The sequence below is a fragment of the Aulonocara sp. 'chitande type north' Nkhata Bay genome, linkage group LG18 (assembly GCF_057382095.1).
Source record: "Aulonocara sp. 'chitande type north' Nkhata Bay isolate Kocher_YH1m ecotype deep benthic linkage group LG18, A_spYH_male_GT1.1, whole genome shotgun sequence".
Taxonomy (NCBI): domain Eukaryota; kingdom Metazoa; phylum Chordata; class Actinopteri; order Cichliformes; family Cichlidae; genus Aulonocara; species Aulonocara sp. 'chitande type north' Nkhata Bay.
The window spans coordinates 22,543,649-22,674,112 of NC_141361.1; the positions used below are offsets into that span (position 1 = coordinate 22,543,649).

The following is a 130,464-nucleotide window of genomic DNA, read 5'->3' on the forward strand; positions in this document are numbered from 1 at the left end:
TAAATGTGTCAATAATTAATTAAAATGTGAAATACATAAATAATTAATTAAATGTGGCAATAATTAATTAAAATTGGAATTAATTAATTAAATAAATAGTTATGACACATGTAATTAATTAATTATTGACACATTTAATTAATTATTTATGTATTTCACATTTTAATTAATTATTGACACATTTAATTAATTAATTATTAACACATTTAATTAATTATTTATGTATTTCACATTTTAATTAATTATTGACACATTTAATTAATTATTGACACATTTAATTAATTATTTAATGATATATTTATTTATTTCATTTTGGCAGTCCTGGCGCCTGGCTCTCGTCATGAAATAATTTTATCTGTCAGCCTCACCCATCAAACTCAGGGGGCGGGGTTAACGCTGCCCATGCAGCTTCTCTAACATTTGATTGGTTGCCGTGCAAAGTAAGTCAAAACAGGTCGATCCTAGATAATCGATTGCTTGTGTAGACTTGGGGCAGCCAGTTATCCCAGAATGCAGATCAAATCACAGGCAGCAATGGTGGTGGTGTAGTTTTAAAATACCTCGTTTTTCTGTCACCAGCTACACTTTTAACAGTGTTTTAGCCGCGAATGTCGCGCCGTATGTCTGGTCAGGTTGTCAACATAGAACATGTTTGCAAAAGTGCTCAGATGTTTTCAGAGATTTCACTAGCTCTGCTAACAGTTAGCATGCAGAGCGCACCGAGGGGGTACATTAACCGGTTTGTTTACATATTCCACTCTCCGTGTTCCACATGTTGCATTCGCAGATTCTCATTTTCACCGAACGATCGTCTCTTTCCGCCTGGTCTTGTGTCTCTGTGCTTCTGTAACATAAAGAACGAGCTGACATTTTTCTCACGAAACCAGCGATCAGCTCAGCAGACCCTCAGTTTACCTGCATGCATTCTCCTCCTCATCTGTCAGCTGTTTAACACCTGCTGCTAATTCAAGAAACACGCCTACGTTACCTGGTGATAGTCACAGTTTAACTGGGCAGCCGGTGCTCGATATAACGCAATGTCAGCGCATTTTTCTGCACAAGATAAGTAAATATAGTGTTTTCCCCGAGCGCAGAGCTGCTGGAGCTTGTTTCCTTACAGAGCACTTTATAGGCGAGCCAGCTTTATCAGCGGCTGATGTCCAATCACCAGCACACAGCTTTCAAACCTCAGCTGAGTTTTAGCTCTCAGTGGTTAAACGCTGGACTTCATTCACTCAGGTTCTGTCTGTCGGGTCACGTTTACTTCGCTGTTTTATTTACAACTGAGCAAATCGGTTTGGCTGAGGTTAAAGTTACGTTTCATAACTGCATAGTTTCACAGACGTTTAATGGTTCACTGGCACATGTGTTAGACTGAACTATCATCTAAATATCATCTGTTTTTTAATAGTTATTCAACTGTATTCTAAGCACCAGCTGTCTGTTAGAATGTGATTTTTTTTTCTGTCTGTTGGCAGAGGTATAAAAATGCGCAGGAAAATCTGACATGCATGGCGAACTTCACCGACGATATTTAGGGAGGAATAAACACACATCAAACATAAATGAACCATTTGTCTGTCTCCATAATTGAGAGCATTTTCTCTTCTTATGTCAACACTCTCTCTCTTTTTTTTTGCTTTTTTTTTGCTTTTTCGGTCATGTTATGTTTACCTGTCAAAGGCTTGTTACAAACTATGAAACACATTGTGCAGACTTCTGGATGTTAGAAGAAAACGAATACTGCTCATGAATGAGACTAAAGGCAGGAAGGTGTCCTTTAAAACTAAACATGTTAATAGGACCTCCCTGTTTATATCATAGTTTATGATATAGCACGTGTATTTCAGTAATAGCCTGCTGAGGCCACTATACGTGCTGGCCTCATATCAAATGTGAAGGCAGACTGAGTCTATGTTTGACGTTTGTTTATATCTAATCTTCCTTTTCAAACATTTAAACAGCAGCGAGTCTGCAGCTGAGGGAATACAAATTCAAATTGTCGGAACAGGTTTGCTCGTTTCTTGGATTCATTTGGTGATTTATTAAATGTATAACTGTTATTCTAATCTGCTGCTGAGTCTCTTACACTTTTCTTTATGCTGTATATTTTCACGTCTCTGGAATAGTTGGCAGTTAGATAGTCAGCTGGGAAACTTTGTGTTAACTCATGGAGCTGAGGATATCGTGGATATGCTGACCTCGCTGCGTGGTGTACAGAGCGAGGTCAGCATGATTAATATTCACAATAAAAATATTAGCCGAACATCATGAAGTCTGTATGTGTTTCATAGTGTCGAACAACCTTTGTACAGTTAAAGCCAGCAGTTACTACATGACGGAAACACCAACGTTATCTCTTTTATGTGTTTATACACAGGTCACGCTGATTACTGAACAAAAACCCAAAGATCAGATGTTAAACAGATTTATTTGCTCTCTCTCCTCCTTAAACATGTTTTTAATGTTAGTTATAATTCAGAATTGGCGACTGAAACACGTAGGACACATAAGAACTTCAGGAAATAAAACATCGATAAATATAACCTCAGTAAAAGAAGTCAGCGGGGGTTACTACAGCTGTGTACCGGGGCCTGCGCTTTGTCGGTGGGATTGCTTGCGAGGCGAGCGGGTCTATCCCACGCTTTGCCGTGAGACTGGGACGACATCTCCGAAATCATCGAAGCACTTTTGCAAAGAGGCTGTATCTTGACAAACCGACCAGACACATGAAGATTAAACCACTACATTCTCGGCTAAAAAAATATTAAAACGGTATTTGGTAACACACAAACAGGGTTTTTCAAAGTTCAGTTCTGTTAGCTTCCACATGCCGGTTGTTGTGTGCTAGAAACAATGGCCACCAGGCCAAAGCAATGGTTTTGACTCGATCAGCGTTAACCCCGCCCCCTGAGTTTGATGGGTGAGGCTGACAGATAAAATTATTTCATGATGAGAGCCAGGCGCCAAGACTGCCAAAATGAAATAAATAAATATATCATTAAATAATTAATTAAATGTGTCAATAATTAATTAAATGTGTCAATAATTAATTAAAATGTGAAATACATAAATAATTAATTAAATATGTCAATAATTAATTAATTAAATGTGTCAATAATTAATTAAAACGTGAAATACATAAATAATTAATTAAATGTGTCAATAATTAATTAATTACATATATCATAACTATTTATTTAATTAATTAATTCCAATTTTAATTAATTATTGCCACATTTAATTAATTATTTAATGGTGTATTTAATTAATTCATTATGGCAGTCCTGGCGTTCCATACTCACAGACCCATAACGTGTATGGCAGTCCATTCTCCCTGCAACACGGACTACACTGCCCATGATGCTACATTCTTTAGAGCTATGCTTGTAGCATTCTGCCTGTTAGCTTAGCACAACAACAACAACGAAAAGGCGCTCTCTCACCCAGGAAGCACACAGTCGCAGAGAGAGAGAGAGAGAGCGTCGCCCTGTAACCATGGCAACCGTAACGCTGCCGCCTGGAACAACAGAACGTAGCTGTCAAACAAAACCCAAACAGTCCTGACCCGCGACAAAATGAAACAGGAAAGTACCGCCGTGTAATCCATTTATTTCAACAAAGTAACTGTATTCTGAATACCACCTTTTTAAACGGTAACTGTAACGGAATACAGTTACTCATATTTTGTATTTTAAATACGTAACGGCGGTACATGTATTCCGTTACTCCCCAACACTGGTGGTTTCTACATGTTGACAATATACAACACATTTGTAAGAGCCATGGTTTCGACTTTTTCTCAGGTTTTGATCAATAAGTCATTTAGTCAAACTTGAAGACTTTGATGGATGTACGCCAAATTTATATGAGTGTCATGGTCGGCTGTGTGGCAGGCAGGATGAGGACCCAATCGCAAAACTCACGGACTCAAGGGATGAACTCAAAAGGCAGCTTTATTGCTGACAAGATGACAGGAAAATACAAAACTTAAACTGGGCACAATAAACTAATACTTGGAGAGAGACACAGGGAAATCCACGCAGCATGAGGGAGACTACGACACAGAACTGAGGGAGACGCAGACATAAATACACAGAGGGTTAACGAGGGAAGTGGGAGCACACGGGGAACACAGCTGACACAGATAATCATAACGAGACAGGGCAGGAGTGAACACAACATGACGCATACTGACGAGAGACTGTCAAAGTAAAACAGGAAGTACAGAGGTTCAGACAGGAGGAGAGAGCACAGACATAACAGGCTGGGGAAAACATGGAATAAAACACGAAAGGGGACAAGGGCTCATGAATACATAGAGGGGCACACAGGGGGTGAGAGTCACAAAGGGAAAGCACACAGGAAACCACATAACAGGGCAACTCAGGAAACAGAACCTAAACAGGGAACTGAATACAAAAATACAAGAGAACTAAGAATACTGGGCCAACACGGCCCAGGACCATGACAATGAGACTATGCACAGTAAAGAAGAAACATGAGGTCAAGGCTCGCTGTGTCTCAGGCAGAATGGGACCCAAATTGCAGGACTCGAAAGACAAGGTCTAAAACTCAACAACAGCTTTATTGCTGTTGAAGTTAATATAACAAAGACCGGGGACAACGTGAGGACTAACTAGGAACATGCAGAACAAACGCACACAGACTGACAGGCAATTCAACAAAGGACATAGACGCAGACGATATAAACACGCCAGGCTGAAAGGGAGCAGACAAACGAAGCAAAACTAAACACAACATACAGGACAAACGACTATCAAAATAACAAACACTGAGACCAAACTAAGACGGGGATTTTGTACAAGGACAGGAGATAAACAAACACAACTGACTGGGGAGATAGAAAAGGAACACAAAAGAGGATAACTCAAGGTTACATATACTAATGACAAACACAGACTGCAAACAACGGAAAACTAAGAAGCACAAGGAAACAATATTATACTGAAAGGACTGGATACAGAGCTAGAACATAAACCTCATCTCAAAATCCAAAAGAACAACTCATGAGTTGAAACTTGAAACATCCCAAAACTCAAAATGCTGGGTCGTTCACCCAGGAGCATGACACTTGATGTGTTTGTGCAGCTGTACCCATGCTCACACCAGCCCACGGCAGGTATTAGATATATCTAATACTATCATTTGTTTGGAGGATGTGTTCCCTGACCAATTAAACGCTGCGTAACCCATGAAATGAATAATGGTGCCCATAAAGTAGAGAGGTGGAGTTTCAAGAAGAGTTACTTGGCTGAAATGACACATGTGCTGAAGAATGTCTCAAGTATGTGGCAAACAAAAGCTACCCGACTCTAAATCAGATACTTTTCAGCATGAGGTTTAGGATTCATCCAGCCGGGGATTTTACACACAAAAAAAACACAAGCGCTAAGGAAGGAGACAGAGATGCCAACCTACGCTAAAACGCACAACAGGCTATCACATGCATTTATATAACACAACAGACTAAACTACGCCTCCATATTATGAACAGAAAAGCCCTGTAGGGATGCACTGATGGTAACCAAGTCATGACTTCCTCATGAGGCGCAGTTATCTTTACACTGTTATCTTTGTAAAATATTTTTATTTATAAGTTCAAACTTTATTGGCTGATACAATTCAATTTCTTTAGCTTTGTTTCTATTACAGTAAGCATATGTTTGCAATCACTAGTAGGATACATGTTTGAAAGTGAGGCTTTCACACAAATTTCTAAATGTTGGGATATGCTCAAATGTCTGTACAGCTGATATTACACAATATAATCTTATGGGTCCCTCTGATAATTGTGACAGTAATAATGTCATTAATATTTTGTTTTAATGTTTTAATGTGGGAACATTAAAACTACTTGGATATTTCCTGTAATGTGGAATTTTGCTTTTAAATAGACCAAAAACAGCATAATAATTAGAATGGATGTGGAGGGCCACCAGGATTTCAAATTAAAAATATATATATATTTTTTTTTTTAAAAGGACAAGAGAAAAGATACGCCTACTGTGAAATTGTTTGTTTTTAACAGGACATATAAAACAGTTTTTGATTCAAACTCATTATGGCCTACTATAAACTGCTGTCACTCAGCCTTTACACTTCCTTGTTGGCAATTCCAGCATATTTTCAATTTGTTTTTTCAACTTTCAACCTTTTTTCAGTAGAAATCTGAGTTTCTGATGGATGGCCAACAATAAACAACTGCCTTCTTTCTCTTTGGCATGAAACTGTTTGTTGTGGATGTGGAGAGAAGAACAGAGATGGAAGTGAAGTGTGACAACAGGCTGTTGAGGAGATGACATTTTTAGATGGTACCATTCATGGTGCCATCATTCATGAATGCCTGTGGCCACAGGTCTCATGATGAAAACCCAAAACATGCCACCAAACTTACACAAAGGTTTCCAAAGAAAAAGCAGGCTTGTACTTTTAGATGACACAGAGACTATTACTTGAATGGAACAGAACACCTTTGCTACAAGAGAGAAGGTGAAACACAACCTCCTCTGGCAAAAAGCATCCGAAGATTGATACAACGTCTCTCCAGACGTTTTGTGGAATATTTGCCTCCTTGTTGAGGAGGACTGAACCCACTAAAACAACAACAAAAAGAAATGAACTGGTTATACAATGTATATACAATCTGTTTATTTGTTTGTCTTTGGTCACATGGAGTTCCTACTGTAGCACCTGCTGTATTTTTTAAAAAGTATTTGCAGTCTAAACATTTAGTGTTTCATTTTACAAATGAGCTAAAATATTACTTTAAATCATCAATTTACATGTGACGTATATTTACACCATTTTGAATCTTTTTACATTTTAATGATGCTACACAGGAATGTACTTCCAATTATCTTTATAATGACCTCCTTATCTGTTTACCACTTTCCTCACCAGCAGTTTGAGATCATTTTGATTTAAAAGTTTCTTTTTCATATAAAAAAGGTTGATTTTCTCTGCCACACGGAGGGAAGTTTCCCTGCTTAACCAGCAGCACTGGCTACTGTACTTTGTATCATGATGACAGGTAGCCTAGGGGCTTCACTTGTCCTCGTTTAGGATCTCCTGATTGGTTCCCATGGGGTTAATCTACAGTGTGCAGCCTGTAAAGATCTCAGAGGATGTTTGGAGGATCTTTGTGCACTTCTCAGATGTAACATACCGTGATCCTGACCTTTACTATGAATAAGATGAGGCTCCTTTATTTTTCTGTTGCCATATTGTCCCTCATGCAGGTAATTATGCAGTTTGAATTTTCTATTGTCAATTAGGTTTTCAGGTAATTACAGAATTTTGAGTTAGCTTCTTAACAGTTTTTTCTTTTTTTTAAGATACCCCATGTTAAGGCTGCAGGTAGGTCTTCTGTCCTTTTTCCTTTGTCAAGTGGTTAATATTGATATTAATATGGATGTTTATATTTGTTGTTTTTCCCACTTCTTTTTTTCGTATAACATATATGGAATTTTTCCTTGAGAATATCCCTTCAACATCACACTGAATATGCCAGCGGAACAGAATGACTTCTTATGGAATGTTTTATTGTCGTTTTGGTGATTTGTGAATGACATTGAAGAAGAGGTTCTTAATGAAAATGACCTGGGGGGGGGGGGGGGGGGGGGGGGGGGGATTGTTTTGTTTTGTTTGGGGTTTTTTTTTTTTTTCATCATTTGGCAGTGTGATTGTTAATAGTCTATTATTACTTTCTTTATTGGGGGTCACCCCAAAAATGATACTGGAGATGGTCTACAATTTGGAAGGTTGGTTATTCACTATACCTATATGTCAAAGAATCCTTGGGCAAGATGCTGAACCCTGAGTTACCTCCATTAGGAGTTTGACCTTGTGAATGTCATATTAAAAGTGCTTAGACATAGGAAAAACATGAGGCTTGAAGAAAGCTGTCGAAGTGTTCAAACTGAGTAACAAAACGAACTAATTAAGTATTCTTTTAAGGACTTTCCATCTGTTTTATTCTGCGCCACAAAGAAACTTAATAAATAAATGTTCTTACTTTTCTCAGGATGTAATATCCTGTCAGTTACATCTCCTTCAGCATCATCCCTTAATGTGGTATGGAGCACCTACAGCAATGCTTCAGTTTATGTGTTGGACTTGAGAGCTGTGAACTCCACCACTATTTCCCCGCTGATGGTGATGATACCACCAACCAGCACAGAGATGGTGGTACAGGGGGTAAGATCTGGATATGTCTATGACATCACCCTGAAGGTCCTTGTGTTTTGGGATCTTGTGTGCACGGACACTAAAACAGCCATGACAGGTAGGGACACGTTTTAAACCATCTGAATAAACAAAGCAATTTTATTTGAAGAGTAAAGTAAATAAAGTAATGCTGAACATCTTCTACATCCCCCCAGTGCCGGCTACACCTCAGATCACACTTTCTGAAGCTGTGTCAAGTACTTCCATAAGGTTTGAATGGACCAGTGTGATGGGGGCAGTTAACTATACTATAATTGTGGAAGCGTTCATTAAATCTCCAGCACAGAGCTTCACTAAGACCTTCACAGTTTCAAGGGGACAAATTGATGATTTGAATAACTTTACAACATACAGCTGCAAAGTTTACGCCTCCAACAGTGCTGGAAGAAGTGCCCTAAGTAGCACAAAGATAATAACAACGTGTAAGTGCATACAAACAGCTGGTTTTGATGGTTTTTCAGATGATGCACGTACACATAAAATATACATAATTACTTCTAAATCACTGATTAACGCCTGTATTTTCTGTTGGAAGTGGTGCAGCCACCCACTAATGTGAAAGTAGTAGCAACAGGAAGAAGTACAGCCCGAGTGACTTGGAACTCAGTGGATAAAGTCCTGCTGTACCGAGTGGCTGTGAGTGACAATAAAAACCCCAGCAACATGCTATTCATTAGAAACACCACCAGCACAACCTTTGATATAAGTAATCTGGAGCCCTGCTCCACCTACACAGTGGGAGTATCATCATTCAACTTCTTCTTGGTGCCTGGGGAGGCTGCTAATGTTACACACACTACCTCTAGTGAGTATCTGTGCAACATCAATTATTTGTCTATTTCCCTTCTCTTCTCTTGTTTAAAAATATAAAATCAACATCAGATAAAGCGTAGAAAAGTATTTACTACCAGAACCACTGAAGCATAGGCCTGATTCCCTGTTTTTATAGATGAGGACAACTATTACCTGCATCGTGATGATATTTGTGAATGAGCTCCGTCAGAGTGTTTTGTTTGACCTGTTAGGGATAACCGAGAATATGTTTATGTACCTACATTTACCATTTTTGCTGACTTCTGAAACATAATTATGCCATCTGTTTACAATTTGTACATTTTTTTCTTTACTTTATTCAGCTATTAATTCGGTGACGACAGTCTCAGTGGACTACAGCTGCTCCAGTGGCAGCGTGACAGCAACTTGGGATGTGGTCTTTGGGGCCAGCTTGTACAGAGCCACAGCTGTAGATGGAACCGGCGCTTCTAGTAACTGCACATCAGCTTCGACTAGCTGCCAGATCTCCATGTTAAAATGTGGTGAGAAGTATGAGGTCCGTGTTACAGCCCTCTCTGGCGACTGCAGCAGCACCTCCAACAAATCTTCAATGTTTGAGACAGGTGAGGGCAGCGGCTGTGAAAACAAATATGACCTCTCTGAGGCTCATCCCCTGTCGCCTTTATACTGCATGTTTTCAATCATACTTCCACCTCCTCTTTTTTCCTTACATTGCACAGTGCAATCTATTCAGAACAAACTGTACCCTTAGGTCAGACTTTTTAGGTTCTTTCCATGGTGTCCTTTGTTCTTTGTTCCTTGAGCAGCAAGTCACAAGTTCATGTTATCTAATAAGACCTGCCATCTAACACCAGCTAAAAAAGCCTTCAAAAGCTCTTTACAGTCTATTGAAGTTAGGGAGTTATCAAAAGTCATATATAGGATGGGTCTGAAACATGAACAGGTGAAGGAGATACACAATCGTGTACTGTACACCAAGTCTTCAAGCTGTTTTGATGATGTGATTAATTTAATGTAAATGAAAAACAGAATTTGGTAGCCTGCGTGATGTTAAAGATGAAATCGATAATTTTTTCTAGGTTGTTTAAACCAAAAAAGGATATATATGCATAATTAATGTGTAATTACATCTCTCGACAAACTGATACATTCTCATAAACTTTGAATGAATCCATTAAAAATACATAAGAGCAGGCACCAGTTTCTGGAAGTGTCCTAAAAATCACACTTTCCCCATTGATAAACAGTTTGATTACATTCTCACATTGTATTAAAGTTTATGCACTAAGACGTCAACAATGTTACATGCATTTCAACAAATGTATCACTAATGCCAACTAACAGCAGCTAACAGAGGCTAACAGCAGCAACAACATCAGAAAACGTTAAGATATCCTCGACAACTCACTTCGGTATAGCTAGCATTGGTTTTAAAAAAGTTTTCACAGAGTCAAGAGTCATGTTCCACTCTGAGTACACTCACTGCAGACGAACAGTGGCCAGAGTTGAGGTGATCAGAGAAAGTAGGCAACATTTTGGTCGCTTATGAAGAAGTGCACGATGTGGACTTACATTCAATACGCTTTTGTTAGTGGTTGCTCTAGTGCGTAAAGAATGGTGCATAGAAAATAAATAAATTAATGTTAATGGTTCTACAAGCATGAACCTAGCTCTTCAAGGGCCGTCACTACTGGCTTTGTTGGCCACCAACACCCTTGGCCATCAGTGACCTCAGCTATGTATGCATTCCCTTGCAAATACATAGAAGTAACTGTTCATTAGCCATATTTCTTTTAACATGTCTACAAAATTTAAGCTTTTTTCTGTGTCATTTTCGATTACTAAACGATATATGGACGAGTTAGGGTCACGATGAGGGTGTCATTTATGTCATGAAATTACAGTGAAAGGGGGAAAAAATGCATTATGTAAATGTGCAAAATGACTCATTGTGTCATTTCTACAATTTGATGCCAGGATGGAAGTGAGAGGTGCACTTATCTTATCCTCCCATCCTTAATTCGTTCTTTTCCCCCAGTCCCCTGCGCCCCAGCAAATCCTCAGGCTTCATACACTTGCAACAGCAATGTAGTCGTCTTCAGCTGGCAGCCCACCAACAACGCCCTCTATTATGTGGCGACGTCTGTGGATAGCAATGGCATGTCAACGGAGTGTCGAACAACAGACATCATGTGTTACTTCACTGATGCGGAGTGCGCTCAGAACTACACGTACCGTGTGTATGCTGTCACCTTACAGTGTAACACCGACATCACCGAACCTGTGATTGTTCAAACCTGTGAGTATTTCTTACAGTCTTTGTTGTGACTTTTCTAAAATGTGATTACAGAAGCTTTTTGTGGTTGGTTGCGCTAACAACTGGTAAAGTTTAGTTATTTTTTAAACACTTTGAATTAAAGGAAAGGAACAAAATACACATTCTTCTCCATTTTCTTTCTTTAGCTCCTTGTCTTCCAACTAACTTGAGAAGGAAAGCTGAGTGTGACCCTAACAGGCTGGTCATAAACTGGGACTCTGCTGCTGGAGCTCTTTCCTATTTTGTAGAAGCAAAGGGAAACACTAAAGAAAGCTACAACTGCACAACTTCCTCCAGCAGCTGTGAAATTACCAATGTGCCATGTGGTGAACACCTCAACGTGTGGATTGTTGCCTCCAATAGCAAGTGCTCCTCTCCCCAAGTTTTGGGGGAGGTTGCACAGACTGGTATGTATTGAGTCACTGTTTGAAATTTTCATAGTTCCCGAGATGTCATACTGCTAAACCAGGTGGCAGAGACTCGTAGACACTAACATCCTCTCTTTTCAGTTCCCTGCACCCCAAACAATGTCACAGTATCAGTGGACTGCAGCCAAAACTCTGCAACACTTGATTGGATAGAAAGCAGTGGCGTTATATTGTACGTCATTGTCGCCCAAGATGCACACGGCAATTCATACAGGTACATGTCAATGGACAGCACCCGTATGATTGATGGCCTGAGATGTGGACAGAACTACACTGCCAGTGTTTTTGGCACGGATTTCATTTGCAACAGCACCACCAGTCAGGAGGTTTCTTTTATGACAGGTAGGTCAGAAGATTGATAACACTGTTGTGTTGTGTCACCTATGTATAGACTATACACTATATATATTATACCTAAAAAAAATTAAACCAGCAATTACTTTAAAAAAATTAAAATCACCAAAAATCAGAATTAGTCTTAAAAAGGATGTAATAGTTAGTCTCCAACAATGTTTCTGTGAGATCCACCCTCGTTTGTTATGTTCAGTTTCATGTGCAGATTTATGATGAAGACACTTAACACCTGTTAAGTTACTATGAACTGAATCATCTTTCTCCTCTCCAGCACCGTGTCCTCCGACAAACATCGAAGCGTTTAGAGACTGTGATGCCAATCGTGCTGTGATAGTCTGGCAGAACCATCAGTCCACAGGCCTCTACACCGCCACTATAGCAGATCAGAGTGCTGATCAGCTAAACTGCACCAGCAACACAGGGAACAACTGTACAATAACTTCTCTGCCTTGTGGAAAGAAATACAACGTCTCGGTCACTTACAATGATGGAAACTGTCCGTCAGCCTCGAGTGTGGTCAGCATGGACTCAGGTACTACTGCTTTAAATTAAATCTGTTCATCAGAGCACCATATTTGATCCTGCAGAAGAAATGATTACAAAAAAATGGAAATATCCTAAATAAACCAGATGAGTTGAATAAAATGTGTTGAAACTTTAATTTAAAAATAATAAATAATATCTAAAATCTGATATCTGATATCTACTTTTAACCTAAGGAAGTGAGTGGAGCGCCATTTCTGGTATAGAAATGGTATACCATTTCTATTGATTTTAAATGGCAGATGATGTTGTGTGTCTTTTTTCAGTGCCATGTGGTCCTGAAGGAGTCGGAGCCCATGTGAACTGCACAACTGGTGAGCTGACAGTCTTCTGGAACATCTCCACTACTGCTGAGAGCTACACCACTGTGATATCCAGAGGATCGGGCCAGCCTCTGTACTGTAACTCCACAGAGACACAGTGCAGTACAGGAGGACTGGAGTGTGGAAGCTCCTACTCAGTGACGGTCTTTTCTATCACTGGGACGTGCAAGAGCCTGCCGAGCACAGAGGTCACAGTGGACACATGTGAGACCTGCAGATTTTTCATGATCATATATGTAGATAGAGCCACAAGACTTTGTTAGATAAATCCTCCAAATTGTGTTTCTTATTCGTTTCCTTTCAGTGCCGTGTCCTCCCACCAACGTCACAGTGACACGCACATGTGCTCCACACCCTGTTCCTGTGTCATGGCTCGCCAGTGATGGTGCCAAATACTACACTGCTGTTGCTTTGAGCAGTGAAGGTCACAGGTCCTCGTGCACAACCAATAAAACCTCCTGTAGCCTCACTGGGCTCCACTGTGGGGAGGTTTACACAATAGGTGTTTCAGGAGTTGATGACAAGTGTGAAATTCAACAGAGCAGCACTGTCTCTGTGAACACAGGTAACACGACCTTGACCTAAACCACCGATGTCAGTAATGTGGGTCTTATTTGGGGAATCTGGAAGCGTTACTGATATTTTATTTCATTCCAACTCCAGGACCATGTGCTCCCTTTAATGTGTCGAGCCAGCTGATCTGTAGTGCTAGAGCCGCTCACGTGTCCTGGGACCCCAGTCCGAATGCACTGAGCTATGCAGTGGAAGCCATAAGTGATGGGCAGACCCTCACCTGCAACAGCTCCAGCCCCAACTGCGCACTGAGTAACCTGCTCTGTGGCCAAGCATATGAAATTGTTGTGACTGCCACGGATGGCACCTGTGTCAGCAACTACAGTGCCCCCTTCAGGCAAGACCAAGGTACTGACTTTGACTGGCAATTGCTCCGGTGAGGAGAAGCCTCTCAGTCTCAGTATATTGAGATTAATCTTCTTCTACTTGGACCGTTTTTTTTTTTTACAGCAGTGATTCCTATAATATTATATCCTATAATATTGTCACCAGTAATTTCTTAAATATGCCCCCACTGGACTTGAGATTTAATATGTAAATTTATGTTTTTCACTGATCTCTTGCAAAAGAAACTTGACCTAACAAGACCTGCCTTTTTCCAGCCTCATCGCACATTACTGGTTTAAACACTTTAGCAGTGAAGATAGAAAACTCAAACTAAACAAGGCATCATAGTTGTCCTTCTTTTACATTCTTTTCAATCAAACTGATAAGCAATTAGTTTTTTTTAAACTCTACTCAATCCCAGATCAGTTATTTTTCTTGGTTTTAATACACTATACTGGTCATGGCTTTCTTCATCGAACTCAGTACACAGTTCAGCTGAGAAAAGTCTTTGTGATTAACTCCCACTGTGTTCTGTTTCTCTCAGTGCCATGCGCTCCAGGGAACATCAGTACAGACTTGTCCTGCAGCACCAATGACTTAACGGTCAGCTGGATCTCTTCTTCTGCATACCTCCAATACAGTGTCACTGCTGTGCCATTAACTGGAAATGTAACTTCGGTCATCTGCCACACTGATGGTGCCAGCTGTGTTCTGAGCGGCCTTCAGTGTGGACAGACGTTTAATGTCTCAGTGGAAGCGTCCTCTGGCAGCTGCAAAGGACCGCACAGCCCTCCACAGACTGTTCAGACAGGTAACAATGACGGTTATTGTAAATCTATAATTTCATCTATCTGCTAATGCTTCCTTAATGTTTTTTTAAGTAGATAAAGTCCAAAATCAATTGTTTTAGAATCGGAATATTTAGCAAGAAAGGAAAGAGATCATTCTATACCAACTATGTGACAAAACAATCAACATAACTGTCCTGTAAATGTTAATTAGTACAGCATTTTAAATTTCATGCCCTCACATGCTGATGGAGGTGTGGTCCCACTCCTGAAATTCATATAAATTACCTCCAATAGATGAGGATTTACTTTGGGTCAGCTGGGATAGGCTGTCACATGATTCCCTCAGTGCTGCACTTCTCCTGTCCTAATACTCACACTCATTAATGCTCATATTAAAACAAAATGATAACACATTATTCTTGTCTTGTTTAAACCTTTGACATGCCAACTCTGGAAACTGCCATGTTAATTAATGAACAAGTGCAGCCTGTATTAAACCTGACAAAAGCGATATGAACTCTGAAATTGTATTCTTAAAAGGCTTACATTTAAAACACAAAATCATTTAAGATAAGTTTTTTATATAGATACTACTTGAGCAGTTGGATTTACAGTGTGTCATATCTATTTCCAGCACCCTGCTCCCCTCAGAGCTTGGCAGCAGTGACAGACTGTGGATCAAACTCGCTGCTGGTCTCCTGGAATTCCTCTTTCGGTGCTTCCAGCTACACAGCTAAAGTTATGGGCCCACATGGCTTCTCTGAGACGTGCTCCTCATCAGATCTTAGTTGCTCTTTTTTCAACCTGCAGTGCGCCACTCAGTACAGCATCACAGTAGCATCCAAGAACAACCGCTGCACCAGTGCTCCCATTCAAACTACTATCACAACAGGTGTCATTTACATATATTTGTACATTTCATGAGTTTCCAAATCATATTTGGACTTTTGGGACACATCATGTATCATGTAATGTATGTTCCTCCAGGACCATGTGACTCAGTTAACGTGACCAGCTTCCTGCACTGTGGCTCGGACGTGGCCACGGTGTCCTGGATTGCATCTCCCGGAGCTCTGACCCACACTGTGCTCGCTCAGGATGGCACATCTCATGATTATATTTCCTGCAGGACTAACACGACTTCCTGTCAGCTGAAGCAGCTGCAGTGTGGGAAAGTTTACAACCTCACAGTCATGTCTGAGGACGCCACCTGTAACAGCACTGGAGCAAGCCATGTTATAATGACAGGTAGGGAAACCACACACAGCAAAAACAAAGATGTTTTACAATCTTTAGAATCAACGAACACATTTATTAAACGTGTTTCTTTTTGTCTCCTTCGCAGCTCCATGTCCTCCCACTTTCATGAATAACACTCTGATCTGTGGCACCAGTTCCTCTTTTCTGTCATGGACCCCGGTGGCTGATGCTACAGGTTACACAGTTAACTCCACAGCTTCAAACGGCCACAAATTGTCGTGTAGCTCAGCCACAGCTTCATGCACACTGACTGATCTTCAGTGTAGTGAGACCTACACAGCTACAGTGACTGCACACGGTAACGAGTGCGACAGTGCACCTGGAACCAGCACCAGCATTACCACAGGTGAGCATGCTTCAAATGGCACATACATGTGATCTTGCTTCATCCCCCTGCTAAACCAATGTACTGCTCTTTCTCCAGCTCCCTGTTCTCCAGTTATCATTTCTAAGCAGTATACCTGTGGCACCAACACAGCAGTGTTCAGGTGGACTGACCCTGCGGGAAGCCTCAGTTTCCTGGCTCAGGTAGAAGGAAAAGGGCATCAGGACGACTGCCACACGACAAATACCAGCTGCGTGTTTGAAAATCTCCCCTGTGGCTTGGATTTGAATGTAACACTCCAGGCTCAGGGGGCGCAGTGCAACAGCAGCCCAAGTGTCAACGAATCATTAGAAACAGGTAAATAACAGACATTTTTCCTGTCATAGAGTAAGATGAAAAGAAATCACCACTGGACCTCATATCTGCCCCGTATAGTATTGATTTTTTAATTTCAGGTTCAATTATATAGCACCAAATCACAGTAACAGTTGCTTCAAGATTATTGGGACTTGAATACTGAAGGTATTCTTCAGTGTTCAAGAGAAAACTCTATCAAGCAACCCGCTATGAACAAGTACTTTGTAACAGTGGAAAGGAAAAACTCCTTTTTAACAGGAAGAAACTTCCAGCAGAACCAGGCTCAGGAAGAGGCAGACATCTACTGCAACTGGTTGGGGAGTGAGGAAAGAAAAAAGGGGAAAGAACAAGAGCGTACGGAGACAGGACAGATATAGCACTGTCCAGCCTGCTAAATCAGCTTAGCACAATTAATAAAAATAAGGGGAAATAGCCAGACAGCCAACCCTCACTAACTTACCCCCAATCTATTATTAGTTTCTATTTTCTAGTGAATGTGGCTTATATTCCATATGTTTCTACATCTTTCAAATCGTTATAAACATTAAGGGAAAATATGACGTCATCAATTTCCTCATGTGTATTTCCTCTAAATGTCAACCTCATAACACGTCAGTTTAAACTTCGTGTGTTTGTAACCTGATTGGTCGTTGAATGTTTTTCTCTTTTCTCTCCAAAGTCGCGTGCGCCCCACAGAACGTGAGCGCCGCCCTGCTGTGTTTGAATCATTCAGCCCTGGTGACGTGGGTGGGAAGCCCCAGTGCTACAGGATACAATGTGACAGCAACAGCACAGGATGGACACGCACACCACTGCCACACCAATTCTACCAGCTGTCAAGTCCATGACATCCACTGTGGTGAAACCTATAGCATTACCGTTACACCTTACTCTCAGACATGCACAGGAAATCCAAGTGCAGCCTACAGCTTTCCAGCAGGTACTTGAAGTCATATATTGTCCATGAGGAGAGCTCTCCCTACTTTTCAGAAAGACAACAGGAAACCATTTTTCTTATGTTCTCTGCAGGCCGTTGTGCTCCTGGTAACATCGCCGTGTCTCCAGCTTGTGAGGGCAACAGCACAGTCTCCTGGTCTCCTGTAATGGGAGCTGATATGTACATAGCAACAGCAATGGCAGATGATGGACACACTCATACCTGCAGCTCAAACTATTTAGACTCATGCAATTTCACTGACCTCCACTGTGGGGAAACCTACGCTGTCACTGTTGTCAGTGTAGACAGGGGCTGCTGGAGTGAACCAAGCTCAGCAGTGCAGCTCAGGACAGGTGAGAGAAAGCTGGAAGGAGCATCTCTGTGTTTTGGGGTCTGTAGGCTGATTTACTAAAAAGTAACAACAACAATACTGAAACATTAATCCTTTTTGATTTGCTCACCTCCTGTATCTTCCTAGCTTTGTGTCCACCCACTAACTTGACGGGTCATGTCAGCTGTGATGCCAACGCACTGACCCTCACTTGGGATCCGGTGACTGGAGCTATCTATGTCTTACAGTATGAGCAGATAGGCAGCGCACTCCCTCATTCAGCCAACGTCACCTCTAACTCTTCCCACACTCTGGCTAATCTGCTGTGTGGGCAAAGGTACGCTTTCCGCATTGCAGCCCAGGATGGAAACTGCCGCAGCAGTTACAGTCCACCCATAGAAATAAGTACAGGTAATGAGTGTTTCCATAGCAACGGCAGCAAAAGTTGTTGTGGGGCATGCATAACCCATCAGCTCTCCTTTTCTTTCAGCCCCCTGTCAGCCCACAAACTTAACGGTCCAAGTGGACTGTGGGACAAACAATGGGAATTTTTCCTGGGATGAAAGCAGCAGTGCAGGTTTCTACACTGTGCAGGTGACAGGGGAGCACGGCCACGTAGCATCCTGCTCCTCTAATGACACCTCCTGCGCTGTGAAACTTCACTGTGGCCGCTCGTACTCTGCAACACTGGTGGCCTCCACAGAAAGCTGCAACAGCAGCAAACACACTGATATTTCTTTTGACTCGGGTAAGACAAAACATTTATACTACAAGAGCAAGTCTTAGACCTGCTTAGATCTGGAAAAAGCATGTGATCTGGTGCAAAGGGAGGAACTGTGGTCCTCTGTGAGGAAGACAGGAGTGGCATTGGAGTATGTGAGAGTGGCGCAGGAAATGAATGACAGTAAGACACCGGTGGGGTGAGATTACATCAGGGATCAGCTCTGAGCCTGTTGTTTGCAATGATGAAAGTGGAAGTGGTGAAAGTCAGGCAGGGTCTGCATAGACAATGATATTTGAAGCCTAACTGTGATCTGTAGTGAGAGTATGGATCAGGGGGCGGTGCCTGGAGAGAAGAGGTTTCAATGAGATTTTCATTAGAAGTGGGATGTTGGAGGACAGGATTGGAAATATAATAGAAGAGGAGCAGCTCAGCTTCAGTTTTTGAGACATAAAGTTGGAGAGGCAATGTTGACATGGTTGGACATGTGCAGAGGAGCGGTGGTGGATATATTTGACCGAGGATGTTAGGTATGGAGCTGTCAGGCATAAGTATAATTAAGTATAAGTATTTATTTACTCATTTATGCGCTGCTCGGATCAGCTGGTTGTGTTTGTGGCATTTAAAACACTTATTGCCAACATGGATACTATGGAGTGCCCCCTGGTGGACAAAATATCCACTGTAAACGCAACGTGTTTGAAGAATGTTTCTCTGATCTCTTCTTTTACTTTAATTTTCATGTATTGATCATTATAAATTCTGAAAATAGCTCAGATCAGTTGATAAGCATCCCAGTCGGACTTTAAACCTGACAGTGTAATTCTTCTTCTTCTTCTTCTTTTTTTTTTACAGAGGTTTATGAGAACAAATTAAGTTGGTGATACAAAAAATTCCGTTTATAAAACCTTGAAAGGACTTGGGACCGTTTTTGGTCCCGAGAACCACGAAAATATGGATTTTTGAGGTCCTTTCAAGGATTAACATTTAATTTTATTTATTTCCCAGCCTATCAAATCACCTTGGCAGCTTGTCTGTTGTATGTAGAGTATAGTATCATTATGTTTTTGACGCTCCCCTGTAGCTCCCTGCCTACCAAAAGATGTTGTGGCAGAGTTGGACTGTAACACCAACATGATGACTGTGAGCTGGTCTCAGACTCCGGGCTCAGATAACTACACCGCCTGGGCCATCAGCAGCACAGATGATCACAGAGCTTCCTGTAACTCGACATCCGACTCCTGCTCCATCCGTGACCTGCAGTGTGGAAAAGTCTACCAGGTGGTTGTCACCTCCTCTTCTGTTCACTGCAACGTCATTGCTGGCTCTGACTACAAGGTTCAGTCAGGTGAGTGCAGGTCTTTTAAATCCAAGACATTTAGCAAAACATAATTTGTTATATGTTGAGTAAACCTGCTTCTTCTCCCCCCCCCAAACCACTTTTAGCTCCATGTAAACCTGAGAACACGACTACTGACCAAAACTGCAGCTCGAGCGTCATTACAGTAAAGTGGAACCAAGGTGACACAAAACAGAATTACACTGTTAAGGCTACGTCTGCCTCAGGTGTGAGCTCCACCTGTGACTCCACCCAGAGCAGCTGTTCCTTCCTGGACCTGAGCTGTGGTCAACTCTACACTTTCACAGTGATGGGACACACAAATGTTTGTATAAGCGAGTGGAGCACTCCTATAGAGAAGCTCACAGGTACACACGCTATGTACATCTTTCAAAAATCAGTTACATTTAGGGAAATATACTTGGTCTCTTCTTAATTGCACTACAATAAGAAGATATTTGTGTTTATTTTATTAATTTGAAGCTAAATGCTAACAGCACATTCATTTAGCTTGTTACTAACATCATAGACTGGCACATAGTGCAGGTGTTACTGCAAGAGACAGTCTATAAACCCATGATGTTACATTAAAGCCCTGCAGATTGTATATGGATTAAATAGCACATAAACCTGTGGTTTAATCTCAAACTATCACTTAAATTTTACCATTCATTTCCTCATTTTCTATATCTGCTTCCAAGTTGTGCTTCTCTCTATTTCTAGGCCCATGCCCTCCTACCAATGTGTCAGCTGAGCTAAATTGTACTACCTTTAAAGCTCTGGTCACTTGGAGTAATACTGCAGCAAACACGGGATACATGGTCCAGGCCACGTCTGCTAACGGACACAGCTCCAACTGCAGTGACTTGGGCACATCGTGTCATCTTAACAGCCTGGTTTGTGGACAGGAATACTCTGTTGTTGTGGAAGCAGTGGACCCCGGATGTACTGGTCCTTCCAGTGTCCCCACCACCATCACAACAGGTGAGTATACAGTAGCTTTTAACACAGGGGGAGTTTTTTACTTTCAAAAATTCTAACTTTTATAATGTTTCCTCCCTCCAGAGCCCTGTGTTCCTATGAATGTCAACTTTCACTATAACGTGAGTGCTGCCAAGGTGCAGTGGAGTGCAGGGAGCGGTGCAAGCTCATACTCTGTCCGAGCTGTGACACAGCAAGGCCTGAGTTTAACCTGTAACACCATAAACACTGACTGTGTTCTGACTGGTTTACAATGCAGTCAGACCTACAGCATCACTGTGACGGCTAAAAACCAGGCCTGTGACAGTCAGATCTCTGACGCCTCCCTCCTTATGACAGGTTAGTAGTCAAATCAGGAAGGAACATGTGTACACGTATGTACATGTGTGCATTTTAATAACTAAATGTGTTTGTTTTCCCTTAATTCAGAACCCTGCCCACCCACAAACATTCAAGCCAATGTGTCTTGTGGGCAACCCACTGCAACGGTGTCCTGGCAGCAGAGTGGCCTTGCTGCAGGTTATGTTGCCTACTTCGACAGCCAGTGTGGACACGACACTTTCTGTGTTGGCACAGACACGGATACAAGTTGTGTCGTCTCAGGGCTGATGTGTGGCACGGTGTACAACGTCTGGGTCAAAGCCCTGGGACATCAGTACAACAGCTCTGACAGCATAGTGGTCCCTCTAACATCAGGTAATGAAAACCCCACACAACGTGGCATCAAACTACTCGTTACTGATCAATTCAATATTAGCTACTCTTTCTGTGTTGCCACAAGTAGTGAAGCATCTTACTAAGTGGTCTCTTAATAGTGAAGTTCCTCATTACCTATGGATTATTTTAATTTCAATATTATTAATATAGCCTCAAATCACAACAGCAGCCTTAAGGTACATGCTTTATACTGTGATGTAAAGACCCCACAATAATACAGAGCAAATAACAACAAGCAAATAAAACCCTATAAGTTAGCACTTTGGTGACAGTGGGAAGGAAAAATCCCTTTTAGTAGGAAGAAACCTCCGGCAGAACCAGGCTCATCATCAGGGGCCATCTGCCACAACTTTGGTAGGTGTGGGGAGGAAGACAGAACAAAGACATGCCGGGAAGAGAGCCAAAAATCAATAATAGCTATATAAACAGATAGATTCTTTATGTCTTTAGTGAATAATTATCTTGTATAAATTATTAGGGAAGCTATTAAGAAACTGCTGATGAAAATCTCATTAACTACCAGCTCGTTCATGACTCATCACTTGTTCTTTAGTAACCAAGTTTTTGTGTCCCTTGTTGTAAAGAGTTACCATACTTGATATTATTCTTGATCCCACAGGACCTTGTGAGCCAAGCAATATTGAAGTGATTTACGACTGTGGGGGCAGCTCTGCCAACATATCGTGGCAGCCCAGCGATGGAGCTGTGCTCTACATTACTGTGCTCACAGCTTCTTCAGGACACACAGCCAGCTGCACCACCAACCAAACCAGCTGTCAGCCGAGGCCTCTGCGATGCGGAGAGGAATACAACGTCACTGTGAAGGCTGTTGGAGAGACTTGTAACAGCAGTTCTCAGATGACAGGATACCTCACCACAGGTGCTCGTTTCAGCCAAACCTTTTGTCTCATTTACATCACAGTTCAGACCGTTTAACTTGTTCTCCCTCCAGAGCCCTGCGTTCCTACAAATGTGTCCATCCACTACAACTTGAGTACTGCCCGGGTGATGTGGAACACAGCGAGAGGTGCTGCGTCGTACTCTGTTCAGGCTGTGAGTGACCGAAACTTGACAGTCGCCTGTAACACCAGCAACACACACTGCTCCCTGACTGCTCTGCAGTGCAGCCACACCTACAGCATCACTGTGATGACACAAAGCCTGGCATGCAACAACACTGTGAGCTCTGCACCCTACCGCCTCGTGACAGGTTTGTCAATCCATCAGAAGTGATGCACAGGTTGTGTTTCCAGAGTGAGCGTTTAAATGTGACCCTTTTCTCTTCATTCAGAGCCGTGTCCACCTACTAATGTTCAAGCCAGCATGTCATGCAGACAGCTTACTTCAACTGCATCCTGGCAGCAGAGTGACCTCGCTTTGGGTTATGTTGCCTACTTTGACAACCAAAATGGCCACTACACCTCCTGTATGAGCACAAACACCTCCTGTGTGGTCTCAGGGCTGATGTGTGGTACAGTGTACAGTGTCTGGGTCAAGGCGTTAGGACAGCAGTACAACAGCTCTGACAGCTCAGTGGTCTCGCTTACATCAGGTAAAGAAACACTCAGCATATATATCTGATGGTTTTTTTTTCATTTGGGAACCTTGATTTATTTATATTTTTATATATATATATTTATATATATTTATATTTCCTCAGCCCCATGCCTGCCCAGAGACATGACAGTGGAAGTCAACTGCACCTCTGACAATGCAGTCCTGGTGTCCTGGAACGGCACTTATGGCACAACTAACATTTCCCTGATGGCTGTCGTTGGTGGAAGTCTTCAAACTCTGTGCACAACTCAGCAGGAAAGCTGTAACATGACAAGTTTAAGCTGTGGGGAAACCTACAGTCTCAGCATCAACGCCAGCAACGACCAGTGCAGCCTCAGCACACAGACACTGTCTAACTTTACCACACGTGAGTGAGCTTTTACAGGTAATGTGCATGCATGGCTGCTGCTGATTTCATTTGCTCACAATAAAACAAACATAAACATCTTCCTCAGGTCCTTGTCCTCCTCAGAGAGTAGCTGTCAATCTGCAGTGCAGCTCCCGTACTGCTGTCCTATCCTGGGAAGAGAGGTCTAATGTTGAACTGTACACAGCGAGCGCCATCAAGGCGTCAGGAGGGGAAGAGAAAACGTGTGACTCAGTGACCTCCAGCTGTCAGTTCTCGGGTCTGGACTGTGGAGAGATGTATAACTTTACTGTTACAGGCCACAACAGAGGCTGCTGTAGCCAACCCAGCAGTGCCGTGTTCATCCACACAGGTACTCCTGAGACCAAACTGTAAAGTACAGAAAATCCCTTGTTTCAGCTACACAACAGTGGAGATTCTCACTGAAACTGTTCCCATTGTAAATATATGATATATTTTATTTTACATTTGAATATATATTTTAAATATAAAACAAGTAATGATCTTATAAAACCGCATGCATAGCAGACTCAATAATCTAGCAATAAGTAGGAAAGAAGAAATGGGATTTCCTCCAAACATGTCAATCTTAAGGCATCAACAGCAGTAAAACAGTCATAGAACATTTTTACATAATAAGACTCTAAAGGGTCGATTTTGATACTTAAAGTTCATTTTAGAGTTGAAGATATTCATTACTCTAATCACGTAAAAATAAGTTCGGGAATAAAAACTGTATTTTTATATCGTACAACCCTCTTTACAAAAAGTTTAGAGGCTTACATGTAAAAACAGGATGCAGGGATACACAGTCCCTTTAAATCAGACGCTGAAGTTTAAAGTAAGAAATATTTATCGATTAATCGGACATCTTTACTGGCAGAGTTATTATTTTTGCATTCGTTTTTTGTCTAATTATTTTTTATTTTAATTTCATTTTGACCTTCAGATGAGTTTCAGTTATTTTCCAGAGTGGGTTTGCTTGTTTGCGTATTTATATCTGTGTTGATCTTTTTAAACATTTAGATGGAGGACATATGTGAGAGGCAAGATTTGGCACATGTATTACAATAAAAACACAGAATGTTTTAAAGGCAGTTGACTCACAGTCTTGGGAGTCAACCAAAGTGCCAGTAAACATGTCCATCAAAGCCTCATTGGGCAAGTTGCCATAACAGCTTTTACTAAATTAACAAAGCCTAAAGCTAAGAATTTCCTCTATATTTTTAATGTTTTTTCTTTCTAAAGTCTAGCTTTTATTTTGTTTTAATTAACTAAACCTAGTTTTCATCAACTATGATGTAAAAAATGAAGATTTGAACTCTTTTCTCTCTTTTTACAGAGCCATGTCCACCTACAAATGTTTCTGCTGAGGTGCTCTGTGAGTCCGATGAGATGAAGATCTCCTGGCAAGAGGCGAGTGGTGCTGAGAGTTTCTTAGTTACAGTGAGCGGCAGCGACGGATTCATGAAGATTTACAGCACAAACCAAACGCTTCTAAGAGCCTCTTTGCCTTGTGGACAGGACTTTAATGTCACTGTTCGAGGACAGGGCAGCATGTGTAATGGCATCCCCAGCAGTCCCACCTTCTTCAAAACTGGTGGGACTTTTTCTACATCATATGCAAATTATTTTAACGTTTATGTTTTGACTGTTTTGTTTTGTTTTCCTTTTTGGGACACAGCTCCATGTATACCAAGGGGTTTGGCAACTGACGCAGAGTGTGGGTTTGACGTGGGCTCCGTCAGCTGGCAGCCAACTGATGGAGCTGAAACATACATTGCTGTAGCCACTGGCCTCGACGGCCACACTCACCGCTGCATAAGCAATACCGCCTCCTGCACCTGGAGCGACCTGCACTGTGGGGAGGAGTACAGTGTTGTAGTGAGAGCAAAGAGCAACAACTGCACCAGTCTGCCGAGCAACAGCTCAATCATCCACATGGGTATGATATTGACAAATGAAAACAAAGTGAAATGAAGTCAGAATACATCATCTCATGTCTGTAATTGTTCAGCAGTTTCTACAGTTTTTCTTAGAAATTTGCACAAGTAAAAGAAACATTATCAGATCATTGTTTCTTTCCAGACCCCTGTGCTCCCCAGAATTTGTCTGCCACTGTGAACTGTGATATGAAAGTGGTGTCTCTGAGCTGGGATGCCAGCAGCGGGGCAAAGATGTACACGGTTTACGCTGAGGCGGGAAACAAGTCAGTCAGTCTCAACACTAACATGACCACAGCCAGCTTCACTGGATTTACCTGCGGACAAAAATACAGCATCAAAATCACACCTCACAGTTGGTACTGTCCTGGAAACTCGAGCGCTTCAGTCTCTGTGCAGACCTGTGCGTACTGTTCAGATACACAGTTTTGACCAACCACACATAATGGAGAAGTGAGCTCTAATCTGAGTTTATATGTTTTTATACCAGGGCCATGCAAACCCATCGGAGTCTCCGCCAGCCAGGACTGTCTTACTAGTATTGCTGTGGTAACCTGGCAGCCTAGTAATGGGTCAGATGTCTACACAGCCACCATGCAGACTGACACCGGCGTGTCAAAAATGTGCATGTCAGACACTAATAAGTGCAGCTTCCTTGACCTGATGTGTGGACAGAACTTCTCTGTCTCCGTCACAGCTTCCAACCAGCAGTGTGACGTCACCTCCGGTCCAGCCACAAGTCTGCAATCAGGTGAGGATTGCATGGCTACTAGAGCAGGAAACGCAGGCTTTCATTGCTATATTTAAACTTCATTTCTTAATTCTGTTTTCATATTTGAAAGGATTTTTTTTTCTCTGTTAGAATTTAAAGGTGAGGAAAGTGACATGTTTTTGTGGTCACTGGGCAAACAAACCTTTCTGAGACTCCCACTTTTCCTCTGCTGGTCTCCAAGCATCTAGTCAGTGCTGGGAGGCTGTCCAATCATAGGAAGCCTGAACAAGGAAAAAGTGTGACAATGTCTAGTTATGGTGTGAGGGGATGGACACAAGCTTTATTATTTCTACAGTCTGTGCTTTTAAATATGTAAAGTCAGCATAGTTAAGGTGTTGTGTAGCAGTAGTAATCATTTTGCTGTATACTGAGGTTTTTGCTCATGATGCTCTCCACACTGAGTGACTGATCCTGTTTGTTGTGTCTGCTTTATCTTCAGTACCTTGTGTTCCCACTGACGTCTCAGTGGTGATGGATTGTGCTAACAACACTGCTGTTGTGTCCTGGGCTTCCAGTCAGGGTGCTGTAAAGTACTCAGTCATGGCCCACAGTGGCCATGTTAATAATGACAGCTGTCAGACCGCTGGCCTTAGCTGTAGCCTCAACAACCTCACCTGTGGCAGCCTCTACACCGTTCACGTTGTAGCTATGGGTGACAGCTGCTCTAGCGTCCCCAGCTGGCCTCTGAAATTCAACTCAAGTAAGAGAAACAACACCAGTGACCAGAGCCTAAAGCACTTTTAAAATATGAATTTTGTGCAGGCGATCAAATGTTTGCAATTTAAAGCATTCAGCTGTGTATTCAAACTGTTGTCATGTTTTCAGTCCCCTGCCCGCCTCAGAACGTGAGCACCCAGGTCGACTGTTCGTCAAACGATCTGACAGTTTCTTGGGAAGCCATCGGAGATGCTGACCACTTCTTGGTTTCACTAGCTGCTGAGAATGGCGAAAGCGAGTTATGCAACACCACAAACACTGTATGTTTCAGCAGCAATGCCACATGTGGAAAAACCTTCACAGTCCAGGTGACCTCTGTCAGAGAACACTGCCGCAGCGTGCACAGTCAGACCCAGAGCATCCAGTCAGGTTAGACAACTTCAGTTCAGTTCAATATTTCTAAAGCGCCAAATGACAATAGTCACCTCGAGGCACTTTATATATATAGTGGCCCCCCAGCAGCTTAGGTGTAATAACTAAGGGAGGATTCAGGGCCACCTGATCCAGCCCTAACTATATGCTTTACCAGAAAGGAAAGTTTTAAGCCTAATATTAAACAGACAGGGTGTCTGTCTCCTAAATCCAGGCTCTGCCTCTCATTTTACTTCTAAATACTCTAGGAATCTGCAGTCTGAGAGCGAAGTGCTCTGTGGAACTATAAGGTCTTCAAAATAAGATGGAGCCTAATTATTCAAGATCTTGTATAAGAGGAGAAGGATTTTAAATTCAAGCTTCAAAGAAAAAAAAAAACACTTGACAAACTACGCTGGCTTGCATGGATCCTTCCAACCAATCACCAAATCAACTTTATGTGTTTTAGCTCCCTGCCAGCCCCAGGGGATCATGGGCAGCGTTGACTGTGTGACCAACTCTGCCTGGATATCATGGCTTGATGCTCCCGGGGCAGACAGCTACACTGTGTCCGGTGTAGCTGTAGGTAGAAATGACTACAGAGCCAACTGCACCACCTTTACCAACATGACGTGTGAGATGAAAGACCTGGCCTGTGGTGTGCTTTACAACTTCAGCGTATTGGCCAAAAACAGCGAGTGTGAGAGTCAGCCCAGTGCCCCCATCAGTTTGGAAACAGGTACTTCAGTAAGAGCTGTGTTTTCTCATTTCAGTTAATTACTCGTGCCACAGTCTGAACTTATCAACATCTGCTTCATTCTCAGCCCCCTGCTCCCTCTCTGCTATCACTGCTGTCCCCCAGTGTCACAACTCCTCCATCCTTGTTATGTGGGATCTCATGGAGGGTAGTGAGAGAAACACTGTGTACACTGCTGCAGCAGAAGCCAGTGATTACACGTTGTTGACCTGCAATAACACCGGCACCAGCTGCTCCCTCCTGGAAGCACAGTGTGGCCTTCAGTACACCATCAGCGTAGCTGCTTCATCGGACGCCTGCAGCAGTATGAGAAGTCCTCCCTCCAAAGTTAGCATGGGTACGTCTTCATGTTTATTTTCTGTCAAAAAGTGCATCAAGTTTGGAAGTTCTAAGTTAACAGATATGCAGCTTACCTCAGCTTAAAGACTGGAAGTAGACAAGTATTTTTTAAATAAATTAGCAAGAAACCCCCCCCCCAACAAAGTGGTTTAGTAATACAGCCAAAATCATAGCTTAAATACAGCAGATACAGATAATTAAAAGCTACTAAATCTAAGTAACTAAAAACCCATCACCTGGCCTTTGTGTATTTATGTTGACTCGTCTTTTTCCACAGAGCCCTGTCCACCCACAGACGTGAGTGTGAACGCTGCCTGTGAGCATCACATGGCGGTGGTGTCCTGGACTCCGTCTCCAGGTGCTGAAACCTACCACGTTGTCGCTGAGGCTGCAGATGGACACACGCATACCTGCAACACAAGCTCCACAAACTGCAGCTTATCAGAGCTCCACTGTGATGAGCAGTACACTGTGTTTGTGACAGCTGGCCATGAGAACTGCTCCAGCAAAGCCAGTCAGAATGTAACACTGAACACAGGTATTTGTTTTCGGACTTGTATGATATTAGTACCAAAAATGACTGAAGAATATAACTAATATTAGCACTCTAAGACTTACACCATCTTAATTGCTCCTTTTACCCAGGTCCTTGCCAGCCAAGTGGACTCTCAGTTACGTACCAGTGTAGCAATCAGTCCGCGACGCTGACGTGGACTCCCAGTGGACCAGCTAAAGACTACTACGGCTGTGCTCAGGCTGGAAATGAAGACATGCTTTACTGTCACAGCACAAACCCCAGCTGTGTTATCAATGGCCTCGACTGCGGAACTGTTTACAGTTTCTCTGTCCAGGCCTCAGACGGGACATGCAACAGCTCCTTCAGTGATCCTGTGCAGATTGAAGCAGGTAAAAAAGGAGCTTCATATTCGTCAAACCCTGAGTAACTTTTCACATTACTGTTACTGACTCCTCCTCTCTTAGTTCCCTGTCCACCAGCTATTGCTGAGGTGCAGCTTTTCCCAATGCAGGACGAGATCGAGGTGATGCGTTTCAGCTGGAAACAGATTACCTGTGGCGACACCGGTTACATGCTCACTTTGAAAGGAAGTCTGCTGGGAGACAGCCAGGCCCTGTTCGAGCTTTCTTCCTATTGGACAAATGTGACATACTTTGAGTTTCCTCTCGTCTGCAGTTCGAATTACAGCGCCACAATGAAGAGCAGGAATGCTGCAGGCATGAGCGACACATCCATGCCTGTTTATGGAACAACAGGTAGATTACACCCCAGATTTGAGCTGTTGTTCACTGCAGTTACACAGGTGCTTCATGTGTCCTCACAAAATCTGGTGTAACTAGTAATCATATGAGCTATTTGTATTTTTTTTCTTTCTTTCTTTCTTTTTAAATAAAAAAATGAATGAACTTCTTTAAATCCCATTTCTCTCTCTCAGCTCCTTGTCCACCATCGGGTGTGGTGTACACTGGAAACAGCTCCTTTGCCACAGTTTCGTGGAACGCCTCAGTGTTTGCCGTCAACTACACGGTGTATGACAACAGCATAACGCCAAAGGTCCAGCTGTGCAGCACTGCACAGCTGTCCTGCTCTCTGTCCAACATCGCTTCCAGCGATCTCGCGATCACCGCCAGCAATGCCGCTGGAGAAAGTGAAGCAATAAATGTCACAAAAAGTACGGTTCAGTAGCTTTGTGGTGACAATTAAGACAAGTTTAAAAATGAATAATTAAGATCTAAACTGATCTTCTGTCTTTAGTGGTGACGCACGCACGCAGGAGAAGAGATCTCCAAGAACAGATGTCACTGAATGGTGAGTTTACATTCATTGGATTTTATTCTATTTAGTTTTGATTTTAGAGCTTTATAAGAATTAACTTCCACGTCTACCAGCTTCATCACACTCTGAAGTTCTAAGTCCTCCGGGACTCTGTTCAGAACTTTTTTTCCCTCTCTCCATCAGGAAGCATCTCAGCTCCCGTGTTGGATGTCACACACATAACATCAACAGTCATTTCCATCACATGGTCTAAGGTGGAGGGTGCTTCTTATTACAGCCTGCTGGTTATAAAGCAAAGCAGGTCCCACGAGCACCAGCAGCTGACGGTGTACGGGGAGAGCATCATGCTCACTGATATGAGACCAAACGCCACCTACTGCATCTCTGTGCTGGCCATTTACGCAGACGCTAGTGGGCCAGAGTCTGAGCCCGTATGTGTGCGGACAGAGAGCGGGCTTCCACAGTAAACAGAAAAGGCACTTCTGAGGCCTCCACACCTCTCCTTTTAAAAATGGTTCCACTTTTAGATGCCAAATCCTTAACACACAATACACAAGCACATTAGATTGTGGGAATTAATGTGGGTTGCTCTGCTCGTGTACCATGAGATGCATTCAGCATTAGCCTCACCACTGATAATAAAGTAGTTGTCTTTAGAATAAAAGGCTCTGTCCTCCAGTTCATGCTTATATTAAAAACTCTTTATAAAGATGGGTTTATGTCTACTGCTGGTTGAAGTTGCATGTTCCTCCTGCTTTTTTAATTCTCATTTTGTAAATTATCATCATTGCTAAATGTGTATTTAACATGCAAATAATTTTCAGACTACATTCTAATAAAATAATGAAAATATTTTCTTTCAGCTTCTTTATGTGTACGTGTGAGTTGTACAAACGACCCGTTGCTTTTTTCTTCTTCTTTTTTTTTTAAAGTGTTTTATTAGAAAACAAAATGCAACAGAGCAATAACCGAAACACAACACAAGCAGGGCTCAAGTGTGTTTTGTAAAAATTACCCTTTGCGGACCGCATTTGAGAGGATTAAAACGCTCTCAGGACGTCTACACGTGATCACGGACAGAACTGTTCTGCTTTAGCTGAGCCACATGGCCTTCATGTTAAGTGTTGAACTTCAACCATTTGTGTACAGAGGCATATCAGACAAATTTTAAGAGTAACCACATGTGGTCTTTTGCACAGGCTGAAAGTAATTACAGTCATTTTTCATGAATCGTGTAATCTACATGGCGATAGTATAGCACTGAAGGCATCCGGCCCAGCAGGAAGTCCAACTCTGCCCGTGTGCAGCGTGTAGACAGCCTTGGAAATTATGTACAAACCCCCATCTTTCTGGGACAACAAAACAAATCAAAACAAAAAATAGAAAATTAAAATGCCTTTTTTTTTCCACTTTCCAGAATTCAAGTGAAGACTAACGATGGTCTAATGGGGAGTGAAATAGCGGAAAAACATAAAGCAACATCAGCCATAGACGACAAATCCAAATGTCCGATGTGCAACTGTTCCTTCTTTTTAGCACAAGTGACAGAGCAGACAGCCGAATATAGAAAAAGAGGAGGAAAAACACAAGTAATATTGCTGCAAGGCAGCATTTACTCGATGCTCGGACTGCTTCTATGTCTACTATGGTCATTGCTGGACTCTCGCTGATGGTGGCTCCTCTCTTTGCTGCGACTGCGTTTGTGAGAGCGCTGTTCTCCATCTCTCTCCCTGTCCCTCTCCCTGCTGTGGCTGCGCTCCCGTTTCCTGCTCTTCTCCTCTGCCCCACTTTTGTGTCTCCTCTCTCTGCTTCGACTCCGGCTGGACCTTTTGGCCTTCCTCTCGTCCCTGTGCCTTTCCCTATCGTCCTTGTGCCTGCGGTCGTCAGTCTCTCCCCTGCTCTTCTTATCCCTGGACCTCTCCCTCTCAGTGCCTCTTTCTTTATGGTGATCCCTGTCCTTCCTCCTGCTCTTGTCATCCCCGCCGTCCCTTTCCTTCTCCTTGCGCTCGCTCCTACGGTCCCGGCTACCGCTGTGGCTTCTCTTGCGCTCTCGGTTTCTGTCCGCGCTACGGGAGCGTCGCCTTTCCCTGTCCCCTCTGTCCCCCCTCTCCCTGTCTCGGTCCCTGCCTTCCCTCTCCTTCCTCTGCCGGTCACGCTCTCTCTCCAGCTCTCGATCAAAGCTGGGCCCGTGGCGCTCTCTCTCGCGATGGTGGCTCCTGCTCCTGGACCGTTTGGGCGACCTACGGGGGCTCGGTGTCCGCCTGGGTGTCCTGGAAACAGCGACAGAATCATCTTAGAACCATTTACTTCAAAAACAAAACCACACGAGCACAATTCCAAACTCTTACGTTTTAACATTTAACTGACACACAACTTTTTTTTAAAAAGACTGTGGTATTTTTAGTCATGGCAGAGTTCAGATATTTGAAACTGATATACAGATGAGGATGTTTCATATGCAGAATACGTAGCCTTATTTATAGTGCAGTGTCTGTTTCCATGGGCATGTCAGCATTAGCAAAGGCTGATGTCACCGACAGTAGTGGTAAACAAAGTTATCTGAGATGGTGAGATCATTATGGGGTGTCAGAGGAGACCTCCCCATTTCCCAGTACACATATATTGCTTGGACCCCAGCAAAATACCCTCCACATACCGTATACATATTCTTAAGATTTAAATAATATGACCTATTCTAACTTTATTGTGCATATCGGATTTTTTTTTTTGGCAACATGGATTCTTTAAAACACACAACACACACTGTTCTGGCAAGTCAGACACACACAAGGACAGACTAATGAAATCTAAATGCCCCACTAAATATCAAAGGAGCTCCTTCAGTCCTGTGGCAGTTCAGTTATGCAATCCTTCTTTCTTCTAAATCCGCAATTTTTTTATATCTGATGTGTCCATTCAGACTACAAATATACCATGAACATCTTTAATACCTATCCCTTGGTTTTTTCATAACCCAATAATGTCCCTTTATTGTTGATTATGCACATGCATGACTGGTCTATACAAAGTTAAAGGTAAGAGACTGTTCTACCTGTTTAACAGAGGTTTGCATGTTTTCTGTTACTTTTAGCCATTTAATTAACAAACGTGTCTCGTGTATTTTGAGCTTATATAACATTTCATGATCAAAGTCCTTGTGGAAAGCAAAAACCTCCTTTGTGAACATTACAATTTTTATATGTAGTTAATTTTGACAATTTATACTGTTAAAATGCTTTTATTAGTAATTGGCATTAAAGAGAGAAATAATAAGAAAGACTTTTTTTTTTTTATAACTAAAGAAAAAGAAAACAACAACCTAAGGGGCAGAAAAATAAGTTAACATGAAAACAAGTCAACAGCTCACACACTGCAGGACTTAAATCTGTCCCGTTTATTGCTCCATGAAAGCTATAACCTGCCGAGAAGTCTACAGCTCAGTAGAAACACTTAGTTTGAATCACTGCCGTTACCTGGAGCGCCGGCGTTCTCCTTGCCTTCCCGACTCTGCAAACCCGTCCTCGTCCTCTTGCGTCTCCTTCTGAGGTACCTTCCGTGGCCTTGCCTTTATTTGCTGGTCAATAACTTTTTGCACAGGCACTGGGATACGGGGGAACAGTGTGGAAAACCACTCCAGTTTGGTCAGGAAGGAGCGCAGCATCTCTCCAATGGTCATCACACAACCACCTCCTGCTTTTACGTCGAGCTCCTAAAACCAAATGGTGGGGGGAAATAAAGCAAGAAAAAGAAAAAAAACTCAGTTAGCACACAAATTTAGTACATTGACAAATATATATATTTTTTTCCAATCTTTCCTCACATCGAAAAGCAATTTGTGATGACCAAGCACTGAACCTTCACCTCTGTTCATCTAGCTTAATCTCTCATCAAAGACCAAAAACCAATCAAATGTGCCTGGCCTTACTTATTAATAGTGGACACACAGCTCTGAATATCTTAAAAGTCTGGTCTCACCTAACCTGTCTGTTATTTCCTTGTGTCTGTATTTACAGAGTGAGCTTTAATTATGCAGCAAAAGTCAGTACATTTATACGACGCAATGCCCATCCTTCATATCCTTGACAGCATCTTCAAAAAAGTGCTAATGTTTAACTATAAACTATAACTTTAACTTAAATATGAAGGAAAGAAAGAGTGAAACATTGGGGCACACTGTCATTGTGCTAAAGGGAAAAAAGAGAAAGAAGCTTTAGCTTCCTTCTTCAATCTCCCAAAAGCATAATGAACGCTCAAAGAGAATAAAAATTGCCCACAGTGTAAGCACAGATTGGAGCAGGTAGGTAAGTGCACACCATTTGAATAGTTATCAATTTTATATGGTAGAGAACAGCCACTTTGCACTCACGCAAACCAACAGTGCTGAGATACAATATCCAATTCACCTGCTGCACAATGGGCATCTAAAGAAAAAAACAGGGGAATTAACCAGTTGGGTAGAATTTCAGAATTATTCAATTCAAATATAATGCAAAAGAACATCAGAGGAGGCCTGGTTGCACAGCCTGGGATAAAATTAGATTTCACCTAAATATGAAAATAATTAACGTAAGCAAATATTTTACATGCATTAAATAACACAGTGTTTATTTCTTGCCAGTGTTCCAATTGCGGTTTATCCCAAATGTAGTTTTGTGCAACAAGTCCTTACAAAAGCTTGTCAGAAAACAGAGGGCATGCCTTAAAATTACAGTGACTAAAAGATTTACTCGGCATCACGTGTGGTACTTACCCCGATAAAAATCAGCAGCAGAGCAGTGAGCAAAAGTAACCTAGCTACTCAGGTTTAGAGGACAAAAACTGGGGACAATTAAGCCAAATGAAGGCAAAGGTGAAAAATCAGCTATGAGCATCACAAGGGGGTGGGTGGGGGAGTACAGCTTTTTATGAGTGACGTTCAACTGTGCATTTCAAGGAGAAGGAGAAAGAAACATGAAATTATTACCCGAGGTGACATACCTCCTCATCATCCAGGAAGCCGTCATACCATTCAAACAAATCTGTTGGGGGCTGAGTGTATCTGAGACAGGAAAGGGAGCACAAGCACAGAAGTTTAGCGTTTTGAGCTAATCTTTTACAGGAGCAACATGCTTTACACATTTGAGGTAATTATTTAAACAAAACATTGCCTAGTCATATTGCTTCACTAACTTATTTAAAAATTTAATTAAGATTTTAATTACTAATGCTCATGATGGTCTAAAACAAAAACAAAACAAAAACTTTACATCACTCCATCTCAAACCATCACAGCCATTCTGCTCGATCATCTCCGATTTGCATATAAAGTAACCTTTGTTAGCTTTATTCGTGTAAACAAGCACATCTTTATTTTTATTAATAGTCTATAATCCCACTTCCAACATGTTTTGTGTACTTGTGAACATGTAAACCTCAAAAACTGTTACAGTTAAAAGCATTATATTTTTACAAATAAATTGTAACTACATGGAAACATATCTGAATAATGTCCAGTTTACCTATGAGAAAAATTCAAAATAGATTGTCCATATTTCAGCAAACACTAATAAATAAATTCACACTGCAAAATACAATTTTTGAGTATTATATACTTGTAGTTCACAATAATGCAAAAGAAACTTGCAGAATACTTTATAACATCAAATTCTTAAAATGTACTTTCCTTTTTAGGACTCTTGTTATTACAAGTTGTACCAAAAAATTACTGGAATATTGTTATTCTAATTATAACTTAAATGTGTATAATATAGTTTTCATTTAATTATACATTTCCATATTTTGGATTATACTATTTTTAGGCAAACTGGAGATGGTCAAAGAAAACTTTTCTAAACAATATGATGATTTAAATTGCAATGATGTATCTACGGATCATTAGGGCCATGTTAAGGAAAAAAAGTTTTGATATTAAAGCCGAAATACTATTGTTGAGATTAAAGTCTAATGTTGATGAGTTAGTGAAATGGTTTTAGTTACAAGGAAAAATATTATCTTTTGGCACATAAACAGTGTGTTGATAAGTTGAAGAATGCTGAGGAGAAGGTGCAGGCAACAACACACACAAACTTGGAAAAGTTGGTCAGATTTGTGCAAAGATGCAAGGATATCCATGGTTATGTTATATCACAAGACACAATAAGACAGCTGATCAAGTTGTCTCACTAACTCATCCAAACAAAAGGCATGGGAGCTGGGGCAGTTGTTTGGCTTGAAACCACAACTGTAATGTCTACATTTCGACTTTAATCTCAAAATGAGCTCGATTTTTTATGTCGTCCTAAATCTCAGTCATACTCATCTGTCCTCTGAAATAAGAAAAAAAATTGTAGTGAGTTATAACACATACCTTATATACATGAAACCAAGGGCTCGGATGTACGGAGAGTCTGTGTGTGTAATCAGGCCCATGAGCTGTTTGCGAGTCAGCTTGAGAGTAAACAGTTTGTATAGAAGACAGAAAGCAGTAGAAACAATCCCACCCGTGCCTACTCCGCGTACCTAGCGAAAGAAGACAAGTTTAAATGAAAACTTTAATTTGCAACATTGCCACAAAACTATTAAACTCACCAGTGGAAGTGCAGTGAATTATAGCTTATGTAATGGTGCACAACTGATTTCACCAGTTTACAGATCAGATTAAGTGACTTTATCAAGCAGCCATCCTTCATCCTGGCACAGAAAAAGGGGAAAGGTGGGGAGTACAAAAAGCACGTACTTCTCACTTACCCCTCCGCACATTCCAGTCTGGCCTGCAGTCTTTCTGCTTCCTTTTTCCCAGGGCTCAATGTGAGTCACCTGCAGGCACACAGACAAACACAAACCGCTTGAGAAAAAAAAACCCACACACACCAATCAACTCTATGACTTCAAGGGATTATCAAAACAACGACAGAGATTTACTTTCCTAATATTTCTTTAACATATGCCCAATCAACGGGTCTCAAACTCAAGTGGAGTAGTTCTAACGTTAACGACGGAAGGCAATTAAGGTCACTTTAATTGATATAATAATGTTAATAATCTCTTTAACTAACAGTAATTCAAAGTTATACGCATACTGTGCTGTACAACACGACAACACCAGCTTCCCTCGCCTGCATTGGGAATTATTATATAAACCCTGCCCTCCCCGCTGCGCTTATTACTTTACGACAGTTGTACACTGCTACAACCCTGCTAGCTAAACTGGACGTGGTTACCTAACCTAGCATGCGGGTTAGCATCGGCAGATGTTATTGTTATCGTTACCTTGAAATAGATTTCGTCCACAACTTCATGGTAGGTCTTTAGCTCATAAAGCTGTACTTTGAAATACGGCGAAGACAGCACGTTGGTAAGAATCATTGGGTTAAGGTTCATAGTCTTTTCGTTGCCCCACAGGGGCAGTACGTTTCCATGTTTTCCAGATGTAGGCTTGCTAACGGCCTGCGTTGGTAGCTGGTTTCCGACGGTAGCCATGTTAGCTGAATCCACCACCGCTATGCTTTCTTTAATTTTTGCGTATATCCGGCTACAGATCCATCAACATTAGGTAGTGAACTGTCGACCGTTAATAAATTTGCCTGTTTAATCCTCGGTGAAATGTAGTTAAATTGATGATAATAACTTCCCGCCGTCGGTGTAGCTAAAGTACTGCGAGGTGGAACCGGAAGTGTGACGATTGTGGTGCACTGCTGCTGTCCTGAGACGTTGATACGTCAGCGCGTTTAACTTTTAAAATAAAAGCATGCAAGCTCGCAGGAATGGTTTAAGTTATATTTGACAGGTCAAACAAATGCGGTTTTAAAAGATGTGGTTTTACAATTATATCCAGGTATAACTAATTCAAAACACGTAAGCTTTCTGTTGGTATTCGTGTGAATGTCGTTAGCGAATTCTTATTTTGAAAAGGCTTTCCCCAAACCGGAAGCAGCATCGTCAATTTTTTTTTTATATTTTCTTTTTTAAAATATCTATGGTTTTGGCGTGCACATTTCAAGAATTTAGACACAAAATCCAGTTATTCCAAACATCGAGGTTTCTCTTTCAGTGTTTACTTTCATTTTTAATTATTTTGTTGAAATGTGGCTGTCTTTCACACTCTTCTGCACTAGGATTTAGAAATGAAGCACAAATACTAGATAAAAAATTTTAATTCTGGAAAGTTTCTATTTAAAAAAAAAAAAAGTTGACAATAAATGCAGGAAAATGTCAACAAACTGACTGAGTGTATATACAGTTAATCTCTATAAACTGATATGTGCATGTGATGATAACCAGCGGGTTGTCAGAATGACATACTGATACAGATGCTGTAAAAAGATGTATATTTGGCAGCAAAATATACATTAAGCATTGTACATCTTTAATTTGGTAAAACAAATTTGTGACTAAAAAAAATATTACTAGTATTATTATTGTTATTATTATGATTCTGATTAACTTAACATCCACACACAATTAACTGTATTAATGTCAATATTTTCAATGCTGTAACCCTTCATCACAACCAGATGAAGAAAGGTGTTCATTTGTATTGAGCATGAATTATTAAAATAAAATCTTACTATAACCACAATAAATAACCAACCAACCAACCAACTATAACCATTGTCAGTTTTATAATACTTAGATTTTACATAGGTAGAGGTGTGCAATTGTCTGGAATCTACATTTAGATAAAATCCTTTTCACAGATGTCAAAAGTTTACCTTTCTTGCAGAAAACACCTGTTAAAAAAATGAGAGAGAGGAAAAAAACCCTCTTTAACCCACAGTCATATGCCATATTTCTTCCACAACCCTCTTTTGTTTTTGCAGCTTAAATACCAAAACCAAAACAAACTCACTGACAGACATTTTGGCTTGTCACTTCAAGTGAATTTAAAAAAAAAAAAAAAAAAAAAATCACAGCTGTACCAAAGACTTCTAACGGACATGTGGAATTATTTTAAGCATTTTTTTAAATGAAAACCCCAGCATGAAAATGCCACTAAGTGGGGTAAGCAGAAGACTTACAGTATGTCTTACTTTTTCCAAAGAGGACAAGAAGATCAGTGCACCAATTATCTCAGTCTGCAAAACGTTTCAATAACGTGGCCTTCAGCTCCACTTCCTGAACACTAGGGGGCTGTCCTGGCTAAGCTGCACATCAGCTGGAGAGTGATTGCATAAGAGAAATTAGATCTCCCTTGGAATGAGATGGTGCAAGTTCTGATGGTAAAGCCACTGTTCAATCCTTTGGCCTCTGCATCAGAATAATACAGCACCCTTTGTGGGGACACGTGCTTTCCAAAGCCTAGCGCTTGATGACCACCTGCTCAAAGGCTCCAATTGCGACCCTGAAAGAGAATGCCGCAGTTTGTTACAGGACAGGAAAACACACACAATATAAGGATCGCCATCTGATCTGGCAGATCTGATTTTTATCATGAAAATGTGCCCCTTAAGTATAGAACATGAAGACCAGTTACACAGAGTATAAAGCAGATACACAGAGTCCTTATCAGAACCCTTATTTAGCCTTCTTCTAATTGCCCATATTTATAGTAAATGTTTGGTGTCTGGTGTCTTGCACCCCCAACCCATGGTTACATAATCAAACCCACCTCATGTGCTGGCTTCCCAAAGCTGTACTTCCTCCAGGACCAACAAACAAGCTGAGCCCCTCCTCTGCAGCAACACAAACACAAATACACATTAGAAATAAGAAAAATGAAAATCAGCTCCTATAGTCAGGGCTTAAAAAAATGCCCCACTTGTTTTAAGGTTAAATCAACCAATAAATGAGTTTTAGGCAAGCAAGATCTTTTCAGGAACAGAGGTAGGTAGTTTATACTTGAGGATGCATTTCCACACAAAAATGTGTGCAACATTTGTCTCAATAAACAGGGAGACTCATCCTTTCTTAATCTCAACACAACAAACAACTCTTCTCTCTCTAAGACTTTGTAACAGGGTAGCTATCCAGATGTGAGTTTAAACCACACCTCATGGAATTACTGTGATAAGTTATGCAATTCTTCATGAAAGATGAATCATCTTTGGCAAGATTGGTTTAAGGACTTGGATTAACCCCTAGAGACATTACACTGTTGCGACACCTCAAAGTAACTTGATCCCATCTGCAACATGGTGGGAAATGTTCCACACCAAGATCAGGAGTACACACCCTCTGCACTGGAGTCCAAGAATCCGTGGCTGAAATCCTGGCTCTGGAGGATTTTCTCAATTATATCATCTGCATCCACTCTGGTCGCATCGACTCTTTTCAGCTGATTCTCCACAGAGTTCTGCTTGACTGGGTGTCTAACAAGGGAAGAGAAACATGGGTCAGTATTGCAAATACAGGGTTCAAACACCAAGAAAAAAAATGTCATTTATAAATTAGGAAATACTATACATTGTCATCGGGTTAAATAGAGCATGGAAATAATGTAATAGTGGTCAAAAGACCACCATCTTATCAATAGCATACTATTCCAAGGTCAGAGTAACTGTCTGTATCACCTTTGAGCCTTTAAATGTATTGCAGGGCTGTCAAACGTATGATGATAAGTTGCTGGGACTGGGGGAGTAGTCTTATTCTCCTTCTCTCCTCTCTCCACCTGCTGATCACTGTGTTCAAGGATGCTGCCGATGCCCGTAGAGGCAGAACCTCCTGACCCGCTCCGCCGATGGCTCAGATCTGTTAAACTGGAGTTGTTTGAGCTGTAACCTACAGCATGTGAGGGGGGAAAAACCCATATAGTAAATAAATATGAGAACATTTCCAATGATTAAAGTGAATAAATGTGTGTCACAGTATTTCTACCTGAAATTTTTGACAGCTGACTTGCATAGCTGGGTGTTCGAGAGTGACCAAACGTTACCAGCTCCTCTGGCACTGATACAGACTTTCCTGGAGTCCCTGTTAAAAAAAAAAAGTGATGTATTCAGTAAATTATAATAAATTGCAGTAAATTAAATAGAAATCAGACATTTTTTATAGCTTTGCTATCATAATTGACAAAACATAACAAAACATGATAAAACATGATAAAACATGATAAAACATGATAAAACGTAAATGCAGCTACTGCTATCCAGTGTCATGATTAAGGAATATTGATTTCATATTCGACCCCATTACAGTCTCCCAAAAAATATCTGTGTTTCTGTAAGAAACTGACCAGTAATATTAAAGGGTATTTGCCATAAGCTACATATACGTACCAGAGACTGAGTGTGATATGTGCATGTCTCCTCCTTTCCTCCCCTCAAGTAGACCCTCTGCATTTGCCTGTGGGATCCCCAGAGTCATGGCTGTAGATGGGGGACTAAAGGGAACACAGGTTTTGGTTAACTTCATTAAAACTTATGTAAACAAAGCTTCCCTACATCAGACCTTTTGGTTTATTGTGGCATGGAAACCACAGCTGGTTACTGAATTGATAATTCACGACTAGGTGAGCTTGCCGGGTTGCTCACTGATTCAACTGTGACACCTTTTGCTACAGCTGGAACAGCTGTCGCTGGTGTTGTGCTATCATAGACACCTACTATAGCTGGAAATAACACATAAGTGGTTTCTGAATACTTTTGGGTAAGCGTTTCTATGCAAGTGTGTCTGTGGTGGGCAGATATTCTGCCACAACTGTATAAAGTGCATGTTTTACGTATGTAGATGACATTAAAATGAAGGGCAAATTCAAAAACACATGCAGCCAGAAAGCATGTTGGCTTCACAGCTGGTGTGTCCCTACTGGAATCAGCTGGTGCTTTTACTGCCAAGTCAAAATATCAACCATCCATGTAAACACACTTTCTGTGTAGCTTTGACGATAATATTCAAACACATTTACTCATAAACAACTGGCTGTTTGATCACACTGGTTAGTATTAGTTATAAGCAAGTTATGAGCAACCTCTAGTTTGACAAACAACAAAAGGCACAGTAACGTGAGTTCTACAAAGTGTGAAAAAAAGAGCATCCTTTCTCCTCCGCTTTGTAAATCCTACACACACACACACACACACAATGAGTAACACTCTGTGGGTGGGTGACTAAGCTCTAGACATCTCCAGGGCAACAGCTTGTGTGTTATTACACTAAGCATGAGCTGAAACAGGAAAGAAATATCAAGAAAGGCAGCTTAATGTTTGCACATGGTACAGTCTTTGCCAGGAGTGCGACGTTACATCACATCATTTGCGACAAACCTGTTCTACATAAAGCTTCTGATCACATATCAGCCATTGGTCACTCTTAAGGTTGGGCAGCTCAATGTTTTGGGTGAGGCATCATTAGCTCTCAGATAAGACAACAATAAGGCCTTACCTACAAAGTACTTTGCCATTACTTCTCTGGATCTCATTACTGATAACATGTGTAAGGGTGTCACTTTAGGACAGACAGGAAGTCAAGAAAGCACTTCCTCTGAGGTTAGAAGCAGACGTTTATACCTCAGGAGCAGACTTTCGTTGCAACCACAAATGTAAAGCTTTGCAGTTAGGCATGCAAACCAAATTGAGTATTTATCAAAATTAAATAAATAAATAAATATATATATATATATATTAAAAAAAAGATAATTTAAGAATTTCTTAGTTGCACGTGTGAGATGTTAGGTTGAAGAAGCACTCTTACGTTTTAAAACAGGGATCTCCAGACATAAGCTGTGTGGTGATGACAACCTGTGACAGAGACAAGAGCAACAGGATTGGCAGCTTTAGAAAGGAATACAAAGGCATACAGCTTTCTGCTTTCTAGTTTGGTTTCACACGGTATCTTTTAAGTGTGGTTAATATAATAAGATTTTCTGAGAAAGTTGATTGCATGTCTTTCTCTTTGCCCCTGGAGGAACACATATATTTTAACCTCATTCCCACAGTGCAGGTAGTTTACAAGTCACAAGCTCAGACATGTCTTGTCTCAGCTTTCAGGGCGCTCACTTTTTCCCCAATGTATGTCACACATTCAGCTTCCTCACATATATATGTGTTCTTGTCTATTGAGAAATTCACTTAGTTTTCTTAATGTGAACAGACAAACAAGAGTGAACTACTGAACTGTGACAACACATGACCAGTGTGATAGATACTCTTAAGGTCCCTTTCCATCTTATTTATTGTTGTTTTAAAGCTGTGTGTCTTGCATCATTGTCATACCTTGAGAATTGAGTTATCTTGTCTGGTGTTCTTTGTGTCATATCCCTCCAGGAGACAGCGTCGTACTGTGCTGCCAGACCCAGCAAACTCAGACAGGTTCAAGTCAGCAAAGCCCAGCTGTGCAGAGTGAAAAGTGACAACTCAACAAGTTTGAACTGATTAGAAGTCAGCTGACATACCTTAAATATAGATTTATTTATTTTATTTTTTACAAAGGATCACGAGATTTAAGTCCTACAAACACAGAAATTCAATGCAGGTCTAGTTATGGGAAACAATGTAACCTGCATGAGTTGGGATCTTGGAAACTTGAGAAATAAGATTGCTTAATTCTTTAACTCCTCATTGGAGTTATTGGTTAACATGTCAGTCTTTTTTTTCCCCCCAATCAGTGACCAAAGCCAGAAACTGCAAGCTATTAAAAAAAAAAAAAAAAATTCTCAGGGCATCTGAAGGACGCCTCGTTATCATCGTTATCTTAGAAAGGTTTGATAAGACTTGTTATTAAGCAGATTTCTTTCCACCACAACAATTCTACACACTTTAGAAGAAAAGTGTTACCTTTGCGTATGTTTTTCCACCCTTCAATTCCTGAAATGACAAAAAAGTGATATCACATCATTTGCCTGTTTATTTACTATTCCTTGCCTCTATAAGTTTTTGCAGGACAACTAAAGTCCGTGAACAACAATGAACTGCTGTGTTGAAGTTACAACAGTTCTTCTAACCTTATGTAAATAGACACTCAAGTCTCTGTTCACTGCATGAACTATGGCTATGGAACAACTCACACTGTGCATTCTAAATTGTGTCAGCAAAACAGAAACAAAGGGTTTTGTACCTTGCGCACCGACACACGGCACACACAGGGGTCTAGCACACCCGTCCCAGCGTTGGCACTCATCTTACACATGAAAGAGAATTTCTTCTTCCAGCGCACACAGTTGGCTTGGACGGGCTCCCTGTAAGACAAGTGGATTTAATCACTAGTGGACATACAGATATATCACAGTATCTTAATAGCTTCCAAATGTGTGGAGAAGAAAGGATTAGCACTTATTCAAGCAGTAAACAAGCTCCTTTTATGCTTCCGCAATTCTCAAACTGGTGTGCTGCATATAAAGTTTATAGCTATTGCTAATTTCCAACCCTTGTCCTTCGTTGTCTATCAGATGATGTCTTGAGATAACTCATCCTCAGCAAATATTTAACTGCAATAGTCTGATATTGAGTAACAAACATGCGTATCAATTTAGCACATTCTTTTATGTTAGGAAATGTCACAGTTTTATTTTTGTATGCAGGTTTTCAAGAAGTATAATGAGATGCTTCTAAATAGTTTTTATACTGTCCTTCTAAAAGCAGCTCTCAAAACCACAAAAGTAGCCAGGTAGTTTTTTGGGCAGTAGAATAAAACAGAACACATCTTTATTGTTGTTCCACATGTGCAATGAAACTGAATGCAATCCTATCATTGCAGACTCTCTATCTATCTATCTATCTATCTATCTATCTATCTATCTATCTATCTATCTATCTATCTATCTATCTATCTTCCAAAAAGGAAAGTTATGGTTTGGACAAGTTATTATCGAGCAATTACATCTACAATCACTGAGACACAAAAGCTCCATGCACAGGATCACCAGTCAAAACCTGAAAAATCAGCCAAATAAATAAATGATAGCTAAAACTTTTACAAACTTTGGGAACAAAGTTGTTTTATTGTTGTTGTTTTTTTAAGGTATGTATGGGTGGGTGGACGGACGGACGGACAGACAGACAGACAGAGTGTTTGCAGGTTATTTGCAAAGGAAGCAGGAAATAAAAAGCAGTGGTTGAGGCAGGATAAACTTAAGAATACCGTGTTTACACAATAGTTTAGGGAGAGTTACCATAGCAAAGTAATGAGGGCCAGCGCTTCCGACTCCGTTTTTCCAGAGTGACTCATTAAAGTAACGTACAGTAAAAAACAGCGTCCCAGGAGACTATGACCTAGCATGCGCCTTTGAATTGAAAAAACAACAATCTGTTCTGGGGCTTCTCACTGCCATAAATTAGGGACACGTGATTACTGTAGATTTGTATTTTTTTTTAATCATTAGAAAAACAATGAATGAAAGTATAACTTTAAATATTTGTTTCAACCAGAGTCAGTGTTATATTAAACAAACAAACACCCCAATGTTAACCATTATTGTTAATATCCCAACCGGTGGTCTCACTGTTCCACTACACAATTAACAGCAGTTGTTGCTTAGCAATTGCTTAGATAAACTTTACAAATATGGGTTAGATTTTTAAAAAAGTATCTGTCTCTTGAAACGACGAACGAGAGTCTCTGTGTTCGTTTTAATGCGTTAAATCACTCTGCTGGTCTTTTCTGTTGCCTCCTTACATACAGGTCTTCAACTGTCGTTGAGGTAAGTTTAAGTTGTTTAAGTTAGCGAACAGCTGGTGTTGAGTTAGCTAAACGTCAGCTACGAATACAGCGGAATGCTGTAGGCACCGAAGAAGCAACCACGACGCAATAAATGCAAACAGATGTCAAAAATAAGCTGAATTTGGGCCTGACTGATGAAAGTCTTCCCAAACAACTAGTGACCTGTTGCTATAAATAGCTAAATTAAATTATAAGAAAAATCTTACCGGGAGGACTCTTCAGCAAAACCTCCATCCAGTAGTCTGACTTTACAAAATAAAACTCCGTTGACAATGGGAACCGACGACAATTCCTCCAAGTCGAAGTCCACCTTAAATTTAAATCTCTTTTTCTTCATAAGAATAAACGACATGATGTGAGACTGTGCAGCGCAAGTATCCGGGTGAAACTGTGGAGGTGGTAGACAGCCGAACACTTTCTCCGAGCTGTCTCTGCTGCTCACTCAGCTGTCGCTGCTCTGCAGACACGACTCAAAGTTCAAATCTCTTCCTTCCCACCCACTGAAACACAATATTAATGACGCCAGGGAAATTCCGCGGTGTGATTGGACAGCTAGGTTAAAGGGAAAAAAAAGAAATGCCGACAGCCCGAATTTAACGTGTGTAGGTGGGTATTGGTACAGTTGTTACAGTGTGGCTGAAACTCACTGGGGCAACACCAGCAACACCTCTTGTGGGGGGTCAGCACTGACCATAAAAGACAAAACAGAAGGTGGCATGTGACAAAAGGAGGAAATGCAAAACAAGATGGTTTAAAGTTGAGTTGTCCGCAGTTAGCACTATTAAAATGTAAACGTTGTTAATAAATGCATGGAACAATGTCATCTCAGACTGTATACGGTTTAACCTGACCTGACCTTTATCTTATCTTTCTATCAGTAGTGAGCAAAGTGATCATTACAGAAGTAATTGCTAGCTGAGGACAAAAATAATAATAAAAAATGATAACATTTACTTTCACAAAAAAGGTTTGGAAAACCTGAATAAAGTTATGCGAAAAGGTTTTTACAGATGTGGTGCTGTTCATTATGGCTATACATCCCCAATTTGTTCTCATCTGTCCAAAGGATATTAGTCCAGATATCGCGTGGTTTGCTCTGAGGCAGTTTTGCAAACCTAAACTGTGGTGTGATGTTCTTCTTATTTCTTTAAGCATCACATGTTGTGGCTTTGGGCTGAATTTGCTTGGGCATCCACTCCTGGGAAGACTGAACGCTTCAAATCAGCAAACTGCCAAAATCCCTGCTTTTAAAGAGGTGCTCATACTTCCTGATCAATTAATAAACCTGGTTGTTACTTAATCGCTTAATTACCCTGAAATAAGGAAGGATTTACTTTGTTTTTAGCATGACTACATGCAGTCCGGTGAAATCTTTGATTTTCACAGGACTTTACATTCTATAATAAAATCAGCTAAATAAAGTAGACTACCTTAACAAGATAAAATAGAACAACGTGCAAACAGGATGTGATATGAGAGATGAAAGAATTATCTTAATAAAATTTAAATTGAATGCGTTCAATTGCTTTACTGAAAAATAAAAATATATAAAAACAACACATGGGAAAAGTACCAGATAGCACATTATGGCTGTGAGCAGCTTTAATCTTCTAGCTTATGGTGGAGATGTTTGAATCTACTAAAAGACTGATGGATAAAAGTTTTTTTTCTTTATCTAAAACATAGCCTCATTTGTCAGTAATGTAGACGTGCGGACACTTTTGGGTGTCATCCATGGGAATGGCAGGAAGTATCCAACTTGTGGTTAGACGTGACTTTTATACCGTTCACAAAATAAACCAGAAGTCGCTCAAATTTAAGCAATCCTGAGCTGATGCATAACCAGTCAACAGGCTGAAACAGCAGTTATCAGCACATATAGTATAGGCTACTCTACACTCGTAAAAATAAAGGTGTCAACTGGAACCAAAAGTGGTTCTTTAGACTGATACCATAGAAGAACCTTTTTAATGCCACAAAGAACCTTTCAAGCAATAGTTCTTTGAAGAACCATTTCTTTCAGTAGTTCACTGAAGAACCTTTAAAGGTGCCCCAAAGAACCATTAAGAAATGGTTTAAATGGTTTCTCAAAGAACCTTTTTTAAAATGGTTCTTTGAAGAACATTTAAAAACTATCATTTTTCTGAGAATGTGCACCTTTCAGAGACATTATAGTTTTGCCTTTTTATTTACTTTTTAAAATGCTTTGGTTTTCAGTCCAATTTACTTTCAGTTATTTTCCAAAGTGGATTTGATTGTTCATATTTAAGCTTAGTTTGCCTGTCTTTTTGTTTGCTATAGTACAGAAACATTTATCAAGGGTACGATTTAAAAGTGTAGAACAAATATTACAACACAAAGGCTGTCGTGTCAGGGACTGCTTGATTGTTCAGTTCGTTTTTGCTTTTTTTTTTATAAAGTTGGGGGTTTCTTTTGTTTTTGTTTTGTTTTGTTTTTTTGTTTTTTTTTTTGGGGGGGGGGGGGTAATTCAAGTTGACTGAAATCTGGTTTAGTTACCTATAATAACCTCAGTGTGTTATGCATACAGTTTAGTATTTCCCGTTGCTGTTTCTGTGCAGTGAAACGTCGCCCTCTGCTGGAGAGGAGCGGTGCTGCGCTGTACTCACACATCCTGTTACATGAAAAGATTAAATGTCCTCTGTTATGCACTCTCACATGTCACATGGGCAAACGATGATTAACTTCGGTTTTAAAATCATAAGCCGGATTATGCATATGGTCCCTCCGTGAGTTTTTTTTTTTTTTCTCCACCGCTTTCATATGCTGCCATGTTTCCCGCTTTTCCGTAAAAAACTCTATGTAGTTACGTAGCCTACACTGCTCCGCCCACAGATCACTGCAGTTCCCCCGAAACGCTCCGGAGCGCACCTTTGCATAGGGCAGGCTGCAGAATAACCCGAGTAAAAGCCCGATTTGTCACTGCCTACGACGAGTTCGCATGTGGATTTTGCATTGGATTTATGGGTGATTTTCAGTATGGCTTGCTAATTTGACTCCGACTGCAGGACGGCTCAGGTCTGGACCCAGTTTGCACATTAGCTCTACAATGTATCAGACGTTACGGACGTTACTGTCAAATGCCCGGTGCTGGGATACCGACAGTGAGAGGTCGTACCAGGACCTGTTTGAAAGGCTCGATACCAACAAAGATGGGAAGGTGGATGTTGCTGAATTACGAGAGGGCCTCAAGGCAATGGGCATATTCCGCCAGGGTGCTGCACAGGTAAATATCAGTCTGCTGAGGGAGAGGACTCACACAGAGATATGAGTTTCAAGTCCTGGCCTGCTCGTTTTGCATGCATTTCCGTAGTAATGTGACACTTAACAGCCTGTGTGTGTGTGTGTGTGTGTGTGTGTGTGTGTGTGTGTGTGTGTGTGTGTGTGTGTGTTTTAGAGACAGAGAGTGAGACACTGTGAATATAAATGAAGAGACACTTACACTATATCTCTACCTTACAGAAAATCGTGTCATCTGGTGACCAAAATAAAGACGGGTGCCTGGACTTCAACGAGTTTACCAAGTATCTGAAGGAGCACGAGAAGAAGCTGTGGCTGACGTTTAAGAGCCTGGACAAAAATGATGATGGTAGGGAGAGGAGGGAGGTTGCAAGAAATAAATGAACGCTCTGCTTTAGTCACATGGCTTTCCAGTGAATGTTTACACAGTCACATACTGCAGCTTGTTTCACTGGAGTGTTTATGTGTCAGGGCGCATCGATTCCTCAGAGATCCAGCAGTCTCTTGCAGAGCTGGGCATAGGTGTCAGCGGAGAGGATGCCCTAAAAATCTTACAGAGGTTTGACCTCCACTTTTTACGCACTGTGACATGTGTCTGGTTACAATGTGTCTGAAGAATAAAATTTAAGATTATGTGAAGTATATGTGATCGGATAGTGTACTTCCATACAATAATCATACATTTCATAGGATAAAAACTTGTGTTTCCTCAGTATGGATATAGATGGAACCATGATGGTTGACTGGAACGAGTGGAGGGAACACTTCCTGTTATGCCCTGCTCACAACCTGGAAGAGATTATACGCTACTGGAAACACTCCTCAGTATGTATCATATAAAATCACTCACATATACTGTCTGTATCACAGACAAGTGCTTTTAGTGGACGTACACACACAGAGGCAGTTGCTGTGAAGCGAATCACATGCTGTGTAGTCCTCTCGTGCTAGCTTTATAGATTTCCTCTGCAGTTCACACAAGGCAGCAGCTTTGGAAGTGGTGACCTGGGCAAGATAATTAGGTCATAGCAGCACACTCTCCCCCCCCCCCCCCCCCCCCCCCCCCCCAGCTCACTCCTCCACCTCTTGCTAGTGCTAAGAAAGACATCTTTGATTGCTCTAGTACTTGTTCAGCGCAAGATTTTAGCCACGAGCCAAACAGTGCCTGTCCTTCACAGAGCTTGTATCTGAATTTTCAGAAGTCTTTTTCAGGCAGAACTGCATTGTCATACAGGAAACGTGCCCTACAGATGACCGCAGCAAGTCCAAGAACCTTTGCCTTTCCCCTTAGCTTTGCATTAGACTGCCAGTAGAGTGTGTTTTTAACTAATGATGTGTTCCATTTATCTCAGAAGTCAGATATCAGAGCTGGGTGTCTCTACCGAACTGAGCGTGCTCCAGTATTAAAGTAGGAAAAGAGGGAAAACAGGATTTGTTGTGCTTCTTAGCAAGGTAGAGCCATGTATCCATCACTGGCAATACTTATAAACCGTGCTGCAGGACATTCATGGATGGAGTCTGGTCAGTGCTCTGTGAGTGGCTCATTTAGGGAGCTATACAACATTGATAGTACAGGTTAGAAGTTGTACAGCTTTACTGTGTTTTCGTATACTGCTGCCATGTTGGATTGTTAATTCAGGTTTGGTGGGGCTGCACTGACATCTTGAGTTGTAAGTCCAACTTGAGGCGGCGTTACAGTTGAAAATTCCCACTTGGCACTCTAAGTTTGACTTTCAGCTTCAAATAGAGCTCACAGTAGTGCTTTAAGCTTTGGGGAAAACGCTGCATATACTAGATAAGGGTTTATTCAGCTCGGTAGTTATTCTAGTGAAAGGACAAGGAGCTCAAATCATTCTTTGGCTCAAAGGGTTTCAGCTTTTCCTCACTGCATATCCTTTTTTACAACCCTTTTAAATGATTTACACATCTAAAATAGTGGTGGTTGTTGTTTTTTTTATAATGTTTTCATCTTTTGGCTGACAGCTCGTGTTGAAGATTTTGTAAATGTTGCCTTCTGGTTACAATATAACTGCTTCTGCATCACTGACCTCAAAAAGGAGAAGTTGTTGTTTTTGACCTTGTACATTTGAAACCACACAAAGAAACCCTTAAGTGGCACAACCCTTCAGTGAAAGAGTCATTATCAAAGGCAAAGAAATTCACCTATAAGGCATTTTATAATGTGTATTACACATAAAGAGAAATACTAATAAGAGTCTGTGTTTGTATCTACAGTATTATCCCGTCTGCTCACAGACATGCAGTCAGAAGAAAAATAAGGGTTTCACAGGACTCTATGCAGTCTTGTGAAAACAATGTCATTGGACAGATGAGACCAAGCTGGAGATGTTTGGCCATAATGCACATCAATATATTTAAAGCTGTGAAAACCAAACTCAGCATATCAGCACAAACGCCTCATAACAGCTGCCAGCACAGAGGAGGAAGTACCATGCAGCCACTGAGTACGAACCCCTCTGTATAATTAAGTATTCTAGAGTCAAATATGAGGCCATCTGTCTTGCAGAATGAACAGAATGGCTGAAAAAGAAAAGAATCAAGGTTTCAACCTGAAATCCTGGGGTGGGACCTTAAGAGAGCTGTGCCTGCAAACCTCAATGAAGTGAAGCAATGTTTTAAATAAGAATTCATCCACATTGACGCAAAAGACTGATAAAAATGATCATACTTAACGTTATTGTTGCTAAAAATGGTTCTGGACTGCTTAGAGTCCTGTGAGAGCTTTCTTTTTCCCATGACTGTAAATCAGATGTGCCAGGGTTCATGAATTTGGTCTCGCTGAGTAAATCTGCTTATGTAATCACTAGGTTCTGGACATAGGTGACAGTCTTGCAATCCCAGATGAATTCACAGAGGAAGAGAAGAGCACAGGTGGCTGGTGGAAGCAGCTTGTTGCAGGTGCTGTGGCAGGGGCTGTTTCTCGTACCGGTACTGCCCCACTGGACCGAGTGAAAGTCTTCATGCAGGTGACAAATATGACAGAAGTGGAACAAATAGATGGATAAATAGATGTCTGTGACCGTGTTTTACTTAAAGCATATATTTGCACTGCAGGTTCATTCTTCAAAGGCCAACCGGATAAGTCTGCTAGGGGGCTTTAAGCAAATGATTGCAGAAGGAGGTGTGACTTCGCTGTGGAGGGGAAATGGAATAAATGTTTTAAAGATTGCACCCGAGACGGCGATTAAGTTCATGGCTTATGAACAAGTAAGGAACCATACCGCTGAAATGTGAATTTTTTTTTTTAAATACTTCTGTTTGCAGCTATTAAATGTAGTAACAAATATTGTGGCTTTTTACGTTTTCTGCTACAGTATAAGAGGTTGTTATCATCAGAAGGAGCGAAGATTGAGACCCACCAGAGGTTTCTGGCTGGCTCTCTGGCTGGGGCCACAGCACAGACAACAATCTACCCAATGGAGGTAACAAGATCTGTGATGCTGCCTCACTGGATGTGGTAACACCTCCTCTCCACGCAAACCAACCGAATCTGACCTCTTTTGTATTTTTTATGCATTGCTTCTCTCTTAGGTATTAAAGACGCGGTTGACGCTTAGGAAAACTGGCCAGTATGCAGGAATGTTTGATTGTGCCAAGAAGATCCTGAGGAAGGAGGGCGTCAAAGCTTTCTACAAGGGCTACGTACCAAACTCACTGGGCATCCTTCCCTACGCTGGGATAGACCTGGCTGTTTATGAGGTATGCTGGCTTTGTGACGCATGGATATTTCACCATGGATTGCACTTTAGTTAATTAGATCATTTATATGCGCACTAAACCAATCCATCGTGCAGAGTTGCATTAAATTAAATGAGAGAAAGTTTTGTGTTATGCTGATTTTGCACATTAGCTGAATTCTCATTTCTCTTATCATAACTCTCTAGACTCTAAAGAACACTTGGTTGGCACATTACGCCACTGAGTCAGCCAACCCTGGAGTGCTGGTGTTGCTGGGCTGTGGAACCATCTCTAGTACCTGTGGCCAGCTGGCAAGCTATCCACTCGCACTTGTGCGCACTCGGATGCAAGCACAAGGTAAACACAGCCTGATATTTGAAAATAGTAATGACATAACTAGGTAGCCCCTTCGTAGCATAATAATAGCACAATATTTTTCAAGGTGGGCGGGTTGCATTTGATGGTGTAAAGGTTCTGTAAAAGTGATCCATGTTTTCTGTAAATATATACTTGTGTTACAGCCCACGTAATGTAAAGGGGCTCCATCTGAAAAAGGGCATTCCTCTTTAATGTTGTTCACTTTGAGATGAAAGTTGTTTTTTGAGTGTAACATTTAGACAGGGTCATGGTCTCACAAACTGACAAATCAGTGCTATATGAGTAAAGAAACGAATAGACAAAAATGTTGGCTGTTATTGGCCATTTTATTAGTTACATGTTGCTGTTATCAGGTTGGATTCTTCTTGGTATAGATTCAGCAAGGTGCTGGAAACATTCCCCAGAGACAATCCTTGGTTCATACTGGCATCCACAATGTGACTCTCCTCTTAGATTGAAATCTGGTGATTGTGGAGGCCATCTGAGGAACAGTGAACTCATTGTCATGTTCAAAATCTCAGTTTGAGATGGTTTGAGTTTTGTGATATGAGGTTTTATCCTGTTGGAATTAACCATCAGAAGATGGTACACTGTGGTCATAGAGGGATGGGCGTGATTAGCAACAATACTAAGGTAGGCTGCTGTGCTTGAACAATGCTCAGTTGGTACTAAGTAAGGTGCCAAATTGGTACTTTTGAAACGGTGCCGGTGCTCGAACCGGTGCTTAAGAATGGAGAACACAAACTTTGTCCAAAAACCTCTTACGTTTTTATTTTCAGCAGTCTCTTTTTTTCTGCAAAATGATAAGCACCGTCCAGCCCCATGCACGGGGCGATCCGCACTAACTCGCTAATGGAGATTTACCACATCCGCAGTAGATGTGCTCAGTGAAAGGTCTCGCAGCAAGCTATCAAATACGGCGCATTTCTCGGCTTTTAAAAAAACGCTATGCGTCACCAGGTGTTTCATTAGATTCGAGGTGTTACGTCCTTTGACAGTATCACAGTATCACCTTAAAGCACTTGTTGCAGGCTGCTGAGTTTGCATCTTTTGCTGTGAAGTACAGTCAGACTTTTGAACGCTTCGCCTTGGGCATTTTTAATCTGTAGCTCTGCTCTAAAAGAACGTACGTACCTGGGCCCGCCTACTATCCTTGGAAAGGTAAAATGATTGGCTGGAATCCAAAGTGTATGACATCTCAGGAAAAAAAAAAGCACCGAAATGTGCGCTGCCGTTTATGTCAGAACCGGTGCCATAATGGCACAGGGTATCGGTACCCATCCCTAGTACTAAGGGACCCCACATGTGCTAAAAAAAAAAAAGTATTTCTTCCACCATTACACTGCCAGCAGCCTGAACTGTTTGATACAAGACAGGATGGATCCATGCTTACATGTTATCTAACATCAACAAGGCATTTTCACCAAGAGAACTGGCACTCGTTGGATGTTTTCTCTTTCTAACTATTCTCTATAAACCCTAGAGACGACTGTGTGGGAAAATCCCAGCAGATCAATAGTTTCTGAAATGGTCAGACCAGCCTGTCTGACAAAAACAACCAGCCACAATCAAAGTCACTTAAACGATTCTCAGTTTGAACTTTAGCAGGTCGTCCTGACCATGGCTACATGTCTAAATATGTTGAGTTGCTGTTATGTGACTGGCTAATTACATATTTGCATTAAGTCAGTTGGGCAGATGTACCTAACAAAGTGGCCAGTGAGTTTATTTTTTGCTTTTTAATTGGTTCTCTAACATAGCTAATATTTCTTTGCAGCATCTCTGGAACCATCAAACCAGCCTTCTATGAGTTCTCTGATGAAGAAGATTGTAGCCAAAGATGGTGTTTTTGGACTCTACCGGGGCATCCTGCCGAACTTCATGAAAGTCATTCCTGCAGTCAGCATTAGCTACGTGGTTTATGAGTATATGAAGAGTGGCTTAGGGATCTCCAAATGATACTGCAAAATAAGGTTTACTTAATATGTCAGACTTGAAAATGCCTGAAATAATTCCAAAAAGACAGACGGCAATCAAGCATACAGTGCATGTTTTAAGAGCCGTCTGCCAGTAGTTAAAGCATTAATAATTTGTGGTATGCATGCTCAAATGTTTTTTTTCTTACTGTAAAACATACCATTCTTCCTGCATTTACTTGCGTTATTTACACACAAAAAGACAGTTCTGGAAAAACACTAAAACGTGTTAAGTATAATGGCTCATTTCATTTATGCCACGGATATTCCTTTAAACTGTGATGAAACAAATACGCGACATAGCGTTGTGCGTTTCCTTTGTTTGAAAAATGACGCTATGTCAGCTGAACCTTTCACATGTCTATGCACTGTATACATGATTTTGTAAACACCTGCCCTAAGTGACAGCGGTTCCAAACAAACTGTTCTCCAATCAGCAGCTGTCCACTAAAAATAGCTGGCTTGGACAAACGAATACTTGTTAACACTGGAACAGTGTGTGAATGAAGACACACATCTTGTGCAATGTGAAAACCACCGATCTCTCTGTTTGATAACGATTTAAATGTGCCTTATGTGTGTGTAAATCTGATGATAACATCAGAAGACGTGTTTTATAACTATACAAATTACTGTATATATGTTTCCAGTTATGCTTATTTATGGGATTTAACGATGAAAAATACTTGCAAGAAGCATATGTTTGTCATGTTTCAATCCTCATTTCAACCTAGTACATACGCACAACACATTCCTGCTACAGTTAACATTCATTCATTTGTTTCATACTCTTTCACACAGCCAAGTGGATGGAGTTTAGATGTAGCATGCATGATAACAATCTTCTGTGTTTAGTTTATGTGACATTTTCTGAGCTTGAAACTAGTCTTGATTTATTAGCTGTTGAAACTTGGTCCTTCCAGGGAGGCTTGAATGCTGATATTGCCTCCTCAGTAATGTAAGGATCACTGATTGGAAACTCGGTCTGATGTGTTGAAATCTTTGCCAAGTGGTCAATAAAGACAAAAACTGTGGATTTGTTTCCACACAGAACATAAACTTTGTGTTGGTGTCAGTAAGGAACTTCCATCCGGTTAGCATCTATGATGAAGGAGATGAAACAGAAATACAAAAACTGAGAATATTTTTGCATCAGCTTTGTATTTTTGATTGAAATTTCTGGGTGCATTTTTTTTCCATAACAAATTAAATCCTCCAAAATTAGGAGGGAAGGGAAAATGTGTACAGTTGAATTTTGGATTCTTGCTAAACAGCTAAACAATTCTTTCTAAACAATTGCAGGTCCAGAAATCTTGTTCCTTGAACAACTTGTTTGGATGTGTCATCCATTTGCCAAAGTTTAGAAGAAGACCCAAATTGTCACTGTCAGATGAGAGGAAAATGGTTAGGATGTTCAGGAACCATCAAGGCTCAATCCTGCCACGAACTTAAAACTCCTGGAACACAGTCAGAACACAGTCATGTCCACACTGAAGTGAGTTTACATCACCAAGGACTGAGAGAAGCCCCTGCTCCATAATCCGTATCTTCAAGCTCAAATGAAACTGCCCACATAGACAAGTTAAATACCCCAGGATTTTTGGAAGCTGGGGCCTCAGGGGGTATAGACATACTATACAAACCGCATTTTTAATTAAACGTTTGATAGTAGGCATCATAAATAATAATAATAAAAGTAATAATAATAATAAAACAATTTTTAAAAATTCCTTTGAAAAGATTGGACTGAAAATAAATGAAAAAGCAGTCAATGTCAAAAACATAAAACTGACAGATCTTCAGAAATCCTGGAGAACTGCTGCTGAAGAACACTAAAAAAATTACAGTAAAGTCTGGCTCCTTAGAAGGGAAATATAAATAGGTGAGAGGTGATTTGCACAATGCTGTATATTCACTGGGATCACATTACTTGCTTATTACTTACTATGTTTTTTTAACTATGCAGTCAGTCGTAAAATACGATTTATTTTACTTAAGTTCCTTGTGGGTGTCTCTTAACCTTCTTCATTTTGTGGCGTTTTTGTGACAGGTGTTGCCTTCCTGGCGACCTTCAGCCCTTTTTTTCGGTTGTTTGAACAGTTTTTGTCCTAACCGCTCTCCGTAGTCGGGGCAGCACTGGGCTCTCTGCAGTGACGTAGAGAGGTGGGCCCGCCCTCCACTAAAACACAAACTAAAGTCAATGTGCAGATAGGTGGAGAGTGTCGGTGATTTTATTTTTTTTTTCCCGTCTGCCACAACTTAATGGTGAAAGTGTTTGTTGCGGCGCAGATAAACAGAGCAAACAGCTTGGTCGTTTGCTTGTAGACAGTGACAGCTAGCAGTTAGCTAACTCCCAACAGGGGCTAAAAATATTCTCCTGCGAAGTGACCTGAGGTGGACACAGCAGAACAGCTGGTGGGGAAACTACGGTAGGTTTCCGTCGGCAAGCTGTACGAGTACTCATGATTATTTACTAATGGCAAAATTGCGTATGTGTTATTTTAAGTTCTGTGGTGAAAACTTGTTGATTTGGCGGTAGCTTAGCTAGTGGGCGTTAACTAATGGAGGTTTTCTTACTACGTTATGTCTGAAAGCATGATTGTATTTACGTTAGGCGGTTTATGATTCAAGTCCAAAAACACGGCCAGAAGACAGTCCCTGTTTCACCTTTCTGTTTTTATCCGTCTACCGACCGGTAAGCCGGTTAGCCCCACTGCAAAGGCGTTTAGCTTTTTTGCCTGAGTCAGGCTGCTGCTCATCGTGTTAAGATGGTGTTTGTCATGCTGAACAAATAGTTTCATGTAACAGGTTCAGTTTGTATTTAAACATGTGTCACAATAGCCTGTGGTCAGCCTCAGCTTCTTTCTGTGATGTATTGTCTTTTGGATAACTGGAGATCGACTATGGTGTCTATTCAAGAGATCTTTATTCATATTTTGTTTTCAATTTGTTGTCAGCAGCATCAAAAGTTTTGTACTGATGTAGATCTGTTAAATTGGAGATATATAAAAAAACAGATAGTTCCACACTGAAAACCACAAAAAAATTAAAAGTTTATAAGACATTAAAGGCTGGATTTCAAAAATTAAATAAAATATTTTCTGGTTCTTCTATTGACTGAAGAACCAGAAAACCTGGGGGGTCTTCCTGCTTCATAGACAAACTGTGTTTCATCCGTATCAGATGTATAAAATTTATAATGGGGGAAAAAAACAGGAGATTACCATGAGCTATTAAGATTTCTAGTGCTGATCTCTGCCTACAGTCTGTTTGTCTCTTCAAGTCTTTTTCTTGTTTCTGAAAGATCTTGCTTTATGCTTAAACACATAATGGATTGTTCTTTATTTCCAGTGGCACTGCAAAAAAAACGTGAAGCACCATGGGCAACACGAGTGACAGAGTGGCCGGAGATCGGCATGGTGCCAAGGCCCATCGCTCAGACAGTGGCAGCAGTTCCAAAGACCAAGAACCCAGCAGCAAGATGGTGGACAGCACAGATGACCCCAACACCTTCAACACACATGGACCCGAATCGAAGGTATGCAGATTATAATATTGAAACACATTTGTCTTCCACACCACTTCCTCAGATTTGAAAGCTTTATTTTCTCAAAACAGCTTATATTTGAGATTTATATGTTTACTACTTTCAGGCATCAGGAGAGAAAGAATTCACCCCAGATTTGGATGATCTGGTTAAAACTGGTCCTCAGGCTCGCCCCACTGTGATCCGCTGGGCCGGAGGTGGGAAGGAGGTCTACATTGCTGGTTCTTTTAATAACTGGAACACAAAGATACCGCTAAATAAAAGGTAAACAGGAAGTGGATAACGGTACGTTATCACATTCATTATCTTTTATAAGTAAACCTGTAGCTTGAGAGTTTGTAGATAAACGTTTCGGATATTGCACTAATACATTCTCTTACTTTCTCCTAAGCCATAATGATTTTGTGGCAATTCTGGACCTGCCCGAAGGAGAGCACCAGTACAAGTTTTTTGTAGATGGACAGTGGGTGCATGATCCATCAGAGGTACAGTAGCTTCATTTTTTTTCCCTCCATTAACTTATTCATGCACACTGCATTTTGGCATGGTGCAGAGACCTCTGACAGTTCAAAAAGGAAGGGACACATTCCTTTGTGGAAATTTAGCATTTAAGTTTCATCCATCTTGTATTGTGTTATCCTCACAAAATGTGGACTTTGAGACCTCAGAGGGACTGAAAAGCTTTGAAAAGCCCTTCTATTCGGTGAAAGCTGCTAAATAGCTCTTTTGCCTTAGGGAAAACTGTGCAGGAAACTGCTAATTTTACACATGCTTCCTCATTTCCTCTGTGATGATTTCTCTCTTTTTTGGCAGCCGGTGGTAACCAGCCAGATGGGAACTATCAACAACTTGATCCATGTGAAAAAGTCTGACTTTGAGGTGTTTGACGCCCTTCAGGTCGACTCTTTGGAGTGCTCCGACACGTCAGGTCAGCCTGCTCCGTTATTGAATTATTTAGTCAACTAAAGGTAATCAGCATGTGTAAATAGTAACTGGAAAGTGCCTTGTCATATTGCAGCATGCCTTTCCTGACCTTGCACTTACAGTCCCAGCAATTTAAGTCTTAATACAGCTCCCAGGAAAGGAGTTGAATAATAAATGCCAAAATAAATACAACAATAAAGAATACAGCTTTTTTATTGTTGTTGTTAGTGTTTAATTGGTCAGTAGCTGTAGAGTAAAGTGTGTATGTGAAATGTCATATAAATGTGATTGCTGTATCTTTAGACCTGTCCAGCTCTCCTCCTGGTCCGTATGGACAGGAGCAGTATGTCTTCAGACCTGAGGAGCACTTCAAAGCCCCGCCCATCCTCCCGCCTCACCTCCTTCAAGTCATTCTCAACAAGGACACCAATATATCTGTGAGTATCTACACCTTTCGCACCTTTCTCTCAGTTTACAAATCAGATAGAATTTTTTAGACCCTGATGTGACTCATCTTTTCGTGTTACTGTTTTCTTTGTGACTTTTCCTCCTACTGTCTGTTGTTAGTGTGACCCTGCCCTGCTGCCTGAACCCAACCATGTCATGCTAAATCACCTATATGCACTTTCAATAAAGGTAGGTTTACTTGCAGCAGAATGACTCATGACTCACATTTTCACGGAAGTTAGTAGTTGCTCCCCTACCCTCTTTTTTTCTTTTTGTTAAATGTTCCAGCACATTTACATGAACATGATTTTTAATCATATCAGTTTTATATCAGTTCTTTCAGTCCTTGTGCAGACAAAGGGAAGATGTTCTGCTTTAAAGGGGGAAGCTGGTAGGGGTGGTCAGTAGGGGTGGGGGAAAAATCGATACTGTGTAGTATCGTGATATTTTGTTTGCTAATAATGTATCGATACAGGGACAGCAGAAATCGATATTTTGTTACAAAAAAAGTTTTTGTGCTCTGACTTCAGAGCATGTTGATCCTTTTTCTGAGCAAGAATCCTGACACTGTCCAAATGTGTTTAACTTTTTTTATTGCAGCAATAAACATGACAGTTTACTTATTTTAATTTAAGACATGTTTTATTTTAATTAAGTTTAAAACTTTTTTTATTTAATGTAAAATTATATTTTGTTTTAATTTACTTTCAAATTCTTCAGTTGCTGAAGGGCCTGCATAGTTTTCATATTGCATAGTTCAGAATAGCTATAATTGTACCAGATGGTTTCAGTTAACTTGGACTAGACTGTAATACAAACCGTTCAGTTTGTCAACAATAAAACTGAACTGAGAGAAAGACTGAGTGCGAGACTTTGATATTAGATAAAATGAATATTGATAAAGTTTACCTTTATGTACAGAATCTGAATATCGCAAAATATTTTTAGAAATTGCAATAATATCGTATCGTGAGTTAAGTATTGTGATAATATCGTATCGTGGGATGTTTGGTGATTCCCACCTCTAGTGGTCAGTGGTGTGAATCGTTTCACACCACTGACCACATTCAGAACTTACTTCTACAGTTCTCTTGCATTATTTTTATTATGTTATTAGCTAATTGATCAGTTAGGTGGTTCAATGTGAGCCAAACCTGTGGTGAGGTTTGTGGTAAATCGCGTATTCAACAGTAATCCAATATGTACGTAGTTGGTACTTTCACAAATTGGAGCATATTGCATTGTTCTGATGCTTTGGATCCAACTTAATGACAGCCTGTTTTTGTTTGTTTGTTTGTTTGTTTGTTTGTTTGTTTTTTCCTCTCCTGGTTAGGATGGAGTAATGGTGCTGAGTGCGACTCACAGATACAAGAAGAAATATGTCACTTCTCTGCTTTACAAGCCTATCTAAACCTCAGCTCGGGTTCCCCCCAGTGCTTTTAGCAGCATGTTTATAATCTGCTGTGGGTTGTTTTTTTTTTTTTGTTTTTTTTTTTGTTGTTGGTTTTTTGTGCGTGTGAGTCTGTGTTTGTGTATATGCGTGTGTGTGTGTGTGCGTGCGCGCTTGTTGTTACATTTAGCTATATCTTGCACTGAAACAAGTTTACAGACGAGCTTAGAGGCCCATGGCTGTGACTTGGGTTTTAAAGAGGCTGCACTTCTGTCTACATAGGGCTCTAAACAATAGTAGCGAAGTGTGTGTGCCAGGTGTTGGAAAAAGCAATGAGAACCATATTGTGGCTTTTTACCGTTGACCTCTACGGACGGATAAGATCACTGTGTGTATTCAAGCGTTTGCTGCTCCTTGTGATTCATAATCATGTTTTCTGGGGTGCGAATCCTTGTTACACATGCCTTTTTTTCAGGTAGAGAACCTGTAAATGATATATTACGTTGGATTTTGGGTTTTAATTCAGTTGAGTTTGAATTTAATCAGTGTTGAGTGATTGTATTCACCTTTCCACTAATTCCATTAAGCTTTTAGCTGAGTAAATGGTGAATAACAGGAAGACTTAAACTGGCACAAAGTCTAGGTCAACAGGCTGATGCGAAGAGCAACAAATTTAGCATTGCTTGAACTTAAAGTGCAATAAAAAGCAGAAATACTACATTTTAGCTCAACCCACAAGTATCATGTTTATTCTTGTTTAGCAAGCAGCAGGAACATCAGGTAGTGCTCAAACGTTTGCAGCAACTTGGAGCTGTCCTTGTTTGTGAAAGAAAAGCTAATTTCTTTTCATTCAATGTGACATGGAATTGATTAGCAGTTAATGGTTAATTAATTTATAGCTGATTGTCTTTTAGTGGTCTGTCCACATGTGTGTACAGAGGCACATTCTTTTGGAAAGAGAGAGGCTTTGGCGACGCCATAGCAACTTCCAGTTGCTAGGGAAATCTGTGTATTTCCTAATCAGCTGAAAGTGGTTGCTGGTTTTCTCAAATGTAGTGCTATGCCAAAAACCATCATGTGATTACTTTGTTCATAGATTATGACAGCTGCCATAGTTTTCAAGAAAGATGCTGATTTAGTGAGTGACTGAGGCTTAGCAGTCAGTTTCACAGCGACTGCCAGCAACCACACACAACAGGTTGTGCAATACTAATTTTTCCCTAACAACCGGTGGTTGTCAGTTGGTCTCCAACTGGTGTCTAGGCCCATGTAACTGAGGCCTAACACGGTCAGTCAGCCTTTTAAAACAATGATAACTTTGTATTAGTGAATACAGTTTGCCGGTCAAACAAGAGTGAAGGTTTCTACAATAAAAGAGCGAACTGTATTTATGAAAACTTTGTTTGTTATTTGAAAGGTTTTAATTATATTAGCTTCAAAATCAAATCTGACTTTCTTTAAAAAAACAAGGACATTTCTGACCCCAGTCTTTGGCTCCTGGTTTGTAGTTTTAAAAAGATGCAGAACCCACAGTTGGGTTTGATGCCGTTGCTTGTCATTCAGTGGAATCTGCCACATACATTTCAGTATATGGTAAAGTTTTGGTCGCAGGAGGAGTACTCACCTGTTTTAACTGGGAGACCCACTTTCCATATGATGATGGTCAAAGGTCATTTAGTTCTGCTGTTGCCTTGATGTAAGTTTTCGAGCACTTTACCGTTCTTTGAGCAGGAGTGTCGATGTAAGCTTTTAACTATGCAGCAGAGAACGCGTGTACTGTAGCTTCTCTGGACTGTAGGATCTGATTTAGTCTAATTAAGATATTTTGCTGTGCTTTGTGTGTATCTGTATGGAGTTGTATTTATCAAACAGGATTACAGGAATGTACTGTATCTGTTACATGTACTGTATAGTTTTATACAGAGGCCTGTACACGCGAACAGTCTCACCTTGCTGCTTGGTATTGATTGCCCTTATAAAGATACATGTGGTGCACATTTAGAAAATGAGTGAACGCGCACACCTCAAACAGTAGCCAGAGACACGTCATCAGATGAATCGACATGAGCAGAACTCAAGTGTTGTACAAAGTTTGCTTACCATGTGTATTCATAAAAGCATTTGAAGCTAATCTCTTTTTTTTTTTTTTTTTTTTTGGTATGGTGGCTTTAAACGTTGTGTTTTCCACTTTTTCAGTTTGGTGTCTATTTGTCTGCATCTTAAGTACAGTATATACCAACATCTGGTAAACTCCAGACTTGTAAAAGGGGCTTTCATAAATCCTGTTGGGTGTACAAGTGTTTTGTAAAAGGTAAGGCTAGCTAGGAAGTTTTGTCCAAAGAGTTTCATATGACAAGATGACAAGGGATTGTGGCAATGCAGCCAGATTCCCAGACATGGATTAAGTCCTAAATTCAAAGAAGATCCATGTCTGGTAGACTTGGCTGTTTTAAGGTTGAAACTGAAACTTGAATTTTACAGCGGTTTCATGAATGTTTTTAAAAATGCTTTGCAGAAGCAGTGTAAGGATCAACTGTACAAGGTTTTACTTGTTTGCATATAAATCAAAATAAAGAGGGTGCACTGATCCCATTTCCTCTGTCTTCTCTTTAACTTGACTCTTTATTGTATGTGTGGATTCGTGGTTAAACATCTGTCCTTAATACCTGCTTTATTTCAGCCACTTAATTTTAAACCACTGGAGATAAAGTTAGAGAGGGTAAGATACACATGCACAGATGAGGGATGCTGAACAAATGGGATGAAGGGTTGAATTTGGTGCTGCAGGGCAGGAGGAAAGGAGGACAACAGAGAAGATTCATGATGTAGTGAAGGTGGTGTGACAGACGATGCTAGGGATGCGGTGAGATGGAAGCAGGTGATCCGATACCCTAAAGATGACTTGATCTCAAACCTCTCACCTTGTTGCAGTGACGAGTGCACCAGGTGTTGGTTCACTCTGACATCACTCTTATTTGTGGTGTTTATCAAATCAACTTTTCCTACTGGTAATAGAAAAAAACAAATTCAAATCAATTCAGTTCTATTTATATAGTGCCAAATCACAACAACTGTCATTTCAAGGTGCTTTATATTGTAAGGTACCACAGTGGGAGGGGAAAATCCCTGCTACTGGTGATCTGGATGTAAAACAAACAGAAGTAAAAGATTTTAAAGTGTTTTTTAAAATTTTATTGTTTCCCAAAATCTTTCAGTGGTAATACTTTTGCCAACACAACACACGGTTAACTCATCAGAGACAGGATCCTGAAGAGTCCTGCATCGGCCTTCTAGTTCATTATGCACAAACTCAGGAAAAAAAGCTGCACCAATCAGAGCACAATATACATATGCAACTCAGCACCAACAAAGCATTATTGGTTCCCTCCTCAACAAAAAGGCTTTGTTTACGCTCTTATAAGGTGCTCTGTGAATCAAACACGTCATAATCTTTCCAGTCACTGGCTTTTAATTTTATTTACAGTACACAAATCTTCAAAACATTTTACCACTTTTTGTAAAACTTGGCAACTTTTGTCTTTTTTTTCTGAAGACTCGAGCGCAAACAAAACCTAATTTGGCAGAACTCAGGTAGACGCTTGTCGAAGGCCATTTCTACCACCGAGAGCGGACTTAAGAGGCTCTCGAGCTAAAATTTGAAGGCAAGTAAAGCAACATCAATCAGAGCTTCGTTACAGGTGGATGGCATTGTGATCAGTGTCGTAAATATCACGAAGGCATAGTTTACTTAGCAGACAGCCTATATATGACTAAGTGATTCAAAGTGACACAAACCTCTTAGCGTACACTGCATGGAAATCATACATCGCAAACACACTTAGAATTCAATGATGTTTAACATCAAAATAAAACATATCAAGCTATTGCACAGCTACCCAGGTAATCAACTTTGCAAAAAAGCAAATGTTGGATGTTTCCACGCACGCACTCACACAAAACATCATCCAGAAAAGCAGATTTGTTTGGGGGGAGGGGTTACAGCATAAAATGGCAAATGTACAGCAAGAAAACACACCAAACTAAATGTGAAGTAAGTGAATTATGGAACAACGACCCCACCAGCAGCCTGCCAAAGTTTGCATCATCCATATTGCCGTTGCCATGGGAATGCTAGGATGGCCTGAACCAAGAGAAATGGCAAAGACAATAGCATATGGCCACTTGGTTGAGTTTTTTTTTTTTTTGGTCCAATAAAGGAGCTCATTTCTGTCACACAGTTCTAAATTAAATGAACACAGCTGTCTAACGGTTACCGTCTCTGTGGTTCAACAGGCCCACCCAATAACTTAACACTTGTGTAACCCCACCGACCTGATCCAACTGGGGTTTCGCCATTCGCATGGATAAGGCAAGTCAGAGTGAAGTACAGAGTTCAAAGTTCAAACTTTGGCAAGTTTTGGCGATCCCCTGTTCCATAGCCTAAATTTTCAACATTTACAATCTCTGTCATGCATAAACACTCGAGAAAAATAAGTATAATCGTAACACCGTTTGTCACCTAACATCAGTATGAGCGTGAATGATAATAATTCAGTGTTGGGCAAAGAAGAAATAACCCAGTGCAGCATAATCATTCAAGAAACTATATCGTTATTGCACATGCTCGTATGAGAACTCCTGCAGAGGAGTGAATACGCGTGTTTAGCCTGGTTCCATTTGAGTACTCGAATCTTTTTTTTACAAACTACAGTCCAGCGTGGAAATCAGAATCAGCCAGCTTCACAATTCTGTGACTTGTTTAGCATTTTTCAGTTTGGAGTTGGATGCCAGTAAAGCACCTCTGGGGTCTAAAAGAGGACGTTTGTGACTGAAATGGAACCTTCCTGTTCAGCTGTTTTTAAGCCTCGGCTAATGTCTGACATACCATTCATGAGCTTCCTCCACAAACACAGATATAGCTAGTAGCAAACTAATAGCAGTGATCGACTACCTACTGTACATTCCTCCACTGTGTGTAATGATACATTGTCAGTGTCATTTTTCTTTGCATTGCATTTACAAGGTGTCCTTTTTAATTAGAGTGCCACAAGAATAAGTACTTGAGTTTCTGTGGCAGTCAAAGTTGAAGCTGTCTTGTCTTTGAGTGGGCTGGGTTCCATCACACACACACACACATATATGTATGTGTGTGTGTGTGTGTTCGTGTGTGCAGAATTCCTTTCACAAGCCATTTTAAACATGCATGAACATCTCTTCCATCCACAGGCTGTCTGGCTCTCTCTCAGGGATGCCTTTAACGCAGGTAAGGCGGTGTGCATCTTTAAGCTGTCCAGTGATGTAAAATCTTTACCTGATAAATACCCAAATTCTTTCTGTGTAACCCGGCATCTAAAGGCATCCTCGACCACTTCCGTCACATCAGTGAAGCCTTCATAGGCACATTTTAAACACCTTCTTCTGACACACACACTACAAGGCAAACTGCTGACTGTATCACTCAAAGACAATAATACACGTGTTGGTGGGGGATGTCACAAACAGTGGAGTGGGTGAGGGGAATCAGGTAAGCCTCCAGGTGCAGACTGCACTGTGTACACAGTGCCTGGAGGAGGAAAGGACTGAAGCATCTATGGCGGTAAAGAGCAGGGCTTGTGAGGGGAAAGGTGGGATTGTGGGTCTTGGCTATTTCAGCATAGAGGTCAGAGGTCGTAGCATTTAGGCTGGTTCTTTGAAAGTCTAAAGCAGGCATTGGCTGCTGCGCTTTCTCGCTGCCGTACGCTGACTGGCCCTTGTGACTCCAGAAGCACCACCGGCCTTCAGGAAACTGCGATCAGCAGGCCGCTCTCTGGCAGCACCTCCTGGCTCTTCAGCTGGATTTTTTATTTTTTGAGGAAAAGAACAAGAAGGAAATGGGAATGTTATTAGTAAACAATCCTTACATACATAATACAGGTGAATAAAACTGACCAGAGCGGTGAGATGTTGACTGAATAGTTTGACATTTTGGGGAACACTCTACTCCCTGAGCCAGAGGTCTCTTTCTGTTAAAAGGAAGTTCTTCCTTCCCACTGTTGCCAAGTGCTTGGTCAAGGAGGATTTTCAGATTGTTGGAGTTTTCACTCTATTATTGTACAGTCTTTAGCTTACAACTTAAACCTGAACTTAAAAATGAATCTTCCAGATCTCTCAAATTCACAAATTAACATTCAGCTTGATAAAAAAAAATGCTATCTGTGAACTGCACACTGCTACTTTCTGCAGTCTTTGCTGGCGAGTCTTTTTTTAGACTGCTCTGTAAAATATGATGCATAAATCTCATTTTGAGAAAAGCTGTAAAAAGTCCTCAGTGTTTCCTTTAATTAAGCTTGGTTCCTTAACAGCCTTATTTCTTTCAGATGGTTTTCATCTGCTGTGAATAGGTTTATAGGCCTGCCACTTTTTTTATTCTCTTATTCTGTCCGGTTTCCACACTGCACAGCATTTTGAGAAATGCTAAGAAATGCTAGCTCTGTGGGAATCACCTTGTTGGTGCAAAAATACAATTTCCCACCCATAACATTGCTTTATCTTTGGTGTTTTATATAGATTCAACTAAAGAAATGAAAACAAATGAAGTATTTTTGTGATAAGCTGCTAGTCACGAATTGACTGAAGATATTGTTTGTTATGTGTAGATACAACACTGATTCATCCACTGAGTTTAGGTGTCTTTTTTGGCCTTGGATGATTCATAGGTCAGTGTCGAGAGACATAACATAACAAAAAAGCAGCAAGTCCTGATCTGTAAATACAGTCAGTCCACTGGACTGAAAATGAGTGAAAAAGTACTGTAATTAATTACTCAGAATTAAAGGTATCATCACAGATGTGCTGGATACCCATGTGATGTGTATGCACCATTTTACAGATAAAACTTTTATTTCCCAAAATGTCCCACTATTCTTTTAAAAACAAAAGCAGGAGGGGATTGCTGTGTAAAATGTTAGCAGTAAGAGAAAATCCCCAACTCCTTGCAGATGGAAAGCTGAGGATGAAGAATGATACAAGAAAAAGAAATGCTGTCCATCTTTCACGAAGACACACACACACACACACACACTCAGCTGAGTGCTGCGTGTCTGTTGGCAATAACGAAGCAATCGAAACTTCCTTAAAGTCATCACACAAGTTTGTGTGCACATCATTCAGTGACGCTCGTGCAGCATACATACAGAATGGGAACTATGAGTATGTGCAGTTATTTTTGCACTCACACTGGAAGCTGTAAACAGACTTAGCCTGAACACTAGAGGCACGCTGATGTAAAACAGTGCTCAGAACAATGAACGACTCACGGCCTTTTAAAACTCCTCCTCAACCATCATCACTTAAAAAATACATCCAGTTGTCATCCAACTCCAACTTTCTCTATAGTCAACAAAGCAGTGTGTGGTCAGCTTGTTTTATACTCTGCACCAGAATCACCTCCACTATATCCCCTGTTACATTTAATGAAAAATGTAATTAAATACTATAAATGCAAGTCGGGATGGAGTTTGCTGTTAGACAGGATGGTAAAGCTGTGATGATTAGAAAAGGCAAAACTCCACACGCAGGTAAAAGCTGCCCCAGATTACATGATCATCGTCACTTCAGGAGGGACGAACTATGTCATCTAATAAAACATGTATCTGGGACAACGTCTACCTATTTACAAGCGCACAGGATGTCAGACAATTACCAGCATAAGGAGAGGAAGAGGAGGAACTTAGAGAGGAAAGTCTCAGCTTATTCGTCTGGGTGAGGAAGGGGGAGGTCATGGAAAGGAAGAGAGGAGACCAGGGAAGGGGAGAGAAGACACAAGGTAAGGATGAAGGAACAGGTGGGACAGAAAAGCCAACAGTATTTACAACACACATCACAACACGTAATCCTGATTAACACAATACTGTGACCTGTGGAATACAAACACAGATAAGCTAAGAATATGTAAGTGATGTAATCGAGGCTGCGCACATGGCTTACCTCTAAATTTGTCCTTGCTTTTTTCAGCACATCACGAGTCCTTGATACTGTAGAAAACAAGGACAATGTTTCTTTTTTGTTTTTATTGCATTACTTAAGAATAATAATAATAATAAATTTTATTTAAAAATAGCGCCTTTCAAAGCACCCAAGGACACCGTACAACAAATAAAAAACTGGAAATATGCACAATAATAAGAATAACAGATAAAAGTTAAGAGCATACAGAGGTTTAAACATGAGCAATTTTAAACAGATGAGTTTTGAGGATGGACTTAAAAAGAGGGAATGAACTTATATTTCTGAGGTCAGGGGGTAAGGAATTCCTTATGATGTTATTCCATACAGCTGTTTTTGGTGGCATGCGTCCCAAGGGACCATGAACCACCTCCTTTATTATTTCTGAACTCTAAACAGACGACATTTCCGAGAAGGGACTAGCATTGTTGTCTGCTGAGAACCTCTCTGTATCTTACTTCCCGTTACTCATACCTTATTAGGCATCAGTAAAGGGATGAGTACACTTGACCGTCCCACATTCCTGTTTCTCTCTCACACACACATACAAACACACACACACATGCACGTAAACACTCACGCTGGCTGACTATGAAGTGCTCCATGCTCTCCTTGGTGCGGCTGGTGCTCCTCAGTCTTTGTATTGTCCCCTTAAGAACTTCTTCTTGTTCAGACACACGCAGTTTCAAGGACAAGATTTCCTCCTGCATGCACTGCTCCTGCATGCACAAGTACATACAGATATACTCTGTAAACATTTATTTTAACATAAGTTGTTTGATGCTATTAAAGGCCAAATAAACAAATAAGATAATGCGTAATTTTAAAACCTTCTTAAGGTTCTGGATGGAGGGATCCGTGCTGGGAAGAGCTGCTCTCCAGAACATCTTCAGCAGAGACGTTGCCTCCTCCAAGATCTGCCTCAGAGTCTTGGTGTTAGACAGAAGACTCCTAACACATCCGTAATCCATAATCTGCAAACACAGCTCAGTTAGTTACTCGTGCTCTGTGCTCAATACTTTTTATTTTCAGTTGTTGCCGACTGCTAGGATGGTGAAAACACACCAGCTCGCTGCTCTGTTTCTGGTTTACATCCAGCATTGGTGGACCGAGGCAGGCCTGCAGGGTCATCTCCATGCGCTGGACGAGGCTCCGGCCCTCGAGGACTTGCTGCTGCAAAGCACTGAAGTCATCCACGTGACCAATGGCGTGACGACCATGACGGTTCGCGAATGATCCATCGGGCGCATCCCCCTCCAGCTCAGAGTGTGGATCAAGAGGGTCTGCTGGTGACAAAAGAGCTGGATTGTATTGTGGAAGGACTTCGAATGAAGCGGTTTTTAAATTTTTATTTTATGGAAATTAGAATTCCTTCAAACTACTCAGTAACAAGCACACAAACCAAAAGTGCAGTTATTGTTAGAAAGCAAATAAACCTTCTTCATATTAAGTCAAATTAAGTTGCAGTAACTGAAGTTAAGTCACACCATTGGCAGTGCTATGGCTGTCATCCAAGTCTGAGTATGGAGGACCAGGAGATCCACAGTTAAAGAGACCAATGTCCCTGACTGGTGGAGATGGAGCTGGGTCTGCGGAGCACACAGATAGGCAAACAGGCTTGGACACACTGCAAACTTTAACACTGCACACTGAACGTCACAGGCATTTTACACTGTAGCATGATGGAGTCATGCCCAGTCATGTCTCACCATGAAGCAACTGACGTCTGTAGAAGTTTTCCCTCTGAGGGCTGGCAGTGAGAGCAGAGAGCGAGGGAGTCCGAGGTGAGCCCACGCCCAGCTTTTGTTCCAGCTGCTTGTGGAGCTCCAGCTGTTTGAGAGCGCTGTTCTCCTGGACACTGTTTTGCAACTGAGCCCGTAGACTCCTCACCTCTCCCAACAACTCCCCCAGCTCTACTGGTAGAACTGGTACCTCGCACAGGTAGCCTGAAGACGAAAGACAAAATGCACAAACATGAGAACGTGTTAGGCACAGCTGTGCTTAGGTGCTGCGAGGGGTTTAGAGGGTTTTATTCTTTCCTCCTTTCATATTTGTCATACGTTAGAGCTTTTCTTGAGCTGCAAAGAATTCTGGGAATTCCAATTCACAGAAAAACATCCAGTGATTTTTTTTTTCTTTTTATAGCCCATTTATCTGTTTGTTCATGTACCACCAGATGGCACCAAAGTAAGGGACACTGGGACCATAGATAGATAGATAGATAGACAGACAGACAGACAGACAGACAGACAGATAGATAGATAGATAGATAGATAGACAGATAGATAGAGCCACAAACATGAATCAATTTTATTGGAATTCCACGTGAAAGACCAATACAAAGTGGTGTACACGTGAGAAGTGGAACGAAAATCATACATGATTCAAAACATTTTTTACAAATCTGTGGCGGAGGCGTGGCCCCGGGCGCAGCTGCCGGGGAGGAGTGGAGCAGAAGGCTCAACAGGGCGGCGCTGCGAGGCCGGTAAGAACAGCTGATGGTGTTTATGTACTGATGATGGTCTCCCTCCGCTGTGTTTATAGTGAGACGGGGAGGAGCGGCGAGAAGATCAGCTGGGCTCGTGAGCTGTCAGGCTGTGCGACTGAGTCAGCTGTCAAAACAAACAAATCAATAAATGTGGAAATTGGCAGTACATACCGGCGTGTGCGTGTATTTGTGCCTGGTGTATTCCACAAGTGGTGCCAAAACCCAGTAAAGTGCCAGTGGGGAAATGTCCGACCCACAGGCCGCGCCACCCGCCCAGCCCCTGCAATACTTGGCGCAGATGCTGGCGGAGATGGCGGCGATGAGCCGGGATCAGGCGGCCGACCAGCGTGCCCACCTGGCCGCGCTGCGGGAGCAAACGGACCGACAGACACAAGTTCTGGAGCGGCTGGTCGGGGCCGCTGCCACGCCGAAGCCCTCGCCACTGTCGGTGACGGTGCCCCGGATGGGGGACGGGGACGACCCACAGATTTTTTTGGAGACCTTCCGTGCCACGGCGGAGGCTTGCCAATGGCCGCGGGAGGAGTGGGCTCCGTGGCTGCTCCCCCTGCTGTCTGGGGAGGCACAAACTGCGGCCCTGAGTCTGCCTCCGGCGTCAAGGAGCAGCTTCCCGGATGTGAGCCGGGCGGTGGTGGACAGGCTGGGGCTCACCACCGAAGACCATCGCCGGCGGTTCCGGGCCTGTCGGCTGGCTACAACGGACCGACCATTCGGCTGGGCCCGGCAGCTGCGCGACGCGGCGGTGCGCTGGCTGCAGCCGGGAACATCGGAGGGCGAGACGGAGCTGGTGGACAAGGTGGTGCTGGAGCAGTTCACGGAAGGATTGCCAGCGGAGACGGCGAGATGGGTCCGGTGCCACCGGCCCGCAAGCTTGGAGGTAGCGGTGACGCTGGCGGAGGACCACCTTGCCACTGGAGCAGGGGAGTCCGGGGACGCCGGACGGAGGCCGACCAAACAGGCCCCAGTGCCGGCCCCGAGGCGCCGTGTGCCGGCACCAGGGCTGGCAGAGCGGCTGCCGGCGCTGAGCCCCACTAACCCTTTCGCGGCGATGGTGCCGTCCAGGGGAACCGAGCCGAGTGGAGCCGCCCCCGAGCCATGGAGGGCAGCACAAACGCCGGGGCCGGAGTGTTGGAAGTGCGGGGAGCCGGGACACCTGAGGAGGGATTGTCCGCTTATGGAAGTGGGGCAGGTGTTCCGCGTTGCTGGCGCCCCAGCACCCTCCCCCGGTCCAGGAGGGACATACAGTATTCCGGTAAGGACTCGAGGGGGTATACGCCAAGCGTTGGTGGACACGGGCTGCACACAGACCCTCGTGCACCAAGGCTTGGTTCGCCCCGGGGCATTATTGGAGGCAGAATGGGTGGAGGTGAGGTGTGTTCATGGTGATGTGCACCGGTACCCCATAGTGCCGCTGCTGCTAAAATACAAGGGCCATACACATAGGGTAACGGCGGCGGTTAGCCCGCGCCTGTCGCACCCCCTGATTCTGGGTACCAAGCGGTGACGCGGGGTCGTCCGACACCGACTCCGGGGGGGAGGAGCCGGCGGGTCCCTCACGGGACGTCCCGCCGGCCCCGGAAGTGTCCCCCATGGGTGATTTCCCACTGGAGCAGTCTCGTGACGGCACCCTACGCTCAGCCTTTGACCAAGTGATGGCTATTGATGGTCACGTGGTGCGCCCTGAGGCCGCGCAGACCTACCCGCGTTTCATCTTATTAAATGACCGATTATATCGAGTGAGTCGTGACACTCAGACTGAGGAAACACACACCCAGTTGTTGGTGCCGCAGGGCCGCCGGGAAACGCTTTTCCAGGCGGCCCACTATAACCCCATGGCAGGGCATATGGGCTACGAGAAAACTCTGGAGCGAATAACGGCCCGATTTTATTGGCCTGGCATCCGAGCGGATGTGCGCCGCTGGTGCGCGTCCTGCCCAGACTGCCAACTTGTTAACCAGCCGGCCATACCGAGAGCGCCTCTGCGCCCTCTCCCCCTCATTGAGGTCCCGTTTGAGCGCATCGGCATGGACCTCATCGGGCCGTTTCACCAGAGTGCACGCGGTTACCGCTTTGTGTTAGTCCTGGTGGATTACGCAACGCGGTACCCGGAAGCAGTTCCGCTGCGCACCATCTCTGCAAAGAGTGTGGCGCAGGCACTGTTTCAGGTCATCTCCCGAGTCGGAATCCCGAAAGAGATACTGACTGACCAGGGCACGTCGTTTATGTCTCGTACACTGCGGGAACTGTACGAATTACTGGGCATTAAATCTATTCGGACCAGCGTCTACCACCCTCAGACTGACGGGCTGGTGGAGCGGCTGAATAAGACCTTAAAGTCCATGATTCGGAAGTTCATTAACGAGGATGAACGCAATTGGGATCACTGGCTAGACCCTCTGTTATTCGCAGTGCGGGAGGTGCCCCAGGCCTCCACGGGATTTTCTCCCTTTGAACTGCTTTTCGGCAGGAGGCCACGTGGGGTGCTCGACCTGATTAAAGAAAGCTGGGAGGACGGTCCGAGCCCCGCCAAAAATGAGATTCAGTACGTGTTGGACCTGAGAGCAAAACTCCACACTTTGGGGAGGTTGTCACGGGAGAATTTGCTCCAGGCTCAGCAGCGTCAGCAACGCCTGTATAACAGAGGGGCTAGACTCAGGCAATTTTCACCGGGGGATAAAGTGCTTGTGTTACTCCCTTCTTCCAGCTCGAAGTTACTCGCCAAGCGGCAAGGTCCCTTTGTGGTCACACGGCGTGTCGGGGACGTGGACTATGAGGTCGCTCGGTCGGACAGGGGAGGAGCCGCGCAGATTTATCACCTCAATCTCCTCAATCAGTGGCGAGAGGTCGAAACCGCTTCTCTGGTGAGCCTGGTGAAGGAGAGAGATGAGTTGGGTCCTGAGGTGCCAAATTCTATCATTCCCACCTCCCTCCCTTGTGATGACCATCTCACACAGGCCCAGAGAGCGGATGTTGTCGTGTTGCAACAGCGCTTTGCGGACGTGTTCTCCCCCCTGCCCAGCCGGACGTCCCTCATCGAGCACCATTTCGTGACGCAGCCCGGCGTGACGGTGCGTTCACGGCCCTACAGGCTCCCGGAGCATAAGCGAAAAATCGTGCAGAGGGAATTGGCGGAAATGCTGAGGATGGGAGTAATAGAAGAGTCGCACAGCGCCTGGTGTAGCCCCATCGTTCTGGTGGCGAAGAAGGATGGGTCTATACGGTTCTGTGTCGACTATCGCAGGGTGAACGAAGTGTCACGCTTTGATGCCTACCCCATGCCTCGGGTCGACGAGCTCCTGGACCGGTTAGGCACGGCCCGCTTTTTCACGACGCTGGACTTAACCAAGGGCTATTGGCAGATTCCCTTGTCTGCCGAGGCCAGGGAGAAAACGGCCTTCTCCACTCCGTACGGTTTGTACCAGTTCGTGACACTCCCGTTCGGCCTGTTCGGGGCCCCGGCCACTTTCCAGCGTCTCATGGACCGGGTACTGCGGCCGCACGCGGCGTATGCTGCCGCCTACCTGGATGACGTGATCATCCACAGCGACACCTGGGCGGAGCATGTGCTGCGGGTGGCCGCGGTCCTGGAGTCCCTGAGGGGGGCGGGGCTCACGGCCAATCCGACGAAGTGCGCGGTTGGACGGAGGGAGGTGCAGTATCTGGGGTACCACCTGGGGGGCGGGCAGGTGCGGCCACAGGTGGAGAAGACGGCGGCTATCGCATCCTGCCCGCGCCCCAGGACGAAAAAGGAGGTGAGACGGTTCTTGGGGTTGGCGGGTTACTATCATCGCTTTGTGCCGGGGTTTGCGCAGCTAACCAGCCCCCTGACCGATCTCACTCGAAAGGGTGCCCCGGATCTGGTCCAGTGGACGGGGCCGTGCCAGGCGGCGTTTGTGCGAGTGAAAAACGCTCTCTGTGGGGAGCCGCTGCTTCACACTCCTAACTTTTCCCTCCCGTTTGTTCTGCAGACTGACGCCTCGGACAGAGGGCTGGGAGCCGTTTTGTCTCAGCAGGTAAGGGGGGCCGACCGCCCTGTCCTGTACATCAGCCGGAAGCTAGCGGAGCGCGAGCGCCGGTACAGCACCGTGGAGAAGGAGTGCCTGGCCATCCGGTGGGCGGTCGGCTCCCTGCGCTATTACCTCCTGGGACGCTCATTCACCCTCTGTTCGGACCACGCCCCGCTGCAGTGGCTCCACCGCATGAAAGATGCCAACGCCCGGATCAGCCGGTGGTATCTGGCATTGCAGCCCTTTAAGTTCAAGGTGATCCATAGGCCGGGGGCACAGATGGCGGTGGCCGATTTCCTCTCTCGCTCGCGAGGGGGGGAGTTGGCTCGGCCGGACGGCTCCCCGGCCTCGAACGGGCGGTGGGGGTGTGTGGCGGAGGCGTGGCCCCGGGCGCAGCTGCCGGGGAGGAGTGGAGCAGAAGGCTCAACAGGGCGGCGCTGCGAGGCCGGTAAGAACAGCTGATGGTGTTTATGTACTGATGATGGTCTCCCTCCGCTGTGTTTATAGTGAGACGGGGAGGAGCGGCGAGAAGATCAGCTGGGCTCGTGAGCTGTCAGGCTGTGCGACTGAGTCAGCTGTCAAAACAAACAAATCAATAAATGTGGAAATTGGCAGTAAATACCGGCGTGTGCGTGTATTTGTGCCTGGTGTATTCCACAAAATCAATAACTGAAAAGTGGGGTGTGCGTAATTATTCAGTTCCCTGAGTCAATACTTTGTAGAACCACCTTTTGCTTTGGGTGATCAGCTCAGTCAGATTAGATGGATTTGTTTGTGAACAGCAGTTTTCAGATCTTGCCACAGATTCTCGATTGGATTTAGATGGACTTTGACTGGGCCATTCTAACACATGGATATGTTTTGTTTTAAACCATTCCATTGTTGGCCTGGCTTTATGTTTAGGGTCGTTGTCCTGCTGGAAGGTTAACCTCTGCCCCAGTCTCAAGTCTTTTGCAGACTCCAAGAGGTTTTCTTCCAAGATTGCCCTGTATTTGGCTCCATCCATCTTCTCATCAACTCTGACCAGCTTCCCTGTCCCTGCTTGTGGCAAACTGAAAACGGGACTTCTTATGGTTTTCTGTTAACAATGGCTTTCTTCTTCCATAAAGGCCAACTTTGTGCAGTACACGACTAATAAGTTGTCCTATGGTCAGATTCCCCAACCTGAGCTGTAGATCTCTGCAGCTCGTCCAGAGTCTCCATGGGCCTCTTGGCTGCATTTCTGATCAGCGCTCTCCTTGTTCGGCCAGTGAGTTTAGGTGGACGGCCTTGTCTTGGTAGGTTTACAGTTGTGCCATACTCCTTCCATTTCCGACTGATCGCTTGAACAGCGCTCCGTGGGATTTTCAAAGCTTGGGAAATCTTTTTGTAGCCTAAGCCTGCTTTAAATTTCTCAATAACTTTATCCCTGACCTGTCTGGTGTGTTCTTTGGATTTCATGGTCTTATTGCTCCCAATATTCTCTTAGACAACCTCTGAGGCCGTCACAGAGCAGCTGTAGAGCTGTTTTGTAAAGAAGAATGGGCAAGGATTTCAGTCTCTAGATGTGCAAAGCTGGTAGAGACATACCCTAAAAGACTGGCAGCTGTAATCGCAGCAAAAGGTGGTTCTACAAAGTATTGACTCAGGGGGCTGAATAATTACGCACACCCCACTTTTCAGTTATTAATTTGTAAAAAATGTTTGGAATCATGTATGATTTTCGTTCCACTTCTCACGTGTACACCACTTTGTGTTGGTCTTTCACGTGGAATTCCAATAAAATTGATTCATGTTTGTGGCTGTAATGTGACAAAATGTGGGAAAGTTCAATGGGGCCGAATACCTTTGCAAGCCACTGTATATATCTATGGTAGGATGTTGTGTATAGCTAATTTGATAGACTGACCTTTGTTGGCCTTTGTGCTGGAACACACTCGATCATAGACGTGTAGTTCGCTCTGCAGGGAGTGGATCAGTTCCCTGCTCTCACATAGCTGCTGCTGGAGTAGTGACACCTCGTGCTGGAGCCTGTTAATGCACAGATACGTTATAGTAATAAAACAGTTAGCGATGATGTGAACACGCAGACAGACACAGCCATTATCTGCACACACCTGTTGGTTTTCTCCTGCCCCGCCTGCCGCTCCTGCCTTAATGTGTGAATCTGCTGTCCCTGCTCCTGACTGTGGGCCTGAAGCCGTCTGAGCTCCTCCTTCCACTGCTCAGCTTCCAGCTCTGATTGCTTCAGGCGAGCGCGTGCTGTAAACACCGCCTCCCTCAATTGCACCACCTCCTCACTTGTGTCTGAGAGCATAGGAGAGACTGAATGGGTTTATTTAAAAAAACAAAAAACAAAACAAACTGTCTTAAATGTCTGTTGCCTTTATACTGAAGTACCTGTGCTGGCCTGCAAGCGGGACTGCAGACCCAAGTTTTCTTCCTTCAGGACTCTGATCTCATTGGACAGCTGAGTGACTGTGTCCAGTCCCTGAATATAAATGTTGGTTGGAGCCCCTGAAAAAAAACCCACATTGTGTCATTTTTTAGAGACAAAGAAGCGCCGATGTTTGTTGTTACTCAAGTGTGGAAAACTGCATTACCTCCATCACGTCCAGTGGTGGCCAGTTTTTCCTCAAGCTGTTGACGAAGCCTCTCATTGGTCCTAATGGACTCCTCCAGGCGTTGGCGAAGGCACCTCACCTCCTGCAGGTGTTCCTCTATCAAATTTACCCCTGAAAGAAAGTCATATAATAAAATGTTGTATTGTTCATTCAACTAAGAAGCTCTTAAGTTACATAAATATTCCAAAAATAAATTCACTGCATTTGTGTGTCACACCTGTTTGGCTGCTTCCTGGTTGGTGCGCAGATGATCCAGAATAACTTCCGACGAAGTTTTCCATGTCCCACAAAGGCCCCCCTGACATTAAACCTGAGTCAGACTTCATTAAGTGGCCTGTAGGGATGCCCCCCAGCTGGTAGGGTTGAAAGGCATGATGGGATAGCTGGCTGTAGCTTGACAGGCCATGCTGGTTGTGGTGATCAGGTGAAAGGGTGAACAGAGCCTTGTCATGAGGCCCTGGGAAGCCTGTAGCCAGCCATCCAAACACATGTACACACACACACACACACACACACACACACACACACACACACACACACACACACACACACACACAGACACACAAAAATTGTCAGAGATCAGTCAAACATTCTATACAATTCCAAGTGTGACTGTAGTTTCAGACAGGTTTTGAGTATTTTCCACACATGGCACACTCTCTTTGGCCCCTCACCCCTGTTCTGCTCATTCATCTGTTTGTACAGCGTGTCCAGCTCTGGGCGAACAGCCATCACAGAGAGAGCTCTGGGCCGGGGGTCAAACATAACTTCGTGACCCCAGCCGTCAGGGCCAGAGGGGATAGAGAGGGAGGAGGAGACAGGCTCACTGAAAAGGGCTGGAGGAGAATGACAGGACACATACAGAAGACGAAAGGATGAGGAGGAAAAAAGAAAATGATCTTTGCAAGTCAACAGCCGTCTGTGACTCCCCTACCTCTGGTCAAACCCACAGCGGCTGAGCAAAGCATGTTGGGACAGCTGCTTGAAGACTTGAGGAGGCCATGAAGAGGAGGAGGAGGAAGAGGTGGTGGGATAGAGGAACGGACTAAAAGAGGGGAATGGAAGGTGAAATGATAGAAAGATGCATTTCACAGAAAGAGAGATTAACATCAACAATACCTTCCGGATCTGATCCGAGTCCTGGCTGCCGGAGTCGGTGTTCCTCCTGATATTCCCTGGTGTCCAAATCAGAGCACAGCTCCAAGTCTTCATTGGTTTGGTACTCATCGGACACCAAGGAGGTCCTATCTGATTGGTCCGTAGTCTCAGAGAGGGCATGGCAACTGGACGGGGTCTCGGGACGGTGCTGCAGCTTCGTGTGGAGTGATTCGATGATTTTATCTTTCTGCTGCAACTCCTTACTTAACCTGCATGTGGACAGAAGGTCATGATATCACAGTGAAACTGAACTCTGACCTTTGAGATGTTAAACCTAATCACTTTCATTTCATTCTATTACACATTTATGTGTTCTTTGTAGGAATTAGCCTCCGAACTCTTGAGTCATGATCAAAAAAATGTTTTTTGAGTTCAAGGTTCTGATGAAAGTCTAACTAGTTCCTCCTCGAATCGAAGTAAATGCTTTTACATTTGCTTATTGGTCAGTTTTTTCATTTGGATGCACAGAAAACAGAAAACGCATCAACATTGAGGGAAATAGGAAAGGAAATTTTTTTCCAGTAATATTAGACAACATAAACAACACTATTACTGTGAAAAGAGCTCTTCTTCCCTATATGAGCACAGGATAACTCACTTTATATTAAAGCCCATTTAAAGAGCATTAACTAATAGGGTGTGAGGTGCTTATAAGTCCTAATAAGATGCCTATTAATGTGTATTTTATGTTAATAGTGCCTTCATGCCTGTCAACAACATACTATGTGTTAGCTCCAGGAAGCCATGGATTACAGTAGTTTTAGGTACTTTTTATACTGTTCTAAAATCACTACTAAATCAAAGGCTTGCATAGCTACTACACTATGTTCTTGACTACTGTAAATTTATGCACTGTCATCATCCATCCTCATAGGCTGGCCCAAATTTTGAGACATCACACGATGTCCTGTTCTGTTCTTGCATCAGTAATGTGTGTGATGCAACGATGTGTGGACATCTTCTGTGTAAGCACCCAAAAGAATTGCAACCAAAGTCGAATGAAATTAAATGAGAGAAACTGACCATGCAGACACATTTATATAGAAGATGAGAAATCACTTCTAGTGAGTCACAAGTGGGTCTAGAGGCCTTACAGACCCTCATGCTATGTATTTGTGTCTCTCTTGCTGTTTTGGGTCCCCTGGCTCTCTGACAGCATCTTTTTTTTTTTTTAAGTGTCTTTGTTTTTTTATTTCACCAGCTTTCCTGATAACCCTTAAAAATGTTGCATGCTGGAAAATATTTCAAAACAAATATTTATCAGTACAGGAGCAAGCGTCAATACAACAGAAATCCACGAATAAGTGACTTAGCATGAATCCAACAGAAACAGTGTGCCAAGCTGTGAAGAATACAGAAACACTGAGCATTTTAAAGCCTGTCTGGGTGGACACCAGGAAGCTGTCTGTTCAGCTAGAGTAACTTAAACGATCCGCGTGGTGGCCCGCGTGTGGATTAACAGCAGACCTTCTGTCTTCTCTCCAACATAAGTAGCTATGCAGACAGCTCCTCACAGCGTGTCACATGACAGAGCAAACTAATCAGTGGGACAGACTTAGTGCTGCAAAGTGAGCTATTAAGTTCAGTGGGGGTCAACAGATCACAAAACTGCAGGTGCAGTTTTGATAAAGACCAAAAGTGATCTTCATGCTAGGCTGAATCTTCATGCTTCTGCTTAAATTTTGGTCTGTGTCAGTTTCTGGGGACTGACTTGATTTTGGAACCAGGCTCAACTAATTATTCGAACAGTGATGGCTTCACTTTTCATCCCCAGATGTTGCTGGTTGCTTGATTTTAAGCAAAGATCGCTCCTTGGTTTAATTGCTACCACCCTAAAATAGTTTAATCTCCTACATATTCTCACATTACACATATAGATATGAACAAGCTCACTTACCGCAAAGCGAGCAACTCGTGGCCTGTCTTGTCGTCATGGCTCTCTACACGTTCTCCTGTGGAGAGAAAAGAGGAAAGATGGAGCGGTGAGATTTTAAATAACAGTAGAAACAGTTTTTTTAAAGAAACGTTCCTTACGTCCACTAATCTTGGTGACCACTCTTTGTGCCAGGGCAGTGCTCTGTGCCAGCTGCTCCCTGAAGCTCTGACCCATGTAGTAGTCAATATCATTGGCCCGCAGGAGCTCCTCAAAAGCCTGAAAGTTGTTGACGTTTAGTGCATCTGTGAGAATCTGCTATGAACTTTGCTAGAACTTTATTCTCTCTCCATGTTGATAAAATGTAGAAAATATCACTGAATCAGTGAGTGTGTTTGCAGCACCTTGGTGGTGTCTCCCAGGTGTTGGGTCAGGATGTGACAGACTCCTTGCCCTTCTCTCATCCGCTGCCTCAGGTGGGACAGCTCACGAGCTTGAGCCTGGATCAGAGAGTTGTACTTCCTGCACAGACAATCAGCCGCCACAGGGACAAAATGCACCGCAGTGTTAAGGGAGATTAGTCTCGCTCTTATGTGCATACATCAACTGATTCTAGATAAAAAGTAAATGTGCAACACTGCCACTTTATCGCTGCTAACCTACCCAGGCCAGGTGGCACATTTCCCTTCTTCTGCTTGGCCTTTGCCCTCCGATCTGGTAGTTTTCAACTGAGCCTCCAGCGACGCGACTCGTTCCATCAGTTCTTGGAGCTCCCTGCTTGGCTTGGACGCTGGACGAGCCCCTTGGGTATCAGATAACCAGCCTTCATCCTCTTCCACACCACTCGGGGCTGGTGATCTTTCAAGCGCCCAGTTTACCTAAAGGGTGAGGATGAAAAGCAAAAAAAACCCCTGTTTTTTGAATTGTTTTTTCTTTAACATTAAATACATTTAAAGTACAGCATTTGTTGGTGAGTCAGTACCTTGCGGGGGGTGCGCTCCAAGCTGGAGGCGTAGTCGCTGGTCGCAGACAAAGACCGGACACGGAGCTGCAGTCCACGGATCACTTTGTGACAGCGAGTAAGCTGTGAGCGCAGATCCTGGACCAGATGCTGGAGAGACGCCGACTCATCCCTCATTTCATAAGCGCCTCTGCTACTGCTGCACCTTCCAGCGTACCAGCCACCACCCTCACAGTCCTGAGGATGGGACAGCGACGTGCACATCTCTAGGTCGTCAAACTCTGCAAGGAGGAGAGGTGAGACATGATTAATGAGAGTATCTTAAAGAGCATGTGTTTGGTCTAAAATGAATCAGATCTTTGTTCATCACCTGGGCTGCTGGTGTCTTCTCTCTCTGCTTCGTTCTCACTCCGGCCACAAGTTTCATAACCCAGATCCTGAAGATCCACCTGCACCTGCTTGTTGGCCTGCTGGACAGACGTCTCGGCTGCACAGACATGAGGCAGAACTTACTTCATTCCTTTATACCAAATAATTAAATATGTTTAAATGTATTTGTCTAACTCATCCCAGCCTTCCTTTATACATGCGCCTCAGAGTGACTCACTGAGCAGATCTCTGTACTCCTTCAGCTGTTCGGCCTGAGCTTGGACCGTGGCCTCAGACACCATCAGCCTCTCTTGCAGCTCTCTGTTCTCCTGCTGGCTCAGAGTCAGATCAGCGTGAAGACGAGACGCCTGTTCACGGAGGCCATCCTCTTTATCTCGCCAGAGCGCTCTGACCTGAGAGCTGTCACCGGCGACCGCTGTCTCCTGCAAAAGCAAAGCATCTAAGCAACACTGATGTGTAATCTTCACAGGCACATCATTTAATTATTTAGTCATACAGCATCTCTTGCACTGAAATATCACATATAACAAGACATTAACTGACTGTTTCTGATTCTTTTTTAAGAGCTACGTTTATATGTAAAACATGTCAATTAATATGATTACATTTAAACTTGTTAGTACAACTATTTAGTACACCTGGATTACTGATGATCCAATTATAAGCAGTATCAGACTAAATTAAATTTCACTAGTGACACTTTGTTGCCCTTCAATTGTTTCTAACATATTTTCCCATCTAAACTGTATATGTTACATTTAATGATCTGAGTACTGTTTCTGGTATTAAACTGTCTGGTCATTTTATTCTCTCTAACACTAAAGAGAATCACACTAAATCTGTAATAATGATCAGATAATGAGGGTATGATGTGTTACCGCTTCAGGTTGGTGTGTGACATGGTGAGATGTCAGTGTGCCCAGGTTCAGAGAGCATGGCCTCATGCAGTGCCTCTTCCCTGGCTCGTTGCTCAGACTAACACATGGAGGACCTCGCTTCCCCGCCGGCACCGGAGATGTTTCCAGTTCATCTTCTTCCTCAGTATCCTCTTCCTCCTCCTCCTCTTCTTCTTCCTCCTCTTCTTCCTCCTCCTCTTCTTCTTCCTCCTGTTCTTCTTCTGGGCTCAGACTCTTCTCTGTGTTTGTCCCCACCACTCCAGCTCGTACTTGGTTTTCTTTCAGGGCCTGGTTCTCCCTTTGCAGCTTCTGCAGGGCACTCCTAGCAAAAGTCGAACAGAAGGACAAATAAGCATAATGGTGCCATCAAACACAGCACGATCAGGTAAACAATAAGTCATTTAAAGCAAATTACACACCTCATCTGAGCTACAGAGGTGTATCCATCCCTCTCCAGCTGTGACTTTATTTCTTCAAGCTCGAACTCGAGTGTCTTCTTTGCTTCATCGAGCTGCTTTACATCAGCTGTCTGGGACTGTGCCCCCCTCACCAGCCCTCGGGTCACACACTCAGGTCCTTGAGCCTTAACAGAAGCCTACAGAGTTAGAAATAATACTTCTTAGTTCTTACCCTTTAAGTCATGGGAGTAGGTGAGATGCTCTTAATGGTCACAGTGAAGTGTTAGTAAAAGCACTTTACCTGACCGGAGGTCAAACTTCTGGCATTCACGCTATCGTCATCCTCCTCTATGCTGTCTGTGAACTCCTCACTGCTGCCGTCTTCATCGTCTCCCTCTTCCTCCTCTGTGCTGAGCTCTGGAAACAAAATGACCATTTAGGGAAAGTATCCACTTGCTTTGGTTCTTTTCTTTAAATCTCAAACCCCCTGGTTTTCTCTCAGTCCTGTAGTTTTTAAGCCTCTCCCTCCTCGGCATCCACTCTATCCCATTCTTTCCACAGTCCTCTCTCTCTCTCCACTGAATCACCACTTTGGAAGTCATGGGACTTAAGGGAAATGTTATGTCATAAGTTGCAAGCCAGCCAAAAAACCGGTGCACTCAGTAACAGTGTGTGTGTGAAGGCCACTTTAAACACCTAAAAATGACACAACTGTAGCAGATTTAGAGTAACGACTGTTTGCAGGGATTAAAGGAGGTTGTTGTGACCGAGTACTGCATGTTCTCTTCTCTGTTCTGTTTTTAATATTGTATACGCACTCACAGAGAGAGCAGGAACATCAGGAAAGTGACTGAAAAGAATTTCTAAGGGAAACTGTTTTACATAATAGGCCTTCGCACGCACTGCGCAGAGCTACATGTGAATCATAGGTGTGGGTTTGTGTCTAGAGTTGCTCACTGCATTGTGGGGACATATTAAAGGATTGTTTCATAGTCAGAGCAAGTTTAACGGGTGCTAATTATCAGAATGTGTCCACCTTTAATGAAGCATACAGCACTAAATGTCTCTGTGTTGTTGGCGAGAGGGCAGGAAACTCAGCAAAACTGCTGAGGCAATACTGATTGAGTAATGTGTCCCTGCAGGCTTGACTGGTGTAATGTGGCACCCTGTTTACACACTGTGACACTACATAATGTCACCACATATGAGGAAGGTGTAGGAAGAGGGACTTGAATTGTATTTTTATTCAAGCTAGATCGTGAGGACACTGAGTGACCCGCCACACGGGCTTTGTGTTTATGAATATCTCACTGGGCATTACAGTGGAAGCCATGCAAACATGAAAACCATGCCACACTATCATGCATGAGGGAGGAAGGACATGAAGGAAAATTAATTGGGACCGAGTTTGTGTCAAGAATACATGTTGCTGTTTGTTGCCTTTGTATTTATACATTAAACGTTCTAGCACGTGTTCATATGGTTTTAAATTTACACTTTAGGACAAAAAAAGGCAAAGTTGAGAGGCTGAGGAGGGCGGGTAAATAATATTTCTACTCTGGGTAAAGGCTCAGAGAGATGATATATACTGTGGGTTGCTCTGAGGGGAAAGACGGAAGGTATGTCAAGGAATAAGTGGAGGATTTCAGGTTTCCTAATTAAACACAATAAAGAGAAATCCATAACAGAAGTGCTTTTGACAAAAAGCCAGCACATGTTTATTTTTGATGCATTTAAAACACAAAAAAAGAAGAAGTAGAAGGAGCTTTGACGGTGATTCCATCTGTGAGGCTAGATGAAAAGATCGGGGGCACAAAATCCCTAGAAAATGTACTCTACCTCATATAAATAATTCATATGCAAGGTTTATTTCTGGTGTTCACATCTCCTGTCATTAATAGAGAGCACTGTCTAGACTGTAGATTATCCTATCTCTGTACAAAGCTGGATCTAGAAGCAGAGCTGCTAAAAATATGCATATCATATAAAATTACTACAACATAAAGCATCTGCCAGCTTATATCTAAAACAACTAGCCTACTCTATAATGCATATCTATCAGAGCTAACACAGAACTAAAGGAAAGTACGAGGCCGTCTTTTTTGGATTTGTTTCCTGGGCCTTCGCTAAGCGTGCACAATCCTGCTGACAAACAGATGATATAAAACAAATGATGGATGGTGAGACGTTTCACTGTAAGGCATGAGCTTGAATTTCTCCACAAGACGTGACTTCACTGTGACAGTAAGGCTGGAAGAGCGACACCGGTGAGAGACAGTACACAGAAATGGCAATAGAGAACAATCGAGCTACAAAGCAATATGCAGGCAATCCTCAAAAAAAACAATATAAAAAACCCAACAGATTCACACCACACTCACAAAATATATTAATAAATTAAACTCTGAGTTGCACATTTTCACTTCATACCATTAAGAGGAGTGTTTGTGTTATTTGGACAAAGCTGCCTGCACACTGAGGGTCAGATTTTGGCTTTTTTAAAATATAGATCTCTTTCTCTTACTTCAGGAACGCAATGTTTCATAAACCTGACCGTCAGTGGTTGGAGACAGCTCCATCTCACATTTAGAGTGTCACTGAGTGGTGCTGTGGTCACACAGAGCATCAGGTGACAATGGTGCTTGCAGCCTTGGAGGCTGGACCCTGCCCGTTCCCACCTCCAAAGTCAGGCTGCTTTTTAGCTGCCCTGTCCAGTAGCAGGGCCGTGTTACGGGTCCGAGACAGGACCTCCTCCAGCTGTCTGCGGAGTGCCTGAACTGAATCCAACTCCATGTGGAGGGCCTGGATCTTCTCTGAGCTGCTGCAAAATCAAAAAGACCAGAACAAAATGGTGTTTTTGAAAACAAAAAAGAAAGGACAAAAAAAAAAGCTTTGCAGGAATCCAGAGCGTCACAAGACCTGCGTGGAATTTCCCTACCTGTCACTCTTATGAATGTGAGTGAGATTTTGGTATAACCTCTTCTCTGCCCTCAAGGCGTCATTCAGCTTGCTGTACTCTGATACCAGCTGCTCCAGCACATGCTGAATCACAGTGGCGGGGAGGGTTAAAAAGGAGTAAAGTGGTTATTTCCTAAGGAATACAAATGTCTAAACACTGTCTAAGCGACTCGAAATGAAGCAATAATCATACTTTGTGATCAGTGTTGTCTTTTGTGGCATCTCCTTCTGACTGCTGGTGAGCTAAAGACAAACGCAGAGCAGAGATCTCCTTCTGCAGAAAAAGAACCCAAAGATGTGACTTAAAGATTAAAAAACATGAAATTTTAGTGCATCAGCTCAAGAGCTTCACTGATACCTGAGCCTCTGCCTCCTTTTTCAGCACCAGCTGCATGTCTTCCTTCAGAGCCTTAATCTCTGCCTCGCTCTCCTTGGAAAACGGCTGCATGGCCTCTTCCTGGGCCTTCATCAGCTCCTGACAGTGTGATAAAGTAGCCTGTGAACACCAGGTGTACAGGATCTATAGAAAGACAAACAGCCAAGGGAAAATGTCGGAGCAAGTACCTTGATAAAAGCCTCCTTCTCTTTAAGGAGACTCTGCAGATGCTCCGTCTCTCCTCCCGTGTCTCTCTGCTTGTCCCATCTCAGTTCATGCAGCTCCTGCTCTCTTTCTGACAGCTGCTTGCGAAGCTCCTGTAGCTGGCCAGTCCGCTCACTGATCACTAAGGAAAGCCTGTAGGAGTAGTCCTGAGAGAGAAAGATCAGGTTACACTTTATCTTCCTGAACCGCCTTTTTGTACGGCCCAAACCTATAATCTACCAGCTGCACTTCAATGTCACGATGTCGCCCACCTGCAGATACTGGTCTTTGGAGCTGAGAGTGCTGAGCAGATCCTGGATCTGTGCTTGGTGTTCCTTAGACTGCCGGCTGCGGTCTCCCAAAAGCTCCTGGAAGAGTTTCTCTTTCAGAGCCAACCGAGCCTTCAGCTCCTCCACAACCTCAGTGGGACCGGCCTGAACTCTGGCGACGAGGGCAGCTGTGAGATCCTGCACACGCACAACACAACAAACAGAGCAATTAGTAAGAAACTGGTGAGACAGGTTTGTCGACATGGGATGGTTTTTCAAAGCTTTGAACATTTACACCGCAAACAACTGAGAATAATTGAAACAGAAAGCTGTTGTAAATGTCAGTGTGTACCTGAGCCTCCTGGCTGCGTGTCTGTAGTGCTGCTTGTAGCTGGGTTATGATGGTGTCTTTCTCTCTCAGGGAGTTTCTCTCCTTCTCGTCGCTCTGCTGCTTCAACCACTGGAGGTTCCTGTAGGCCTCTGCTGCCTGCTCCAGCTCCAGCTCTTTACCCCGCACCAAACCGTCAAGACTCTGGTGGTCACGATCACCAAAAATATATCAGTGCATAACTTTAGATACTGAGTAATATGTTTAATGCTATAAAACCTGAAGCATGAAATAACTGCCAGAAAAATTCAATTTTCTTGAAAATGGAGAGTTTACTGAGCGTTATGACAACTAAAAAAAATTCAGTTTATTCACAATTTATTAAATATGATGCACTTGGCTTATTGGTTCAAGCTTGTTTTAAACTGTGAGCTTTAATCTGCATAATATGTATGTTCTAGTGTTTCCACACCAAACAGTTCGGACATGATGATGCTGCGTGTCGCGAGCGTACCGTGATGGTCTCCTCGTTGTTGGACAGAATGCAGCGGAGTCTCTCCAGGTCTCGCTCCTTCTCTCTCAGAGCCAGCTGCAGCCTCCTCACCTGGCCCTCACGCTCCTCCACACAGTGGAACTTGTCATCGATGGATTGCTGCAGGCAGCGATGGAAAAGCATCCTCAACCTTCACCGTGTTCTTTGCACTTCATAGTTTTGTAGTTTACTGCATAAAATGTTTAGCTATGCAGTAGCTAACGCCGAGAGATTTAACACATGCTTTTCATCGTCACCTTTTTAATTCATATATTTCTTCCCACTGCAGTAAAATATTACTGCACACTGACCTTTTGGTGTGTGAGTCTGTATTGCTGTGTGCCCATGACTCTTGACTGATACTCGTTTGTGACTAAAAGCCTTCCCACTGTCCCGACAATGAATGCACATCAGTTTGTGAGGCGAATGTAACCGTGGCTAAAATGAGTTGTTTTCAGTATCTGCCACAAGTTTCAATCCCTGCTGTGAATCTGTGTGCTTGTTTACCTCCAGAGCTCTGTCTCTTTCTTTAATGCGCTCCCTCAGTTTCTCAAGCAGGGCGTCTCTTGGATTTGGTTTGGCGCTTCCTGTTGATTCCACCATCTCTGAGTACTCCTACAGATTAATATATTTTTAGATGGGCTAAAAAAGAAGTGTGTGTGTGCCTAATATATATATATATATATATACTGTATGAATATACACAGTATATATATTATGTAAGCAGACTGTGTGGAATTGTGCATGTCACCTGCAACTGTTGCTCCTTGTCCTGCAGAGCGCTTTTGAGCTGTGCGACGCTCCGGTCTTTCTCCTGCGTCACAGCGTGTTTCTCTGCTTCGCTCTCTTTTAAAGCTGCTTCTTTGGCCTGAAGCTCAGTGCGAAGTTTGTGAAGGGCGCAGCGCAGGTCCTGCAGTAGAAAGAAAGTATGTTAAACGTGCTGTGTAACATGTTAGGTTTACTCACACTGTCACAACCAGACTGACCTGATTGTGTTTTTCGGTGACCTCTCTGTGCTGCAGTGCCTCCTGTAGATCTGAGTTTAGTCTCTCCCTGAACCTCATCAGGTCATCGGCTTGCCTCTGGCTCTGTCTCAGACTCCTCTGGCTGGCCTCCAGCTCCAGTCCAAGAGAGAACAGGGAGCTCTGCACCCCGACCAGCTCGCCCTGCAGCTGAGCCAGCGCCAAGGACTCGCTAACTCCTGCCGGAGCCTGAAGAGAGGAACGACCACAGACCAAGGTCAAAAACACAACATGTTTTCACACTGAGGACAGCATTTACATTTTTGATTAAAAAACAGGTCAAAAGTTTCACCTTGCTTTGAGCAAGCTGGCTGTGATGAGCTATTTCCTGCAGCTTGCAAAGTGTGGTGTTCTGCCCTTCAATCAGCTGGTACAGCTCCTGGGCCTTAGAGCAGAATCAGCACATTTACAACAGGTTTACAAATCACGTCACAGCGATCCTTGATTAGGTACAAACAGACACACACCTCGCTGTCTTTGGTGCTGAGAGACTCTGTGAGGCCCTGAATGGTTCTTTCCTGACTCTGAGAGGCCTGGCGAAGCGAACGTAGCTCGCACTCCATCTCACTCAGCTTCTCCTGCAGCTTCTACAGACGGAGGCAGAAAGGTTAGGTTAGGCTGCCATCAGCCTGATGCACAATAAAAGAACATATCCAGCTGCTGTAATGTGTTTTAATGAGGATCACCATGTTGTTGGCCTCGCTCTCCTGGATTTTGGCCTGCAGGGATTGGACCTGGAGCTGGGCCTTCTGCAGCTCGCTGACACACTGACCGGCCGCACACTCATACTGGTTGAGCTGGCTCTGCTGCTCTTCAACAAGACTCTGGAAAAGGTTAAGACATCAGAGTTTAACCTTATAAAATCTATTCACAATATCTTTTAGCTGAATTATTTTTAGAAAACACATTTTTCTCAAATTCATAAAAAATAGAAAGCCTTCATAACCACCACAGCATATTACGTAATACTTTTTGTGCACAAGATACATAAACTCTGTTCATTCGTGTGTGTGCTATGACAAGGAAAGAACCACTCGAGTGGTTTATGAGCATCTGCATGCATGAGTGAGTTTACCCAAAGTGCTCTGTGCTCCTGCTACATACCAGCATATAAATGATTTCAACTTCAGGAAGAATATCACTATGTGTTTGCCGTTTGGGTGATGCAACTCAGAGTTTTCATATTAAGATAGAAGGTGGTCTTATCATGAAATAGTGTGACTTTAGTAGCCAACCAGTATTAAGATGACAGAGTGGTCTGACATCGCGTGGATCACTTTGCCTCAAGGGCTCTGAGTGAAAATAGGGCAGTAGTGGAGTCACTTTGTCTTAACGTCTCCCCATATCTAACCTAATTCACTGAGCACTCCCCGCTCAGCGATCACATGCTCGTAGTAAGGGAAAAACACAGGCTTCAGACAAATCCATACCCCCTACAAGGTATTACAGAGGAGTAAGAGAAATTAGACTTTTTTTATGTGTGCACACTCACGCACACAGACTAGCTAATTAGGCCATGCTACCCACACCTGACTGCTTGTGTAATGTATAGTGTTACCACACAACTAAACATGGCTGCACGCTACTGAAGCTCAGGTCCTTTGGGGTGAGAGCTAACTGCAGAGGCTGTGTGTAGCTGGATTATGTGGATAGTTAAGCTAAAATGTGGTGATAATGGTTTTGTGGGCAGACCGCGGTGTCAAACATCAAAGCCTGTCAGGCTGGTTCAGGCAGATTACTGCAGATGTAGCAAGTTTGCTCATCAAAGGCCAACTTCATTACTGTACCAAGCGCCGTCACTCTGCACTAATGAAATTCGTCTTTTCGCCGACATCCCCATTCCGATCAAGGTTTTGTACCTGGTGGGGAGGAGGAGGAGGATACTCTTTGTACAAATCTTCAAACAATTTCTCCAAGTCTGCCAGGTTCAGATCCTGATCCAGCCCAGTGTCCACTCTGATCAGAGGGGTATCCAGCTCAGGTGTTGGCGTGTGATTGTATCTTTCTCCGTTTGGGCTTCCATAAGGCATTCCCATAACGGGATCGGTAAAGGACAACCTTGTGCCCCCGTTGCTGGAGCTTCGTCTGAGAAAGACTGGGAGCTTGCTCCCTTTTGTGCTCCGGACTGGCCGGTAGACAGCACAGCTTTGCAGCAAAGAGAGGGCTAGAGAGAAAGTGCGTCTAGGAGAGGCTTGGCCAAGTGGAGCTCCCATGTGCTCCTCAGAGAGGGAGTCAGATATCTGGTCTTCGATTGCATCCACTGGGGAGCTCAGGGATCCATCTGTTATGGCTCCAGGCTGAATATATTCCTCAGCTGCCTCCAGGGATGCTACAGAGGGGCTTGAGCTGGCTCGCCCAGCTAAAGTGCGATCACTATCTGAGGTCCTCGAGGGGTCCTGAGATCCAGGAACTAGAGTCTGAGAGGAGGTGATGTCTTCTGAATCTTCCATATTTTTCATCTCTCCTTCTCCACCTGCACCACCTCCAGTCACACTTCCCCCAACCACACTGGCTGAATATCTGGTTGATGGCCCACAAGAAATACTCCGGGCCAACTTTCTGGGCACCTTACAGACAGCTTCATAATCAGAGTCTGCCACCCGCCAATAAGAACATCCCCGGCACCTTCTGGGAGTGCTGGGCGTACACCGTTGTGAGCCTTCAACTGCAACCTCTGACCCTTTAGCAGCAGGACATTGAGGATGGTGGTGATGTTGGCAGTCCAGGCTGTCATCTGCCCAGGACTCATACAAAGAGTAGACTAAATCCTCCTGGAGCAGGGCGCAATACTTTGCATGAGTTAGCCCTGAAATATCCACCATCCCATCCCCTGGTCCGTCATCACTTCCACTTAATGTTACAGCCCCTTCATCTGAATTGGTTTTCCGATAGAGCCCGCTGATGCACTGCCTCAGTCGATGCTTCTCCTGCAGGAGCCGCTGCAACCTCTCGATGGACAGGGCCTCCACACGAGCGATGACTGTGTCGAAGCGGTACATGCGGTCCAGCATGAAGGTGCACTTGGAGCAGGCAAACTCTCCTCTGCCATCCCGGGTCAGCTCGTGCCCCACAGCATAAGAGAGCAGCACGTGCAGGTTGAGTTTGGCAGCAGGATGGAAGATCCATTTTCGCTGGTTGCCACAGAGCTCCCGTCCACAAATACGACACACCTCCTTCATCTTGAGATCAAACATTACACAGTATTATAGTTATCAGGGAGGAGCAGAACATCTTATTTACTCTAACATGAGGATGTGAGGAAACATGGATCCTCAGAATGACTGCGCTGCTTTATAAACAGCAAGAAGAGTCCAGCTTCAGAGCAAGCACTGATGTCAATAACATAAACAGGACAGTGTAATGCTCCTAATTGAACCGAGTCCATGCTATGACTTCTAAGTCCATGATAAATTAAAGGAGGTAGACAAAAAAGAGCTTGTAAGATCAGTTTATACTGTAGCTGTGATCCAAAGACATCCAGGATCCCCGTTCATCTGATGGAGGGGCAGGTGAATCGCAATGGCGCACACTGGTCAGGTAATGTCTCGTGAATCAGACGCAGTATTTATCTTTAAAGTGTCCTCACGCTGTCAAAAAAACAAACATCGTATCTCGCATTTCCCAACACAGCCGCACGTGCCTCTGCACCATCACGGAGGCGCGAGCCGCTCCGAACGACGACAGGTTCATCGTGACCGGGAAGCGACGGGATCTACTGCCCAGTACGCGGAAACCGAGCAGTAACAGGCGTCCGAGGACGATCCTCTGACTCTTCCGGCGGCGTCTGTGTCCCAAACAAAGGCTGTCTGTTCATCTCAGAGCTGTTACAGCAGCTACAGGCAGAGATACGACACACCGGACTCCAGTCGGATGTCCTCCAGTCAGATAACGAAGCGCCTGCCCGAACCAGACCTGCAGCGTCGGAGCGCACCATTCAGGGAAAACGAGGGGGAGTTGAGAAGCCCGGTGAAGACGTTCAGAGATGCTCGCAGTTTAACTCCCGCTGAGATACCGGTTCAAAACATAGACACTTTCGTTTTAAAACGCATATTTAAATTCATCCCTAAATAACATCTCCTCTATTTTGGGTTTATTTGTAAACAGGAAAGAGAGTCGCTCCCCCGGGTGTCTGCTACTTCCTCCTACCCGGTTTGCTAAGCTCCGTCCGCCTGACTGAACAGGTGAAAAGCCCAGTAGCATGACGCTAAACTATAAAATTAAACGTCTCCAAGTTATATTTGTTTTATACAATTCACATTAGCTGTATTAGCATGGTCGCATGCTAACCCTTAAAGTGGGTTTTTATTGAGGATGAATGAAAAAGAACAACAGTGCACACATTTATATTAAACAGCTGCATTTTATAAAATAAAATATAATATTATCTAATAACCAGTTGAATTATCAGCGAAGGCAAGTCAACCTGGGGACTCAAATCACTCCAGACATTCATAAATATTATGACACAGCCCATCTCTCTCTCGCTCTCGCTCTCTCTCTCGCTCTGTCACACGCGCGCGCGCGCACACACACACGGGCGCGCGCGAAACTATTGTACATTTCTTTAAGCATTAATAATTTAGAATTAACAAGACCACTACACGCAATTATAAACTAAAGAAAAGACATCCGAGGTTAATAAATGTATGCTCTGTTTCTTCCAGAGTCCCCTTCCTGACCTTTATTCCTTCCGTCGTCAGGCAGACGCTTTGCAGAGTAAAAATAGAAGATATCACATACTAATCAATAAATACAGATAACAGAAAACACCTGTGTTGCAATGAGCCAGCGATGCTGCATATGAAAATAAACTCTTAATAGAGTTTTTTATCAGAAATCAAATTGTGTGTCATTAACTAAATTAATAATAATAATAATAACAACAACAATAGATACACTGACTGTTACACCCCGGCCTAGGCAACCGGGGTGCAACGTAGAAAAACAAAGATAAGGAAAATAAAACCACGAAGGCTCTCCACCAAAATCCCAAAACGAAAATATCCCATGACGAAAGTATTAACAAACCCATTCACAACTATTTACAACAGACTATTTATTTACAACAAAACACCAAACTATTTACAACACGGGGGAGATCGCAACCATGACACACTGAAACACAGGGTTTAAATACCTAGAGGGAGCAATCAGGAAAATGGACAACAAGAGGGAAACACAGCTGGGGCAAATTAGAACTGACGAGACAGGGAAAATGTAAACTGAAAACACACTAAGATAACACAGACTTTCAAAGTAAAGCAGGAAATACATAAGTCATGCAAAAACAAAACACTGACACACCGAAACGTAACACTGACACACTTAAAAACACAATTAACTGCCCTGCTATTAACAAACGTATCAAACATCATTATATGATTATAACACAATTGCCATGGTGACTTTAGTCTGTAAATAGTGTCATGTTAGACCAGCACAATATTATTACAATTATTTTCTGTTGCCATGGTGCTGATATTTCAACAATGGTTGGACTGTAATGACCAAACAACCAGAGCTTTATCCTGCATTTGACCATGTAAGTTCAGCTCTGCAGCGGCTATGATTTTTGTTTGCCCGAGGGTGCACAAACAGATGATCACACTGTGAGTTCCAAGCAGATATATGCAGTGTGAAGCCTGCCGTGTACCATTTTTCTCTCTGAAAGCAGCCGTACTGCGTCAGAGCAGAGAATGAGACTGGAAATCCTCACTAATGTGTGCTTCAAAGTCTTTGATTGCTGATTTTGTGAAGACTAATTGCTGAACCTGAGTCATTTTCTCTAAAATTAGGTTTAGCTGCAGAGGGCCATATGCGGGAAGGATGCAACCGAAAATGTTTTTCTTTCAGATTTAATGAGAACTCGAATGCTCATAACTACTATGAAACGTCTCGCTTTTTAACTGCTTCAGAGGTCTACACTTATGCATGTTATTCCTGACAAAGAGATCCTGGAAATAAATATGTTACAAGGTTTCAGATTATATTCATGTCCAGCCTGCTGTTCTCTGCAGACAATTATTGGCTAAGTGTCTGTGTTGTCCGGGGAGCTAATTATGAGCTCTTATGGCAGGTGTCTGTCTGAAACAACACAACCTGATATCAGTGTCGGGGGTCACCGAGCACTCAAAGGTCAATCTGACCTATCGATATTTTGGCTGAAACCAGAACTGCTAAACTGCTAACCAGTGAGACGCCTGCATGCACACACGTACGTGAAGGATGGCTCCTCATGGAAACGTGCGCACACACACACACAAACCCAGTTAAATTCATTCTTACATGCTCTCTTCTGATGTTTGTGAGGACATGTAAACAAAGCTGTGGTAAGAACACACAACAACAGTTTCTTCCACTGATTTAGAAACCAATTCAGCAATACGGAAGAGGCATATAATATATATAGCATGTATTATATACAGTTGCACATATATACTGTACTTATACTTCAAAAACAATCATCTTCTTCTGATTTTGCAAAGTCAAACAGCCTCATGAAAATTTGAATATCAGCTTTTAAACACATGAGCAGTCTGAATCCAGCTAACAATTTTCATATATACCACGTGCCACACTCAGAGGGTTGCTGATCATATGCAAATTCCACTGTTACCCTAGTAACTAAATGCTGTGCCGTAGCGCAGCTGCCATTGCTGCCTCAGCTTTTTTTCCCCTTTCACTGCACACTGACCGAGGCACACACTCACTCATACACACATGCTTTTACCCATACGTGTGTCCCGTCTGAAATCTGAACAGAGAGCCTGCCTAACAAGTACATTTGCATCCTTCATTCAGAAATGATTTACAAGTTAAAACGCCTGCACAGCCTCCCTGAAAACAAAACTCGCCTGACAACAAATATGTTTGCAGCAAATGCTGACAAATTCAAATACAGAGAAGCACCGCTGCACAGGTTCAGTAAGGCTAAACACACACTGTGTTCTTAAGTATTAATCCCTACAAGATCTCTACTCAACAGGGTAGAGATTCTGTCCAGGTTACAGTGAGTTGCTGTTCAAGTAATAGTCCCTCTCCATTCGTAGTTTCATCATGCATCAGGAGAGAAGTGTGCCCTTGAGGATGTCACTGCAGCTGAAGCCTGTAAATGTAATGAGATTCTGGCACTTCTCGTGATGAGATAAGCCCCCAGTAAGATGGCTCTCGCTACCACTAGAATCCTTAAGCAATACACTATATATTACAGCCTCAAAAAGCAAAGTAGTTTTCTTTTTTCTGCCTCATGGTCCCTTTCTTCTACACAAATGTAGTTTCAGCTTAGTTTCAGAGTATTTTACTTATTTTTACTCATGATATTGTTATGAGCTCGCTCTTTGAGCTTGGTTATGAGGATGTCTTGCTGCTATTTTACCTTTTTCAGTGATAAAATCGGGTAAAATGTGGTCCTATACCACAAACACACTCACACTGTACGCACTGTAAAAATTCTTAAATACTATAGATCATTTCTTATTGCCTACAAATAATTTAGCTGTGTGTCTGTGCTAGTCATATCAATGCAATGTGTCACTTGTCCATAAGGAGGCAGAGTCTATCAAAATATTCTTCACTCAGTCTGCTGTGTGAAACCGCTCTCACACTTTGGATAGAACATAACAGCTGAAAGCTAATGATCCAGCACCGTTTTAAATACTAAAATCCACATACCTGCATCTCCTGCTCGATGCGCAGCCTCTCTTGACCAAGTTCCTCCTGATAGAACTGTGTAAAAGAAAACAGAGGTTAAAATTATCAAGAGAAAAAACTAATAGCTCCAGCCAATCCAGGAATACACACAGAAAAAAGAAAGGAGAATTTTGCATCTAATATATTTCTATATTATATTATTTTGTATTTGTGACACTGTTTTAATCATATCCATGTGTTTAAGTGTTATTTGGTGCATGCAGCAGCTCTTGCAATCTACATGAATAGCTGGTAAAATATGGCTGAGGCATGAACACATGCTGCTTTAAGGATGTCTTTCTAGAACAGAAGTCTGGCCAGAGGAGACATGGTGGTCCAGAGGAATGCAGTAACATTAGACGGCTTATATAAAGTATCCATGGTTTTGCATTATACACATGCACCTCAGGGTCCATTATAATATAATATATAATATACTGCTCCAAAAATACATAAAATATGTAATAAAATAAAGGAACACATTTTAATCAGCATAAATCATCAACTCAGTTAAGCTTCTAGGATATTGATGTGGTCATTTAAGTAACCGAGGGGTTGTTAAGCAGTTTCAATTCCTTTGGTCTTAAAGGAATTAACCATAATTGCACTGGAGGGACAACAATGAGACACCCACCCCCAAATGATTTTACAGGTGGAGGCCACTGACATCATCTTTTCTGACGTTTATCACTAGTTTTGCATTGGCTAAAGTCATTAACATAAGGTGATACCTGGACACCGCGAGGATGGAAGGTTTGCTGTGTCTCTCAGCACAGTCTCAGGAGCATGCAGGAGATATACAGTTATTCTAGGAGAGCTGCACAGGGCTGTAGAAGGTCTTTAACCAATCAGCAGGACTGGTATCTGCTCCTTTGTGCAAGGAGAAATGGGATGAGCACTGTCAGAGCTAGAAAAAGACTTCTAGCAGGCCACTGGTGTGGCCTCTACAGGGTAGGCAACAGCCCCCTGACTGCCATTAGGTATTGATGAAATCCTTGTACCCATTGTCAGGCCCTACGCTGGTGCAGTGGGTCTTGGGTTCCTACCGGTGCATGACAATGCCCTGCCTCATGTAGTGAGGGTATGCAGGCAGTTCCTGGAAGATGAAGGAATTGATACGCTTGACTGGCCCCCACACTCACGTGATCTAAATCCAGTAGACCACCTCTGGGACATTATGCTTTGGTCTGTATGATGCTGCCAGGTTGCACTTCAGACTGCCCAGGAGCTCAGTGATGCCTTTGTGCAGATCTGGGTCGAGATGCCCCACAGACACCACCTGTCATCTCATTAAGAGCATGTCCTGATGTTGTCAGGCATGCATACAACCACTTGGGGGTCAAACAAACGACTGAGTACCACTTTGAGTTGTCGTAATGAAATTTGGCAAAATTTCGAGGATGAACCTGTCACATAAATTTTGCACTTTTTCACTGTGTCTTTGAAATCAGACCTCTGCAGGTTGATAACTTTCATTTCTATCATCTTTTCCATCATGGCATCTTTTCATTCTTAAAACATTACCCAGTCCAGGTCATGATAGATATCCAGCATGTTTTTCTCCATCTGAGATGTGTCTTCAAAGTGTTCCTTTAATTTCAGTAAGAAATTTAAGACCTGGCTTCAGAGGGGTTTTTTTAAATGTAAAATTTAACTCATATGTACCTCAACATCCTTGTCCTTCTGCAGCAGGGAATTAGATAGCTCATGAACTTGTCCCTCCAGCTCTTCCACCCTGAGTGTGAGTGTTGTCTTCTCTCCACACAGCTCAGTGATGCGGACCTCCTTAGTGCAAAGCTCTTTAGTTAGCTCCTCTATTAACCTGAAAGCAGAAAGAGAACCAGTCAGTGACATAGAAGGATGGATTTCTTCTCATGTTCTCCAGAACTGAGTAGTTTCTTACCTGTCTTTGTTGTTAGATGGTGACAGGATATTTGGAGGCCTTTCATCCTCTGGGATTTCCTCCATCGCGGCATCTAAGGAGAGGAGGGAAGCATGGGATTGTGATCCAGCCAGCGAGGCCATTCGTTCGGCCTCGCTGCGAGCCAGCTGGGCCTCCTGAAAGAAACATGCACCAAAGCAGTTAAGATTTGGGAAGATTGGCCACTATCACAGAGTATCCCCAAGTGTCAGTATTACAGCAGCAGACCAACCTCCTGCAGGAGCTGAATCTTTGCCTCAAGCACCTGCTGCATGTGGTCAATTTCCTGCTGTCTCTCTTGACACCGTCTCTGTAGCTCTGCCTCATTGTGATTGGTCAGGCTCTCTGCTGTTGTGCTGAAGAAGAAAAGGACATCACAGTCTAATCACAAAATCAATCAGATAGCAGATAGCCCACTGTATATGAGGTTTGGACTCCAATAACCAGGTCATTTGGATCTGGTCAAAATAAATTGAATAAACTGTCATAGTTTAAAATGCAGGGTACATCCAAGTCATCCCTCTCCTGCAATGCTAACACAGTCAGGCTTAAAACAATCAGGCTTACAACACATATTATATATGTTATCATGCAAAAAGGCCTAATAAAATATCTAATCTTACACTTTGAATTGAGTAGCAGCTTATTTAATAAGAGATTTAAAACCCCAGCAGCAGTTTACACACAGATCTAAATGTTGTCCGGGGGGTGTCATTTTTAGAGCATGAGGGAAATATTAGTGAGAGCCAAGACATAATATGATGTCATAGGTTTTCTGTCTGCTACATTGCTCATGGGATTTCCTTAGCCCCTTCCACTAATAGCAGAGATTAAGTAGCACACCACCCGTGGTGTTTATTGTCATAGAAGGGATGATCTCATAATATAAAAGGGTTGATATTTGTAGGGTTGTGCATGAAAAGCAGAATTTTATCCCTTTTATTAGTAGCCTGGACTTTCACCGTTAACTAGAGGCTTGTATCGTAAGGATGTCAATTTGCTGTACCTGCTGTTACCTGCAGATGTGTGCGATAAAATACTTAGCTGACACACTCAGCTGAAGGTAAACGTCCACCAAACATGAACAATTTAAACTTTAATCTGAAATTTCTCACACACGCCCTGATACTTTATATTTCTGTGCCAACACATTTGGTGTGTCATGCGACGTCTGACTCCTTTGGACTCCAGCTGTGCAAGCATCTCTCTATATCACTTAGTGAGTCAACAGCGGTATCCCAGAATTCCTGCTCCCAGAATGGCACACGCCACCCTGACGCCACAAGTCCTCTTCTGGACCCTGTCTACATACATTTTTAACTTTATCCACCACATGCAGCAGCTCAGATAACTGGGATATTCTGAACCCATCTGAGCAACGTAAGTGTCTCATGGACAAGTGTCCTTTATGTCAAGTGGACATTCAGGCTGTTCAGACAGCCCACACATCTCTTTTATAATCTTGGTGGGTCAACAACTACCATAAAACTGTTGCAACATATGCTGTACAACCAGACATAATGATGATTAAAAAATACACAAGTATGCCTCAGTTTTTCTACATGATAATAAAAAAATTCTACTGCAGTAAATTAAAGAAATCTGCCAGCGTGAGAAAAAGAATGCACACGCTGCAGAACTCCAGATTCCTTATTTACTGAGCGCACCTGTTCTTCATCAGACAATGAAACACCAAACAGCACCCTCGTAAATCACCTGTGAATGGTCACATGACCAATTACATCCAATCAAAAATCAGTTCTTATATAGGACAAACAATGCTATGGTTGGTGTTTCATGTCTGATGAAGAGCAGCTGGGCTCGAAAAGCTGTTCCATGCAATAAATTAGGACTCTAGAGTTCTGCACTCTGTTTTACCTTTGTCCCATTTTTTGGGCTCTGCACCTGCCCCATAGGATGAGGAGGATGTGAATGGATTGTTTTTTGGTCTCTCTAAGAAATCAATGTGTAAAATTACAGGGAAAAGTTCTGGAAGCTCATTCCCCAGAATATCCTCTAATTATAAAACAAAATGCTTTTGTTAATTCACAGAAAATGCCCTATTTTTTTTCGTACTGTCTGACCCATAGTAAAAACATTAAAATCCTATAGTAGATACTGAAAAAACAGAAACTTTTCTGGCATTGAATTGTTCATCTGATCCTTAATTACTATCTATAAAAGGCCATTTGAGAAATCTTTACCAAGAGCAAAAGTTGTAAAACCTATTGAAGTGTAGTTAAAACTCCAAAATGTAGGCTTTCTTTCACACTGGATTTGTCAGGTGCTGGATCTGTGACCCAGCGTTTTGTGTTATTTTATACTGTTGACTTCTTATGTTAATATTCATGTGCTATTCTTAAGTTGAGGTAGAGTTCTAGTATTATTACTGGTTTGTCTTGGTTGAGTTTTAGTCTGGTTTATGTTTTTTCTATTCTTCCTCGTCTATGTAGCTTCCCCTTGTGTCTCTCTCCTCTGTGTCCCTCTCCCTCTCTCGCTCCCTCTGTCTCTTGTGTCAAGTTTGCGTGTCCCAATTCATGTCTCTCCATGCTTCCCGTTTTATTTTGAAAGTCTTGTTTCTATGTTCAGTGTGCTTAGTTTTACTTTTCCCTGTTGGGTCATAATCATTGGTGTCAGCTGTGTCTCCCCAGGTGTTTCCACTTCCCTCTTTTCCCTCCTGTGTATTTAAGTCCTCTGTCTCTCTCTGTTGGTGTGTCTGTTTTCCATTCCCTATGTCATGGTGGATCTCAGGTACCTTATGATTCTGGTCAGGTTATGTTCATGTTTTATATTCACAGTTTTTCTTGTCATAGTTACTCTCATACACCTGCTCAGAATCATGTTTTCCTTGTCATAGTTTTGTACAGCCTAGCTTTTCCCAGTTTAGGTTTTAGTAGTGATGGCCAAATGAAGCTTTCCGAAGCACTGAAGCTTGTATTGAAAAACGGTTCATTACTCGAAGCTTTTCAACACAGTCCTCTCCGGTGACATCTGGTGGCGAATATTTTGAAGAGCAGCTTGAATCTGCAAAATAAAACGGACTGCTCAAGCATCACTGCTCACTCAAGAGTGGAGTTCTCTCCGATATTGGGCCACCATTCCGTTGCTTTGAACATGTAATTGGTTTTGTTTCTCGATTGGGGGGCTGAAAAAAATGTAATGCGTATTTGCGTAATACATTTTGATCAATAAACTTTCCCTATTTAAACATGCACTATGGTGTGGCCTTTCTTTGCTCATAACTCCTTGATGTTGGTAAATACAATAAGTGAGCAATATATATAATATACATATGAGAATGCACAGCACATTATGGAGTATGCCCCTGCTGTGGAGTCCTGCCTCCATCTACTTGTCGTTTAATCACAGCTGGACATGTTCATACAAAATATTAGATGAGGCCAATTGTCCTATACATATTTTTGACCTAGGGGTGGGATTGATTGTGAACTGGAAAGGGAAAATGCTTAGGGGGCTGAGTACGGCTGCATCGTTACTGATTTGTAGAATCATTTTGATTCATACAGGATCCGATTCAATTTGATTGGAATCTGGAAAGTTTTGCCTCAGTCAGAAATATTACAATTCTGATCATTTAACAGTATATATCCATAATTTCGTATCTATTAAAAGAAAGCTGACACATGTGAGCCTTAATTAGAGATGTAAACAGAGAGTTATGAAACCTGCAGCTGCAGAAGCCAGCGGGAAAAAAAAAGAGGCAAACACAGCGCGGACCCGACGACACATCAAAATCTGATTCTGACGCGTCGGGTCCGCGCTCTGTGTTTACGTTTGTATGCAGAATCCGTAAACCTGCTCCCAGTTACTGTTTTAGCTGCATGGTGTTTGACGACATGTTGTGAGGTTTAACCTGAGATGCTGGCGTTTCAGGCATAATAACGTTAATTTACAAATCGACGCAGGATTGTAATGAATCAATATCACTTTATTCAATTTAGCATGGATTGTAATCAGAAAGGCGATAATCAAAACCCACCCCTAATCAAGAACTTGCAAAGTAAAAACACGATCTATGTCAGGTAGCCCTTTTGTTATTTACATTTAAAAAGAGGATTAGTGTTACTGTGCGCTGGCTGAGTCTGTTTCTTTTCTTAGAAATAGTTTCTCCTGCCCTGGAGAAAATCCACTTGCATGGAACAGAAGAGGCTGTGGAGTGCAGGAACTACACTGCAAGCTGGTAGATATGCAGGTATTCCTGGGTCCTGCAGACTATCACCTAAAAACAATAAACAAAATGATTTTCTAAACTGTAGCAATGTAATGTACGTATAGTGCCAAATACATTGTTGTAGTCTTCATTAGCTTTAATTCACATGGAAGTGTTCCTAAAGTCATATGCTGTAATGATATTTACATTATGAAAACATGATTTTGGACATTTCAGGTTTTTCACTTCGGCAGATAAAATGAATTGAGCAAAATCAACTCAAAATATTCCCACACGCCAGAATGTCCTCTCTTCCTCGCTGGCTCCATATCTGTCAGTGGAATGATCACCTCTTCGCTCTCTGTCACCATCAACACACTCCACGAATCCCGTGGATGATTCACTTCCTTATATCCGTTTGAATCAGGTACCGAAGCAGTTACGTGCGTAATGAAGCTTCGGACGTCACTGGTCACGTGACTTTTGCCAAACGAAGCAAGCCTCGACACAGTGCTTCTGAACCAGTGTGTTGTTTTTTTCGACACACGCTCCGGAGCGTCAGCTTCAAGCGGGCCATCACTAGTTTTAGTTTTGCCCTGGTTCGTTTTTGCCTTGTTTTGTATTCATGTTTTTGGCCAAATAAAAAGCTTGTTTTTTTGTTAAGATTCAGTTCCATCTCCTTCTATGTCTGCACTTGGGTCCACTCCACTAACACAATGGCTGCTCAGCCATGACAGGATTGGGCTCTTTGTCATGCTGATGGTCCCTGAGCCCGATGTTTGACACCCATGCTTTCAATGTTACTCTTACACCACTATTTAATCTCAACATATCCCAGCAAAATCCCAACCTTCAGTTCTTTAATTGTTTAATTCCACAGGGACACAAGATAAAGTGGTCACAAATAGGGATGGGTACCGGTGGGTTCTGACATAAACGGTAGTAACCAGACCGAAAAGCAGCGCACATTTCGGTGCTTTATTTCGGTGCTTTTTTTTCCTGAGCTGTGATACACTTCTAGCCAATCATTTTACGTTTCCGAGGATAGTAGGCGGGTCCAGGTACGTACGTTCTGTTAGAGCAGAGCTACAGATTAAAAATGTCCAAGGCGAAGCGGTCAAAAGTCTGGCTGTACTTCACAGCAAAATATGCAAACTCAGCAGCCTGCAACAAGTGCTTTAAGCTGATACTGTGATACTGTCAAAGGAGGTAACACCTCAAATCCGATGAAACACCTGGCGATGCATAGCGTTTTTTTTAAAAGCCCAGAAATGCGCCGTATGATAGCTTGCTGCGAGACCTCACACCGAGCACATCTACTGTGCGTGGGTTGCCTGTTATCGGACCTGGAGTTAGCAACATCCCCCAAAAACCCCGAAGAGGAGAGTCTTGGCCCCTAGCCCTGTCAGTGTAGCAGAAATGATGATGGCAGCAGCAGCCGTTCTTCTCTGGGTCAGTAGCTTAATGTTGTTCGTGTGTAATTTACGTTGAGTAGGCTAACCACGTTATTACATTAATGCATGTAAGGTGAACTAGCAAACCTCATCATAGCTACATGCGGCTGTCTTCTTGTTTGATGGCAGATACTCCCTGCACCCTGGCCAAAAAGGCTAAAATGACCAAAGAAAAAGTGGAAAACAGTTAAACATGACAGGTTTTGGACAAAGTTTGTGTTTTTTCCATTGATTAAGCACTGCTTCCAGCCAAGAGTGATACCATATATGCCCTATAGCTGCAGAAAAGGCTAACATTGATATCTTTTTACAAAAAACCAGCTGAACATGAGAGATTTTTGGACCAATTTTGTGTTCTCCATTCTTTAAGCACCGGTTTGAGCACCGTTTGAGCACCGGCACCGTTTCAAAAGTACCGATTTGGCACCGGTATCGGATAAAACCTAAACGATACCCATCCCTAGACACAAATGAGAACACATATTTAAAGGTTAATGATCTACGCTTTGGCTTACTGTGTGTGTGTGTGTGTGTGTGTGTGTGTGTGTGTGTGTGTGTGTGTGTGTGTGTGTGTGTGTGTGTGTGTGTGTGTCTACCAGCAGCTGCATGGCATATGAGCTTTTAGTCATATGAAGTGTTACCATAGTTAAGACAGGACCATGTAGAGCATTACATTTATTATCCAGCAAGAACACCACTTCATGAAAGCCAAATCAGAAAAGAAAGTTAACCAAGTGCTGTGGTAATGTGTACATCAGTGAAAGAAAAGAGAAAAGACCACAGAAGAAGAAATGCAATAGAGATTATTAATAATCACAGAACATGTCTGAAGAATATTTCAACTTGATTGTTATTGATCTTTAGTTTCCAATTGGCGTTGCATCTGTCTAATTGTTATAATCTGTTAGTAGTATTTACCTTATTGTACTTTAACAACTAATTCTGATGAATATTTGTGGACTTACAGGGCTTTGTCCAAAAGGTCCTGTTTCTCCTGAAGCTCCTGCTTCAAGCTCTCTACTTCCACCTTCAGCTCGATGTTCTGCAACAGATGAAGAGCATCAAGATAACCAGTTAACACATCGTGTTATCTTAAAACAAGCTCACTCCTCGGTGCACCACCTCCTCTGCCTTATCTTAAAAATAAAACATGTGTGAGGCATAAAGAATAAAAACTAAATCATGTGAAATCTTTCATCAGTAATAAAAAATTGATTTGAGCTTCATTATTGTTAATCTACTAATAAAATAAATAAATAAATAAAACCCTCCTCATGTGGCCTTAGTTGCTAAGTAACCGTGGTACCTACAGCAAAACATGTGACATTTTTTAGATTCTTATTTACGGCGCGGTGAAAACAAAAAACAGTTGTGGTTCCTTGACTAATATTCACAGTTTTATGGCTTCTAAGCCGCTTTAACTGTCTTAAGTCTGTAAAATTATGTTTATTACCCAAGCTTGCTAGCTTTAGCACACTCTGGTCCAAAGATGGTCACTTTATGATCCAAAGAAAATGGCTACAGCCAAAATGCAAAACTTTCTGAGTTCACAAATGACAGGTGGTTAGACAATAAATTAGGCAATAAATATGGCTGATCCTTTTGTGCAGAATGGATATATATGTATATGATAAAATGTGGAAAAGCTTTTAAGTTTTCATCACTCTCTCTGCTTTTGATTTGCTGTTTGTGTAAATCTCTGTCACATATTTAGCACTCATTTGTCTTGGTCCTTGTTCAGTGTCCTTAACCACTACATCTCAGGCTGTAATTGCCCCGTCTCTGCTGAGTGAATCAAGGCTTCATGGGTGTTGTGTGTCATCAGTGCGGAGCATCTGACCGAACTGTCACGGCTGGTATATTTAGAGCTGGAGAATTCAGAGTAGCTTAGATACTCACTCGCTGTGGCCAAAAGCTGAACTCCACAGTTTGTTTACCTGCTGAGGTCCACAGGGGACATTTTAGGTGCCAATCGGAGCTCTCACACAGTGTTAGAGGACTGACAATTTAATCGTGGGGATCGTTCTTTCCATTCTGACCTCAGCAAAGCCAGAGAGGACGGATTATCTGTCTGTCTCTGTCTGTCCGCTGCAGGCTGAACAAATGCAGCTCTCAGTGGTCGGTACTGAGCAATTTAAATGTTCAGTTTTATTCCGCCTTCAAGCACGTGTGTTGACCTTTTCCTCTTTGCTGTTAGAGAGCTCTCCTGTTAAGAGTATCCAGAACTACTAACAAAAAAAAAAATCAATCACCCTGAAACTAACCAATATTCATGAACTATGAGTGCTTAAATCCGCAGGGCTCTGCAGCTGTAGAGCTGCAAGTATTAGTTGACTATCAAATTACTGATCAAAAGAAAACTGATTGAATATCTAAAATAACAATTATTACCTCGGCCCTGGACGTCATGTGCGGGGTCATTCTGTCTGTAAACACAGTAGCTCAAAAATATTTCAATGAAATGTTCAAACTTTGTAGTTGTGTAGAGTCAGATCATGTTAACAATCTATGAAAATTTGGGTTACATCAAAGTCTTCAAGGTCAACTCAATGAAATGTTGGTCGGAAATTGACAAAAAGCCTTAAGAGGGCCTCCAGGCCATTGGAAGTCTTTGGGAAAACAGGTTTCTGAGCTGACTTCTGTAAAACACTTTACTCATGAGTTCATGGACTTTTCGGTCATTTTAAATGCAAAATGAATTCAATCAATCCCTACTGAATCCAGTTTTTTGAAACCAAGTTGGCGACAGTGGAAACGCTCATCTCAAAACTTCAGAAACCAGTGGATGATGTCACTACATCTATCTTTTATACTGCCTATGCAGTAGCCTGAAGACAATTGATGAAATAAACCTGGACTGCAGGAAAGTGTGATGAATAATTTTTCATTGTTTCTGAAATATAAAGGAAATGAATAACTGATTTATGAAGAAACTAATGAGCAGAACCATTGACAGTGACAATAATGACCCCACAGAGGCAGAAATACTGTGTGGACTAAATGACTTCAATGTTCAGTGTATCATATCAACAGAAAAAAATAACAAAAGAAAGAGTGTTTTTTTTAAGAGTGAAGTTTGTTTAATTTAAACAAATCCATGACTATCTTAAAAAAAACCTCTACAACAAGCTGGGTTTTCTATATTTCTATGTTTAAGTTTTAAAATAAAACTATAAAGACTGTAGATATACCTTTTAGATTTGCCATTGTTCAGCGTAATGTCTTATGATAAACAATCCTTTTCAACTTATGTTACTAAGTCATGCAACAGCAGCTTTAACATATGCAATAAATATGTGATAAATGGGTTCCAGATTCCTGATGATATGAAGCCTGTCTAAAGACTCTGATAATAGCAAACATGTATTCCCGTGTGTGTGCATGTTTGTGTTTGTGTGTGCGTGTGCATGAGACAACAACATGGTTTACAGGAACTGTCTCGCAAAGAGCTCTATATATAGCCACCCATCACCGTGCACCTGCTACTTTGGCCTCTCCTGGCCTGACGGCCCTCAGCAACACATCCACTTTTAACTAAGGGTAGGGGGATGGCTGCACTTCGAACCTTGACAGGCTCACCACACAGAAATTGAACACACCTGTATCATGGGGAGTGATCAGCTAATAGTGATGTGCTATCACATCAGCTTCAATTCTTGGAATTATTATCCTGCTCATCCTGTTTTAACTGATACCAAAGATTTACATGGTTTGGTAGTATCGATAACATTAATTATACTGACAACAGCTTTTTAGATGAGTAATTTCTTTAGAAATCCATAATTTCAATGTAGATGTACAATGACAATAAAGGGGTATTCTATTTTATGCTATTGTATTCTATTCTAATTTTAAGGGTCCTTCAATAACTTCCCCAAGTTCCACACTTTTCCAGACTAAAGACTCTGGACATCTTTGTGGATTTTAAGAACATATTTGACATCACAGTGCAAATAGCTTGATGAAAACTATAGAAATAAATGTTTTAAAATCCAAATTTTAACATGTACCTTATAAACCCACCTACGTTTTTACCACCCAGTAAATTTGCGAATCTCTGTAAAATATAAATAAAAACAAAATGCAATGATATCTAAATTTTTAAGCCCATATTTTCTTTACAATAGAAGATAAAAAAAAATGTAACGTGTTTAAAGTGCAACATTTTACTATGAAAAATATCAGATAATTGAGTTTGACGGCAGCAACTTTTTTTCAAAAAAGTATGTGGTGGTATAGAAGACTGAGTTTCTCAGAAGTAAAGATGGACAGAGGTTCATCAATCTGTGAAAAATATATAATCAAACAATTCTGAGAATCTGGAGAAATCTCTGTGCGCAAAGGACGAGGTCAAAAACCAGTACTGGATACCTGTGATTTTGGGCCTTTAGTCAGGACATGCATTAAAAACACAAATGATTCTGCCATGGAAATCACTGCATAGACTCAGGAACACTTTCCAAAATCAGTTTCTGTGAACACAGTTCACCGTGTCATCCACAGTGCTGGTTAAAGCTCTATCATGCAAAGAAGAAGCCACATGTCAACATGATCCAGAAATGCTTGCATCAAGGCAGTTTATATTTTAAAGTAGAGATCCTTTAATAACACCGAGAAAACCCCAACAATCAAACGACCCCCTTTGAGCAAGCACTGGCAACAGTAGGAAAGAAAATCTCCCTTTTAACAGGAAGAAACCAGGGATGGGCAGACATCTGCTAATGGGAGGAAAACTGTTCTGTTTCCCAAAAATTCTGTTTTGGAAAAAAAATGGATGCTGCATCCTCTGGACTGAAGAGGAGAGGGACCGTCTGGCTTGGTGTCAGTGCTGAATTCAAAAGCGTGCATCTTTATAAAGGTTTAGATCGCATGAACTCCCATCCAGACAAAGTCTTTTTCGGGAAGGCCTTGCATATTTCAGCAAGACAAACTGGATACCACATCTATTACAACAGCATGGCTTCAAAGGAGAAGATTCCAGGTGCTGAACTGACTTTCCTGCAGTCCAGTTGAGAAACTAGAATCCTATAACAGACTATCACAGGACAATGTTCCTATCCAAACGTCTGACAGCTGGTCTTCTCAGTTCCCTGACGGATTACAGACTGGTGTTAAAAGAAGAGAGGATGACACAGACCCAACTAAAACGAGCTAATATGTTTCATAAAGATGCTAAATTTTTCACTTTACGCATTCGATTTGTTTTTTGTTGTTGTTTTTTTTTACATCCTATTGCAAATAAAATATGAGTTTATGAGATTTGAAAAAAGTTGCATTTTGTTTTTATTTATTTTTTTCAGAAAATACTTTTTTTGGAATTAGGTTTGTAGATCCTGGCTGCTTGTGATATTATACTGTGAAATGCTGTGTATATTTGTAGTATATTGCCATGTTTTCCTACTAATTATTGTAATCGTGTACCCATCATGTACTTGGGACAGTTACATGGTGCTAAGCTATTTTACAGGCTGTGATGTACAGGTTTATAGGTACCTCTCTGTGGGAATGCTGTGCTGCTAGCTGTTCTGTTGACAGAGCTGACCTGGCTCTCTCAAACAATGGTAAATATTTAGGGTTTTCTGGCTTCTTTAAACTCATCCATCCATCCAGCACAAAACGCTTTTTTTCTCAACTTTACCATATAAAATAGTAAGGACTCTAAAACTGAACATTTGAAGAAACAATTAAACACATTATTACATATTTATACCACACTATGTTTCTCAAATATGTTTAAGATGTGACTGAAAGTGAAACATACAAGCACGTGTTACGATGACACATGTGATAAATACATCAGTGCACTGAAGCCGGCTCTATAAATAGAGATTCTTGGGCTCTCAGAGAGATCACTATGTACCCAGGACTAACACGCCAGCCTGTACTGTATTACACAGAGATGCTTCGGAGGAAAGATGGGAACATTATCACTCTGTCATGATATTCAACACGAGCAGCTCAGGTCGGATAGCATCCACAGAACAAAGATTTAGTCTCCAAATAAAAAGTGCTTTGACTGATTAGCCTTTAGTCACACAGAGTGGGGCCTGTGAGGCACACGGATTAAACTCCAGCTGCATGTCTGTACAACATGGGATCGAGTTTACCCAATCACTGCTGGTATGCAGTAATAGCGGAGGATAAGAGGACCAACGCTCAGGTCTTGTTTGGCTGGATTAAGCAGCCATTAATTTCTCATATCAAAGAGTCGGTGGTGATCAAAAAGGAATTAGAACCAGGGGAGAACGAAAGTGATGAAGAGACGCCGGCTGGCTTTTGCAAACAGACAACAGCTGAACTGGGTCACCTTACTGTAGGTGCACACTTTGCATGCAGAGATGGACGCAGAAAACACATTTAGAAGCAGAGCAAAGCAGCATGTTCACAGAAACAGCATCCTCATAGAGACTCTATGAGAAAGACCATTGTTTTTAGATCTGCAACTAATTATTACATCTGTGAGTTTCTTGCTTTGCTCAGATAAGCAGAGAATTCTCACTGTCGATCAATGAATCTATTTAAAAATCTAATATTTTAATATATTCTGTATATTTTGACGATCTTAAAATTAATTATTGATTCTAGCACTGATTTAAAGCCAAGCATTCATTACTCCAACTATGACACTGTAACAGGTGACCTGCAGTACCAACACTCTAACCATACTTTTCTGATGCTATATTTAGCTTTATGATTCTAGCTACCCTTGTGTCTGTTTGTCAAGATTAAACTAAAACTACATGTAAATACATTTCAAAGGTGGAGCACGATCTTTAAAACTGCACAACTGGTTATGGGTTTTTGGTGGAGGATGTGCTGTCTGGATCCCTTCCTACTATATATATTTTAACTAGTTGTGGACTGTATCTTTTATTTTGTGCTCTCACAGTTTCACTCTGTATAAAAAATGTTTTGCTTGGGACAAAACCAACTTTAAAACCATTTCCAGAGATGTTCTCCCCTTAAAGCAGCACAGAATCCTAACAGACTTCAATAACCTAGTCTGTTGGAGTATTACATAATACTGGTGCTGTCGTGTTAATATTTTATTAATCAAGCCAGGGATCATGAAAATACAGTTAAAGCAATCTGAACAACATCTCTAGAAAGTGTGAATACTATGACTCCATCCTTTTACTTTAACATAGTCCATATTTCGAGAATATCTGAAGATATACTGTTGGCTGATTTTTTTAAATTTAATTTAATTGATTTGTTTGGGGGTTGTTTTTGGGTTTTTTTTGCTTCTATTAAAATCAGCTAGATCCTTGCAAAATTCAGGCTCTTGCATAAAATTATGGCTATGCAATCTACGCAATCACTGCAAATGTAAATCTAAATTGACATTTTCAAGTTTCGAATCAATTCACGTATCTAAAATACTGATTCCAGGACAAAAGCTTTACCAAGTTTCTAAATAAATGCTCCAAGCACCAATTATTTTAATTAATGTATAAGGCATATTGTTTTGCTGCACTTCAAATCAGTTCAGAGAAAATAAATATGAGATGCAATATGAGCATCCAAATGGAAGACAAATAGAAAAAAATTTAAGCATGTGTTTTACATCTTATACTCTGATTTAGAGCAGGGCAATATGCCCCAAAATATTTATCACGATATACATTTGAAAATTTGCGATAACGATATAACTGCCACTAGACAAAATACTTTACAACTCCACAACTTTATTAGTGCAAAAAAACCCAAAGATCAATGTATTTTCACTTAAACAAGCAGCTTTTTTATGTGCATTAAAGTTATATAAAAATTTAACAGTGCAAATGCAAATTCCTTGCTGAGAGTTTAACCAAAAGGCATTTCCAGTGGAAAGTGGCCGACATATCCTCAGCACAACCATGTATAATATCCACAAAACTTAAAAAGAGGTTATACACACACAATACGGTAATATTATGTTGAAGCACAGTACGTACGTGCCTGCCTACGATAGCCGCAACGCTCCGACAATCCATCAAGCGGTGCAGGTTTGTAGCTTAGCAAAGTCGTACTAAAACATTTGACAGATTTTTGAGCGCCGTGTGCGACATAAAATCATTTCGAGGTCAGTAAAAACAACCAGAATTCATACATAAGGCACACGGGATTATAAGGGGCACTGTCGATTTTCATAAAAATCAAAGGACTGATTTTAAGTGTGCCGTATTTTTCAAAAAACACGGTAATAACGACGGCCCGCTAGCATGCTCTACCAAAAATAGTGCTTTGTTGTGTATCTGACAGCCGAAAGCTAAACCAGTTCCACACCACTGAAGTTGCAGCATTTTTACAAACTAAGTCTGGTTCATCCGTTTCATTCAACGATCCTTTCGCCCTTCTCATTGCCGCCATGCTTTTTCCGCCATGTGCGTATGAAAAGAAAGGCACTGCACATGCACATTTTACCCATATTCTATCATGATATTTCATTTTCTTATCGTTGCCCAACATTATACCGGTATTACCGTGAAAGGTATGATATGGCCCAGCCCTACTCGGATTTAAACATGAATGCCATTACAAGCAATGTAATTACAAGAATTAACTATAGATAAAATACGCATTTTTTATGATATAATGTTAAATGTGTTACTTACATAACTAAATTACAGTATAAGACAAATCTTATAAGATCTACAATGTATCCATATAAAACATAAACCTTTACAGTATCTACAAATGCAAATGTATTTGCAAAATAAAATAAGGTATCCAGATTCAGGTTGTCATGAAAACCGCTGTATAAAACAAGTTATTGTTAGTATTATTACTGACACAACTAGAGCTTCAATGTCAATTTAATATCTCTTTTGATAACGTTTGTGCTACTCTTTCATTTTGAGTTGTAATAAAAAGTAATAAGGTTCAACATTTTACTTACAGCTCACACACATCCAATAAATATTTTTTCATGACAGGAGTCATTTGATTTTTATTATAAGCTATTTTCTGACATTGTGGTGTTGTTCTACATGTTTATGCAGCCTTGGATGTGTCTGAGTGTTTCTGTGCTGTGAATCAAACAATGGGTACAAAACCCCAAATGCCAGTATGAAGCACCCCGGATAGGAAAAGAGAAGCCAGCCAAACCAGCCAGAAACATGTACTGCATTAAAAATACTACAAAAAGAGGTAGTTGGAGGTTAGTGTTTCACAGGACAGCCATGTCTTGTAACACGCACTTGGTAAAGTCCCATCACCTCAACCAAACCAGTGTGACAGCTGGATCAACAAACATGTCTCAGTAAAGCAATGGTTTATGACAGTCACCACATGTGACTGATAAATGAATAAATTCATTTAATTAACTGTAAACACAAAATCAGCTATCACCAAAAGTCAAGTAGTTTGCCACTACTTTCCTAATAATTAGAGAGCTGTCCCACTCACCGTGCGGTAGACATCTTCACTGCTCTCCTCATACTTCTGCTGGATCCTCTCCTCCAGGAAGTAGATTCGGAGCTTGAGGCTGAAGTTCTCCTTCTTCAGGTCATTCAGGTGCTGTGATAAAGTACGGTAACCGTTAGACATGACTGTCAAAGTGCATCCACACTGCTTGACATGATGTCCATCATAGATCAGAAATGAATAGCTGTCCTCGACTTCTCCATGTCATGGAGAAAAGGAGTCCATTTCAAAGTACAGCAGCTCTTAAGCATGCCCTTTTGTTAGAGTCCAGGAACTGACAGATATGCCTTCCTCAAAAAAAAAAAGAATATTTACAAAGTGTCATTCTTGCATCTAACAGGCCATAAGGACACAATCTACAAAATCACTCACACATACTAAATCTAACACACTCACACATACATGCACACACACACACGCGCGCGCTGAGGTTTTCAGGGGCGTTTGCAGTGCAGAGGGCTACTCTGCAGCCCGGCGGTCAGAGATGCAGCCGTGCGAGCTCCATGGTGTGTTGTGGTCTGCACAGGAAGGGGACAGGAGCTTATCTTACTGGGGGGAGACATGTCTGGAATCCCAGACTGCCACGGGAGATGGGAGGAAAGGGAGAGGAGGGGAGGAGGGAGTCAAAAAGACTCACAGTTACTTGTGATATGAAAGGAAATCTCACACCTCTGTAAAAAAAAAAAAAAAGGGGGGGGGGGGGGGGGGGGTGAGATGTGAGGCACTTTCTGATCTTTTCTTTTTGTCTGCATTGTTTTTCTGTATGGATTCAAACCACTGTCAAAATCCACCACTGCTGAACTTGGGATATGACAATTTTTCTATAACACCTGCTTTATTTTTTATTTAGCTTTGCTATAGTTTAAGTAACTAAACTTTCACAACCAAATTAGTACCTGTCATATCCCATTCTGGGGGTTTTCTGAAGCTCCTTTTCTTAAAAATAGTATATAAATATCATCTTCAATATCTTACTCAGGGTACAGATTGTCTTAACCTAAACATTCACGGTGAGTTAAATGTAGAAGCCAGTTGGGAAAATTAGCAGTAGCAGTAGCTCTTTTAGCCTCTTGCATTATTAGAAAATGTATTTTTTATTTATGGTTTTGACAGAAATGTCAGTTTGTGGCAGAAGCAGGAGATATTTCAGATAAAGAAAACCACAGAAAAATCCATTCTTGCTTTCAGCACTAAAGTGCAAACAAAGTTAGCAAACAGCTAAAGCCGTTTAACAATAATTAGCTAAATAGCTCTTTCTAAAGCTCTTTTAGTGAGCTACAGGAAAAGCAAATATGGGACATATGGCTGACTGGAAGCAACACATATGAGTATGTGTCGATGCTAATGTTGTTTTGCATCTTTTGGAACCTTGCTGTCATTTTTTTTCTCCTCTTACACTAATAATGATGTTGAAGATGGATTAGCCCACCCTGATTTTACCATAGCCTGTGATAGCTACACAATCAGCTCTGGGAATGAAGTTGAGAGACACTGGTGGGAGTGAAACAGGCAGGTGAGTGGAAAGAAGTTAAAGAAATAGGAAACCTGGGAGCAGTGAGCCACAGTGCTATTAATAGGTAGCTGTCCTCAATCTCACTGTGGAGAATCCCTGAATGTCCCTCAGAGAAACTAGCAAACTGAAAGAATTGAACTCAAGAGTGAAAAAGGAAAAACGGGTTCTACATATCCTAACAATACAAACATAAGCTGAAACCAAGTGTGAAAAGATTGGATAATACAGAGACACAGACAGGACAATTAGATCATTTTTAGTTCATGATGCTTTCAGTGAGTGTGTCCATTATAGTGTCAGGTTACATGCTGTTGCTAAATAATTCAGAGCAAAGATAGGCTGGGCGCCAAGCAGAGTCTCCACGTGACATCAGGGATGACATCATCTACCTCTACATTTAAACTCTGCACACAACATAGTCGCATCCTCATAAATAATCACACACGTGTCCACTCTTCATCAAAGAGAAATAAATTGGATTTATGATGTGTATGTATAACTCTGCACTGTGTTGTTTGAAGTGCTGTTTGGTGTAAATGTGCCGGCCACGCTCTCTCAGAAATTACCTCAGCTCTCGTGACTGTTTGGTCCCTGATCCCATTTTAACTGGGCTTATCAGCTCCTCCAGCAGGTTTTATTCTTATAAAGTGCATGTCCAAAAACACACATTTTTAGAGACAAGCACGGAGATGTCATATACTGTGGAGAACCTGGGGATTCGTTTCTTGGTCTATAACAGTCTCTTTAATTGAATATAGTAGTAGAAGAATTTAGGTTGCTGATGTTATTATTGGGTACATTGCAAATGAGCGATATACTGTATTATTTGCACTGGCACCCCAAATAAAAAGTAAAAAAGAGCAAATGATTGCTCTAACATGCAGTTCAGAAACAGTCACAAGGTTTAATGAAATAATTTGTGTTGCTGGACATGAATTTTCTCCCATTTCTTTTAAATACCGATGATTTTTGTCTGATTTTACTTTCACTGAATTGATATCATTTCATATTTTCTGTGAGACCATGCACTAACAGTTAAACATTATGGGTTCCCTGTGATGATTTGTTGTCTTCTAGGGCAAGACTTTGCAGTAGCATGCATATGGAGGCATGTGCAGTGCTGTGGAAAAGTATTCCCCCCCTTTCTGCTTTCATAGTTTTTGGCATATTTGTCACACTTAAATGTTTCAGATCATCAAACAAATTTCAGTATTAGACAAAGATATCCTGAATAAATACAAAATACAAGTTTTAATTAAGCTATCCAAACGTACCCAAGGTATCCTATCCAAAAGTAATCGCTCCCCAACCCTAATAAACTAGTTGTGCAACAACAATTGCAATCAAGTGTTTGTGATACCTGACAATGAGTCTTTCACAATACTGTGGAGGAATTTTAGCCCCACTCTTACTTGCAGAATTCTTTTAATTCAGCCACAATAGAGGGTTTTCCAGCATGAACAGTCTGTTTAAGGTCATGCCAAAGGATCTCAATCTTATTTAAGTCGAGACTTTTACTAGGTCCCTTCAAAAACTTCATCTGATTATTTCTATGCCATTTAGAGGTGGACTGGCTGGTGTGTTGCAGATCATTGTCCTGCTGCATAACCCAAGTGTGCTTGAGCTTCAGGGCATGACCTGGTGGCCCATACAGTCCCCTTAAGGATTTTCTGGTAGAGAGGCGATTCATAGTTGCATCAATTACAGCAAGTCATCCAGGTCCTGAAGCAGCAAAGCAGCCCCCAACCATCACACTAACACATCCATGTTTGAATGCTGGTATGATTTTCTTTCTGTGAAATGCTCTTTAGTTTTATGCAGCTTTAACAGGACTCAAAACTTCCAAAAAGTTCAACTTTTGTCTCGTCAGTCCAAAGAATATTTTTCCAAAAGTTTTGGGGATCATCAAGATGATTTCTGATGTTGACGTGCTCTTGGAGTAATTTTTGTAGGCCAACTATTCCTGGGAAGGTGGTCGGCCAAGTTTTCTCTATTTGTGGACAATATCTCTCACTGTAGTTCAACGGAGTCCCAAAGCTTTAGAAATGGTTTTGTAACCCTGTCCACACCGATATATGTCAGTGACGTTGTTTCTCAGTTGTTTTCTTAGATCGTGGTGTGATTTGCTGCTTTTTGAGATCTTTTAACCGACTAAACAGGTTAAATTTAATTGATGTGTTGCTTCAACAGTTCTGACAGTAATGTGGCCTGGATGGGTTTTTTAGTTTCAGGTTGTTGTTGTTGTTGTTGTTGTTTGTTTGTTTTTAAATGAAATCCCTGTAGAAACGTAAGCATGGCAAAACTGTCCATCTATCTCATTAAAAAGGGTGCGATTTTTCTGTGCTTGTGTAAGGTGACAGAAAAACATATACTGCAATTCATCCCCTCTTTATTATCAGTTTTCACTTTAGTAATGCATCGGGAAATCACATATGAATATTATAGCATTATAGCAAAAATAAATGAGTTCTACATGTACAATTAGGGCCATAATTTGTTGGAAAACAAACATGCTTTGTAGTTTTGCCTCTGTACCCCACCACAGCGCTTTTTAAATCAATTTTAAATCAGTATGTAACAACTCTTTAGGAAATGCTACCATTTTATACACAACTGCCCATTTTCAGAGGCTCAAAACTAATTGGACACTTGACTCACAAGCAGTTTCATGGCCACTTCCCTTGTTATTTCATGGCAAATGAATCGAACGTAATATCTGAAATTGATTCAGTGCTGAATTTGTATTTTATAGCTTTTCACTGTCATTTTAAATATGAGCCCCTAAAGGACATCAGATTAGACTAAACACCAAAATAAGCCTCTCAGAGAAACCGTGAAAAAACATTAGGAGTGACCAAATCATCAGCCTGTATATTCTTACTCTCTGCTCAGATTTAGACAAATGCTGCAACACTGATCAAACAGTGCTTCATAGTTCAAAAGGGTAATGACCCAAAGCTACACAGATTCTCAAGGCACAGAAATGGGATATTCATCAATGGATAAGCCAGTGACCTGATCTCAACTGTACAGAGCATGCTTTTATGGCTATTCAGTACAAGCCGAAGGCAGAAAGACCCACAAACAAGCAGCAACTGACAATGGCAGCGGTAAACATCTAGCAGAGCATCTCCAGGGAAGAAATACAACATATGGTGATGTCCATGGGTTTTAGACTTCAGACAGTCATTGACTGCATCCAAGTATTAAAAACAATCCATATCTATTTTCTTCTGCTTATCCATGTCAGTACAGAGGGAAAACTTACAAAAAATGCAGTTTATGGACCTAACTGTGTAGGCAAGGGAACATTCATTTGCAAATAACATTTTATTTGTAATGTCTTTTTTTAAAACTGCAGAAAACATTAAAATGCTAATTATGACTTTGGCTTGGAGTTTGTGTCAGTGATATTGTGAGTGCTCTGAACAGCACCCTGCCAGACATTAAAAGGAATACTTAATATACTCTCTTCTAATGTGACTGCTACAATGCCCAGCAATAGTGCAGCAGACACTGGGAACCTAAAGTGGGCCATGCAGTAGCCAGAGGCAGATTTTTAAAATACCAGGAGAGTTCTGGGTGTTTTCCATCCACATTTCTCCACTCGCAGGTGCTCTCCTTTTCAGTACGGTATTTTTAAAACATGCTCTCCAGATGGTTGGAGTATGTGCGTGAATTCCTGGGTTAGACTATCCTTATTTCCTCAATACTGATCTCTGACTTTATCTTTTTTTTTTTCTGTGAGTCCATGAAGCCACTAGATGGCAGCATGAAGCATGTATTCATCTGGCACATAATTCATTCAAATGCAGCATCATGGGGATGAAGAAGTGTCCCTCACATCAAACTCCATGATATCTAAAAATAAAAGCTCTCACCTGTTCGAACTGCTTGAGCGTGTGAAGCTGGAGAGGGGGAGAGTTGTCTGTTTCATCACTGCACAAATCTAAACAAGGGGAAAAGGTGCGTTCAAAAAACCTGAAAACTCATGGAAATATTAAGTTATGTGTAGGAGGGGGGGGGGGGGGGGGGATACACACCTGTCATGTGACCTGTGATCTTAGATGAAGGATCTTGAGTACTGTGAAAGAAATGGCAAAAAAAAGCAAAGTCAGCACTGAATGAACATAAACAGACAAGACAAGAGTGAGTGAAAACCTGCACAAGTAGATCCATTCCAACACAAAACAGCCAAGTAATGGTCTCTCCGTTTTACTGCGTGCCCTTAAAAACAAAGAGCTCTTCCTGAAATTTAAAAGCCACTAAAAGCCCTTTCAGTATAACAGCATGATGTCATTTGCACCTCTGTATTGGAGTCTCAGCAGGGGAGAGAAGAGATAAGAGAGGAGCCACGGGGTCAAAGTTCAACTGGGCTTCACTACCAACTAACGGAGGGGGTGTTTGCCTTTACAGTCACCCCTAAGGTTAGAAATAACGGCAGTAAGATGCAGACAGTCTGGGTCAACACCCAAACAGTATACAGACAAATATGCCCAACATTAGGCCAACTGCTACTGCCCCATCAGTGCTCCCCCACTTCATGGGGAATGCCCCTGACAGCTGCTGGGTCAGTAAATGTAAAGACAGCTGTATGCATGCCAAAGGGTTTTAAAAGTTCACCAGGTGGACAAATGGTATACATGCTGTAGTATTTTGGTAAACAGCGCATCCAAATCACAACTGTCTTACACAACTGTTCCCTTAATGCAGATATAGGTCAGATGGTGTGGTCACCATGGAGAATTTGAGCTATGTGATGAGTGGTTATCAAAAACCATCCCTTATTAATGAAAGTCAAGCTTTCATCTCTTAAGCACTTGGTGGGCGTACATGAAGGAATTCAGCCTTAGTTATCACTTCTAGGACAGCTGCATTGAGCGCCTCCAAGGCCCTACTGCCCACCTGCACCGATGAGCCCTTTAAGCAGCCTAGTTGGTGCATGCAGTTTATGTTTATTCCTGCAAAGTAGGTCAGAAACACCGCGTCTTTAATGGCATCTTCCATCAGAAACCCTTTTACAAATGTAGCTGTGTAAGGATAAATGCACACATGCGCAATCACAGAGAGACATTTGCATCACCCCCGATAGCTTTATTCTCCGATCCGCGGCTACTGTGTGTGAGTAGCCCTGTGAGGAGAGAAAAACGGCCTTTTATCCAGGATGGATGATGGGTGCACATCAAGTGAGAGAAAATAACTGAAATGGCCTGACTGTAGCAGCAGTCAGTGCTCTGATTGAAACCGCGGTTTGTATCGCCGGAGTCGTGTTTTTGTTAAAAATGCCAAATAAGCATCCGTCTTCCGCTGCGGTGTCCCCCCGCACACAATCAGCCACCTCACCTCTCTGACTCTCCCCAGACTTGCTCCGGCGACGATGAGCTCCACTCCATAAAGGCTATTCCGTCATTTAACGGGCATCCATGCCGGAAAGCATCGCTGCGTTCAAATCAGCCGTACATCACTCATTTTTGTTTGGAGTACATGAGCCACATCCACACAGGAGCACGCTATCCGCAGCGGCCGAGGCATCGCGCACCGCTCAGGTTTGGAGGGGGTGTGTGTGCGTGTGTGTGTGTGTGTGTGAGAGAGAGAGAGAGAGAGAGAAGATGCGCGCCCTGAAAATGAAAAGCAAAGGATGCTACGAGCCCACACAAGAGAGTGCCACTAATGTTGATTCAGCCCTCCAGGAGAGCAGCTGGGAGCAGGAATATACCCACTCTTTTAAAGATATAGACACCACAGGGTTGGGTTGCCTTCTTTAGCAGTAATGTGTAGCCTACATTTCTGATTTAATTGGAAATTGCAGGTTTCCCTGTTTTCAAAGCAAAACTGTTGCTCAGTAGTTGTGTTAAATATTAATTATGCTATAGTCCTGCTCTTTGTCATGCAGTCATACGAATAATAAACTCTGGAGAACAATGGTGAAACCAGTAGATATTTGAAATTATAAATAGCAATAAAACAGCTTTTTTGGTTCTGATGCGAAGTCGTTTTGGAACAGCAAGTGATGGATATGATTTCTTATTACTGATGGGCTGGAAGTGAGTTTACTTTCACTCACTTATCTGATGTAATATATCAGATTTAATAGCGCAGGCCTTTTCCATCTCAAATGTATTTTCCAGGAACGCATGAAATAAATGTTAGAGATTCAAATGATTTCCAGATCAGAATCCTAAATTATAGACTAACCATACTGTAACCTTCAGATTATATTAATCCCAGAACCAATAATCTCATCACAGTGACTCAGTTATTTTCAGTAAAATGATTTCAGGATGCTTTCAAGTCTGCTGGGACTGATTATAGCTCTGTTTTTACGGCTTATTATAAGATTGTTGGGGTTTTGTTTTTGTTTGTTTGTTTTAGTTCAACCTGAGTGAGAAAGCAAATTTAGACTTGTTCCACACAGCTGCAGAGACTGGCCACACTTTTATCTGTTTAAGGAGAATGGTGGTGGAGGGGCGCTCTGAAAGGGTGAAGGGATTAGGGGGGGACAGAGTTAATGAGATTGTGGCATTGTTTGCGAGTGGATGTGAGGAGCGGATGTAGCTTTGGTAATCTTGTTAGGAGTCACGGAACTAATGTGGAGCTAATTTGCTCTCAAAAATGATCAGGACAGAAAGAGATGGAGACAGCTCCAGGCTGAAGGACAAATGCTCTCTAATTTCAGCTGATAGGGGAACAAAAATGAGAGTAAAGATGGTTAATGTTTACTGCCTCATCAGGAGCCTCTTCCCATGTCACTTAGAAGAACACCCCACCTCTATCAGCCATCAAGTTCCACGTGGCAGCACGCAGTTTACAGGGCTGTTTCTACCACAGCGCCCTCTCCTGGACTGAGGTTGGGCTTCTTTAGTGCTCGGTGGATCTTTGTGTGCTGACACATTAAAACTGGTTGTGACCTACAGCAGTGCAGCCAAGCTTCAAATTGATCATTGATCCCTATAGCAGGGAACTGAGAGTCTCATAAAAGAGGAGCACAGAGAATTTACAGACAACTGGAAAAGCTTTTATTTATTTATTTACTGATTGATTTTGCATTGAAATCTACGACTGATCTTTAGACTTATGAGAAACTAAATAGTCTATGAAATGTAGAATACGTTTGTGAAAAGGTCTGAAAACTCTAAAGCGTGTGGAGTGAGTTTAGAGCTTTCTCAAATAAATAAATACATGAAAGTAAAGGAGAAATGTAGAATAAAGTGCAACTACCTACCACATTTTTAAGATATAAAATATTAATTGTTGAAATCAAAGATTCTGAAGATCATTGTCATATTTTCTCTCTCTCTCTTTTTTTTAAATGAGTTACCTTATTTCCAGAGGTTTTCCAGTTTGAAATAATATTCAGCTGTAATGACTACAGCAGACACTAGATGTCCTTATAGGACCGCTGAAGCCTTCAGCCATTATACACAAAAAGAGAGGCAGTTACATTCACATTTAAATGAAGAAACTTAATGAGAAACTGCGAGTTTGGAATAACATTAGACCACGTCACTGTCTCAGCGTGCAGTGCCATGCATCTCACCACAGGAGGTGCTTTTCTCGCTTACCATTGCATCTCAAATGCAAGTGGGGTGGTCCTGTTTACTGTGCAGCATTATAATCTGTTTAGAAATGTCTGCTGCCAAATTAGCTGCCTTGTCCTTTTTGTGCGGTGTACATTTCTATACAGTAGTTACGAAGTTACACCTTATCCAAACGTGAAAAAGCTGAATATAAACACAAACATAAATAATTAATAAATAAATTCAGCAGCAGACCAACTGAGGCTACCTAAAAATAATAATAATGATAATTATTGTTAACAGACAAATCATCATTATTATTGAGAAGAGTGTAATTGTACCATTACTTTCATGGCTTGACTTTTCAGAACTATTTTCACAAGATACTTGTTTACTACTCCACATGATAGATCAGTGCTACATGCACATGTTCCACAAAACATTTATATTTTAAAAAAATCCACACGAAGGCTTATACTAAAATCTTTAATCTTACTTTTTAATCTTATTTTGCAAAATATTGAAATTAAATCTAATAATCTATTTTGAGCCTCACACAGAAATGGTTCTTTACCTTCATCATCCATCTAGATATTTATACATTCACATCACATACAGAAGGTCTGTAACGACAGCAAGTCTCTGATGGGTTCAAGTCCTATTCCCAAAGACCACCCGGGGTCCTGTTTTTGCCCCTTGTGGTTCTGTAGAGATGATCCAGATGGCAGGGGATTTCATAAAGTCTCTGTCAATCACCTTGTTCTCCTCTTCCCGGGCCATTGCCTCTACTTCAGGGCTGGTTTGTGGGGACCAGTCTGCCATGAACTTATCCTTGGCCTCACAGTAGTTCACCACCACTTCTGCAGGCTGCTCCCCAAACAGCCAGTCTTGAGTACAGAAAGAGAGGGTAGGAGACAGATGTCACAGAGAAGCGCTGCCAGTAGCTTGTGGTTTGATTATTCTGGTCTTTAAAAAGCTAGCGGTACAGTAACAAACCTGCACAGTCATGGATGAGGTCTTTGATGAGGTGGCCCGTGATGGCGTAGAGAACCGAAAACACGATGAAGACGGCTATGAGCAAGTAGAGGACGTAGGTGGGCAGGTGGATAGCATCCCGAGAAGGAGGGATATATGACTCAAATAACACTGTGCCATCTTCCTCTTTGTGACGAACGTTTAAGCTGTCCATTGCAGTCTGGCTGCCTCTGCTGTCAGCCTGCGAGTCCAGTTAATATCTGTGGGTCATCGCTGTATTAAGAAGCCGGCACAAAGATTTAATCGCACAGAACGTTCTGTGCAAAATACAAAGAGATCAGGAGGAAATATCACATTCTCCAATGTCAGCATTGTAACAACAGCAAAATTACTCAAAATTCAGGAAATCGTGAATGAAACTCTTTGCATGAATCAAGGAAGCTGTGAAGATCCTCTAATTCACAGCTGATCAGCCTTATGACTAATGACTGCTAAAGTAAGATTTAAAATAAATGCAAAGCTGTATCTCATGTGAACAAGATTCCTGTTTTTCTCTCTGTAGAAATCTATCTATCTATCTATCTATCTATCTATCTATCTTACATCACTCAGCTGTATTTAATATGCTCAAGTGCAATAATCCTCTGCATTTATAAACAAGGTCATCACCCTGGGCACAAGCAGGTATTAGGAGAAGGTAAGATGGATTAATGAAAGCAGACAAGACAGGAGGAACGAGCGTGTATTATCGAGTTGTTTATTGGGGAGAAGCTTAGTCCAACACCAGGAGAAGTGATGTACGTTTTCTTTAGAAACACATTACAAGCACATGTAACATGACAAGTCTTTTTGATTTTGCAATTTCACAACACTTTCTGTCTAGCCTTGTGGACGAAGTGGACACAGTGTGTTTCCAATGAACATTTTTAGATGTAAAGTTAAGTTATTAACATAACTGATATTTTTACTTGAAACTTAATTTGTTTACAGTTTTTACCACGAGCAGCTGGACAGCGAATTTCAGCATGGTGCAGTAGAAACAGACTGACAGTATGGATCGTGCTTACTAACAACATTTTCTTGTACATTTTTTGCACGCTAACTATAACACCAGCATAAAACAAGAGTGCCTCAGCCTCTGCATCACTACAGCGAGGACATCACTGATCACTGCACTGTGATTAAGACGTAATAAAAACTGCTGTGATGAAAAAACTCAAAGGGAAGTGACGTAAGGGGCCACGGGGCAGGCGAAGGTCACGCTATGTGTGGAAATCCTTTTTTCTCCAGGGTATGACGAAGCAATGGCGCTTCTCAGCGGAGGGGTGGATGGACGACAGCGGCCTGCGTCTCCCTGGTGGAAACCAGGCAGCTGGCCTTCTTTTTCTTCCTCCATTCTGATCTCATCTTTCTCCAACAGCTTGCTGGAAACGCTGAGTCGCCTCTCTTCCTCTATTTCTGCATCCCCTCCCTCTGAATCATCCTCCACTGGTTTGGGGCCAAATATCCAGTCTGTAAGAGGAAACATGTTGGAAATGAATTAAAATGATTTATTTTTATGTCTTCTCTGTGTATCTTTTAAAGGGGCATTGCACCGGGTTTAGATTCACTTCAGTTGTCATGTCATGCATGACAAACTGCAGCATAGAGGATGCTGTTTCTTTTGGGGGGTTATTAAATAGCCAAAGCAGGAACTTTGTGGAATTGCACAAATTGAACATTGACCGCCCCCTTAAGATGGCTTTTTTTTAGCAGCCATTTGATCAGCTGTTGACATTCACCTTAAAAGAATAACAGACACCACTGGGAAGGTTATCCTATCCACAAACCAGAGGGTGAACATGAAGGAAACTGTCGTCAAAACAAGGAAAAGATCAAAAGTTGATTCACGAGAGCTCAGGGACAGAAAGGACACCACAAACACAGATGCCAGAGTGGACACGGTGGCATCAGTTCAGGATGTGTCCACCTGGGGTTACCTGCCAGGTCATGCAACAGGTCATCAATGAGGTGTCCCACTATGGCGTAGGTGGCCACTATGATCACCACCACCCCAACTATTACATAGACTACATTGGGTGGGAGAGTTATAGCATCTCTCGCAGGGGGGATGTAGTCCACAAAATACACCTCCTCCTCCTCCTCCTTCCTTCTAGACAGCTGGAGGAGTTGCCGGAGCTCAAACGCAGACTGTGTGAAGTTTGAAATCAGAGCTCCTCCTGAGGCGTTCAGGGACACATTTGGTTGCCGGTTCATGTTTTGTCTTGGCCGGTTTTTGAAACTCTTTTTATGGTTTTGTCAGCTCACAGAAAGCGTTGAAGCTTCGGGGCTGTTTCTTTGGGTGATGACAGATTTATTGTCTTGTTGCAGATCTGCGCTCCTTCACTCCTGCACTGTGAATGTTTGGAGAACAGGTGATACAGGTGCACCAGGGAGGAGGAGGAAGAGGAGGCGGAGGAGGGAAACAAACTAAGCATTAGAACATTTTCAACATCTTCTGGGTGTCGGAAGGATGAGTGACAGGTGGAAATGTGCGGATGGTTTGAAACTGAGAGTACTGTTTCTCAGCAGTGACAGCTCCCTGTCACAAAATGGCTCTACAGAAATGTAGTTCAGCTGACAAGTAAAGCCTGATACTACCCATGTGCCAATTCTTCTAATCTTTGGTCTAGACTTGAATCCCAGAATTCCTCATTCTCATCTTTTGCACAGAGGGTCTTCGGTCCAGGAGAGCGAGACAGAGGAGAAGTGAATGTAGGACAGACGGAGTTAATAGGATTGAGTCTGTCATAGAGCAATATCAGCTTTCCATCTGTGGGGATTAGAGATATGAGCGAGGAGAGGTGGACAGTAATATGCCAAAGAGGCTTATGGTCCCCCTTGCATAAAGATATGATATGTATATTACAGTGAACCCACTTTCACTCAGGTCCAGACTGGCATCACTTTATAGATACTTTCAAATGATCTTATACACAATTTGGCACTTGTGACATGTCACATAATTCACTAACATGAAACAATGCTTTCATGAATGAGTTCTTGCTCCCTAACAGAGCATGATATCATTGCAGGTAGAAAAGGTGCACATCTTAACGTATTTTTCTTTATAAATGACTCTTGTAAAAATGATAAAGAGCCAGAGAGCAGCTCCATTCATATGACAAAAGATGAGAAAATGGCACAGATGACATGGAAGACAGCACTGCATTGGAGTGTCACAGGGAAAGAAAATGAACTTGCCTGCAGCAAAGAGTTGAGACGATTCCTCTGGTTTTTTGTTTTTGAATTCTGGGGTGAACTGTACAGAAGCAGCTCTGGAAATAACCACAAAAACACAGCATAAGGTTAGCGTTGCATAGTGGCTGCCCTTTCATAACAAGCCTAAAGCTACACAATCTTGTTTTTTCTGTACATGTGGGCAGGTAAACAGGTGATATACATATATATATATATATATATATATATATATATATATATATATATATATATGGAGAGAGATATTTTTATCCTCACAAATATTCTCAGTGCAGCATCAGGATGTGGATGTGGTTTCCACCAGGATTTTAGGCATTGGCTTGTTGTTCTTCCTTTTTCCAGTTAAGTTTGTAAAACTGAGAGGCAAGAAACTTCCATTCAATGACCGTTACGGCTATATTGGCGAAAAGAATGAACCAAGAGACTGGGTGCATACCCCAGTAGAAGACGTGCGACATGTTGTGGAGAGATGTAAAAAATAAAATAAAATAGAGAGAAAAAGGAAAAGGAGGAAGAGTGAAAAATAAGCTTTCAGGAGAGATGCAAACGAGAGATGAGACGAGGGTTTCTGAATGTGTCTCAGGATGAAGCTGTTACGAAAGTAACACCAACTGTGCCAGTTTAGAGGTGGTGTTTAGTAGTTTAGTAATCCTAACAGGATTTGCTTGACTCATGCCACTGTCACCAACAAAACCTTTTCACCGAGTCAGCAGAAAGCTTAAACGGTTCATTTAGTGTCACCTGAAGGACCTGTTGCCTGCGGATGGTGTGTGAAGTGTGTGTGTGTGTGTTGATTCACACTGCAAGCAACAAATGTAGCTAAAACACAATAAAATGATGCGAAATAAATATTAAGATAAATTGACACTTTACCTGTAAGAATGATTCTTCTCATCAACTTGCAGATTGCTTTAGGTTATTTTTTCAGTTCAAAACAGGAATCCAAGGCTTTTCCAGTTAAAAAAAATAAAATCAATACATTAAAAAAGAAGCAGAAATTCACTGTAAGCACTACTAGCTGAGCAGAGTATTCCTAAGCAAATAACATCCAGTCACTCATTCAGGTAGATCCATACTGGCTCCCTCAAGCTGGGGTGACCACCTTCTTGGGCTTGTCTTCTGGCTCCATCAGCCACTTGTAGTAAGCATCGCCCAGGATGAAGGCCCAGTAGAAGACGGTTAGAGAGGTGTTCACTGTCATGATGCCGATAATCAAAGGGTGCCACATGGTGGCAGGTTTTAGAAAAAATCTGTGTCAGCCTAAAAAAAAAGAAAGAAAGAAAGAAAGAAAAAGCTGGTGCTGTGTGTGTGTGTGAAGGGTTGTAGCAGTAGTATCGCCTGCCTGTCTGTTTCTACTCTCTGCGTGGACTCCCCACCCCTCTCTGTGCTCTCTTTCCACTGGTGACTAAGTTTCTGAGGCAACAGCAGCATAATCCTCTTCAGCAGCTTTGTTACAGAAGATAAGGGTGCGCTGGATGTAGACCTGCTTTACCCACCCTTGTTCATCCATGAGATGGTGTTGTGTAACGCAGGTGTAGGCATTCTTCACAATGAGCTTTATGAGGCAGTGCTTTACAAAGAAACAGAAGCTATGTAAAAATGTCACACTGATTGTGAGTTTTAAACAGTGACCTGACCTAAAAGACATAATCTTTGTTCTGAACTTTATGTTCTCTGTAAGATATCAAATCTAATCCACAATCTAATCGAGACTGGAGACATCAGATGGAGGAGTTAATCTTACACCAAACAGCACAGATGGCTCCTTAAACGAGCCCCATGGGCGAGCAGACCCTAAAGACCACGCTTGCCCTGACATCACGTGACTTGAATAGCTGGATTGTACAGACTCATCTGGTGCAGGGTATCTACAATCAGCATGATTAGAAAGCGAAAAGACAGAAAACTGAACTTAAAAGGACTTCAAGGGGAGGAAACACTGACATGGGGAATCGTCCTCCACCAGGTGGCAGTCTGTACAAAGACTGAGTGAATGTTTTAAAAGACGCATTTAATGACAGATCAGAGAATTTAATGAAAAACGTGAAGGAAAAGAGCGATATTTGCGCATGATGGGCGATTCAGCGGTCCGTTATCTGAACTTTGCATTACTCTCCCTTTAAATGTTCTCTCATTAGAGGTGCCTCCTGCCTAGGGTTGCCAACTCCCTGAAAAATAAATAAGGGACACCTCGTGGCCAGGGCCGGGCGACCCAGTTGTCTTCACCCTTCCCAGTGTGGTGAATTTTCTAGCTCTTTTTTTGTGTGTGAAATTATTTTTTTTAACCCTTTGACTTGAATTTGATTTAAGTAGATGTGTATACTTTGTGATATGAACACATGTGAAACAAATGATCATTTAGCCATTTATTTTTAGCTCAAAATGACAACATTAACACATAAAACAGGTCTCCTTCTTAAACAGAAGCCTGTCATGCTTAACTTTTGAGAATATAAGTAAATCTTTCTTTAAAAGAACTCTGTCCTGCTTAACTTAAAATAATAGAAAACAATAGAAAGAAAAATATTCTTGTAACAGTGCACATTTAGTGCATTTAGTACAATCGGCTTCAGTTGAAATATTATTTCAGCTTTTCTAATGCTAATCAGCTGCTCCTGTTTGTAAACCCACTTGCTCCCAT

The 130,464-nt window shown here is 42.1% G+C and overlaps 8 protein-coding genes across 21 annotated transcripts; 3 read left to right on the plus strand and 5 right to left on the minus strand.

The window, feature by feature from the left end:
* Positions 1-7,753: 7,753 nt before the first annotated feature.
* On the plus strand, positions 7,754-31,139 carry LOC147308530 (uncharacterized). The gene is made up of 43 exons (XM_086273291.1): positions 7,754-7,784; positions 8,081-8,308; positions 8,406-8,672; positions 8,786-9,055; positions 9,387-9,647; positions 11,084-11,344; positions 11,509-11,769; positions 11,872-12,132; positions 12,416-12,676; positions 12,954-13,214; positions 13,315-13,575; positions 13,674-13,931; positions 14,455-14,721; positions 16,047-16,307; positions 16,386-16,643; positions 17,323-17,583; positions 17,673-17,933; positions 18,059-18,322; positions 18,402-18,659; positions 19,717-19,980; positions 20,079-20,339; positions 20,695-20,955; positions 21,037-21,291; positions 21,382-21,648; positions 22,289-22,549; positions 22,622-22,879; positions 22,961-23,221; positions 23,330-23,593; positions 23,682-23,945; positions 24,936-25,193; positions 25,278-25,538; positions 25,682-25,939; positions 26,027-26,287; positions 26,748-27,008; positions 27,134-27,394; positions 27,846-28,115; positions 28,201-28,470; positions 28,750-29,010; positions 29,118-29,378; positions 29,454-29,744; positions 29,924-30,160; positions 30,244-30,297; positions 30,448-31,139. Exons 1-43 carry the CDS (start codon positions 7,754-7,756, stop codon positions 30,729-30,731), a joined length of 10,815 nt encoding a protein of 3,604 aa, XP_086129417.1. The 3' UTR covers positions 30,732-31,139.
* Positions 31,140-31,169: 30 nt separating this feature from the next.
* prpf38b (pre-mRNA processing factor 38B) lies at positions 31,170-37,943 on the minus strand. Its single transcript, XM_086273434.1, has 6 exons — positions 37,513-37,943; positions 36,991-37,059; positions 36,611-36,762; positions 35,242-35,302; positions 33,738-33,973; positions 31,170-32,534 (listed from the first exon to the last, which is right to left on the minus strand). The coding sequence occupies exons 1-6, from the start codon at positions 37,720-37,722 to the stop codon at positions 31,877-31,879; spliced, it is 1,386 nt and encodes a 461-aa protein (XP_086129560.1). The 5' UTR covers positions 37,723-37,943; the 3' UTR covers positions 31,170-31,876.
* A 430-nt stretch (positions 37,944-38,373) lies between these two features.
* On the minus strand, positions 38,374-46,345 carry LOC147308532 (EEIG family member 2-like). Its single transcript, XM_086273435.1, has 11 exons — positions 46,041-46,345; positions 44,233-44,353; positions 43,953-43,982; positions 43,392-43,508; positions 42,871-42,917; positions 41,457-41,560; positions 41,056-41,151; positions 40,752-40,959; positions 40,414-40,550; positions 39,851-39,914; positions 38,374-39,583 (listed from the first exon to the last, which is right to left on the minus strand). The coding sequence occupies exons 1-11, from the start codon at positions 46,184-46,186 to the stop codon at positions 39,541-39,543; spliced, it is 1,113 nt and encodes a 370-aa protein (XP_086129561.1). The 5' UTR covers positions 46,187-46,345; the 3' UTR covers positions 38,374-39,540.
* LOC147308533 (mitochondrial adenyl nucleotide antiporter SLC25A24-like) lies at positions 45,630-56,297 on the plus strand. 2 transcript variants are annotated; one of them, XM_086273432.1, is made up of 11 exons: positions 45,630-45,814; positions 48,688-49,078; positions 49,315-49,441; positions 49,564-49,651; positions 49,806-49,917; positions 51,921-52,079; positions 52,168-52,320; positions 52,428-52,535; positions 52,645-52,812; positions 52,998-53,148; positions 54,947-56,297. In XM_086273432.1, the coding sequence occupies exons 2-11, from the start codon at positions 48,902-48,904 to the stop codon at positions 55,126-55,128; spliced, it is 1,425 nt and encodes a 474-aa protein (XP_086129558.1). In that variant the 5' UTR covers positions 45,630-45,814; positions 48,688-48,901; the 3' UTR covers positions 55,129-56,297. The 2 variants fall into 2 exon arrangements, with proteins under 2 accessions (XP_086129558.1, XP_086129559.1); XM_086273433.1 differs by having other exon boundaries at positions 48,861-49,078.
* Positions 56,298-56,469: 172 nt separating this feature from the next.
* On the plus strand, positions 56,470-64,063 carry prkab2 (protein kinase, AMP-activated, beta 2 non-catalytic subunit). Of its 2 annotated transcripts, none has more exons than XM_086272398.1 (8): positions 56,470-56,640; positions 58,497-58,683; positions 58,799-58,956; positions 59,084-59,177; positions 59,506-59,620; positions 59,920-60,053; positions 60,184-60,252; positions 61,397-64,063. In XM_086272398.1, the coding sequence occupies exons 2-8, from the start codon at positions 58,525-58,527 to the stop codon at positions 61,472-61,474; spliced, it is 807 nt and encodes a 268-aa protein (XP_086128524.1). In that variant the 5' UTR covers positions 56,470-56,640; positions 58,497-58,524; the 3' UTR covers positions 61,475-64,063. The 2 variants fall into 2 exon arrangements, with proteins under 2 accessions (XP_086128524.1, XP_086128523.1); XM_086272397.1 differs by lacking the exon at positions 56,470-56,640 and adding an exon at positions 57,265-57,574.
* A 548-nt stretch (positions 64,064-64,611) lies between these two features.
* LOC147308535 (myomegalin) lies at positions 64,612-121,667 on the minus strand. Of its 9 annotated transcripts, XM_086272395.1 has the most exons (49): positions 121,417-121,667; positions 120,117-120,157; positions 119,955-120,022; positions 114,543-114,653; positions 106,118-106,194; positions 99,760-99,883; positions 99,510-99,664; positions 99,272-99,428; positions 97,589-97,642; positions 90,604-90,741; positions 90,385-90,504; positions 90,210-90,302; positions 89,882-90,106; positions 89,647-89,805; positions 89,403-89,510; positions 88,878-89,015; positions 88,388-88,567; positions 88,039-88,233; positions 87,751-87,933; positions 87,545-87,661; positions 87,380-87,460; positions 87,167-87,270; positions 86,907-87,049; positions 84,530-84,645; positions 84,250-84,425; positions 83,813-84,152; positions 83,152-83,356; positions 82,915-83,031; positions 82,566-82,825; positions 82,247-82,461; positions 81,988-82,105; positions 81,745-81,862; positions 81,608-81,662; positions 79,672-79,919; positions 79,487-79,597; positions 79,227-79,388; positions 78,770-79,018; positions 78,532-78,663; positions 78,329-78,445; positions 78,046-78,253; positions 77,838-77,959; positions 71,146-71,382; positions 70,924-71,025; positions 70,502-70,722; positions 70,267-70,410; positions 70,017-70,155; positions 69,419-69,465; positions 69,135-69,189; positions 64,613-67,284 (listed from the first exon to the last, which is right to left on the minus strand). In XM_086272395.1, exons 1-49 carry the CDS (start codon positions 121,464-121,466, stop codon positions 67,151-67,153), a joined length of 6,969 nt encoding a protein of 2,322 aa, XP_086128521.1. In that variant the 5' UTR covers positions 121,467-121,667; the 3' UTR covers positions 64,613-67,150. The 9 variants fall into 9 exon arrangements, with proteins under 9 accessions (XP_086128516.1, XP_086128517.1, XP_086128515.1 ...); XM_086272390.1 differs by lacking the exons at positions 97,589-97,642; positions 99,272-99,428; positions 99,510-99,664; ... (4 more) ...; positions 120,117-120,157; positions 121,417-121,667 and adding an exon at positions 91,777-93,810 and having other exon boundaries at positions 64,612-67,284; positions 84,250-84,413; XM_086272391.1 differs by lacking the exons at positions 97,589-97,642; positions 99,272-99,428; positions 99,510-99,664; ... (4 more) ...; positions 120,117-120,157; positions 121,417-121,667 and adding an exon at positions 91,777-93,810 and having other exon boundaries at positions 64,612-67,284; positions 78,046-78,235.
* A 2,395-nt stretch (positions 121,668-124,062) lies between these two features.
* Positions 124,063-125,170, minus strand: LOC147308536 (uncharacterized). Its single transcript, XM_086271370.1, has 2 exons — positions 124,587-125,170; positions 124,063-124,477 (listed from the first exon to the last, which is right to left on the minus strand). Exons 1-2 carry the CDS (start codon positions 124,777-124,779, stop codon positions 124,242-124,244), a joined length of 429 nt encoding a protein of 142 aa, XP_086127496.1. The 5' UTR covers positions 124,780-125,170; the 3' UTR covers positions 124,063-124,241.
* Positions 125,171-125,305: 135 nt separating this feature from the next.
* LOC147308537 (uncharacterized) lies at positions 125,306-129,234 on the minus strand. Of its 4 annotated transcripts, none has more exons than XR_015125994.1 (3): positions 128,697-129,234; positions 127,809-127,882; positions 126,011-126,077 (listed from the first exon to the last, which is right to left on the minus strand). XR_015125994.1 is itself a non-coding variant. In XM_086271371.1 (3 exons), the coding sequence occupies exons 1-3, from the start codon at positions 126,819-126,821 to the stop codon at positions 126,044-126,046; spliced, it is 381 nt and encodes a 126-aa protein (XP_086127497.1). In that variant the 5' UTR covers positions 126,822-127,802; the 3' UTR covers positions 126,011-126,043. The 4 variants fall into 4 exon arrangements, 2 of the variants coding, with proteins under 2 accessions (XP_086127499.1, XP_086127497.1); XR_015125995.1 differs by lacking the exon at positions 128,697-129,234 and adding an exon at positions 128,082-128,628; XM_086271371.1 differs by lacking the exons at positions 127,809-127,882; positions 128,697-129,234 and adding exons at positions 126,347-126,416; positions 126,545-127,802.
* Between the last annotated feature and the right edge of the window lie 1,230 nt (positions 129,235-130,464).

Coding starts and splice junctions, on each gene's coding strand:
- LOC147308530 (XM_086273291.1), top strand. CDS start 7,754: ATGATACTGGAGATGGTCTACAATTTGGAAG. Junction 16,308..16,385: donor CAGCACCAGCATTACCACAG/GTGAGCATGCTT, acceptor CTCTTTCTCCAG/CTCCCTGTTCTCCAGTTATC. Junction 28,116..28,200: donor CCCCATCAGTTTGGAAACAG/GTACTTCAGTAA, acceptor CTTCATTCTCAG/CCCCCTGCTCCCTCTCTGCT.
- prpf38b (XM_086273434.1), bottom strand. CDS start 37,722: ATGGCTACCGTCGGAAACCAGCTACCAACGCAGGCCGTTAGCAAGCCT. Junction 37,060..37,512: donor TGGACGAAATCTATTTCAAG/GTAACGATAACA, acceptor GTGTGCCTGCAG/GTGACTCACATTGAGCCCTG. Junction 33,974..35,241: donor GCTTCCTGGATGATGAGGAG/GTATGTCACCTC, acceptor ATTTGGTTTTAG/GAGCTCGACGTAAAAGCAGG.
- LOC147308532 (XM_086273435.1), bottom strand. CDS start 46,186: ATGTCGTTTATTCTTATGAAGAAAAAGAGATTTAAATTTAAGGTGGAC. Junction 42,918..43,391: donor AAGATAACTCAATTCTCAAG/GTATGACAATGA, acceptor TCTCTGTCACAG/GTTGTCATCACCACACAGCT. Junction 41,152..41,456: donor CATATCACACTCAGTCTCTG/GTACGTATATGT, acceptor TTTTTTTAACAG/GGACTCCAGGAAAGTCTGTA.
- LOC147308533 (XM_086273432.1), top strand. CDS start 48,902: ATGTATCAGACGTTACGGACGTTACTGTCAAATGCCCGGTGCTGGGAT. Junction 49,652..49,805: donor GCCCTAAAAATCTTACAGAG/GTTTGACCTCCA, acceptor GTGTTTCCTCAG/TATGGATATAGATGGAACCA. Junction 53,149..54,946: donor CACTCGGATGCAAGCACAAG/GTAAACACAGCC, acceptor ATTTCTTTGCAG/CATCTCTGGAACCATCAAAC.
- prkab2 (XM_086272398.1), top strand. CDS start 58,525: ATGGGCAACACGAGTGACAGAGTGGCCGGAGATCGGCATGGTGCCAAG. Junction 58,684..58,798: donor CACATGGACCCGAATCGAAG/GTATGCAGATTA, acceptor TACTACTTTCAG/GCATCAGGAGAGAAAGAATT. Junction 59,621..59,919: donor GGAGTGCTCCGACACGTCAG/GTCAGCCTGCTC, acceptor CTGTATCTTTAG/ACCTGTCCAGCTCTCCTCCT.
- LOC147308535 (XM_086272388.1), bottom strand. CDS start 93,111: ATGTTTGATCTCAAGATGAAGGAGGTGTGTCGTATTTGTGGACGGGAG. Junction 84,646..86,906: donor AAAGCAGCCTGACTTTGGAG/GTGGGAACGGGC, acceptor TTTTGTTTCCAG/AGCTCAGCACAGAGGAGGAA. Junction 78,664..78,769: donor ACCAGGAAGCAGCCAAACAG/GTGTGACACACA, acceptor ACTTTCTTTCAG/GGGTAAATTTGATAGAGGAA.
- LOC147308536 (XM_086271370.1), bottom strand. CDS start 124,779: ATGGACAGCTTAAACGTTCGTCACAAAGAGGAAGATGGCACAGTGTTA. Junction 124,478..124,586: donor CCTCATCCATGACTGTGCAG/GTTTGTTACTGT, acceptor TCTGTACTCAAG/ACTGGCTGTTTGGGGAGCAG.
- LOC147308537 (XM_086271373.1), bottom strand. CDS start 126,821: ATGAACCGGCAACCAAATGTGTCCCTGAACGCCTCAGGAGGAGCTCTG. Junction 126,078..126,544: donor CCTGTTGCATGACCTGGCAG/GTAACCCCAGGT, acceptor TTCCTCTTACAG/ACTGGATATTTGGCCCCAAA.